Raw genomic sequence first — 144,179 nt, 5'->3', positions numbered from 1 at the left:
CACCGCCGCCGCTCGCTAATGGTGCCTGTCCCCTGCCGAGTTTGCTGGAAGCCAGTTTTCTCTTTATTTTCACGCCTCAGATTCAAGCTTTCAATACGTTTAGGCCTCGTCTCTACTCTGCATACTAACTGCTCCGTTTTTTCCAATTACGTATATGAATGTCTTCATTTGCATCTTGGAAAGTATGATGCAAAAGTAGTGTTGTTATTGTAATCGTTGTTAGTTGGCTGATGACTAAGTGTTTCATACGTGCTGCGTTTCTGTTAATCATAGTCTTCCTCGTGTTCTCAAATCCTAGCATTAGCACTATCTGAACGTTTCTGTTTAAGGAGAACAGCTTACACAAAATGGTTTATAAGATTAGGGCTTATGATTTAATAATGGGGAAGATTCTTAAAGCTAAACTGCTTGTCACGACAGCTCCCTGAATTTTGGCTGGATTCTCAGTAGTACTGTCTGTTGTTATAAAGAGCTACAACGTGATGTTCCACACATGAAATGTGACAGGCTGCCTGCTGGAAAGTAATGAGTTTTTTCATGGCCTGCTAGTTAGCGATGGATGGCATGTATGCCCCGGTACAAAATGAACTGCTTGTACTCTACGTGGTCTCAGAAAAGATGTCTTGAAGTTCTTTTTGTGAGTGGTATGTTAAGTCTTTCAAGATCTCACCTTGCATAGGTGGAAGTGTGGATTCAATGTATGCCACTCTTAATATTTCTTTTTTAAAATAAAGAAACAAACCATGTCCCTTGGTGGACCAGTAGTGGGTTTTGAACTAATTTTGAATTTCCTGAAGTACAGAAGTAATAGTAGGTGGTGTTAAAAAGAAAAGAGTTTTAAGGTAGTTATGTGCCATTCCCATGCATTTAGGGGACGCTTCTGAGCGTCAATACAATACGTCAATACAATACAATACAATCAAGTGTATCTCAGAAGTAATTAATAGTGAAACTTTCCCTTAAAATGAAAGCAGCATTATAGATGCACTAGAAGCAGTACTGGAAATGTTTCATAAACAAATAACATAACTCTATTTTTGCTGTGAAGAGGTAAAAAGAATATGATTTAGACTTTGTTATCCTGTGTTCATACTCAGGTTTTGGGTTAAGCTATTGATGGGTTTGCTAGGCAAGGTATTTATAGGAAGCTAATTGTAGCTATCATGCCACAATTGATGCTTGGTATGCCACAGAGCTACCTGGTAGCTTGTAGGTGTCAGAGGTGCAGCAGAAGTGTAGCACTGAGCAAACAATCAGTTAAAGTGCATCAAAATGGTCATGTGTAGCTGAATTCTCATATCCCATGTTTTAAGAGTAGGTCCAAGTAGATTGTTATGTGGTGATGCTTATGTTTGTTGTTTGGGTGTTTTTGTTCTTTAAATCTGTAGTGGAAAGCCTAAAATTACAAGCAAAAACTGGGTTGGAATACAGACTTGGGTCACAAATATTATAAAACACACTTTTAAATTGCTCCAAAATGCTGATAGGAAATGTCTGTAGATAGTGTGGCTCCAGAGCTTTTGGGTTTGACTGTCTGCAGAGGGGTGTGTTGAGGAGTGGAAGCAAGTGCTTGCAGTTCCTACTGAGCTTTTGTTTCTCCACCGTAACCAGGTTTGTGGTTGCTACCTGTGTCTTTTAACTGACTGCTCATTGTTTATCAAGTTGTTTGCTTTTTTGTTCTGAGCCTCCTTGGCCACATATACGTCTAACTGATGCTTATGTCAAATACAATGTCAATTGCTGTTGAATCTTACCGTGCATCATGTGCACTTGTGAAGTATTATCTTTATTATTTTTATTTCCTTACATCTTACTGTTCTAGAAAAAAAAAATGAAGTGAGTTCTTCCACTATCAAATTAAAAGATTAGTTTAAAAATAAGATGAAGAGAAACTAGGGTATCTGATTAAGCAGTGAAGTAACATGTTTGCAAAGCATCCTTTGTTGATTTTTTTTTTTTGGGGAGATAAAAGTCTTAATCTGATAAGGTTGCTTTGTTTCATGGCAACAGTTCAAAGTAATGCACCAAATTCCTTTTGTTCCAATAAAGTCAAAATTAAATAAATACTTTGCTCCTGGTCCAGCAAAGGAGTGACAATGATGAATTATATGAAGAGATCACTAGATATTGAGACAAGAGGCTCTCCATCCACAATAACTTAACTTAAAAAAGAAAGTATTGCATAGTGCTTTCTTCCAGTATGTTTGCAACAAAAAAAGGGTGGTGAGACTGCAACCTTCTGGAAACTTCACCTAGTGATGTTATTCTACTGTGAAGTAATTTTTTTATACCGAAATAGGTAAGCTTCTTTGGTGCTAGTAACAGAAGACTTGGACTAAAAGGGAGCAGTTTCTCCTCCCTACCCACTCCCCTCTCTCAATGCCAACTGGAGTGCACTGGAACCCCCTCTGATCTAGGGGGCTGCTGGGATGTGTTGCTGTAGTTGTGTTAGCATCAATCAAGTACTTAAGTTGTTTATGACCTGCATGTTGAAGTGAAGGTAGCTACTGATTCACAGAAGAAAGCATCTACTTAGAACATTGTGGAAAATGCAGGAAAAGTAGGGGTTTTTGCACACAGTTAATATAATTCATAACCTGTAGGTAGACTTGGTGGGGCAGTTAAAATTGGTTCCCATTGTTTGAAATACTGAAGTAAGTGCCCTCATACAGTAATTGTAAAGATACAAATTGATATCAAGTGAACTGTGCTGGAATTACTCTAATAATAAACCTACTGTCAAACTATTGGGCTTTTTAATTTGGTAAATCCTTTTTATAATTTAATTACTCAGGATAAATACAATTTCTGAATACGGCTCTCTTAAATGTGTGGAGGATTGCAGAATATCCAACCCAAGAGAGCTGCTGATTGCTTTGATGGACTTGGCATAACCTGGAAAAGCTGTCTTGGTTATCAGGATAGCTGGGGGGTGAGTGAAAGACAGTGTAAGGAAGTTCAGTGCTATGTGCAGTGTTTGTATGCCTGACCTGCTTCTGTTGAACATGAAGCACTCAAGGCCAGATGCCACACACCTGCTTTTTTTCAGTGACTTTTGGGAGACTCTCTTCCAGCTGTGTCTTCCTTGTGTTCTACACAAGCCCCTTTATCAGCTCCTGGCAGGGCCTGGTGGGCATACAAAACTGAGGTCATAGAAGAAAATTAAAAGAACGAAAATATTTCCTACAGCCACATCAAAAGATTGGAATTTTAGCTCTTATAATTGCATTATTCTTTTCTAAGCGCCTAAGTATTTTTCAAAGCAGTCATAAGACAGTAGAGTCAAAATATGAAAATTAGAAGCTTCGAAGAGTTGTTTGAAATTACTTATATTTAAGCATGTTCCTGTGAGTTTTTGAAAGTCCTAGCAAAAATGAACTGTCATAGTAATTAGAATAATATGGAGAATAGTGGAGAATAGCTACTGATTGTAAATTGAGTCACAACTCAGACTTGAGTACTTGTAGTACTCAATTCAGTAATTTTTTTGGAGATTAGAGAAATTGTTGAAGCTTTTTCTATGTGTAATTACCTAATGCCCTGTAGGTAGTCAAAGGCTTTGATTTTGAGACTTGACGAACTTTAAAATCTTGGCAACTGACTTTTTCTCTAAAGTATCTCAAAATAGAAGCTGAGACTCAGACTCTTGCTTATGTGTTGGGTTTTCCCAAATTTCTAGAAACTGCACAGTCCTGCTGTTCTCCTTGTTTGGTTTTTTTTTTTCCCCTCCCTCACTAACCTCAGAATGGCTTGGGAGGGGTATATGTGAGTTGAAAGGTTAAAAGGTATTAGTTGATTTGTCTTTGGTGTGTTTGCCACTGTGGATGTAAAAATGTTTTATTGATAGTAAATGCACCAAACTTACCCATACCTACTAATTCATGAGCAGAGCCTGCTAACTGTGTTCTTCAAGTATATGAACAAAATAAAGAAGAATGAAGAATTAAATCTGTAGTATAGTATTGATGGTTTCCTCCAGCATGTTCACAAAGCTTTCTGCTCATTACTAACTGTGACTGCTTCAAGTACCAAGTTCCAATCTTGTTATCAGAAAAACCTGCTTGTTATCAGGCTATCTGATAGAGGATACTGTCTCTCCTTTTTTGATTATGGGCCCAAGACTTTAGATAGACTAAAACTTAATCATTACAAATTCATCAAATTTTAATACAAGAGCAAGAGCAATATGATAGCCCGGTGCTAAATACCCTTGTCGCAGTCTCCTGTGGTTATGGATGTTTTTGCAATACAAAAAAGCATGCATGTAGGAGTATTTTAGTGCTGGGCTATATAAAAAATGAAAATCTATATCTGAGTGATAAAAGACAGTATTCTTAGCAAAAGCTGTAGTACCTGAAGGACAGGTTATACTGAAGCAAAACTTACCTATGTAGATAAACCTACTTTAGTTTTTGCTCTGTCAGATAGGAGATATACTTGTGCTATTAACTGGGTCGTTGTCTAAAGGTACAATGATATATCTTGATGGATATGGAGTTCTCTGTGTTTTTAAATATAAATCCCCTTTTGTGAAAGATTTCTCTGCTCAGAAATTGATTCTCAAACACTTGTGTGGAATTCACATCAACTAAGCGGGTTTGGATTGTTGGTGTTATGAAAAAAGCAAGCATTGCTCAGATGAGCTTTTCCTTTGAGATTTGCAGTAGAATATTGAGTACTATAGTACAGCAGATCAATAAAATATTGTCAGGTAAGCTTGATTCATTGTGCCTACAATAGCTTCTCTCCCTGTGGCCCAAGTGTTGGTGAATTAAAACTTCTGAAGTTGCCTCCAAGCTTCTGGCTTTTAAACTGTGGTGTAATACAATGAGGAAGACTAAATGAATACAAATGAGGAAGACTACTGATGAGTTAATCCTCAGGGACAGCTGTTTGAAAGCCATCAACTGCCTTCTCTAGAGTTTTTAATTAAAAAATGAAAAGTTTTCTGATGTTGAGGATTTGTTACTCTTCTGTTAAGCTGTTTGTTACAGGTTGCTTAGAGGGCCAAATCCATTTAATGTACTGTCTGGAAATTTTCCAGACTTTTGACATTACAGTAAGTCTCCTCACTGTAGCCTGAGAGGGTAGTGTAGTATTAATGCTTTAGTTATGTAGAACACAAGGATTGTAGTGATCAGTTCTTTGCTATCTGTTCTTGGAAAGTGTTTGTTTTTCTTCTGGTTTGTTCTCTTTCTCTTTGTTCTTTTTATCAGGCTTTGTGGAAAGGTTTGGGGGAAGGTACAACTTAAAAATGGAAAGGGTTTTTTTAATCGTCTCATCTTGGGTCATACAGATGCCAGGGAAGTAGCTGAAGAGCAGCACTCCAGAAAGACACTTTGACAGTAGTTTAGGCTGGTGTGCATTGAACTGCTGTGGTCTCCTGTGTGCTTTCTGGTTGCTTGTGTAGCAGGCTGGTTCAAACAGCTCATCTGGCCCATGACACTTTCCACACATGTGAGTCTTGATTCTGTGGCTGGTCAGTGCTTGTACAGAGAACTCCTCTTGTGCTGCTGCAATCCAGCCTAAAATAATCTGTGATGAATGTATCATAAAATACAACTGAGTACTTGTTCGAACCCAAATGCAAACTGAGGTAAAACTGAAATGAAAATTCACTATAATTTAAGGCAGAATAAAAAAGTTTGCCCTTGGTGACTGAATTGTTTGATATAGCATGCTACTGCTAGTCTTTAGAATGGGGAGAGCAGGTTCCTAATGCATCAATACCTTGAGACCCTGTTCTGGTCCATTAAACTTGTGTTAAATTATATTCCCTTTTTAGCCATCAAATTACAGATCTGGTAACAGAGGTGGTGTCTGAAAATGTGAATCATGCAAGTTTGGAGGAAACTAGACCTACTCAAGTTACTGAAATTAGATTAACCTTGCAATGTGCTCTGGTCCTGTAAAATATTTCCAGAAGTTAAAGTAGTAGAATTCTAAAGCAGCTTTTATACTAATTCTGAGGCTTCTCAGCTCAAACAAGCAAAAATACAGAACCAAAAAACAGATGAGGGTGAGTTGTAGGCTCACTTCAGCAAAAAAGGGAAAAGTTACAGACAAGCAAACTTGTGAAATACTCGTGTTCCAAGATATTTAGTGATAAAATAAAACAATTGTTTATGGTTCTAGTGTCTTAGTAATAGTGAACTACTTTGCCTAATTCCTACAGCTTAAAAATCCTGTTAGGCTTGTTCCTACCTGAACTTCATAGATTCTTGTGAAATGCTTTGAGTTCAGCTTAGACTTATCAGTGTTGTGAGTTCAGAGTCTTTCCACACAGCTCATCCTTCCCAAATCATTCAGAACAACTGCAAAAAGATGTAGTAAATGATTGGCTTAACTCAAATTTATTTAGAATAGACTGCTGGCAAACTACAGTGAAATTACTAACTGGCTTAATATTGACTTAGCCTTCTTGCTTACAGAGTCTTTTGATCTGGAAATTTGTCTTTTATGGATTCTGATGCTTTATTAATTATTTTCAAGTCAAATTATGTGTTTGGTGCGTAAAACTTAACTCTAATCTGTTTTGCTTTCCAGGCATCTTTTCTTACGAAGAAGCTAAATATTGGTGGAAAAAGAGTAAACCTTGCAATATGGGTATGTTTCTATTTTTTTTCTTCCTTCGCTAATTAGAATGTTTTTCTGGAAAAAAAAGTTACTTGCGCTTATTATATCACAAGTGTTAAGCACTTCTTAATGAAGTATTTGGAGTTCTTTGAAGTATTGTTTGCTTTGTCTTAAATGCTAACAAGTGTATTTTAAATGCAGGATACAGCTGGTCAAGAAAGATTTCATGCATTGGGGCCTATCTACTACAGGGACTCTAATGGCGCTATTCTAGTATATGATATAACAGATGAAGACTCTTTTCAAAAGGTACTGGGCAGCTTTTACATCTGAACTGTAAACTGCTTGAAAGATAATCTGTGATATGTGTAAACAGAAGTCTTCTGTTTTCAGCAATGTATAATATTTGGAAATGTAGATCATGTAATGGAAGTACACAGTTTATTAGTGTTCTTTTGAAGACTGCCTTCCCTGCTATCAGGTTATTCAAAGAACACCAAAGCATTACCTCAGTTTCTTTGAGCACAGTCCAAATAATGCCAAAGTTGTGGGTTTGATCCCTGTATGGGCCATTCATTCAACAATTGCACTTCATGATCCTTGTGGATCCCCTCCAGCTCAAAATAATCTGTGACGTAGCTGGGCAAGTTACCTGTGAAATAAACCTGGGCTGTAGCTGTGCAAGTTTGCAAGTTACCTGTAAACATAAACATGGACTGTTGTCATGGTATGTCATTCTGATCTTTACTGTATAAACCAAATTACTAAAAGATACTAAGTGATGTGACCTTTTATAGATCTGAGAACTTTGAAATTGCAATATGTGATAGTGGAGCCATTACCTCCTCTGTGATAAGTTATTTTTTGTCAAATCCTCATCAAAATGTGTCATTTGATGGCTAGTTGTTTTATGGCTCTATTAGTTGATCAGTTTGATCATGTGAGTTTTTTCCACCCTGTGTCACTCTGTGCTACCACTCTATAGGATTTTTCAGCTGAAAACTGGTGACACTCTTTTAAGCAAGTTTGTCTCTGACTTTCAGCAAAACCAGTCAGACTTCTGTGTAGAGAGAAGTGAAAAAGTGTGGTTGCATGGGCAAGGCTTGGGTTAGCAGTGATGGAAATAGTGTGAGGATACAGATCCACAACAGTTTATCTAATTTAAATAGTCTGGTGAAGAGCAAGTAAAGTGCTTGTGCTAGCAGTTAAACATTTGTGGCCACCTGCAGAATGATGATGACTTGTGGGTGCTACTTCAACTTGTGCCTCTTCGTGTGGAGTCCTACATAGTAAAACCCTGTGATACCAAAACATTTAAATGTGCAGAAAAAGAGGGAAAGCTGATTTGCAGAAGTTACTGCAGAAGTACTACTGGATCATGTAGCTTAACTTGCTTTTAGATTCTTGAAGTGATTGCCTCTCTTCACAATTATTCCCTTAAAATAGCAGTTCCTAAGTTAATGCAGTGATCATACAACTTTCAAACTTTTCATGACAACATACCTTACCATCAGCTGACTCAACGTGCTTGTCCCATTTGTTCTCTCATGAAGTAAACATCTGTTATAATCTAACCTGAAAAACTTAGTTTAGGTGCCTCTGCTCTAAAGTACTATTTGTGGTCTGTCAGTAAGTGCCCATTGATAAAAGATCTCATGTCTGACCTAAAGTGGCCCATGCAGTGAACTTGCTATATTGAGTGTGGTGAGTTATATTTTTGGAGTAATTGAACCATTTTATCTAAGTAATTTGCTCTTAATTTCACCTGTGAAATAAAACCTGCTGAACAAGGGCCATATGTAGCAATCTAAATAATATTTTCTCATCTGTGTTGCTCTAAACATTTTTGCTTTAAGTTTAAAGTAGACGGTTAATCAAGGAAATGGGATGGTTCCACACTGCCTAAGATAATAGTATGTCGAGTGAAAACAAACTCACCTCTGTTCTTTTTGCAGGTAAAAAACTGGGTTAAGGAATTAAGAAAAATGTTGGGAAATGAAATCTGTTTATGTATAGTAGGTAAGTCTTTTTCAACAGGACTGAATTGGAAACACCTCTTGATCAATAGCATCTTCCAAATGCTGCTTTGACAGCTTGTACATGTGAAGGGGTGAAGCTTATGTTAGATATTTAAAATTAAACTGGAGCTAGAAGTTTAAGCAGATCACATGGAGGAAAATAAGAGTTTGATTGAAAAAATAAGCTAATTCTACACTATTAGAAGTGCATGGTACAGACACCTGCAGACTGTAGTTTAACAAAAAAATGTACATTTTCCTTCTTTCAAGTACTCAAACTCATGGCTTTTCTCAGTGGCATAGACTAGGTGCTTGTCTGTTTTGATAATTAAGTGCTTGCAGGTTGGAGTGAGTCTTAAAGATTGGAAATTTTAATGCAATTGGAATGCAACAGAAGTGATGGGTTTAGATTTAAATCTGATCTAATTATTAAAACACTTCCATAAGGTTACATATGTGGACATTCTACAAAAATTACCTCTGCAGCACATGGAAGGCACTAATAAATCACAAAAAAGTGCAAAAGGCTGAATTGGGTGGGGGCATTTAGCTGTCCTGATCTCTCTACAGAACTAGCACCTTATAGCATGTAAATGCTTGGTGAAAGGAGATTCTCAAATCATAGTGTTCTTGAAAGTGAGAGCTGCTCTTTACTGGGACAGCTTGAGAAAATGAAGTACCATGATTACATGTTTGTTTTCTTTTTGGGTAATTTTAGAGTACAAAGACTTAAAAGATTAACTTGTTTCCAACAGGTAACAAAATAGACTTGGAAAAAGAGAGACATGTTTCAGTGCAAGAAGCAGAAATGTAAGTCACACCTATTACTAACAGAAACAGTCATTGCAGAATTATGCTGCAGTAATAAACTCGTGATGCTGTTAACATAGCAGCCAGCTAGGCACTGCTGGCTTATGCCTGCCAGTTGTTGAGTGTTCTGTTAGTGTCTGAGTCACAGGGTGTCCTGGCTGGCCAAAGTGTAGTTTGAGAGTTGTTTGTGATTAAAGTCAACATTTACAGTTTAAATCCCTTTCTAGACATGAAAATTTCTTAATTTCAGCCAGTGTGCTGCATCAGTTGTGGCAGTTTTAAACACATAACTCCTTTTTTTGTATACTCCTTTTTTGTGTAAATAAGCATGTGTAGATTAACTCTGAGGTCAGAATAAAACTTCTTGTGATCATCTTATTCCTTCATGTAAAATGGCTTAGAAAGATTGAGTCCTTTACTACAATGAGGCTCCATAACTTCATTTCTACAGGTATGCTGAATCTGTTGGAGCAAAACATTATCATACATCAGCTAAACAGAACAAAGGAATTGAAGAACTGTTTCTTGACCTTTGCAAAAGTAAGTATTATGTAGTTTATTGGTAAGGAGCTAATTCATAAATGCTTCAGGCTTCAGAAATGTTTTTCAGGCCATATAGAAAGTTTGAGTGTTAAGTGCTACTTACAACTGACTTCATTTCAGTCTACTCCAAACCACTTGTGTTCTGTAACAGCTCTGGAAGCTTCATGTATGGATGCTTTCAATGCTGCAAATTCACGCTCTACTCCAAAAATGTCTTGGTCTTTTGTTGGAGCACTGACCGCTGTTCTACTTACCGCGCATAAGTAGTAACCCAAATCAAACTTCATGTTCCTGGTCTCACCACTGCTTGCTTTAAATCCTCTGTTTCATACTCTTTCAAAAATTTTCTTAAATTATGTTGATTACAAATCATAAACTCAAAACTCTAGTGATGCAGATTTTACATAGAAATCTCGACAAATGGTAAAGATCATGGTATGTGGGATGAAAATCCAACATAAGCAAATCATCCTATTAGTTGTATTTATGAGATAAAAGAATTTAAGGAAGAGGTCTTGTGCGTTTCTGAAGAGGTAGTTGCTTGGGGTTTTTGGGGGGGTGGAGTTTCTTGTTTGTTTGGTTGGGTTTTTTTAACGGTGTTACTGATATGGGTGTGTAAATCTAGCTTTTCAAGTTGCTAACTCCAGGACACCTGAGGATCACTACGGTCTCCCTTAGTTACCAGGAGCTCGTGTATGTTGGGTGCTTTAGAAAAAAGATTTCATATGTTCTTGCTGTTATACCATGTGATACCTGAGTAGTTAGTTCTGCATAACAAATAGGAGAACCACTCTTGCTGAACTTTTCTCTCTGTGCATATAGTTCAGAGAGATTAAGATAGCAGAGTCTTAATGTAAAAGTAAAAAACAATGGAATGTATCTAATACACATCTTTCTTTACAGGAATGATAGAAACTGCTCAAGTGGATGAAAGAGCAAGAGGCAATGGCTCCAGTCAGTCAGGAATAGCAAGGCGAGGTGTACAGATCATTGATGATGAACCACAAGTACAGAGCAGCGGAGGATGCTGTTCTTCTGGATAATTATAAAACTGTGCATCACTGCCCTCTCAATATGAAGACTGCCATATTCCAAGTCACACATTCTTTACCAATGGAGTAATAGAATTAACAGTATTTAAAAATAATCACATGTAACACTGCAGAGACCTTAAGTGCTAAACTAGTGGCGTCTGTGACCAGAGAATTGGCGTTTTCTACAGTGGTTAACAAAGCAATTACCAATGGCCTTTTTACATATTTTTCTTTAATGAGGAATAATATGCATGTAGAAAAGACCTACTTAAAGGCTTCATTTATATTCTTTTAAATCAGATCATTATTTAATAACTTATATACATTGTTGTTGGAATGGTATACGTTTTTGCAGCTCTTTGTACTTTGTGGTAGATGGAATTGTATCACTTCTAAAATGCAAATTGATTTTTTTTTAAATTAGCAGATATCTGAATTAATATTTTTGCAGGGCCTCTACAAGCCTATAACTCAACTACTTTGATATATTCTGTTCATCTGTATGCCAAGCTGATAAAATACATTGTAAATTACATATTAAATATTTTATCTGCTTTTACAGTTGCAGGTGCAGAAATATGTACATCAGTCTTGTCTGTGATCGTGAAGTGAATAAGTCAGTGAAAGATGCAAGCTTTTCATGTGCACTGTTAAATTGCTCATTCTATTCCCCTACCTGAAAACAGCTTTTTTTGGGTACATCCATAGCTACAGCAATTCTTTAATCCATTTCTGGCAAGCAGCAGTATTTAGAGTATCCCCTTACTGGAAGAGAATGCTTCTGTAAACTGCTGTTTAACATTGAGGTGTTTGACTTGCAGCTAAAACAGTTGGTGCATGCACATACCTTGCCTCTGCAGTTACTTTGTTCTCTCAGAAGATCCCCAGAAAGTCAAAGCAACCTTAGCCCTCATCTATCTGGTAGCCAGTAAACCAGATGCATGGGAAACTCTTTAGCTGCTCTAATACATTTGTTTCCAAAGACAGCATTATAAACTATTCATGAGCATATTTTTCTTCCCTGTAGGGCTTGAGTGAACAATTAATTGACATTAACTAGAACTTCTAATTTGGAGTGATTAAATTGAAGATGTGAAACTTGCCAGATGTAGCTGTAACTAAGGGGATTCTAGGCAGAATTGAACTTATTCCTAACTTGCTCTTTCTCTTGTAAAGTGTTTTGAAAAAGCCCATTTAAGTTTCAGGAGGAGGGTTTTCAGAAAAAAAAATGTGTGAACTACTGTCACAAAAGAACACAAGTGGTGGTAGCTGAAATTTCAAAATGTTTTGTGCTCTGACTTTTTTTACTTAAGTTGTCATGCTTGGAAAAACAGTAAAGGTGATGTCTATGACAAAGTAGAATATCCTTGGCCTTCCTTTTTCTGAAAGGTAGATTTAGTATTGCATATGAATGCACTGAATGGTGTGGGTATGTTCTGATAGACAAAAAAGTAGTAGTAATGAAATAGTCTGTGTAAGAAGTGTGCTGTCTTCAATCTGATTTTTATTTTCTCTGAAATACTAGAGGGCTTTGATACAGACCAATCCTGGTGCATTTTCTCCTTTCCTGCCTTAACTGTAGTGTAGATACTTTTTCTTAGACCACCATTGCTGTGTTCTTCTGACGTGTTTGTGTGCATGATGGAGAAAGGTGGTCTGTTCGTGGTAGTGAAGATCAAGTTTCTTGGCTGTGCAGAGCTTTGGTGTGAACCTAAAATCTGTGATTATATGTGTCAACATGTAGCAACACTGTTACCTTTCACATATCTTACGACAGTGAGCTCTGACAAAGTTGAAAATCAGATCAGTTTGATCTAACACTGGTATCTGACAATCAGCCTTGTAAGTGATACAGTATATGAAGAGTGAAATTGTCAAGTCTTTACGTTCAAGAATGGAATTGCCTCAGAATAGGAGTTTCAGGTTTTTTGATTCAAATTTAGTTTTTTCCATCTCTGCAAATAAAACCCTGAACAGCCCAACTTCAACTAGACATAGTTGAAGCAGTGTGTAGAATGTATCTTTCTGCCTGCAGCTAAAGAGTTTTTTAGTGTATTGTGTGGTAGGGGCATCCCATGTGACTTCTGTCAATTACAAAACTAATGAAGGCATGTTGATACTAGCTCTTAAGTCTCTTATGGAATTAAAACTATTACTACTGAAAACTTAGGTGGGGATAAAGAAGTCTACAATTTTGTAATACTAAAAAGGTTCTGGTTGCTATTAGTGAAATATTTTTAAAATAAATTCTCAAGTTACTTTTCTTACTTAAGCTACAACATAAATATTCACTGGAAACCTTCCTGTCTAAGCTGTGGTTTGGTTGGACTTGATTTATGAGACTTAAAACCTGTGTTTGCAGGGTATCATTGTATAACTGGATGAAAGTATAGCTTTGTGAAGTCAGGGAAGCTGGTTGAAGATTAGACAGAAGTTGAAAACATGAATTGTTTAGACTAATTTACATAAGACTTCAACTATTCATTGTTAGCAGACAAAATACAACAGTTCCAGGAAAAAGCATCTTTGTCAAAGATACCAAGAACGTTCTTTGCACTTGATATACAGAAAAGCACAAATAGCTTGGTTTGCTATATTTGAGCAGGATCTTACTCAAGTAACCTGGTAACTAGTATGTGAGTTGTTTTTCAAGAGTCTTGAATCTTGCATTTGATCTGGATTGCCTGGTTTGTGCATCTAAAGGAGAACTGTTTTCTTGTTGCTGATTTCTGCGGCTGTAAACAAGTAAGCTATTTTTCATTCTTCTGAGAAGTGAAAGAGAAGAGGCTGCCTGTCTTTAGGAAGTACCTCTGTTGTGGGGCAGATAGCCAGACGCCCACTACAGCACTGTAAATCAACACTGAGCACACTTCCTCAGGGTGTATCTTGACAGAGATTACTCACATATATACTAAAATAAAATGTAACTTTGTACAATACCTTTCTAAAACAACTTTTAAGTGCTTGCTCACAGTCTTGATGCTGCTACTATGAATACATGAGCTGCCTATGAAACTTTATCACTTGCTGAAATAAAATCCAACAAGCCAAAGTCCAACAGCTTTAATGCAGCAGTATGTATCTCTGCTGAGTGTTATTTATGGGCACTGTATACTGCACTTAGACTTTACTTCAGAAGCTATAAAAGATGGGATAGACTGATTCAGACAAGGACACACAAATTCAGATGTATCATATTTGGACATGACTGTAACTAGCTGCAAAGACTGGGAGAGATGGCTTTATCTGGCTAGCAGTGATCTTGCACATGATTCCAAAATGGGGGTATCCAATGGCCAGATTAACTGTATGAGATGGTCTTTTGAAGCAGTCAAGTAATTGTGTTACCTTGATTATATTACATGCTTTCCTTCAGTGTTCACACATTTTGTGGACAGGTATTTTTGCATTCTACCACATAGAAAACTGCCTACAGTTCTTAAAGAACTTAGTGATTAAATTTCTACTTTGGTTTCCAAACAAGATGAAAAAGGCTTTGCAAAAAGGTATGAATTATGGAAAGTGGTTAGATCTCAAATGGAGTTCTCAAAAAAATGTTGGATGCTGTCAGAATGAAAAATGTAAAAATGCAGGTCAGGAATCTCCATAAGCTGAAAGCAGTTAAGTGATATGAATAGTAGAGTATGGGAATAAGAGTTGGAGCCAGCCACATCCCATTTTTCTGCTTTTAGTGGAATGAAAAGGAGAAGTAGGAAAAAAAAAGGAATGTTGGAAAAACTGAGGTTGGTGGTGGCAGGCTGCTGAGTAAGATGCCGAGTTAACCTTTTCTTTGAGTTGCTAGAGAGTCTCAGGAATGGCAATATCGTACTCAGGACTTCTGATAGCACTTCTTGGGTTGTTCCTGCTTCTGTGAAACACTGTTTTTCCTTCATTAAAGAGAATGCAACTAACTTTGAGCAGGCTTTCAGGCACAATACTAACCTGCTTAAAACTTTTTAAATTAGAATATGCTCATTTATTAACTATTTACATTTCACTGACTTTGTTAATCTTAGTCTGCATCATATCCTAGGAGTTTTTCTTGAGAAGTTGGGAAGTAAGTCATGCCATGAGGATAACTTTTACTGCAGTTGTGTCAAGGAGTTGCAGATGATGACCAAGGTCCTTTGCACTACTTGCTGTGCAAGCTCAACAAGGTCCCCAAACTAGCTCACTAGCTCTTAACAGTGCTGGGCACTTGCTTCTGCTATTCTTTGGAGGATTCTGCTCAACATCAGGTTTTTCCTTCCATACAGGCAGGCCTGTACATCTCAATGATGTAGCTGTCTAATAAATGTAGGCTTTTTCTATCAAATAACAATGTATACTCTCTGCTCCTACATTTTTTGGAGCTGTCGTTGGCCCCTGTATTGAGCAGAATTGAGATGGACATGATTTTGAGAGTTGTGGAGAATATGGAATGTTTCTTGTCTTGAGATGGCTTGAAAAGTCAGAGTCCATGAAAAATTCAACATTTTGACAAAGTATTATTCTGCCCAAGATAACAGAAAATAGTTTGGCTCAGATAAATTTTTGCTGTAATATGATCAAAATGATAAATTGCTCTACTTCTAAAGTGAAAACTTATTTCAAGCTGATCTCTCTAGTCTTAATTTTTTTTTAAGACTTAAGTTTACTTAACTTGGCCAAAGCCTTAAATTGAGTGCCATGTTATACAGCCGTAAACTAAACTTTGATTGTTGGGAGGAACAGCATACTTGTTCATATTCCACTGGGCAGTTTAGATCTAAGATTGTGTTTATTCAATACCAGGATGTTAAAAGATAGATTAAAACTATTTTTCAGTCTATTTCCACTGCTTTGTGCATTCAGGCAAGTAACATGGATGTGATGCAGCTGCAGGGTCACTGTGAAAAGAGGACTTCTCTTTCTTTTCCTGCTTCTTGGCTGCATTGATCTGTGTTGTTAAATTCCTCCTACAGGAAACAGTGCTGTGCAAGAAGGGAAGCGCACATTTGCTCCTTGCTTCTCTAGCTCCTGTAGACAGTGATAGGCACTACAGCAGTAATACCCAGTTCCTCTCAGTTTGATAACCCTTTTTTTCCCTAAGTGGAGCTTTTCTTACGTCTTGACAAATAATTCTTTTTGTGTATCTAGTCTCACCGATCCCTTCAAAGGATTTTAATACTTTATTGTAGGTTACCCAAAAGATGTTTAATTTGAAAACATGACAAGGAAGGATAATGAGTAGCAATTTTGCAGCAGTCTTCCCTAACAATTGGCCATATCCCATCTCTAAAACAATGAAGAGAGAATATTCAAAGTTTAATGGTGAGTCCTTGCTAGCTCTGTATCTGACTCCTGATTCTTGGATATTAGAAGTGACTTATAAGAAATCTCAGTTGAGAGGATTTGAGAGAGCAAAGACTACTTCCTCATCAGATGCAAATAGTTGATACCCTGTGACAGATCCAAACTCATGGTTTTTTTGAACTGTTGAAACTGTTAAATTGCAGGCCCTTCTTCAAGTTAACCATCACTCCATTCTGAAAAGTCAACAAATTTGGGACTTGCAGTGGAAGAGAACAAGTATTTTCTTTTTCAGAACAGGAAACTTTAAACTGACTAATCAGGCTTGTTTTAGTAAAAAGAGAAAAACCATTTTGATACCTAAATCTTTAAGTGCTGTCAGTGCTATTTGATCATACAGGCATTATAATCATTGTCTTACTAGATTTTTCTCATCAGATAAGCTCATTAAGCTTATCAGTCATACTCAAATAGAAAGAAAACATTAGCAGGGCAAATCCAATGCTGAAAAAGATGCAGCATTTTTAAAGTTGAGTAAGTTAACATTGTCAAATGTTATAAGAATAATCTATTTGGCATTTGTGGACAAAAGAAATTTTGTAAAAACATACTAAAAATATCTTGCAGAGGCTTTACGAATGTTAACTTTCCCAGTGCATTTCTGCAGCTGGAGTTCTTAAATACATCTTCATATATTTTATATACCAGTGCATTTACAGGAAGATAGTCCTGTGATAAATTAATGCCAAATGGTCAATTAACTATAAAAACAAGGATTCTTTTGTCATGACTGCTGCTTGATCAATCCTCATATTAAAAGTGAAAATGCATGGAAATGGATCAATAGGGGGAAAAAAGTGTACTGAAAATCAATGTGGAAAGAAAATATTGTCACTTCTTACATTTACAGAATGTTACAGAATTTGAAACTTGATGACAGTGTATAATAAAGTGGAACTGAAAGTTACTGAAACTGGGGGCAGTGACTGAGACCAGAGGATTTTTTTATGTTACATCTATAATATTTCTGAACTCACTTGACCATGATGTGTCAAAAGATGGCTTTAAGATGTCAAACCAGGCTCACTGAGGTTACTGTGAATTATCCTAGCATATACCCCAGAGACTGTAGTGTGAGCATATCCCAGTAAAATAAAGCTTTGACTCTCAACACTGGTCTTTGGCATCTCAGAACAGAGGAAGGAGCAGTTGCAGTTGAACCACATTTATGTTTAATAGTAGCCTCAGGGATGCTGCCTCTATGCAGCAAAACAAAGTCAAACATGGAATCAAGGCTAGGGTGGGGATTTTCCACCAGCTGTAACATGCTGCTGTCCTTTCTCCACCATGAGTGCTTGTTCATGCTTCCCTAGTGAAAGCTGCTGGCTGGCTGTTGCTGTGGAGTTGAACTGGGTGGACATTGTGAGTGAGAACAGCAAGCAACAGGAAAAGCACAGCAAGATGACAGCAAGTTGCATGCTTCTGCTTTAGCTGTTCTTAGCCCTTTCACTTGCAGTTCTAAGAAGTCAGCAACTCTATCCTACTATCTTGTTACAGAATCTCTGAATGGGTCAGGTTGGAAGGGACCACAGTGGGTCATCTGGTCCAGCCTCTCTGCTCAAGCAGGATCATCCTAGAGTACATTACATGGAATTGTCCAGGCAGCTCTTTAGTATCTCCAGTAAGGGAGTCTCCACAACCTCTCTCAACAAAGGTGTATTTTCTAGTAAGTGAGAGTTTTTTGTTGTTCAAGAAACTAAAATCCAGAGTTTTTTATAGTAAATGTAGTTCCTTCACAATTAGTTTTTCAAAATATGTCAGCATTTCTCTAAAGGGGCTATATTAAGTGGTGAAGAGCAAGTGTACTACTTGTAGTTACACCCTGCAATCAGAGTCCTAGGGTGAATACTTCAAATAGCAAGAGGCAGCACGGTATCTGATATACCTCTGAAGTCCATCTACTCTCCCACTGTTTTGTGACGTAGAGTAATTGCAAAACAGTCCTCAGCTGTAAGCTGTGTCCATCCTGAAGTTGGATTGAGGCTTAAAATGGCTCCAAACAATGGCCTGCAAGGAATCCTTTTCAGCATGTGAATACTGCAGTGTTTAGCACTATGTGCACCTTTTCTTTTTCAGAAACTTAGGGATTTCAGCCTGTAGGGGAAATGAAGTGATCTCTGAAGATGAGTTATGGTAGCAAATTAAGATCAAGCAGTAAACATTGACTGCCCTTATGCTAAAACAATTGTTCTCTTACTTCTCTGCTCTTTCCAGGAAATGTTGTTTGTTGCTATTATGATGTATATGTAGAAGTGATAGGGTTACAACAATTTGTCTCCCGTGCTGCATTCCTAGCTCTGGCAATACTGGTGTGCCAATGGCAAACAACAGATCAGTTTCTGTTTAGTCATCGCTGTCGGATAGCTTCCAGCTATCCTCTCTGGAGGCTGATGCAATCATGAATTTCTCCTTGCATGACAAATGCAGAGCATTCAAGTTAGTATCTGCTCTGCTTCTTTTGTATTTACAAGCCCCACAGTTTTATACCCCACTGAGAGAAAAAAGCTATTGTAAAATGATGGTCGGTTACACCAACCACAATGTTTTCTTATGTGACAACTTCTGTATGTTTTGGGTTGATTCATATTCTGGAATTGTATTGATACACAGATAAAAAATCAAGTTCACAAACGTGAACTCAGTGCTGTGCTTAAGAATATTCAAAATGTGATGCTGCAAATGCTTCAAGAAATCTCATCACCCAGCATACGTGCCTTCATGTCTTGTTACATCTCCATGCCTTCACACTGTAAATACAAATAAATGCCACTGGGGTATGGCATTTCCTTCCTTTTAATTTTGGTCTATGTATACTTAGTTTGTCTCCATTCTTGTCTAACCTTGTTGCAGAAGGTAGCTAAGCATGGAACAGTACTCTATCTGCATGCTCTACTTGTTCAGGTTAGTGGGTTTTTTATATTTTCTTTGAGGAACAGGTTAGAAAGGCTATCCTATCTTTATCTCTCAGTTTCTGCTTTGAGGTAGAAACAATTGGTAAGTAGAGAAGGTCCTAAGTGGTCCCAGAGGCTACATTTTCTGGCAAATAAATTAGGCCAGAGTCCATAAGGAGCTCTGGCCTTGAGAGCAGATGGCACAATGCAGCTTTAATCCAGGTGCTTTAGTCCTCTTCTGCCCTTTAAATCATATTTACATGCTGCCAGCTCGCAGTGGCTGTGCTGTCCCCAACCCTGTCTCTATGTATTAGCCTGAGAAACCGTAAGTGGTATGGTCCATAATTACATAAAAGAGCAAACTAAGAATAAAATACAAAGGCTGACTATACCCCAGGGGCTTTCTTGGTTGACCTGTATGGATGTGGGCAGGAACTGATCTCCCTCCTGCTCTCCTAATTGTGGAATAGAATGGGAGGAATTTTTAAAAATCTTTTCCTCTTGCATGGGGAAAATAAGAGCATTTCACAGCTAAATCCTTGGATATTTCATTTATTGTCTACAATACAACTAATGCTGAGGTAGGGTACCTCTTAAAATCTGAGGAACTTGAAAAGCCTAGTCTGCAGCTATCTCCTGGGTGACTTGCTGCATCCAGAGTCCAGGACAGCACCCCATTTACTATCTCATTGTGGTCTGTGATAAACTGGAATAGCCTAGAAAAATTGTGGGTTGCATCTGTCCATGCAAGGCTTGGAATACATCCATTTCCTATGAGGAGAAATAAAGATCAAAGGGAAAGTTATTTTTGGTACTGTATTTTTTCTTTGTTCCTCTGCTGTGGGGTTGTTTGTACAAATTAAGCCTGTGATGGAAGGACTTGACAGAACCCACACTTGTCTTATGTGGGCCAGGTTTTCATGTGGTTGAGCATGTGGGCAGCTGACACTTCTGAATACAGGAAAGTATCTTGGAACTCTGCTGAAATAGCTGTGTGAACAACAACAATAGCAGCTGCTGCAGCTTTTGGCACAGCAGTAATAGCTATGCTTGCAGCTGTGACAGCAATAGAAGCCACGGGAAAGCCTGGAACACTCTGGCTGCACACTCAGTGCTGGCTGCTGTGCTGTGACCACCTTTTATGTGACAGAAGTGTTAGAGCAGATGGTTAATTAAAATCCAACAAAGAGTGGGCCCCCAGGCTACAGATACCCTCCTCCTTAGATTCCCATCTGTGTAGTGTGTGAAAGGTTGGACTTCAGCATAGAGCTACAGACTGTCCCATTGTTTCCTTAAGGGGCTTATGGAGGAGGGAGAGGGACCTGCTAGCACCATGTCAGCCTATGGAACTTGCTGTTGTGTATCATTCAGGTTTGTAAAGTACAATAATGTAACACACCAATAATGTAGGCTGGGAAGCAGCCTTGCACAAAGGTATCTGAGTGTCAAAACCAGTGCACAACAAATCAATCTTGAGCCAGAAAATAAAGCCATCCTGGGCTCCATCAGGAAGAACACTGCCAGCAAGCTGAGGGGTGATGATACTTCCTCAGCCCTCATGAGAGAGTTCTGGAATGCTGGGTCTAGTGCTGGATTCCCTGGTAGAATGGAGACACTGACAGCCTGGAGTGAGACCTTCAAAGGGCAATCAAAGGCAATTAGGAGACTGGACCATCTGTCATACAAAGAGACGCTGACAGATGTGAGACTGTTGTCTCTAGAAGGCTCAGAGGATCTTTTCAATGTCTAAAAATAGATTATGAGAGGAAGTAAAGAAGGCACTGGTCTCTTTAGTGGTATTCAATGACAAAATGGACCCAAACCGAAGTACAAGAAATTCCATTTAAGTGTAAGAAAAACCTTTGGCAACCAAAGGCAAAAGCAACCAAACACTGATGAAAGAGCTGGACTGAGGAGGTTGTGGTATGTATATTCTTGAAGATTCTCAAACCTCAAACTTTATAAAGCTCTGAGCGATCATTTGTGATTTGCTCTGGGCAGAAGGGTTGGATTAGATGATCTCTAAAGATTCCTGCCAACTTCAACCTTTCAGCAGTCCTTTGATAGAGCAGCCTCATAACAAAGAGTAATTTTGCTCCTCGAATAACAATATACACATTGTTATACAATGAAAATTTGCTAAAGAACAAGGGAGAAGGCCCAAGATGGATGTCTAGAAGATTGGGTAAGTAGCTAGAAGATGGTCATATATATCTCATGGACTAGATTGGTCTGTGGGACTGAGTTCTCTGAAACATACCGGCCCTCTTGACACTGAGGTAAGTGGTGACTGGCACACTGAGAGCAGCACAGATGGGATTTATCTTTTCATTTTTTACTTAGTTGATAGCTCCATGAATGTCAGCTTGAGGAAAAAGCCTTTCACACAACTTGTGTGCAAATTTTACAAATAATAGGCAAAGTCTAGCACTGAGCTGACTTGACAGAAGCAGGACCTTTGGCAGTGAATGAGAGTGGGTGGTAATTGCCCTCAAAATGAATAATGGCATTTTATCTTGTAGAAGGGTGGGAGTGGGTAGATGAACAGGAGGAATTAAGATGAGAGGGTTAAAATAATATGGGCTGGATGAATGACTAAAACATTCTGCAGAAGTCTGGATGTATCAAAATGGTGTGGGTCACTGTCAGCAAACAGAATGTTACAAGAGAAAATATTTAGCTGTGTGGATAGATGGGGAAAGCTGTGATTTAGTGCTGTTGTACTAGAAAATGCCAGCAAGGGAGTTATGTAAAGCATGTAAAGATGGAGTCCATAGAGTTCTCTAAGACTAAGGCATCAACCAAGCTGTGGGCCCTGCAGACATATGGTTATTGATATTGAAGAGATAGAGATGAGTGCCAAGAGAATCTGGAGGAAAATAAAACAAATTTGTCTGTTTTGTCTGCAATGATAAAAAGAGATTTTAATTTGGATCAGAATTAATGGCTATGGTAGAAATATGGCAATGAGTCATGAGATAAATATGTATTTATTGACACAATTTCCTACAAAGAAACAGAGGCTTTGATTCAATATGCTAATGATCAAGTTCAAGAGACAGGAGACTAGAAACTGGCAATCATGCTAGTAAAGAGAGCAGACCTCAAGGAGTCATTGTAGATTGTGGCTTGACTAACAGAGTTGAAATCTGAATCTCAATTTTGAGCTTCTCTTAGGAAAGAAACCTTGACAAAGCAGTTTCATTGAAGAGCCAGAACGAGGGGATGCAAAGGAACCAATCAAAGGAAGTCCTCAGTGTTCATTGCAAATTTCAGGGAGGTTAGAAATGAAAAGGAAGTGCAGAGGGAACAGGATTACAGATGGGTGTGAAAGTAATGTATGGTTATATTGCAAGGAGTAAGAAATAAAGGAAAAGGGTAGGAAAAGGAAAGGATGAAAAGGAACACACGGGATACCAAGTGAGATTAAACCAATGTGGAAGATAGCTAAAACATTGCACCCCTCAAAGCAATTAATATATGGTGGTGCGTGATGCATTTTTAGTGTGTAGCCTTCTCCCTTGTATTCATCGTGACACTAAGTTGTGTTCTTAAATTTGAACAAAAGGACCACCAAAGTTAAGGTGTCCGTTTTTGCTACACTTTCCAGACCTAGAGATTATTACAAGAACTTGTGATCTGTGTTTTTGTTTTTATTTAATTTTCTCATCTTTATGCATGTTTATATACAGAGAGTCACAACAGGCTTTTCCAACTTTGAAGCAGATCAGTATTTGTCTTGAAATTTGGAAATCTGGTTTTCCAAGTATGGTAATTATCTAAGTATGGTAAGTATGGTAAATATGGTATTGGTATTAATCTAACTAAATGGGGTTTAAATTCAAAAAGTCAGAAGGGAATTATAATGCCACTTTACGACAGAAATAAAACCCCCCAACCAACCCACTCCAAAACTCAAATTACTTTTGCTCCTTCAGAGAAGCAAATCACTTCCCTGCACGCATCTCATTTGTCTGCTTCAAATAAACAGTATTTGGGGATATACTGTTTGCTCAAAATATATTATGATATTGTTGAAATATAACCAATGTCTTAAAAACCATCTTTATTATGTTTCAGATATTACGTGAAAGCCAATTTTTTAAAAGTAATACCACACATAATATACTTTTCCAGATAAAGAAGACCAATCAAAATCCATTGACTTTTGCAGAATTCTTTCAGGCTTTATAAATCTGTACACGTATGAAAGCTGAATATTTGCTAAGATGGATGAGATTGTAATTAAGATCTACTTTTGTCCCTTGATGTGTTGAATGCATTATGTGTTAAAAACTACCATATTGAAAGCAGTGTATTTTTCACTGACATTAAAGATCTGGTATATGAATATTGGGGCAGCTTAGTAGTGCCTGTGGGTGCTGTGACATTGAGATCTTATAGCACCTTCCAGTACCTAAAGGGGGTCTGCAAGATAGCTGGAGAGAGACTATTTGCAAGGGGATGTAACAGTAAGACAAGGGGGAACGGCTTCAAGCAGGCAGAGGGTGGGTTTAGAACAGATATTAGAGAGAAATTCTTCGCTGCGTGGGTGGTGAGGCACAGGGACGAGTTGTAAAGACGAGTTCTGGATGTCCATCCCTGGCAGTGCTCAAGGCCAGGTTGGATGGTGCTTTGAGCAACCTGGTCCAGTGGAAGGTGTCCCTGGCCATGGCAGGGTGGTTGGAACTAGATGATCTTTAAGGTCCCTTCCAACCCAAACTATTCTATGATTCTGTGACTGGAGCGTAAAGAGAAAGAAAATAGTTTGACGGAGTATGTGTGCTTTATATCAACTATATAACATCGCTCAAATTACAATTGCAATCTCAGGGAGCTCTGAAAAAGGGTGAGAGGAGGATGAGAGGGGAAAAAAGAAAAAAAAATAAATAAAAAGAACAACAATCCCCTTTCTTCCTGGCCGCGCTGTGGAGCGGTCACTGCTGCCCCGGCCGCCGCGGGGCCCGCGGCTGGACACTCGGCAGCCTCCCGGAGGGCTGCGGGCGTGCCAGGGATTGAACAGGAGCGACGGGACCGCGGCCACCGTCGGGAACAGCACAGCGCAGCCAGCCCTCGCTCCCTGTCCCGGGCTGCAACCTGTGGCACAGCACAGCGCAGCCCCAGCCCTCGATCCCTGCTCCGGCCGCAGCCTGTGTCACAGCACAGCGCAGCCAGCGCTCGATCCCTGCCCCGGCCGCAGCCTTTGGCACAGCGCAGCCTTCGATCCCTGCCCCGGCCGCAGCCTTTGGCACAGCGCAGCCAACCCTCCCTCCCTGTCCCGGCCGCAGCCTTTGGCACAGCACAGCGCAGCCCCAGCCCTCGCTCCCTGTCCCGGCCGCAGCCTTTGGCACAGCACAGCGCAGCCCCAGCCCTCGCTCCCTATCCCGGCCGCAGCCTGTGGCATAGCGCAGCCCCAGCTCTCCCTCCCCGTCCGGGCCGCAGCCTTTCCCGGGCCTGGGCCCCGCGCAGTGCGCATGCGCGGCTCGCAGCAGTGACGCTCTTGTTGTGGCGCGGCGGGGAAGCACGTGAGGAGTGCGACGTCACCATAAACACTCGTGGGCAACATGGCGGCGCCGCCGAGCGGCAAGGTAACGGGGGCGGGCGGCGGCGGCGGCGGCGGCGGGGCCGGTCTCTCCCGCCTGTCCCCCCGCGGGATGCGCCGTGTCCGGCGCTGGGTCGCCCCAGCTGGCGGGAGTTGCGGGGAGGGGGGGTTGGACCGCTGAATGGCCGGGCGGGCGCCTTTTCCCCTGCCTGCGGGTGTCGCCTCCCGGGGCCGCGTCTCCGGGTGCCGTCCTGGCCTCGGGCGGGCCGCGCCGGGCGCTGGCAGCGGCCGCGGGCTCTCTGCGCCGGAGGGGGTCGCGGCTTCGGGCGGGACTCGGGCCCTTCCCGCACCTGCCGGCCGGGCAGCGCTCCGCGCCTCCGCGGCAGCTCGGCCCCGGCCCCGGCCCCGGCCCCGGCCCCGGGGTGGCTGGAGGCCGCTCTCCGCAGCGGGCGGCCGCGCTGGCTCCCCGCCTGAGGCTGAGGAACGCGGCTTGTCCCGTCTACGTGTCCGAGTGTCCCGGAGGAGCTCATGGACGGTAGCGGCCTTTCCCCCGGCCTGCGCGCTGGTAGTGTGTGGGAACCTGTCCCCGGCGTGCCTACAAAGCCTTGTCAGTCCCATAGTTTAGTAGTTTAAAAATTTTTGTACGCCGCGGATTCTTGCCGAACGTTCCGGAGCGAAACATTATTGCTTGACAGAGACTGAGCTCGCAGGAGGGGGAGGTACAAGCAACACCCACTGTTTCCCTCCGCCCCCGCCAAGACATACAAATTGTGTCCGTATTATTTTTTTGTAAAAATAGTTTTATTTCATTACTCTTTCTTATGAAAGCGTTGCTTTGCAGTGCAGTGTTCTCGAGCACGTGGATCCTTTATTTAGTATTTAAAATCTCGGTGTGGTGTCCGATTGTATGTAGTAGCCATAGTGAGCGTGTGATAGTCTGCGGTTTCACTTTTCCAGCCCAGGACAGACGATGATAGTTTCAGTTCCCGCTGATCTCGGCGCAAGAGAACGCACGTAATTAGCCACGTCTGCGCTTCTCCGAGGGGGCTGAGGAGTGCCCTTAGCTATAGCACGAAAATTCCGTCGAGGTGTTGAAAGCAGATCCGTTTCAACCAGAATTGTTGGAGCAAGCAATTTATGCAGCTCGAGTTTTTGCAATTTTATTTTTATGTTCTTTACTGCTGTTAGGTGTGTAAATATAAAGATAGCCATAGTGCTCTCCCAGCTGTTTCTAGCTATGCACATCCAGTTTTTATGTATACAGAGAAGTTCCTTTTTTAGTTTTACCCATTTTAATATCAATACGGAAGTTTATTGGATGAAGGGAAATATTTTAATTTTTAGGGAAATATTTTAATTTTTCAGATTGTTTTTGTTTTTCCACATAGGTTTTTATCAGGATCTTCTTCAGGATGTCTCTTGTGAAAGCAATGTATTATGATGGATTATATGAGATGCGAGAATGATTGTGGATTAGTTGTTTGTAAATTTGCTCTGTATTCGTTGTTCCTTTCCAAGAGCCATGTTTGCCTGAGATTAAATCTCTAAGATGTTGCAAAACTGTTTTAGTTATGCCACGTCCACAGTACTAATGCAACTTGTTAATGCAACTTCTAATTCAGTTGCATTCTTTGCCGTGTCTCTTTTAACACAGAGGAAAAATGACAGTTGTGTTTTCTCAAATTTCATGAAGTGGCTGGACTGGTTTGACATTTCACTGCTCTCAGGAGCAGTTCCATCCTTCTCTGTATTTCCCCACCTGTGTGTTGCACTATTGCTTTCTTGGATACTGTACTCATTTGATCTGTCAGTAATTAGATCTAGCAAGCTGAAATAACACATACAACTGTGCTTTCTTTTGTCTGGGTTAGTTTTCTGTTGGGAGCACATTGGACCACAAATTGTTCCTTTAAGTGCCAGCAGGATTTTGGGAGGGCTTACAAACTAATGAAATTTCACTCCAGGTAGAATAAATGCAGTGTAGGTTGGTACAGACCCAGTATTCTCACTTCAGGCCTTTTGCACTTCAGTGTCTTTACAAGCTGTGGATGTCATAAGGTAACTGCAGTGTTCCTTCTGGCTGTGCAATTTGTTGTGATGGGGTGTTTCAGGTGGTAGCTTTCTGAAGGATCAGTAGGCATTAGTTTGTGGAGTGCTTTATTCTCATGTGGCAGATCTTATCACGTGAAAGTAATGTATTTTAATGTATGTGCTCTTTTCTGCAAAGTATTACACAAAGTGGTTCCCATAGAAAGCACTGGCAGTGTATTAAGCAGCTTTTGTTTGTTTTTTGTTTTGTTTGTTTTTATTTTTATTTCCCAGACCTTATTAATATCAGTAGATTCAGAATCCTGCTATTTCATGTAGTCTCTGGTTTCTGCTCCATACAATAATGGGATATGAATTATAAATGTGGTTATTTCATGTACTACTTTACTTGGACTTTTGTCCTGTGATTTTTTTTTTTTCTTGCTGGAACCTCTCATGAGGTTCTTATCAATGTTTTTCTCTATATGGATAGTTAACTCTGTTCAGGAAAAGTTACTGCTATTGAATTCTGGAGTCATGACTCATTCTTTATAAATGACTGTCTGCCCTAGAACAGTGTGAGCTTCAGTTTTTTGCCCTTTCTTAGAGTTGCCAGTTTTTTTTCTGGAAGTAACTTGGTAATAAGGTCATTTGTTTTCAGAGCTTTTGACTTTATGCAAACAGGTATATTTATATATTATACTTTTTGAAAACTGGTACATTTTTTCTCTTTTTGTTGCTTAGCAAATGGCAGTTTGTTTATTGTATTCAGAGAACCTACTCTGGATTCACCCTTATAACAGAAAAAACCATGTTAGAAAATGAGCTAAAAAGTTGTGTATGGGGAAAAGTACAAGCTTCAATTTCAGTCTGTCAGTATACAGGTGACTATTGCAGCTGATCTAAAGACAGTAATGATACTTTTTTAATGTTCTTGGAGTTCAGAGTATCTTCAGCACATGGGCTATTAAATCTTTCTCAAGTTACCAATTGACACATAGGCTGTCAGATAAGTTATTTTTCACTCGCTTGTGCTCTTGCTCTTGGAGTTAAAGTTTCAGAGTGTTAACTGGCCAAACATCTGAGCTTTATCTCTAAGCTCAGATGTCTGGCCAGTTCAGCTACTAGAAGTGTCCAAGGAGCACTGCAGCTATTACTAAATAGTGGTGTTAGTGTTGTATGTTTGGGGAGGGGATTTGTGTTTGCAGTGGAAGTTTTTTTTTTTTTTTTTTTAATTTGGTATGTTAAGATTAACTTTGCATCCTTCAGGTATTTTGTTGGCATAGATACAGTGAATTATTTTAGGTATATATCTGTTCTGTGGGATAGGCAGTGTCTTGCTCCACCTTCTACTAGTTAAATGTGAGTGCACAAAACTCCTGTACTGTGCATTGTTGTGCCACTTTATTAAGCATTTGATTTAAAACATTTGTTATATCTTTTTCAGCCTTTATAATTTACTATGAATACAATCATAATTCTTTTTTATTATTCTGTACTTTGTGGGTTTTCTTTGTGAACAGAAGACTATCTCTGTTGAATTTATTTAAGGCTTCATTATGCTTGAATGTATAGCAGTTCAGTGATATTTCTGAAATGTCTGTATTTTCTTTCTTTTTTCTATTCATTAAGGATTTCTCTTTGCAGAAGTGCTTACAATAGGACCAGTGGGTTACTACCTGAAGCTCTTGCTCTCAGTACCCTGAACAGACTTATATTTTCACTGATACCCTGCTATTGTTGCAGGAGAAGCAGAAATACCTTGTGGTTCAAGAAATCTTCAGAGCATGAGGCAGAGCTTGAAATATGTACTGTGGTCAAGTAGGAAACTTTTCTTATGTAGTTCCTGGTGTTGAGAGCTTTCTCATATTTGTCACAACATGAGCAACATTTGTGGGATTCTGTCCCTCTCCACCCCTTCCCTACTTAGAAATTGGGCGTCTTTAAGACTAGCAGGCGTGAAATTTTACTTTCTTGGAAAAAAAGTTGAGCCACAGGCTCAGCAAACAAAGGCATACAAGATTCAACAAGGCCAAATGTGGGGCAGTCCCAAGCACAAGTACAGTCTGGGTGGAGAATGGATTGAGATGAGCTCAGGGAAGAAAAACGTGAGGGTGTTTGTGGGTGAAGAGCTCAATATCACTCAAATGTCCACCTGCAGCTCAGCCAACTGTGTTTTGGGCTATATCAAAGGCAGTGTGGTCAGCAGATCATGGGAGATGATTTTCCCCCTCTCCTGTGCCCTCATAGGACACCACGTGGACACTGTGTCCATCTCTGGAGTCCCCACCATAGGCATAGATCCAATGTAATAAAGAGGGCTATGAAGATGGTCAGAGAGCTGGAGCACCTCTCCTGTGAAGGAAGGCTGAGAGAGTTGGGGGTTTTTCAGTCTGGAGAAGAGAAGGCTCCAGGGACATCCTGGAGCAACCTCCAGTACATAAAGGGGGCTTACAAGAGAGCTGGAGAGGAATTTTTTCCAGAGGAATGTAGTGATAGGATGAGGGGTCATAGCCTTCAGCTGAAGGGGGAGCATAGGTTTAGATTGGGTATCAGGAAGAAGTTCTTTGCTAAGACTGTGGTGAGACACTGAAACAGATTGCCCAGAGAGGTTGCCTGCTCCCTATCTCTGGAGGTGTTCAAGACCAGGCTGGATAGGGCTGTGAGTAACCTGGTCTGGTGGAGTGTTGCCTGCCCATTGCGGGGGGCTTGCAGCTAGGTGATCTTTAAGGTCCCTTCCAACCCAAACCATTCTGTGATTTGCATTTTATTACAAGCTGAATGCCAGATATTGTAGCAAATATCTTCTGTGGAGCAGAAGAGTATGTTGATCAAGTTAATGTTGGCTTGATGCTTTGTGGAACACTCTAATGGCACCTAGTCCTTGGAAACAGACTCTAGATGAAGTAGGTACATCACTGTGGCCAGTGACACTTTAGCAGTGGATATGTGAGTAAGCTTTGGGCAAACATCAGCTATTCCAAAGAGGAAGATGGAAATTCAAGCAGTATAATACAGACTTTTATATTGAATTATATTTCTTTTTACTTAATGCATAGTTCTAAACTAAGATGCTTTCTTTTGTGGGTGTGAGGTCACTTAGGCCAACCATTCTCTGAATTGAATTAATTTTATTGGCCTGTAATTGTTTCCTTACAGTGTAACATTTTTTTGTTCTGTTTCCTTTCCATCAGAATCTGAAAATAAGGTGCTGCACAGCTGCTATATCTGTGGTTGACGTTTGTGGACAGAGCCATTTTTCCTTAATTTGAAGTTTGCAGAACATTCAGACTTTTCTACTCAGTCACTTTCTATGAGCATTCCCACTTGCTGTTTCAGCTGTTGAACCCTTGGTGAGGTCCTCTGCCTGATTCCCTAACATGAGGCAAAAAATGAAGTAACTGCTATTGAAAAATTGTTTATACCAGTATTTACCCAGTGCCATAATTAGTTACTTACTCCAGAGCAGTGGCTCATTGACTATGTAAGAGCTTCAAACTGTGTCTGTTATGAGATGCTGGATGGCATTTTGGCAGAGCAGTGCTGGCCTTGAGCTGTACTCGGTGGCAGTAAAGGGGAGTGAGTGGAACACACTCTCCAAGAGCACAGGGTGAGAATATGAAGTGTCTGAAACATGGGACAAACTAGCTGGGAGAGTTGCACTGCTTCTCCTTTCTGTCAACTATTCTGTGTTTGACAGGTTGTTGGTATGTTACAGACCTAGGAACAGGAGATACAACAATCAGTACACATGGTGACAGCTAATACTTAGGTGCTCAGCACAGGCAGGGTGGAAAATACATGGGTGAGGATGGCAGGACCATCCTGTTCTGTGGTAGCCCCAGATCTTAGCTCTCCTTTTATTTGTTGTCTATACTTCATTGTCTTAGGGTGCAATGTTGTCATCTTTCACTAGCGGGTAGCACAGGGCTGTAAATTGCTATCAAATGGCAAACATTAAATCACAAGACTTTGCTTGTATTCTCTCATATATTGTTGTTGGTGCTGTAGCATCCCAAAGGCCTTCTGCTCATACATGTCTTTAGCAATAAAAATGCTACAGACATTGCCTGTTTGCTGCTCAGTGTAAGCAGAACAATAGAAATATGGAGATATGCATTGTCCATGCTGTGTCCTTATGTTATTAAGAATGATACAATTTATTTCTCAGAAAATGTTACTGGGGCAATGGTGGGACTTCAGAAACCTATTTTTTGCTGGACACAGACTATAAATACTTGAAGAGTTTTCCAGAACCTTAACTAGCATATGCCATGACATGTAAACTGAGCCTCATCCTGCTGCTTCCATCTGTTTTTTTTTTTAATAGTGGGTGGGTAGGCAGCTATTGCTTTGTGCAGCTTTCCTGAATTTTCTGCTGTGGTTCCCTGTTTCTGTAGACCCTCACTTAGGATACGAGTTGGAATAGCTGTTGTCTCTGTGTGGTACAGTGCTTTCAATGACTGATCAGATGAATTGTGAATTTGCCTTTAACCCCTGTAGCACCCATGGAAAAAAAGAAAACAGGTCAAAGTGGCTCACTAGCATTTGGAAACTTGCATCAACTTTCAGCTTTTGGTGGGATTCTGAAACAGAACGGCAATGGGTCTAGTTTTCATTCAGTAGAACTGGACAAATAAATATGCTGTGAATTGTGCTTGTATGCTGCCAGCACAGACTACTTGATAAACAGGAAAGACTTATGCTCATAAGCTTCTTGGGTACATCTTATTTCAAACTTGAAACTTTAGGATTATTAAAAAGTGATACTTAAATCCTACTAACTTTTTTCCTACTGTCTCCATGATTTTCTTAGAGAAAAAAGTTGCCAGCTGAATGCTTTTGCAGTCTTAAGTTGCCTTAAGTGATGCTTATGATTTGAAGTATTCTAGGAACTTAAGGATACCAAGGATGGATAGATCTGGTCTGCACAGAACTAGCTTTAAGCTAGTAAAATGTCTGAAAATCTTTCAGTAATTCCAATGTACAGCCACAAGATATAATTAAAATGTGTTTGAAATCAAGTTATTTTCAAAGTTGTTCAGCTCCTGTCACATTACATCTTCATTTGCTTTGGTTGTGTTGGTGTGTGCTTTTGATAAATGCTCTTCTTTTTTTTTTATTTGTGTTTTTGTTGTGGAACCAACATGGCTTTCATGTAGGTAATAACATCTAAACCTGTGACATATGCTTCTCTGTGGGCAGTTCAGTAGATGTTTGCAAACAGGTACAGAAGAAAACAGAACAATCACTGTTTAAATCTGTAGTGTGGTCTGTCATTGCTGGACAGCTGTTTTGGCCTCGATCGTCTGAGCAACACAAATGGCTTTTCTTCCCTGAGGTTCTGTTTCAGGGACCAGTGGATAGACTGCAGAGCACAGAATTCTTATTAGCTGGATGGGTGGAAGGGCTGTAATACTGGGGTGGGGGATACTTTTGGGATTTTATTAAAATCCTTGGGACACATCAACTTATCTAGTGACCTGTGGTATGCACTTATTAACATCAACTTATCCTTTTTTTTATGATGGGCTTAGTGATTTTGTGTAGATTTAGGGGAAGAGTGATGGCTCTAATCATATGAAAACACAGCAAAAGATTGAGCTTGTCTCCACCTTCTTCTTACCTTTGTAAAGGAACCCATGTGAAATATGGAGGAGCCCATATGTAAAATAATGACTAGTGCAAAACCAAGGTGAGCCAGCAGTGTGTTTTCCTGTCTTGTAATACAAAAAGCATAATGGACTAACTGAGCAGATAATATTCTTTAAAACTTGAATTCTTTCACACAGTGGGTAATGAGGCCTTCCTAGTTCACTAAAGGCTAAAGATTATCAAAATTTCAAGGAGCTTAAGTTGCTTTCCTGTGCCAAGGGGGTTGACAGGTAATACAGAAGCAGATTTGGGTTGGTTTTGGAGGGGTTATAGTTATTTCAACAGCTAATGAGGGGCATCGGTCTCGTTATCTTGCCCTGCCTGTATATAGTTCCTTCTGCTCTCTCCATATGTAGCAGGATCTCACTATGTAGTTGTTGCATGCAGACCTTACACAAGTCCTTGGTATTTTACTGATGCTTCAGGTAATCCTCTAACATCTGCTGCCTTTTTGCATGTTCTGCAGTAACCTACTGCTTAGGCAAGAGTCAGTGTGTGAAGCCATTATTTAGTTTTGAAATCTGTTTTCTTGAATGCTTAAGAGGTCCAAGTGTGCTGACTCACCAGGTGTTTCCCTGAGTGTTGGGCTGCAGAGGCCCTGAACAAAAACATTTGTAGGCCACATGGTGTGTGAGATTGAGCTACTAAGTGTAGTAGTGGTTGTCTACTACTACAACCAGAACTGGTGGTTGTAGTGATGGATGGGGTTTTATTCAAATCTAACTATTGGTATACTGTCTTTCAGTTTGATACTTTCCTTAGTACTAATTACTTGTACATGTAATTTAACATTACTTTTCTTCTTTAAATTGATTTTGAATAGCTTGTCAGTGTTGCAGTACCAGAAGACAAAAATCTGTAACAAACTATGTTTTACTGTAAAGTACTGTAAGAATACCTAATAGCATTTTTGAATTTTCAGCTTGCTAAGAGCACTGTGTGAAATATAGCCACTCAATGTAGCTAATTTTCAGGTGCTACCACTATAGAATTACATTCCCAAACTCAGTTTGTTCAAATGCATTTATGGAGTTACCTTACAAAGTACTGCTGAATAGAGTGGCTCAGTATTTTGAAGAATTCAATATGGTAACTCCCAAAATGTTTTGCAGAGGGGTTAACTGTGAAAAAACATCTAGATACTCTTTTGTACAATAATGCTATCTCTTTCTTCAAATTAGTTACAGTTCTAGTTAACAGTTGGAAAAAGTAAATAAGTAGATCATGCTTGCGATTGGAAAAGAAGAATCTCAGCAGCTTGGCCTTCTGGCCTTTCAAACTTGTAGAAGATTTTCTCTTAAATAACAGTATGAGGGGAATAAGGTGCTTTGTGTCCAGTCCTCTGTTTTACAGACACCCTCTGAAGTTCTGAGCGTGTGCTTTGGGTTTTTTGGTGGAGAATGGCACAGGGAGCTGAAGCTGTTACAAAGAGCAGTGTAAGATTTTTCAGTTGCATGACAACTGTGGCATTAGAAACACATTTTCTTTTTCCATGAAAGGAAGTGTTTGTCCTTCTGAGAGATTAATGGACAGAAGAATAATAAAACCAGTTATTAGATGGCGTACCTTCTAGACTGAGAAGGTATACTTTCTGATACATTTTTTGCAGAAGTACACTTCTACCAGTATAACTCTGATACAAATAGATTTTTTTTTTCCTGGAGCAGCTGTCCAAGGGGTTGATGACTGATTCATATTTCTGACTAGTTTTCATGATAGATCAGGTCCAAATAGCTAGAAGGTAAAATTTAAATAAACATCAAGGTTGCCTTGTTTGAACGGAACTGAATTTGAAAACAGATAATTGCACCAGTGATGATCTGCATTTTGTTTTATTCTTTGCAGAATTCTGGTTATTTCTTTTGTATCATGTTGGACAGTAATTAGGGTGGGTTTTTTTGATAGAAAAGAGAAAAAACTGTAATAGAGAACAGGAAAGAAGACTTCCAATATTTGAAAGGCAATGATGTTAATAGTCCTTCAAGCAGGAGTGTGCTAAGTGACCTTTAGAGATTTCTTCCAAGTGATATTTCAGCTTAACTAGAGCACTTCTGAAATTTCTTGCTTGTGTTAAAGGTAGAGAAATTGCAGCAAAACTAAAACAGAAAGGATGAATTAAGTAAATTTTATGGCTCTTTTTCAGCCATGTTTTCTCATCTGGCTAGTTAAGCTTACACACCTAACCTTTTGAAACGGACAGGCAAAACTAACCTTTTAGTTTACTGGCCTGACTACAAGTGTAATGATTTTAGAAAGCGGATAAATGAGAAAAATAGCTCCTGATATTTTAGAACCAAAGAAATGCATTATCTGTCTCTGATAGTTAAAAATTTCTAAGCTTTGCCTTTAAAAATAGGTTTCTTAAGGCAGTGTTTGCAGCTTGGTGTGAAAATGAAAATGGTTCTCAAACAATTACTGTTACTGTTTGATTTATTTCACTTTCACAAAATTGAAGGGACTCTTCACTCTTAGACTTGTGTAAAATAGGACCCATTTACAGTCATTATAGAGCTTTTAAGAGTATGTGTATGTAGCTTTCAAAAGCCTGCTAAATTTTGACAGCCAAGGGTTCTTTGATTTTCTTTTAATTTTTTTTTTTTTTTTTGAGAGCATGATCAGAGTACTGTGAAGGGTTTTGCAAATGCTTGAATGCAAAAGTTATGTGGGCTGTGTGCACTCCTACAAGCCCTTCTTATCCAGCTGTTACATATTCTGCCTTTCAGATGGAATCTTTGCCACTGGCCCTGCATTTAATTTCAGGGTATAGTTTTTTATTTCTCTGGAGTTCATCTTTTTACAGTATTTTGGTCCATTTTAAATTTAAATTAGTTTTATAATTTCAACATGCTTAATGGTAGGTGGCAGAAAGGCAGGCTATTTAAGAAAGCCTTTTAATGTTTTAAAAGCTGTATAGGACTTTCACTGAACCTGTACCTGCTGATTTAAAAATAATTTTCTTGTGGTGTTTTAACAAAGTAGTACTAGTCAGTATGTTGCTTAGAGAGTAAGTTTGATCAGTTCCATTTCCTATTGTTTCTTGATTTAGGTAAGTGAAAGACTGGGATCTTGGACTCTTTGTAACAAAATCCCTAACAAGATATAAGTGTTTATTTCGACTTCTCTCAGCAAATCAAAATGATAATGAGTACCATAGGGGGATAAACAATTTTAAGGATTTAAAAACATTGTTTTTTAAAGTTTATTACTCATTTTTTATAGGTTGTATATGAGCAAGAAGGAGTTTTCATTCACTCCTCCTGTGGAAAAAATGATGACCAGGACAACTTAATAGCAGGAATACTGCGTGTCATAGAAAAGGTATGTACATAATACACTTACTGAACTTTTGTATTTGTTGGCAAAACACATAACAAGTTTGGCAAATCTTAAATGCCTTTTTAAAGTCTAGGATTTTGTACACGAACAAACATCACATTGTGTTTGACAATGTCATCATCTATATGTATATGTAAGTTTTAACGTAGTCACACGGGGACTATATATGGCAATAAATACATTGCTGTGTAGTGTTGAATTTTTTGTGATTTGTATTGTAGGAAAATGAAGTGGTAGTAGACTGGAGACCACTGGATGAGACTTTGGATACTTCTAATATCCTCTGTGCTGGAAAGGTTGGTTTGTTAGTTATCAGTGTTCATTATGTTTCTCTAGAGATTTTATTTTGTGTTAACTAATGCGTAGGTGATTTCATAACTGGAAGCAAAGCTTATTTATTATTGGTAGTAATAGCTATATGTAGGAATCTTATTTGCAGACTGCAGGCCAGTTCAGGTTATTAGAATACATGTGTAGGTTGACTGTATTTAGTTTTTACTTGGTTCACAAATAAAATAGTAGAGGACTAACTATGAATAGTAAAGACCAAATGAGTGTAAATATATCACAGTCACCAGTCCCTCTGCATCTACTGTGTTGTAGTTTGGTGATTCACTCTTCATAGTTAGACACAAAAGTGAGAGGTGCTGTTCTAATGCAAAATAAAAATAGAAGTCTGTGGGGGTTCCAAGATGCAGTGATATGTGGTATTTAATCAGTATTAAGAGGATGTGACTAAAAAAGATTCAAGTTTTACACTTAAATGAATAATTTGTTATGCTTATAAAGTCTGCAAGAGAGGCAAAGATATTTTAGGATGTTGGAATTTACTAAGTAAAACCACATAGTCTTAGTCATAAGTCCAAATTTCCTGTGTTGAACTGTATTATGTTTCTGAGGATTTCAATACATTTTCTTTTAATCTACAAAATAAAGATGCTGATTCTTCAGGTTGAATCTGAGAAACCAGGTCAATGTTCATGTCTTGTGTTTTTTGATAGTTGCTTTTGTTGTTTTATCTCAGGATTCCAGTTCTGTTGTGGAGTGGACTCAAACTCCGAAAGAAAAATGTTCCCGAGGAGCAGATCGTCCAAGTAGTTATGAAGCAGAGTGGGACATGGTCACCACAGTCTCTTTTAAGAAGAAACCTCATTCAAATGGAGGTACTTAAAAAAAAATGTGGAGGGTTTTTTTTGTGTGTATAGTGTTTTGGTTTTCTTCCATGATGGTAACTTGTAACTAAAGAATTGCCTTTAAGAATAGCCTTTTTGAAAGGCTGGGATTCATTTGTGGTAAGAGATGAATCTCTGGGTGTGGAAAAAAATTCACAAGTGGAATAGCTGTCATCTGCCTATGTTTTTTTCCTTAATTTGCTAGAGAATTGTATTTAAAAAGAACATTAAATCTAACTTCTTGCTTCATCATTAGATGTAGTAGCAATTTTATCCTCACTGGGCTTGCATTCTTTAAAACAAGTGGAATTCAAACTAGGTGTCATGATAGAAATGAAAATGAAAAAATAAGTGGTTTTCTACTCAAATGCCTTTCCATACTGCAGCAGCAGGGGGAGATGGAATGTACAGTTATGACATACATGGGTCTTTAATATGGTCTTTTTTACATGGTCAAAATAATTCTATAGCTACAACATTTTTCTTATAGTGTCTCAGTAGAGATGTTGAAAAACAAGTTGTGATGAAAGAACAGTGATTCTCGAGTAATCTTTTTTTCTCTGATTCTCACATAGTGTTTTTTCTTTAATAATACTTGTTTTCCATGTAGTATTTCACATCCTGTAACTGGGGATTATTGTGCTTGTTTTACCATCTTTATAATGGTTTTAAATGTCATGTCTGTCATCTACAGGGTTTGGATGTCAGATTATGAATGTTTTTGAGTAAAACGCAGTCCTTGGCTTTTATAGATATACACACACATACACACACACACAGCATCTCTGTTGGTTAAATATGGTTTACCACATCACTAGTTTGTATTGAATTTTCATCTCCAGTTCAGCAGGGCATTCCTTCATCCATAGTGACTGTCACTGAGGACTACTTTGATTATGCTCTTTGCCACTTCTTGCTTATTTCCAATTGCTGTAATTTGATGGGAGCAGGCCAGGGGGTGTCCCAAATTCCTTCTGGACATGCTGGCAATTTTGTGTCCTCTGGTAAAGTACACTTTAATCCCTTCTCCTTGAATATATGGAGTTTTGCACAGCATGTATGCAAGCTTTCACACTACCAGAGGAAAGGGTGAGGGGGAGATTTCCAAATCCTTTGCCCTTACTTCGGCAGCAGCCTTACACAACATGTGGCTAGTAACTGTGGGTAATATATAGGTTACAAGATTGTAGCACATATGATGTTTAGTTTGAGGAAGTAGCACTACCTGGTGGAAGTGCAGGTTGGATTTAGCTTGCTGCTGGAATTTGATACAGCAGATGTACATTTAACTGCTTGATCACTTCTGTTGTAGGATCACAGAGTATCTTGAGTTGCAGGTAACCCACAGGGATCATTAAAGTCCAGCTCTTGGCCCTGCACAGGCCAACCCCAAGAATCACACCATGTACCTGAGAGTGTTGTCCAAAATGCCTCTTGAACTCTTGTTAAGTTTAATGCTTAAACTTCCCTGGGAGTCTGTTCCAGTGCCCAACCATCCTCTGGGTGAAAAACCTTTTTCTATAAACTGTAGGTACAGTTTTAGGGGAGTAGCCTGATGGACTTGTTGATTGTTTTACAAGTCCATAGAAGACAAGGAGGCTCAAAGGAAAATGCAGAAATAGTAGTTACAGTGCGTATTTTATTATTAGACACCAATACTGGTGTTTATATTTTGAGTTTGTTTTTTAGGAACAGTGACAGATATGATGTATTTATAATTGCTAACACTGAAAGTCAAACTGAAATCATGTGCTGATTTTGTTTTTAAGATGCTACAACTCATGCAAACAGAGAAAGCAAGTGGTCGTTCCTGTTCAGTTTGACAGATCTGAAATCAATCAAACAAAACAAAGAAGGCATGGGATGGTCTTATTTGGTGTTCTGTCTGAAGGATGATGTGAAACTTCCAGCTCTTCACTTTCATCATGGAGATAGCAAATCATTGATTAAATGTCTTGAAAAGCACGTTGCACTGAATGAGTAAGTATCAGACAACTCTTAGTTCTGTAAAATACAGATTATTGGTTTACTTAAATCATGTAATGAATTTCAGAGTAATACTTCCTGATTGTTATTCCATTCCTTTTTTTATTAGTAGAAATAGTTTTCAAGGTGACTGAAACTATGGTTTCACATATGCATTTGGAATGTAAGCTGAAGTTTAAAAATTATTGGATTGATTTATGAAGTATTTTAGAATCTGAAGTGTTACTAGCTCCAAATGCCTCAGTTGCTCCCTCTAGTGGGTGCAGAAGCTTGTTATGAACATGCAGTGTAAAATCCTTCATGAGCTACTCCTATAAAATGGGATAATTTGTGTTACAATTTGAGATGCTCTCCTTTGTGCAAAATATGCATGAATATTTATGTGAGTGTGCAAGGTAACTTACAGTACTGTCAGCTAAATCAATTAGTATATAAATGTTTTCCCCCACAGTTCTGTTCCCTTGTAATTTCTCGCCTGGTCAGTGTTTCACTTTTCACTCTTGATCTTTACCACACAAATCCACTATCTGAGTGTAAATATAGTTAAGACCCTATCATTCTGTTAAATAATTTGGTGTTGTTTTGTAGTTATATTGTGCTACCTCCAAGTTTTTTACTAGGATAGCCTTTTTGATCAGCATGCATAAGTGTAGAATAAAATAAAATTTTCTGCACTCACCATGTCAGCATAAATATAATTGAAGAAGCCAACAGGTAAATAAGGCTAGATAGAATATGAAGAAATAAATGTGATATAACATGTATACCTTTAATAGCTGTAATGTTAGTGTAGCATGTAATCTGTTTTCAAAAGTGTTTTGCTGTTGTCACTTGCAGCATAATAGTGTGATGACAGATTTGAAGGTGGATAGTGAAAGGGCTGTAGGAATTCTTACAGAGGGCTCTTCTTACATTAGTAGCATCACTGGGGCCAGAGATGCCTTCAACAACTAGAGCAAGCGGATGCTGAGTAATGCTAAGGAAAATTTTGCTGGAGAGCAAGTCAGTAGGACGTGAGTGGTTGTATATTTATGGAATTGATTTGTGAAAGGCTTTGACAGTTTCAAGGCATGGTGTTGGGGTTTGTGATAATCAGAAGTTTTCAGCTGCTTGGAGAAGGTAGCATGGTTGGTGTGTCCAGTTGGTGGAATGCCACTGGCTGTAGCATTTTAAGTGAGCTTTGTAAGGGGAAAAGTCAGGAAGAGCAAAGGAGGGGCTAGTAGGGGGACAGGTTGAACTTGTAAATATGAATATTCTCTGTACAACTGTAGATTAGAAAATCCTGAATCACAACTTCATCTTAAATCCTGAGGGTTTTTTTTCTCTAGGTTCCCTTCCTTAAACATCCTCATTTAGTTTCATAATTTCCCAGCCTCTGCAGGCATAGGGAAACATTGTTGTCCTGCCATCCCCCTCTCTTCCTTTTTCCCCAAGGAAGCTGTTCCTTTTTGAGCATACTGTGTTTAGTTATTTGTGGATGCCTTTTGACTAGCTGCTGGTAAACTGGGGCAGGTTTTAGGAGCAACTGATGTAGCAAACTCTGGAAAAAGACTGTGTTATATGGTGAGTTACAGAAAGCTTTATATCAGATCTGTGTAAGCTGTTACTTGTGGACTGCAGCAACATATTTGAAATTTTCTAACTGATTTCTAGGATAAAACAGCAAAACTTCAGGTGATGTTCAAGCTTGGAGGACATGCTGTACTGCTGTATTGTATTGCCATCTTGAACAGTTGTAAGCATTAATAAATGCAAGAGCAGATATTTCAGGAACTTTAAAGTAAAAAGCAACGATAGCTACAGAAATTCAGTTTGGATGGTCTTAAGCTTTGACCTGAGCAGGAATTTCAAGTTTTAGTTTTCTTACTCAGTTAAGGTGTCTTCTGTCACCAAATTCTGTTCTGTTGCTCAGTCATGAATTATGACCATTATTTTTTTCTAAGGAAAGAGAAAAGAACAAATAGGCCATTCAAGTTATGGAAATGACAGAGTCAATCTGTATGTTTCTGTTGTTTCCTAATGGTTATTCATTCTTTAGTACATAATGTATCTCAGCTCACAACCTCATTTAGTAAAAGATGTTTATTCAGCTGTCTGGATGCCACAAGCAAATATTTGTCAGTGTAATTACTTGTTATCACAACTTGTGTTTTATAAACATGGGATCTTGATATTAAGGCAGACATTTTAGCTTATGTATATATTATCTTTATGTTATTGGCATTTTTTTATGTTCCTATTACCTCAAAAGATTTTGTTCTTCTCTAACACCATTCTTTATAAATACCACGTCATTGCTGAAATCAGCATGAAGCAGCTAAAGTTATACAAAATAGTTGTAATTTGTTGTCCTTAGGATTAGGTGCCTTCTAGTTTAATTGCACTAGTCTAATATTGAGAAAATATCATGTGCACAGATGACACTTTCTAAGTCACAGGACTATGAGGAAGTTTCAGAAAATGTATAGCTCACAAATTTTTGAGCATTACCTAATGTGTTGATACCCCCCTGACTGCCCAGAAAGTGTGTTTAATTAAAAGGGAGGTGTGGTACAAAGTTTTAATTCTTTTAGTTAAGAGAAACATAATACATGACTCAGCCTTTGCCCCTGTGCTGCTCTTTAGAAAAAGCCAATTGAGCTTCATTAACTGTTGGTGCCTCAGAACTATGACTGTGATGTCTGGCTGTCTGAAAAGAAGATCTCTTGTTGCATTTCATATCCGTCAGTGTTTACAGTGTCCTGTCCTGTTGGAATGGGAAAGAGATAAGCCTTATTAAAGTTCTTATCTTTGACTTTAATAACATGGTAGATGATGCAGGTGCTAATAAAAAGAAAAGTAATTTTTCTTTCAAAAACTAGAAATAGTGGATTTAAACTTTGTAAGAGAGCAATAGAGAGGTATTTTATAAATGTAAGTCTGTGCAATGGATTAGGGTCAGATGGCAAAGTGCTTGGCTTTCTCCTGCCTGGATACAAACTCTGAGGCTTGAATGTCAGCCTGCTTTCTGAGCTGTTCTCTCTTCTGTCACCTACTGAGCAGTAAATTGGTGATTCAGCAGCTGCTTAAGGAAGTAATGGGGTGCCTGTGCTGAAGAAGGGGGCAAAATGGGATGTTGCAGGGGGAGTAGGTGTTAGAGCAAAAGAACAGATTCATTACTGGGAACAGCATGGTTTCAATGCCTTTGTTGTCACTATTTTCATCTGCCTGTGGAACCCTGTTGAGTAGCAAATGTGTTGAGCAGGAGTGTACAAATACAGTGAGTTAGACCAAGTCAGGTTTGTATTCATTAAGCTTCTGGAGTCTACACAGGAATATGTTTGCAGGGATGTACTGGGATGGTTCTGTTTTGCAGTACAATGGCTCTGGTGTCTTTTAAACTCCTGTGATAAAGGAGATTATTCTGAATAATTCCAAGATTCATACTGATAGGAGCTTGTTGTAGTACTATAGAAATTTGTTGATGTGCTTTCATACATTGAAAAGCAGTTTGTATTCCTTAATGTAATGTTTTACAGGGTGCCATAATGTAAGATTTACTAACTGGTAGAAAGAATTCCTTAACTGTATGGGTGACATAGGCTCTTTTCACTTCCTCTATTATGTTAAGGGCGTTTGAGCATATATTGTATTGAGGCTGACTGTGTCTCACTACATTTCCTGTGTCACATTTTTTTGTCCATTGTCAAAACTAGAAAAATGTACTGAAGAAAATTTTGTCACCTACATACATGTAAATGGAGTTATCTTCCAGAGTAATTTCTCAAAAAATTTTCTAAAGCTTCGTTTTTCAGGGAATGAAATAGTACAATTCAGAATTAATATGATAATAACACAATCTTTTGAAACGTGAAGGTTCTGTTTTATGAAGTGTTAATGTCTACCTTGTGCCAAGGACTGATCTTGCATCATATGAATGATCTTGCATCAAATCTTTTATTTTTTGCACAAAGCCTGAAATGTGACTTCATAAAACCAGTAAATGTTCTGAGAACTTAACAGAAAAAACATTTGCGCCCAGACACCTTTTTTTAATTTTATTGCAGATCTCCACATGATGAGCGGGTTCTTCTTGTGAAGACTCAGAAGTCACTGTCTCAGTCTTTTGAAAATCTCTTTGATGAACCATCATATGGCTTATTACAAGTATGTATTATCTTCAGATTTTTTATTCTGAAGACATGTTTTGAAAAAATGCACCCTTCCATGTCACAGGAACATTTGCTGAGTAATTATTTAATACCATTGTAGAAGCATTAGCTATATCCTAAACCAAATGCTTACTATAGAAAGTACACTTAATTGTATGTTGTTTTCTATGATGTAATAACTTCTTAACTTTCCTGTGGTATTATTTCAAACCTATTCAAGTTCATGTTCTCTGTGATTCATACATTTGCCTTAGTATTAGTGGGGAAGTACTTTAGAAGTTATCACAACATATTAATGATAATTTTCTAAGTTTTCCTTGACTAAGTATTCTTTTCATTGATATTTTCTGAGGCTTTTGGAGGGATATTGGAAATACAGCAGCAAAGAGGACAGTGTTGGCTAAAAATATAGGGTTTTTTAATACTACAATGGCTTATCATTTGGTGGAGCTTATGGACTTGTGAAAGTCAGGAGCAAAACTTGGGTGACTAAAATGAGGCCAGAGGGCTGATCCACTGATGTGTTGAATTAAAGAAATTCTTCATTAATTAATTGCATTAGTTTCTGGATTTAATTGTCAAATAAAAATTTGTGTGAAATTCCTAGCAGAGTACATGATTGTTCAGACTGTTTTTTCTGTGAGGGTAGGGAAACTGGGTGTGAGGTTTCTGTTTTGTGCCATGAATCACTGACAGCAAACAGTGGATCTGATCCACTTCTATGTGTAGGTCAGGCTTACTGAGAGCACTGCTATCCAATCTTACAAATCAATTAGCAGTATTATCTTCATACTTAAGATGTGCTTTTTAATCATGTGATGACTGTTCTGTATTACTACCAATACATGAAACTTAAATAATTTTGAGATCTACAGTACCTTTCCTGATGTTTTCCTTTGAGTATAAGAATTACAAGTATATGTATATATATAAAACAAATATATTATAAACACAGATATTTGTGTTTTTCTTGTTTTCCATGTTCTAACAGAAATGGAAGAAAGATCCATACATAGTAACAATGGGAAAATTTTCCAAAGTCACAAACTATATTGTTGGTACTTTACGTTCAAGCGATCAATCAAATCAGAGGCGACCACCATCAGAAATGGCAGACTTTTTCAATGATACCATTCCAGGGCTGAAGATAAATCAGCAGGAAGAGCCAGGATTTGAAGTCATTACACGAGTGAGTCTATAAATTAATGATATGGATGCGCTGATTGTTTTCATGCACTCCTTTAAAAGAATGGTAGGACTTAAAGCATGATGAGTTATACTGTTTATGCAATTGTGGCATATTACCATTTATTCTCAGGAGTTAAGATCATCATCAGTTACTTTTGAATATTTCATTTTTATGCATGCAAATGCGAGTTTTCTTTGAAGGGAAGTTTGTAATTAATGAAATGGTGACTATATTTATGTTAGAGGCACTACCTGAAAAGGTGACCGATTTTATGTTCAGTGTTTCCTTTGAGTTCAATTAGAGCTCCGTTAAGTAAAATTGGAGCATGCAGGCTAATAACGAACTTTCTTGGCTAATCGCTCCTAACATCTCCATTTCTTTTGAGATTTAAAAAAATATTTAATTGGATGATGAATGTCTAGGGTGTATAAATTACAGATATATGCATGATTTGAACGAAAGCTAGAATGAACTTATAATTGGATCGTGAATCACTGTGGGCACCTGTCGGAGTCTTTTACAGATATGTGGAAAAGGTTTATTTTTAAATGCTTGTGATTATTATTTGAGCAGCTTACATATTTTTAAAACATTAAACTGTTTTATATGGAGGATTTTTTGAGTTCAAGCTAGTGTTAATATCTCAGCAGTAGATATGCTGCATGAACAATATAATTCTAAGAAGTTGCTGCCTAGCACTTAATTAATTTGTCAATGAGAAAAAGTGTAGCAAATGCTATATATGGAAATTAACATTGACCTATATGTCTTAATCTGAAAAATGCCTTGGACTTATAAAGAGTTGAAATACAAATTGATTTGGGGGTTGCTATCATAAAAATGTTTTTAGAAAGTAACAATTTACTTTCTGCTGAGTTCTCCTGTACATGGAATTTCGGAACTGAGAGACTAAGCACAAACTGAAACTTTTCATGGGTGTTATAAATTCTGAAAATTCATACATCCTTGGTTTTTTTAAGAGGCTGTGTACCAAAACTGATCTTTCCAGTCACATTGTGCAGTCTATGTAAGGATAGCATCTCTAAACCCAAGCTGGTTGTCAGTTCTCTTGTAAGATGCACTCATGTGTATCAGGAATGTGTTTTCAAAGTGAAGCTCCCAATTGTCCTTGTTTACTGTGTTGCATTAGTTCATGGAATGCTAGCTCAGAGGTGTTTGTGGAATTAGAAGGTTGTTTAAAACACACGTACATCCTCCAAAATCTGAAATATTAACATGTATAGTCAGGTCCTCAGCACCGAGTGTCTTACTCTAAAGATCTGCTTGTGTTGGCCCACTCTACTTGCTCACGTGGGAGCAACCTTAGATCCTTAGAGTTGCTGAGGTATGTGCATGTGGAAATGTAATTGCACTGACTATTAGAAACTGGCAGGCTTAGTACCATTTGTGCAGTTGTTTGCAACTACTGAAGCACTTCATTGGGATTCATATAAGGCCTTTGTGTGTGTTTCAGATCGACCTAGGGAAACAGCCTGAAGTTAGTAGAAGAGAGCCTGTGTCAGCTGAAGAATGGGCTAAGAATATGGACTCTGAAGGAAGAATTTTAGATGTTGACTACATAAAACGATTGATATTCAAAGGGGTAACTATTTTATCTAAATTCAGCAAGATCTATGGCTTGATTCTGGCTTTTACTTTCCTTCCTAAACTATGGATATGCTGTTTTCATTAACTTGTAATGTTTCATGCGGAACTTTGAGCATGACCCAGACTGTCATTAGTGGGAGACTTCATAAAGCATGGTTTGATGCCAGTCAAATACCTCAGCAGTCTTGCAGCTATATGAAGTGCTCTGCAAGGAGAGAGATCTTCTTGTGGCTGACTGAGGGAAATGAGTTGGAAATACAGAAGCTTAAGTGATTAAACAAATGAAAGTTACTTTCAGGAAAAAGTATTTCAATTTTAGGATATTTGGTTTATTCTTTTCTCTTACAATGTTTTTTCCTATCCTTCTCTAGCTGAAGCTTCTGGTTTTGCCCAGCTGTTTGCTGGGATTTGACCCTGTTTAGCAGAGCAGTGCTAAACACTTTTGTTGGTATTTTTAACTGAGGGGTTTTGTAATATGAATGTGAATTTAGTCTCAGTGATGGAAATTTTAAAAACTAATTGTGTCCTGTTGCTTTTCTACCTAATGTTACTTCAGTATTTCTATATTTTGCTAGGAATGCAGCTGCCTTAATGCATTCATTTTGTGCCTGCTGATGTATGTTTCTTGATGCAAGCAGAAGTAGAGAATGATAGCACTGTCCTGTTTTTGTGCCTGATGTGCTCAATTAAGGACCCTTCCACAAGCATGAAAATTACTACAAACCTTTTCTTCTGTAGCCCACTTTCCTGTCAATCTCTCCCCATTACCAGGGGACTGAGTGCTCTATTTTATTTATGACTCAAGATCCCCAAAGTGGGGACTCTCATAGCAAAAGTTCCTTATTCTTTTGACTGTACTACAGGAGTTACAAGAAACTCTTGATGAGAGCAGGATATGATTCAGCTCCATATATTTTTGTCATCTAAAAATGTTGAGAATTACTTGGGAAGATTTCTGACAAGCAGGCTTCTTGAATGGATACTAGTATTTTTGACTGAAAGATTCATTGAAGGTTGGCTATGTCTTGTGAGATAAAAATATTTGTTTAAAAAAAGAAATAAATGGAAGACTAGTCCTCAAAGTCACTTTATGGCAAGACCAGAAATTTGGCAACTGTAACCAGAACCAGCATTATATTTTTATACACTTTTAAAGGTACTTTTTTTACTTCTTAAAGTTTGTGATGCCTTGTAAGTTCTTTATTTTTAGCAGTGAAGTAAAAATATAGGAAGAAAATGATTTTCTAAAGTTTCTTTTCTTATCTAAGTGTGGATCCAGTGCTTCCACAGTATTCTGTTTAGTCATTCTCTTTTCCTCCTGTTTCCTCCCAGTGTGAGACCTAGTTAGCACATGAGATTTGGCTACAATGTAAAAAGAAACCAACTTGAAGTTGCTACTTTGGGAAGTGTTGTATCAATCTAGGAGTGTTTCCTCACAGTGTGGTAATAGTTTTGTTGATACATCAGGCCCATTTTTCCCCAGGGTCTCTGCCATACTTTAAGAAAAGAGGCATGGAAATTTCTTTTGGGATATTTTCCTTGGAACAGCACTAAAGAAGAGAGAGCAAATCTGCAAAAAAGGAAAACGTGAGTACAGTGACTTTTTTCTTACAAAAAAAATTTTAAAGGTGCATCTTTTTTAAGACAAAGTGATGTAGAAAGCTGTTTGAAAGACAGCTGCTAGAACTGTTGAATGCAAGAACTTGTGACATTTTCCTAAAAATTGTTTTACTAAAAACATTACATAAACAGGGTGTTGTTATTCCATTTATCTCAAAGAATACATGGAATGAATGAATGCTTGAAGTAAAAAAAAGGAAATGTGGATTTTTGGTTTCAAAATTGTCGTTCTTCTTCAGGGATGAATATTTCAGGATGAAACTGCAGTGGAAATCTGTCAGTGAGGAACAGGAAAAGCGAAACTCAAGATTAAGAGATTACCGGAGTCTTATAGGTAAATTCATGTTTAGACACATACCTAAATGCACACACACTTTTAAAAGCTTATTGAAGAAGTGAAATTGAAGAGCTTGCATGAAGAGGCACTAAAAATGAAATGTTACTCTTTTCAGAGGTGTCTAAACTTGGTTATATACTTAATATTAAAACTTTCTCAAGTAGAGTGACTCAGAGCTTTACGTATTAGTGTTACAAACTGATTTTTGGCTGGATTTTTAAACTTCCTTTATTCAACAACAAAAGTCTCTTCATTTGTGTGATGTTATAATGTGTTTCTGCTGGAAATGTTGTTAAAATAATGATGTACAATAAGAATGTGAAAATGTGTCTGTTCATATTTTATAATTTCTTATCAGGATTTGTGTATGTGCATCTGACTTCTGAGGTTTTACACCTACTTCTAAAAATTTCATAAAATTATGCTGAGTATTAGCAGTTTGTACTCTCATTTCTCTTTGGTAGTGAGATTTGGGCACCAGTGTTGTGGATTACTAAATATTTTTTCAGGAGTCAGGCCAAGATTTCTTTGTTATTCTGAGAGAAAGGCTAAAGTTATTTCAGGCAGTTATTCAACAGGCAAGCTGAAAGGGTCAAAGTAGTCTTTTTCTTGGTAGACTAATAAACTGTATTTTTAGAGAATGATAACAGAAAACAATATATTCTGAGTTTAAAAAAGGCCAGGTGCTTGTTCTGTTGAGACAATTATTTTAATTTTTAAGCACTTGAAATGTATGTGGCAGTATTAGAGTTATGTAGTAAAAGAGATTCAAATCTACAAAATACTCCTTTTATCAAATTGCATTCAAAAATTTTGCAAAATTTTGAAATATATTGGTCTTGAATTTCACCTTATTAAGGAGTATGCTGTGTGCTTGGTGTGTTTCAGACATCAGAACTACCTGATGAAAGAGGCAGTTTCATCTGCTCTGAGTTACAAGAGCTTGTTCCACAGTATTTATAAAATGCTGTTATGAACTGTCACAGTGTCTTTGAGATAATCATGTGGGAACTTTCCAGCTATGGATTATGCTGTGTCGCATCAGTATTCATAAATGGCATTGTAGAGTTAGCTCACATAAAATTGTTTTTAATCCTCTTAAATGTAAAAGATTTTTGCTGAATTATAATCAGGATTTTTCCATAAAATGTATTATCAAAGAAGAGGCAGAAAGCTTTAAAATTTGTTTGTAAGCAAATACTTTCATTGGAGATAGGAAGGATTTTATTTATTTTAAAACATTCTTTATTTTGAAATGACATTCAGTTATGCAGTTGTCTGAAACACTTCAAAGCTTTGTGACAGTGTTTGAGGAAGAAATCATCAGCTTAGATATTCTGAATTAATTTCATACTGGCTTTTCACAACTGGTTTTGAAAGTGTTTTTAAATCTGCACTGTTTTCTTAGAAAAAGATGTTAACAGGACAGATCGAACAAATAAGTTCTATGAAGGCGAAGATAATCCAGGACTGATTTTACTTCATGATATTTTGATGACCTATTGCATGTATGACTTTGACTTAGGTAAGTTGTGTCCCTCTGAATGTAAGAGCCTTCCTGGCTTCTGATATGCAGCTTTGCTTATGTGAAGTCCTCTTAAGAGAATTGAATTCGTATTGATTGCAGTGCTTTTTGTAAGTGTTTTAAAAAAGATTTAATAGTTTGTAGTGTTCAATAATGTAGATAACTTTGTTCAGTTTTTCATTCTCTTTTTAATTTGGTGTCTGTCTTAGGCATCTGAACTCATCAATTGGGGTGGGATTGGAAATTAAGTGGTAGTTTGTATTCACCACAGACCTACTATTGTGGGGCTCTTTTGTTGTTTTTGGGGTTTTTGTGTGGTTTTTGTGGTTTAGGTTTTTTTTGACTTAACTTTTTAAAAAGAATTGAAGCAGTCTTGCTTTTCAGAGTTTTAAATGGGTTTGGGTCTTCGGAGCTTGAGTGTTATATATGTTTTTAAGACTGATAATATCAATAAAAATGATAAGCCAGCTGCCACTGCTGTAATTAAAGCTCAGCATGCTGAACCAGCTGTTTGTAAACATGGTGTTCTTGTGAATATTTTAAAAGCTGGTTCTTGAGAAGTGCACTTAGCAGTCTGTCAAAAATTACATTTTAGTGCATGCATCTGCTGCAGAGAGAAGAGCATATAACATCTTTCTTTAATTGCACTGTTAATGTGATGGCTATGTCTTGGTTTCTTGTTAATTGTCTTGGGAGGGAGGGAAAAGATACTTGCAGTTGGTTCCCCCTTCACCCCTAGCATGACATTGGGCTGTTGTATACTTTGGAGTTTTTTTGCGTATTCTGTATCAGAAAAGTTTTGGGATTCTAAAAGCCCACTTTGTGCCAGATTTTGAAAACAAAAAGTAAGATTAAATCTTTAACCTGTAGTAAACATGCTGCAGGGCTGTAGTTCTTGTTGGTTTTCATTCTCTCTGAAAGAGAGTCTTGATCTTTGGCTTGAAAAAAGAGAAAACTGAAATTAATGGTTTAAACATGTAGCTCTGTTTCATCTCTTTCCACATTTCGACAGCCATTAATGCACAGTGACATTATAGGTGAAAGTAAACCAGATTCATCACCCACTCTGTTAAAAACATGGTTGAGATGGCTTAAATGTGCACACTGCATAAGTCTTTTGTTTTATAAACAAGCAGGAATAATGGAAATACAGTAAATTGACATAGCAACTGTCCAAGGCTTCAACACATTGGTGCAGTGCTGCTCTTAATCTTTTGACAGCAGCTTTAGAGGGGTCTGAATATTGCCACAAGCTGCCATAAAGGGGAGGGGACAGAACAGCTGTTAATAGAATATTTTTCTGAATTAATTCCTTAAGTCTGCATTAATGAAATTTGCTTTATTATTAAATGGACTTTTAAACTGTCTTAGACAGAATTTTCTCAGCATTTATTTTTAGTTAGCTGTAGTATTTAATATGTGGGGAACAAAACTTTTTTCTTTTGACCTTTTAATTATTTACCTGTTTGCTATTATTCTATTTTATTTCTCACAGCTGCTCCATATTTTCAGTTACTGACTCTAATCCTCTTTTCAGTTACAGAGTTACAATTACATCATTAAGAAATAAAGTCAGCCAACTGAGAAATGTTATGTTGAACCAATCATTGATGATAGATACACACATTAATTGTGTTCTCTTATTGAGGGAGGTCAGCAACAATTGGGCAATAGATAAGCTGACACTAGCATCAGTGGTAATTGGAAGAGTTGGGAAGAAGGGGAAAAAATTTCCTGTAGAAATCATTATGCTCTACTTAAATGGACTGTCAATTACAAACAAGAAAGCTGGAAGAACCATTTAAAAACTAAAAATTTGAAAAACTTTTTTATACAGCTAAAATTGTATAGCTGTTTGTAAAAATGATATGCTTTAGTGGGCATTTCATTCTCCAGTTAAATGAAAGCTTTTCTTGAAATTGTGTGAGTACTTTTTTAGGTGGTATGAACTTTATTCACCAGTTCTAGGTGCAAAACATAAAAGCACGTCCTTGAATCAGATCTAGAGACGTGTTGCTTTTGTGCTTCTTGCAAGCAATACTTTACCAATTAATTACTATTAATTCTCACTTTGATAGGTTAAATTCTTCGTTGTTGTCTGCTTGGTTACACAGATAGTCTTAGGCTTGGGTGTATTTAAAGTACTGTCCAAGCAGAACAGTCCCAACTTCCTTAAATAAAGGAATCTTTAAAGAATATTCAGTGACAGAAAAAAAAGAAGTGTAAAATGCAAATTGTATCATAAGGACTGTTGCACTATGTTTTTCTAGAATTACAACTCAATATCTCTTTAAATGAATTTGAGTAGAAAATCTTCATTAAGGGTGTGGGTGGGGGAGTGCAAAGATACTCAAAATTTTTAAATGTGTAGAAGAAAGTAATCAAGTAGAAATAGAAAGGAAATTATATACAAGTTTGTATTTGTGATGGTGCAAGGTAGAGACTTAAAAATATCAATATATGCTTCTGAATTCTAAATAGGAACATTTTTACTAAAACTATGTTGTGTACAAACTCAGTTTGTACATCTTTTAACAGCTATTGGAACAATGTGTTTGCTTTATGTTCTCTTTAGATTGGCAGAAATGGCTTGTAAATCTTATCAGATCTACAGGATGTTGGTGCCTATTAATACAAATTTGTCTTTACTGGTAGTTGAATTGGAGAATTATAGTATCTACATGTGCTAATATTTGTTTCACTCAGTCATTCATCACACTTGAAAAATTACTGTTTAACTGCTGAGTTGAAATTTCTTTTTGCTTTTTCCCCCCTCTGCTTTTTCTCCATCAAGGTTATGTGCAGGGGATGAGCGACTTGCTGTCACCTGTCTTGTATGTTATGGAGAATGAAGTAGATGCCTTTTGGTGCTTTGTATCATACATGGATCAAATGGTAAAATAAGGCTTTTTTAGCTCACATAAACAGATAAGCTACAGATAGTATTTGGGGTTAATTTTACTTTATAAAGTTCACTGTATTTTTTGAATTCTTTTAAAGCAGTCATTTTATGTTTGGAGTCAATATGCTTTTGTTGATTGAGGTTGTGGTGGGTTTGCAGTAGTATTGTTGTACAGTACAGGCATATTTGGCTCCTTAAGAATTCCAGAGTAACCATCACAGACAAATTTGTATTTATCAGGAGTCCTCAAGCACGATTTTGTTCACAATAATGGTTTCATTATATACCTGCCTTTTGGGTTTTGTTAAATGCAGTTCAGACTTCCCACAAACTGAAGCTTTTATGAGTTGTGCATGTGGCAAAAGACTGTGTGACTGATAGGAAAGTAAAAGAGAATTTTTTTTGTTTGAGTGCAGTCATGCTGCTGGGAAGTACAGAGCTTAATCAGATTTAAACTATCATTTACTACATACAAAAATGTTAGCAAAGAAATACAGTTCAGTGCTTTAGTTAAACTTCTCAGTAAAAGGCAGACATTTCATTAGATAGAAGTACAGTTAAATATCTATATATTAAGTACCTAAAGGGGGAGAACCACTGTTGCAATAACAAAACTTCTTTTAAAATAGCTGCAAATCTCAAAATTGAGTTAATAAAAGTGACAGTGCTAATGTTTTATTCCATACAGCATCAGAATTTTGAAGAACAGATGCAGGGTATGAAGACACAACTTATTCAGCTGAGTCATTTGCTTCGTTTACTAGACAGTGGATTTTGCAGTTATTTAGGTAGGTGTATTATTTTTGCACAGTAACTGAAACAGCTTCCTGCATTCTGTTCCTCACAAGTGTAAATATAATTCCAATACTATATGAGTATAGGACTTGTAACTTTATAATGCCTAAAATGTTTAAATAATTGCTCCATGCTTATGGAAAATACAAGGTCATCCTGTTACCAATTTTAAAAATATGCTGTACTCTTGCAAATATCTTGATTCTAAAAAGGTCCCACCATCTTAAAAATTAGTAGTGTGAGCATGTGCCTGTGAAGTGTAGGGTTTTTTTTTTCACCTGTTGTCTGAACCAAATTTGATGCTTCTGAAATGTCACACTCTTATTCCTAGAATCTCAAGACTCAGGCTACCTTTATTTTTGCTTCCGGTGGCTTCTTATCAGATTTAAAAGGGAATTTAGTTTTCAAGATATTCTTCGACTCTGGGAGGTAAGGAAATATTTCATCATACAAACTCCGGCAGTTTTTGGACTTTAGAACAAAAAGCATGGATCATTTTGAAAAATGTTTAATACTCTGATAAATTAAAAAAAAAAAAAAAGGATTTAGTACAATGACCTGAGGACATGTTTGTCCCAGTACTACCTCAGCAGCCATGAATATTTGTAACCAACGTATGTAAAGTAATTTATTACCAACTCATTCTGGCTTTATGTTACCGACTGATACTAGAATAACACTGAAGCTAGATATGAATTAGTTGTAATTTGTTACAAAATCTTTCTTCTGAGTTTCTTCTAAACCACCCACTGCGCAAACAAAAGATTAAGAACTGGCTGGAATTACCAGGTGATGTTGCCTGTCTCTCCAGTGTCAAGGAGGGACTGAACTACTTTCAATTTTGGGGCAGCTAGGAAGTGGCTCAGTAGGCTATCTGGGCTGTGTTTGAGAGGCTCTACTAAAGTGTGCCTTTTTATTTTAAATTATTTATAAATTAACCCATAGCAGTTTAACCCATACACAAAAGACATTGCATGTAACATAGGAAATAACTGCACTCACATAACATGTCTCAGCTTATCCACACATGGTGGAATGTCTCCTCTCTATCACGTGCAACTCTGTCACACAGCAATGAAACAATCACTTAACGTTTTCTACCACAATGGTTATGGCTCTAGCTCAGGAAGTGCAAAGGTTGGGAGTTAGCCTCTACTCCAAATTATAAGAAACCAATATCTCTCATTTTCCAATGTGAATGGAGATGGGAGAAACCAGACAAGTGAAGAATCTTTTGATTCCTTTTTTTTGTGATAAAACACTACAAGTCATGAAGCCAGTGGGAACAGGGAAAAAGTGTCTGATGCTTACTAAGTGGTTCATACGAGTCAGAGGACAGAAACAGAGATTCAGAAGAATCCTGAAATTAGCAGATTAGACAGAAAAAGCCCCAGAAGTCCTGGAACCTTGGACTGGAATCTCAGATGGTACCTCTCCTTCATCCCATCCTATGCTCTGCAAGAGTATGTCATAGGGTAATAATGCCTTCAGATGGAGTCCCTCAATTCATGTGCTATTACAAAACTGGACATGAGGTTTGCTCAGCCAAATACCCGAAAAAGTAGTTAATTTCTCTGTAAAGGGAAAAGGCCTCCTGTGCCTATAGCTTGCCTTTGTAAATCCCACATACTTCACTGATACCAGTGGAGCTGGATGGCTATGCACTGGAGAGAAAACAACACACTGTAAGATGGACTGATCAAAGGTGACTCTAGCCTTCACATAAAAATATTAACATAATGCCTTAATTACTTTGTTTTAAAAAGAAAAACAAGATATTCCCTTTCCCATTCCATATCTCCTAGCAAGAAAATTGAATACATGTAGTAAACGTACATTATGATGTGCTATAAGAAACCTACAAGACTTATCATATATCAAAAGGTTTCCATCGTCTTCCTAAGAGAAGAAAAAAGATACTTGAGAGAGAAATATAGTGTGTTTCTTTCCTGTATGTACACATATATACGCCTTAAAGCAGAGGTGATAAAAACATGCTAGCCTGGGACTATAAACTATAAATAAAAATACTGTTGTCATCTACTTAAAAAGAAAAATTAGTCTTTAAAAAATACTGAGAAAACAACATAATACTGGGGGGAAGAGATGAGTGCATCTCCCCTCCCAAATCATTATCATTTATACCTTTGAAGAAGAGAATTCTTCTAGTTTTTTACATATTGGTTTCCTTATTTATGAATGTTATCCATAAACTTTTTTGTCCTCTGGTTGAAATACCACCTCAATACTCTATGCTAGTAAATTCCACCAACTGATGATAAAAAAGCTAAAAAGATTTACTTTAGACAGCTTAAATACTGGTCCTCCTCTTTATGTGACTCCTTTTTCATTAGTGGAAAAAGTGAATAAAAGTATCAACATTATTTTTCATCACACCAGAAACAACATTATTTTTCATTATAGTACAAACTTTATGCATCTCAGCCCTGTTCTTTTCATTACCCCTCTGTTCCTCAGTACATATGCTGTTATATCCTATAAAATACTCCCTCCATTCATCTGAACATTTATTCTGTTCTTCTGAGTTCTCAGTGAATATTGTGCCCACATTTTCAACAATAAACCTGAACTGTTGACACACTTCTCAATTTTCCCAGAACGAAAAATTAAAGACAAAATATTGGTTAATCTTAATTATTTCATCTGATCCCAAGATCACCTAAATCAAAAAAAGATCTCATTAACCCAGAATGATCAGAACTTCAACATTTTGATGTTTTACATAATGTTATGTGGCATCACAAGGCCTTATCATCAAGATTAACAATCTTCTGGCATCATCCTCTTCATGGCTTTGGCTAACACAAACTACGCTGACAGTGCTTCATTCAACCTAATCTATAAAGAATCACCAATACCACAAATTAATCAAACAAATGCTTTCTTTTATCATGAGTTGTTTTCCATTAACAGTTAACTGCTACTCTCCACTTAGTACTTTCACTTAAGAGTATCAGTTGAAGGCTCCTGTCCTAATAATTTTGGACAGCCAATTTATCCAAACCAGCTCTAATAAGTATTTTTTCATGAATTTCGCAAGTTGTTCTTTAGGCTAAAAACATAAGAAATTTACTTAAGAGTAAATTAGATAAGTAACTAAGTCTTTACTTGTGTAGCTGTATCAGAAAGAAAAAGGAAAAAAAGTTACTCCTTCTTATTTTTATATTTTTAGTTTCATACTTATAGTTTAAATGCCGCTTTTTCTTCCATCCTTCCAGCATGTTGTGATGCTGCTGTTACGCATTTACATACATAACCTCAAGTGCGTGCTCTGCTCCAGACTTCGAAAGGTTTATCAGAAATGGTAGCAAACTGTATGGATTTTTTTTGGCAGCAACTTGATGTTAAAACAAATCAATGCACAACTGTGTAGGCAGACTGTGTTTGGTAGATTACAGGCATTTTCATTCAACTGTTATTTTTTATCAGCTTACTTGCATTCCAGTCTTTCTACTGGAGTGAGAGAATGCTTTAACAGAATATTGGTTGTCTGATAAAGAGGCGAAATTTAATTTCTGAACTGGATCTTAGTTTAAAGATTCAAGTTTAATTGCATTCTATTTTGGGTGAACTTTCTTTGGATATCTTTGGGATTTATGCAACTCTGTTTACAGGTTACATGTACTAGTAATGAAAGTTCAAGTATAAGCTCTTGCTCAGCTATAAGGCTTTATTAGATCAATAATGCTGAAAAAAATTTTTTGCTAATGAAGTAAAAAATATTCAGCAGTCTGATTTCTTATCTGCCTTTTTGAGAGTAAATCCATTGTTTTAAATCCATTTATCTGTCAGGGCATTTGTGCAAGCAGACTTTTGCTTCTTTCTGGTTTTGTTGGCAAAATTGTCCTCCAGCTTTCTGCCCACCATACATGTTCTTTTCAAATGCATTTTTTAAAGGTTTTTGTGAATGTACTAAAATACGGTATTAGCACTGAGGTTACACATTTCAGTCCCAGTGAACTCAAGAATGATTGTGTCCTTCCATGGGACCAAAAACTTCAGTTGGAAGGGAATGCCCCCCCCCCCCCCCCCGTACCCGTATGTACATGTCTTCAGAATTGGGAACAACTTTAGCACCTTATTTATAAACACTAGAGCCTTTTTAGCTGTTGCTAAAAAGCAACAGCTGCCAATTCACACTTAATGCAGATACTCTAAACCAATAATTTAATTTAGAGTATCTGCATTACTCTAATGCAGATACTCTGCATTAAAAAACCAAATTATTGCAGATACTTTGTTAGCAAATAATTTGTTAGCTTCACTTACTTCTGTTTCACATGAGTGGAGGCAGAGCCCACATTCACAAGACCACAAGCTCAAGCAGTTTAGTAGGATATAGTGGACAATGGCTTAAGAAGCAGATAAGCATTTGGTGACTCAGACTTGCAATTATCTCTAAAGGGCTAAAAGTAAAATTCCAAATAATTTTACAAATACTTAGTTGCTTTCAAAAACAGCTTATTGTTAGTTAAATGATTTGGCTGGAGGACTTCTATTCTAAGAACTACTTTTCTTTTCAGCAGAAAAGTATGAACATTTCAAATGTGGGGTTTTTATATTTTAACAGGTCATGTGGACGGAATTGCCTTGTCAGAATTTTCATCTTCTCCTTTGTTGTGCTATCCTAGAATCTGAAAAACAGCAAATAATGGACAAGCACTATGGCTTTAATGAAATATTAAAGGTACCAGATTCTTATGCATTAATGTGCTGGTTTTGGCTGCAGTAGAATTGTCTTCCCAGTGGCTAGTATGGGGCTGTCTTTTGGGTACTAAGTTAAAATATTAGTTAACTTTTTAGTTAACTGTGCAGTATGGTTGTGGTTTGTATTGGGGGAGGGAAAGGTGCATACCATTTTCTGAAGGGTTAGGTGTCTATCCTGCGGGCTTTCAAAATGGTTTATTGGATGTCTGTGTTTAGTGATAAGATCATCAATAGATCAAAAATGGTTCTCTCCTCAGATGAGTTATTATATTTAATACTAACCTTTGCTTTATCTTCTATGATCTACTTTATCATCTCTGAAAATGTGAGCTGCAGGGGGAAGTATGTAGGAGGGCCAGATAGTTTGTCACATTTAGAGGCACTATGGATTCCTCTTGCAGACCTTGGATGCTGGTGAAAAGCAGCCGTCCCATACTGTATCTTTGAGTAGCCATTTCTCAAAGCTTATAGACTATGTCTAGCATTTCATAACTTAAGAGGCAGGTTAATAAGGTGATACTAGCAGTGCAGTGCAGTATTAATGTATTTTGGGTGAAACAAAGTTATAATTTATCTCACTATAACTTGTGATTCTATTTTTAGCATATCAATGAACTGTCTATGAAAATCGATGTGGAATATATACTCTGCAAAGCAGAAGCAATTTCTATGCAGATGATGAATTGCAAGGTAAAGATATGTATCTACTGTGAATGTTTATAGACAGGGAAAGTATTTAGTTAGCTGTAAGTGTTCATGTATGACCTGTGAAAGAACTGAATGTCTGGGTACAGTAAAGCATGTTGTCTAGCTTTGCAGTACCTATGTTTGAGAAGTCTGTAAGCAAGAGTAATAGATTTTATAGAGTAATACTGTTCACTGCAGGAAAGTTGAATTGTGCTTTTTGGTTGTGATTTCTCAACTCTCACTAGGTAACCTCACTCCAAGAAATTTGATATTTGGTGTGCTTGAGAAAAACTAGTTGAAAGGTGCATTGCATTGAAAGCATGCCAGACTTATTAGGCAAAAACTAGTGGATCATTCAATAAAACTAATTTCAATAACATGAAGTGTAATTGTAATAGTTGATTAGACTTTAACTTTTGTAATGAAGATTATATTAATCAGGATTAATCAGGAATCAATTCCTGAGTGTGTTCCCTTTGCTGTCTTCTTGAAAAGCAGCTACAGAAAATGTTAACTCTAATGGAAGTATTTCTGAGAGAGATGCTTTCAGTGCAGCTAAATTCAGATGAATGTTTTCTCACATGAATGAGTCCTGGGAATGCAGGATGGACAGAGGGGACTTTGTTAACTTTTTGCATTTAATTACAGTGATTTTTAATATTTCCCCTGCCGCCTCCTTTCTAGGAATTGCCTCAAACAATCAGTGAGATCCTGGGGATAGAGAACAGTTCGGTAACACCAGATTCAGATACTGGAGAGGATGAAAGTGGAGCTGAGTTGGGTTGCCCAACATCACTCTATCAGAGTATCTCAACCCCTGTGATTGCTGCCAACGGGACGAGGGACGGCGCTCAACAGGCGGCTGAGACCCAGAGCCTGACACCTGCCTAATTACCCTTGGTTCCCTTGGAGAAAGACTTTGACTGAGCACATTTTGTTCAAGCACTTGAGAGATGGATATTTAAATTTGGTGTTGATTAAGCTTTAAGGTTGTAAAGAAAATCTGTACTGTAATGCTTTTGCATTAAAGCTTTACAACATGACTCAACTTAACTATTTTTGTAGTTTCTTCTACCAAAATAGCCTTTTGTTTTCAATAACATTCCTTAATATTTTTGTAGCCAAGTGCATTTTCTTTTTGCTGGTAAACTGGAAATGGATGGTGATTAAGAATGAAAGAAATTTCTGCATTTACTGAGCTTTCACACATTGTTTTAAGACAGTGTGAGCTCTTTGATTTAAGCAGATTCACAAAATGCCAGCTGAAGCTGCTGTACAAAATTTTCAAGCTGAAGTGATGCTGATGTGCTAAAGGGAGGATTCTTTTGTAAATGGATTTTCCCTATCTCAAATGTTTACAAAATACTTCTAAGTATTTGTTGCTGGTTGAATGTAGATTTGAAATGGACATTCATACTTGCACAGTTTAATGTCCAAATACAGAATTTTGTGTAATTGGGAGTGGATGAACAGTATATTTTTACATTAACATATCTTCACTTTATATATACATATATATATTTACACACATACACACACTATATACACAATTGTTTGTGAATACTAAAAAGGATAGTTGTATTTTCAATATCTAAATAAACTTGACTGTTCATTCATATGAATCAGTTTGACCAAATTAATGCACAGCTCCAACCTGGGCTCTTTTTCAAAACTTTTCTAACTGAAGCTAACTTTCATGTGAATACATTCTGTCCTACACTTGATGTAATTTTGCAGTTGATACCTTGCAAACTTTACTAATGTTCATACTTGTTAATATATTAACTGATCAATTAACCACTTACACTGTTTTTATCGCAACATTATTTGGAGAATTGATAAGCAGGTTATAAAAAAGCCAACCAACAAACCGCACACCAAAATAGTAATCACAATTAACATTAATGCATTTTTTTGTATCTGCAAAAGGCAGTGAGTTTATTCCATCCCATGCTGATGTCCTTTGACGTTATGTGAAATTTAACATAACTGATTAAGTGTATTCATTATTTGGTAACTATTGTACATATATAAAATAAAAGTCAAAGCTGATTTAGTGTTTTTAATTAAATCATATTTAGAGAAAAAATCTAGTTGTCTGGTTGTTAATGTAAGAACGTGAGACAGAGGGGAGAGCCAGTGGTTAGTCCATGGATATGACATATTTTGTTGGTAATGGAGGGCTGTGGGGGTTTCTGCTTGTTAGTGCAGAGCGGAACACGTCTTTCCTCTCTAGGTAGTTGAAGTATAGCAAGGCTTTCTTTTCTTGTGGAGCAGTTTACTTTTACAAATGTTATTTGTGCCATCTTAAGCAAATACAAGTAATACAATAGGCTTTCATAGATAAATCAAGTTGTTAAAATAATTTGGAAGTTGATTCAACTTCTCTCACCAGTTGTCAGCAAACACTGGACAGCTGAATCAGTTCAGATTTTGGTTTTAATATTGTCAATGTGCTATCTCTCATCAGTTAATAAGAACTTGAGTCCTATGCCGTGAAAGTCAAGGATTCACAGCTCAGTGTTATCTGTAGCCTTTCATTTCCTGCCCAGGAAATTACTGTGAAGCATCATGCCTTTGTTCCTTGGTGAGCATTGTACTTCTTGGCAGTTAATTTAATGTGACATAGAATACAGAAGGGCATTAGAACTTAGATATTCAACACTTTGGTTCAAAGATATTAAGCAAGTTAGTTTCAGTATTTTTTGGAGCACCTAGTTCACTTTGAAGTATACTTGCAAAATGTTTTCCATCAAAAATTATGTTCAATGCAGCTACAGTAGGAGGAGAGAAATGTCTAAGACAGGAATGCAGCAGGCAAGCTGTCAGTTAACTGTGCGTGGTTATTAGTTATTTAGGATGTGCAGCCACAAAAAAACTCTCTTCAAGATACTAAGATCTTGAAGAATGCCATAACTGTCTGAACACAAATATTCAAATGTTTGGGAAAGACATATTTAAGTGGAATTTTGTAATTTCTTAGAATTACAGCTATGGCTGCTAAGAAAATCTACCAGCCCATAAAGTAAAGTTTGCCTTTCCTTTTTGGGTATAATTGTTCATCTTTTCCCTTTGTATTCAGCACTTGGATGTCAAAGATGAGAAGGTTGCTCGTGAGCTAACAGTGAGCAGCTGCTGTGGAGGGCTCAGGGTAGGTAGGCTTGCTCAGCTTCCCAGCACTAAGATAAAAGGCCCCTTACAGCATTCATTATCTATAGTTTCCTTCCTGCTGACAGGCAGCCTTGCAAAGAGTTGCAGGAGGAACCTCATCCTCCACCAAGCTATTCCTGATTGTTTTAGTCTCAGTGGAGACTTCAAAAACACTGTGAGAAACTTTAATCAGGATCATGATGGCTAAAATGCTTTGGGTTGACAGTTCAGGATGTTTAAATTTATTTTGTATTTGAATAACTTAGATTGCTTAGAATTAATAAATGTGAACTAAACCAGAACACAGTTTGGTCACAGTTGTCAGACCATAAAAGAGGCAATACTGGTTTAATTCTTGCAAACCTGTTTTGTTTTTTAATGCTTGACACTTGAAGATAATTATCTTCAGTGGATGAGGTTTAAAACTTCAAATTTTTCAGTCACAGCAGTTCTCCAGTGGTATCTGTTCCAAGGTAAAATTATATTGAAGAAGTTCTTTAAATACATTTTTTTCTCATTTTACCTTTTTGGGAAATTTTATTCATTTTGAAATTACATTCTTGAAGTTATTTTCTACTATTTGTGGGAAAGATGGTAGCTTATAAAACAGAGAAATGGAAATAGCTTACAAAATGGAGGTGGAAATTTCTTGGAAATTTGGACTAATGTGAATGTTTATGAAATGGTTTTGATACTGGGAAGTTAAAAACTATAAAAAGATGATCCTAAGTTACCCACAGTTATCACTTAAAGCTTCAGTTACATTGAATAGTGCCTGTCCTGTTCAGCTAGTAACTGTGTTGGCACCCAGGGAATGTTGTAACCAGTGGCCTTCAATCCTGTGTTGGGTTTGGAGGTTTTGTTTTGGTTGTTGCAGGTAATCTTCATAAGGAATTCAAGGCTATAAATATGTTACAACAGGTCCTGATTGCTTTGAGAATCAGATGTAGAAACACTGTGATAATTTAGCTACAGATCAAAACAAAACCATTGCTAATACATTGTATTAGCAATGGTTTTGTTTTGATCTGTAGTTTAATTCAAATTAAGGTGTTAGTGTTCAACAGAGCCTAGTTTTGTTGCTAACAAGATTTTTCTTAAAACCTTTAATTTTTTCTAGTGGATAGTTTTAAAATGCTTATGGTGCCTCATTAATTATTCTCTTTAGTTCTTCCTTACACATTACTTGACAAAATTCCTTGGCCCCAGTCAGCCAAACAGTGAGGAACTGGTTTCCTCATTACTTTCAAATACATTCTTGAACGCCAAATTAAAGCTCCACTGTTGAAACTTTTCGGAAACCTGTAAGTGTTCTTCAACTTGTTGAGATAATATTTTTGTTCAAAATATGTGAGGCACTTGTTCCTCACTTGTCTAAATCATTTTTTATTACAAGAAAGTTGCCTAACTTGAAAAAAGGATTTTATTTTAAATAATTTAGCATTGAGAATTTGGATTATGAACTAGTTTTGGTATCACTAGCATGATTTATGCATACTACTGTGATGCTAATGAAGCCATACCAAGTATGGAGGTGAATTTCTGTAGGTGGAAGCTATGTTTTCCTCAAAACATTCCCTGTTGGACAGCAGAGATGACAATGCTGAAGAGGTTAGCAATGTTTTAAAAGTGCATCTGTGAATTGATTCATGTTACAAATATAACTGGGAAAAAGCAATTAAGTTGAGTAAGGATTAATAATTTGCTTATGTGTTAAATGTTCCTCTGACTCAATTTTAGTAATTGCACTGATGCAACTTAAAACTGAAGTTTGGGCTGCAGAAGAGTGACTGATAAAAGTTTTACCTGTGGCTGGCTAAATATCTTAAAATATATTTTTCAAATTTTTTTTTTTTTCTGAGTATTTGTTCAGTGACCGGTGCCATCTCTGTGTGAAAGAAGCATGGTGACAGAAGTCAGTGCTTGTTTTACAAGAAAAATTCCATGAGCTGCTCTATGGTGTCTGAGATTAAAGCTGGAAATCCTAACCCTTGGTTCTATCTAGCTTGGTAGTTGGCGTGACCATGAGCTTTGTATGTGAGCACTGATAAGTGATGAGACACAGATACATGACTGAGCACTTAACAGACAGATTTCATATATGTGTGATACTATATTTCATTTAAAGAAGCTTTCAAATGGTTTTGGGGTTTTTTTATGGTGTTAAAAGATAAGTTGTGCTTCATGTTTAGTGGGACTTCAAAATGTGCTATTCAATTAAGTGATATTATTGCAATGCAGGCCTTGTATAAACTAAGCGTGAATTTAAATTTTCATTCAACTGAGGATTTTATTCTTAAACATTTTTAGAGAATGTGCTATTTTTTCATGTTAAATCACAATATCTTTGGCCCAAATTGAATTTTTCTGATGAATTGAAAACAAAAGATATATTGTAGGATGTCAATTTTTACCTCATCCAAAATCAATTTCACAGTTGAATCAAATATATATTTCAAACTTTCTGTGTAATTCAAATAGATGAATTCTATTCATTCCATTCTTCCATTATTCTAGATGGGGTTCTTTTTTGAAAGAATTCAATTATAGTATATATTTTGATTATACATGCTCATGCCTCATACCCTACCTTAACATTAGCTCTTAGACTGTTTCTGCAGGTGTTTCTTGTTATTAACCAACCCCTGCAGGGCCCAGTGTGCAGGGCTGAAACTGCTGCCCAGGCTAGAGCAGTTCAGCAGAAGGTGGTCACTTGTGTCCTCTCAGAGTGTTGCAGCTGACCCTGGCCAGCAGCCATGCACTCACCCAGCCCCTTGCCTTGTCCCCTCTTCCATGGGATGGGGAGAAGAGAAAAGGAAGGCAGGAAGGCTCATGGACTGAGGCAATGAGAGTGTAACAGGAAAAGCAAATGCTTCTCCCACAAGGAAAGCACAAAGAGGATTTCATGCACTACTGGCCATCAGCAGGCAGGTGTTGGTGCACCTCCTGGAGAGCAAGATCTCACCACAGGTTCCTTGGAAAGATAAAGGCCATGCTCATCAATGAAATTGCCATGACCTGCTTCCTCCTGCTTTCCCTGAGCTTTTATTACAGAGCACAATGGCATGTGGTATGGAATGTGCCTTTGGGTCAGCTGTCCTGGCTGTGACTACTCTGGGGTTCGTGCCCACCCCTGGGAAGCAGCCAGAGAACCTCAGCACTGTGCTGTGTTACCAACACTGACCCAGGCACAAACCAAACACATCGCCATACAGGCTGCCATGAGGAGAGTGAACTCCATCCCGGCCTGACCCCTTTGGTGTGATGATTCTTGATGATGAGTGAGATCATGTTAGGAAAAATTCCTTGCTATATTGAAGAGGACACTTTTTAAGCACCCATCCAGATCTGGTGCAAAAAATAGTCGTGTTACATACAACTGGTGTGGAGATGTTCTGTTTTGCTTGCCAAAACTCAGTGAGATGCAACACTAGATTTTTTCCAAAGCACTCTCGGTGTGTGAATTGGTCCAGATGACCTTTAGGTTCCAACAGTACATGCTACCTTTTGGGCATTGGTCTTGGAGAACTTCTACACACTCCTCTGGTTTTACTGCTCCAGTAAGTGATGCAGGAGACCAAGAAAGTCTTTAAAGTTCAAAATATTGGGTTCAGAGACATAATAATTCCTCAAGCAACAAACAGTACTACTATTGTGACCAAAACTTGCAATCCCAGCTCTTAGTGCTCTGCCCTGGGCTGCTGCACCTTTCATGCCATTGTGATTAACTTGTGCAGCATATGGTGAACAACATAAAGGAGCTGATAAATTTCAGGTCGAAATTATCTTAGCCAGATCAATCATACCATGTTTTTTCATCATGTGGTGAATGCCTGCATATATGCATACAACAAGTTTATTAAAATTCCAGATTTGTCATATTGGAAGGCATTTTTTAAAACTTGTCAATAATTGACTAGCTACAGTATCTCCTGTTGGAAGGTATCTCTTGTGCTAGATGCCTGTCTAATCCATTTGCAGGATACCTTTGGAGATTCTGCACTCTATCATGCAAACAAGTTTCAGGTGTTTGTGGATTTCCAGTGCAGATAGAGTGATTGCATGCAGCTGGAGCCTTTCTGTAACTTCTGACTTCCCTCACATGAGGTCAGCCTTCCCTGGTGATTGTGCAGCTGCTTATCTGCAAGCAGCCCTCTGCCCCAGCATCAGTTTAAATTTTGTAACCATTACAGCATTTCTGAGGTAGGTACAGTCTGGGAATTTACAGCTGGGCTCTAAGTGCTCATGTAAATCTTCTACTAAATAGTTTAGGTGTGAAGGTAGATACTTGAGGCTCTCTCTCTGTTCTCTGCACCCTTCCATTTAACTGAACCCACCCCTTTGTATGATTTGTTACTTTCATCTGCACCTGTTTTCCTTATCTCTCCTGTGAGAATGTTATGAGAAATTATTTCAAATGCTGTACTACCATCAAGATGAATGATGTGCATTGTTTTGCCTTGGTCTACAGGACTGTCATAAGAGGAAATGAAATTTACTTGACTCAATTTGTTCTCAGCAAATCTGTCCTGACTGTTTAATCATCTGTTATCTCCTGGATCGTTACAAATAATTTTGGTACTTCTGTTTTCTCAAACAAATGAAATTAGACTGGTCTGTAATTCTTCAGCCCTTCTTCCTCCCCATTATCTTCTTGGAGATTGACATAATTTTGGCCTTTTCCCAGTCTTTTGTCACTTGTTCTTCGCCATAGTTCTTAAAACAGTTATTGATGGCAGAGGTTTAATGAGTCTCCTCTGTAAGTGGTTTCTGTGCTCTCAGTTGCTATGATCAGACTCATCATGAGTATTCTTCAACATTGTTTCATGTTGTTAAAAGCAAAGAGCTTATCTCTCTGCCCTTGCTATTAGTTATGATAGACATCTGGTCACAGTTGATTCTTTAACAAAGACTGATGTAAAAAAAGTACCTTGAATACCTAATACCTAGCTAATTTTAAGGGCTTTCTTTGTTTTGTCCTTTCCTTGTGTTCACTAGTCTGATAGTTCACTTATAGCTGTTGCTGCAGTAATTTTTTTTTTAAAGTTGCTTTTGATGTCCTATATTAATGACTTGGAAATTTGTACCACAGCTTTCATCTATGTGCTATTCTACCTGTATTTGGTGGCTTGGTCCTTGTTTGCATCTCCTATAAGCTCCTCTTCTGAATTGAAGCTAATGATGAACTAAGGACTTATGCTACTACTAGTAAAAGTGTAGTAGAAGACAGCACTTCCTCTGTAATGAAATAGTTTCCTGATTAAACTATGTTTTCACTGGAACAGGGAAAGAACTGTCCTTCTGCTCTAGGTTCCCTCTTCTGCTCTAGGTTCCCTCTTCTTTGCTCTTGTAATAACTGAATTTATTGAAATCCTTTTTCTTTTTTCTCCTGAAATAGTTTCTGCCTTTTTCTTAGAACCTTTCTTTTGCTGAAAATTGTGAATTTGCTTCATGTTCATTATATCATCTGTGTTCCCAGGTCTTCCTAGCCAGTTTATCTTTTAGTAGATATCCTTGCCCAATGGTTGTTAGTTGGTTAAAATCCCCTCAGCGTTAAAAGAGGATGGTTTTGATGGTTGCTTGAAAATCCATATCTTCGTGACTTAAAAATTAAGTGTACATTGTCATCATAGATTTTTCAGCTAGATTGCTCAGAGAATTGGACTTAGGAGAGTGTGTGTGTGTATCTCTATAAACAGAAAGAGATTGAACATCTTTCTTTGTTGAAAAAGCTCCTTTGGTTAGTCCACTTGTCAGTTGTTTCATAAAGTCCTTGTTTTACCAACAAAATTGTGATTTGAAAAGGTATTGGGACTTCTATTTTCTGCTTGTGTCAACATCTCTTACATTAATAATTAGCACATCTGTTCTCTGCCCTGCCTTTTTGACCTGACAGTGAATAATGGTGGTTACATTTTAGATCCTTGTGGAGGCCATCTTTCTCTATGCTTTTTTGATACCTTTCATAACTTTGTTTCTTTCTCTGTCCTGCCCCATGATGACTTGAGAGTTCTTTTTCCTGCTGTAGTGTGCCTTGAGACAAAGACTTGGTGATCTGGGAGAGCCAGGGCTAAATTTGAATAGTTTTTTGGCCAATACTAGCTGCTCTGCCCTGTTAATTTCACCCTCCAGTTAAATCAAGCTATGGTAAATGTTACAGATATTTTTAAGGAAAATATGCTGAAATATGGCAGTTGATATCCCCCTGAACTGGGGATAAAATGACTCAAACATTGAAAACATCTCACAGATTTTCTTTAGATTTCAATTTTCACTTGAGAATTCTGCAAATTTTTAAGCTTAAAAAGTGCATAGCTGAGGACTTCAGGCAACAGTGACTCTGCTATCTCATGAGAGGAAAAAAAAAGTGTGTGTAAAGTCAAGAGGACCTTGCAGTTTCTGAATTCTGATTATAGGTGATGAGGTACCTTTCAGTAACAAGAGTAAGCTTATCCATTTCTTACTGTCAACATTAACTCTGTTTCCCAAGATGAAATAGCATTGCTGAGTGACACTCTGACATGCTCTAGATCAGGTACTTTTGAAGAGTTGCTTTGATGAACTTCTAATTTTTTGGTCAGTAATTTTAAGAATTTACTTAGTCTAAATATACAGCACTGTAAACTGTAGAAAAGTAAGTTGAGCTCTCAACAAGATTTGTAGTTTAGCAACATTCCCAGAGCCATATACCAGTTCTGTACAGCAGCTAGAACAAAGAAGAAATAAACCTTTCCAGTCCATAAATGTCTTTTGATCTGGTTCTGATATGGCAAAGTCCACCTACAAAATACAAATTGCCAAAGGAGAACTCCGTTCTAGGGAGAAGAATCTCCCTGTGGAACACATGGGCAGACAGCATAGGTGAAACAGCTGAAGTACTGGAGTCCTCCTACCTGTTATTAACACCGGCTGATAGAATGCACAATTGTTTGTTTTGCATTCAGGAGTCTTGCTGAAGAGGTTATGAGGGACAAAACCTTTGCTGTGCTCTGGTTACTGCATGGAGGGGCAACAATAACAAGGCTCCAGAGCAGTAGGGTCATTAATTCGTATGATGTCCCAGCTGCAGAGCCAGGATCTAACACCAGATAAAATCATGCTCTGTCCTGCCTGTAGGTGGAAAGGCAGCCCAGTCATGTTTGGTTTTGTCACTGGAGCATTCAGAAAGTGCTAAGCAACCTCCCTCATAAATTGTTCAACTGCAGGAACCGTGTCTGTGTATCTCATGCAGAGCAGATAGGAATATCAAAGTCCAAAGACACCAGCTTGCTTTCCTATAATCAAAAGTAATGAGAAAACAGGACAAGGAACATCTCTTGATAACTTAGGATATGAGACTGAGCTAATAATACGTGTGGCCATGTGCAGCCAGCTGTTGCACTCAGCTAGTTTGCCTCTCTTTTGGGAGGCTCAGGGCGAGTCACCGATGGTGCTTTTCAAGGGGAAGTGGTTAGTTTCTCCTGCCTGGCATGTTGGAACGGAGAAAACTGAGTAGGTATTTGAGGGAAACTGACATAGCGCTCCCAATTCAGATGTGCTGTCAGGTAACCTATGTATTCTAAGGATGTTGTGGAGAGGTTTTGGAAGATGAAAGAAATGAGGAGGAGCTGGGATGGCAGGTGACGGTGGCACGTCACAAAATGAATGTTACAACGAAAGAGAACTTAGAAATCCTAAATTTCGCAGGTAAATTTGGGAGATGGTGTTCCTTTAACCCTGCAGTCAAGTTATAGTTTCAGCAGTTGCCTTCTGCTCACTTAAAGGGAGAGAGATGGATTTCTACATCAGAGCATTTCTGGCTATCTCTGCACAACTCCCCTGTGCTGAAGCTCAGCTCCTGCAGTTCTCTGCCGTGCTGTCCCCACGCTCTCGAGCCTGTTGCTCCCGGGGCCCTGAGCCCTGCCGTGCCGTGCCTTGGTGCCGCGGCGGAGGCACAGGCCGGCCCGGACGTGCCCGGCTCGGCCCGCGGTAGGCGCAGGTGTGAGGGGAGGGCGAAGGAGCCGCCAGGAGCAGCCCCAGGCTGGGTGGGGACAGCCGCTCCCAGCGGGACCTGCCCGGGGCTGCTGCCGGCGTGAGGCGGCGGGGTCGCTCCCCGCGCTGCGCTGTCCCGTCCCGCCCCGGCTGCTGAGGTGAGCGGGGACCGTGGGCGTCCGCCTGCCGGCGGCTCTCGTCACCCGGAGACGGGTGTCCCCATATCGTGCTTCCATCAGCCCGGCGGGGGCGTATAAAGGCAGCGGGCGCGGCGAGGCGGGCAGAGCGCGGCGCTGCCCCCGCCGCCGCCGGCCCCATGCAGCCCGCCATGATGATGTTCTCCAGCAAGTACTGGGCGCGCCGGGGCTTCTCCCTGGACTCGGCCCTGCCGGAGGAGCGGCCCGCCGCCGGCAGCCTCACCGTAAGTGCCGGGACGGGCAGGGCGGGCCGCCGCGGGGCCGGGTTCCGCCGCGGGGTCGCGTTCCGCCGGGGCCGCTGCTGGGCAGCCGTGCGTGCCCCTCGCTTCACGGACAGGTCAGCGGTCTCTCGGCAGCTGCAGGGGCCCGTGAAACTAACTTTGCTGTCGAATCGGGCCCCGTTCAAAACGTTGCCTTAAAAGTGTCATAAGTAACAGAAAAAGTTTTATAAGCAATAGAAACCTTACTGCAGAAATGTATTTTATTGCTGTAGTGGAATAATAGAAAAAAGCATCGGGTCCAGCTCAGATGGTTTTAAATGCTTGGATTTTTGAAAGCCCTTGGTTAGTCCAGCGGGCTGTACACATCAGCAGGGACTGCCTTTTCAGGGCGCTCGTAAGGCGCTCAGCACGATCTGTAAAGCATTTTTGGCAAGACGCAAATGCCGTGCACCCACGCTGCGTTGGTGCCGGTGGATTTGCTGCTGTGTTCCGGCTTCTGCCGACGGGCAGGGGTGCAAGGACACGTGGGGACGCCGTGCCAGGGCACTGTGTGAGATGGAACCACCGTGTCAGGAGATGGAAAGGGTTCTCTGCAAGGTGATGACATGGGTGCAGCAGGTGCTTGGGTGGTTTCAAGCATGGGACAAACTTCTGTATGCTAACAGGTAAACGTATGTGTGATTAAATAAAGCAACCTGCTCTGAATACATGAAATATTTAGGATTATAAAGACTGAGACTCCAATAAAATTTTGCAACAGATGAAGATTTTTATCACTTGGGTAAAACCAGCAGAATACAGGGGTTTGTACCAGTTTAAAATTGGCCTACGCTCCATAGTAAAATGTGAAATATCCCTATTTCTACATGTTCAGCTTCTATTAAAATCATTGAATTAAAAGGAATAAATCTGTTTTGCTATATTTATGTTTGAGTTACTTTCTTCACTGAGTTGTACTGTAAATGACTTCTTTTCCTGAGGACTTCCACTTGCTCCGGATAATTAATTTTCATTAGGAAAGTTGGTCTGCTAGGCATTGTTTAATTGTGAAGTGTACTAAAAGTGTACTAATGAACATGGCTAATAAAATTCAAGTTCATCCTCTTCTACTGGGCTCATAACAAATAGGTGTTCATTTTAGTTTTCAAATTCTTGAGAGGGTCTTGCAGTCATCACTTTGGGTAATGCTCTCTTGAGAGTATTAGGGAACCTGTGACGGGCTTGGAAAGTGCTGAGTGCCTTTGTTTTCCAGAGGAACTGACAGTATTGGGGTTCTGGAAAAACCACAGATGCTGTAAAAGCAGCACCTCTGCCACTTCATCTGGAGGTTGTGTGCTTGATATATGTGAAAAGAATTTATCCAAATCCTAGATATTACTGAAGTTAAAACAAAAATGATCTTCCCCATAAAGTATCCCTGGGCAACCTTCCTATTATATCAGGTAGGAGTAGACTCATATAAGTTCAATTGCCAAAAAATAAACATGTGTGAAACCATTCATATATCATTCTGCAGACAAATTGGCTTTCCAGATTGTTTCCTTGTGCTCTATTAAATGGTGAGAAAAGACCACAGGGACTTAGCATGTCCTGTGGCTGACTTAATGTGCCATTAAATGTGGCTGATTTCACCTGTGCCATGTAAAGAGTGTTAAAGATCTGTTTAAAAAGCTGAATTTTCTGGTTATTTTCTGTAAGCTGCTTTAGAATTTACCAAAATAGAGTTTAATCCATTTGAAACATTGAAATAGTACATGTTTTTAATGTATATCTGCACATTTTTTATGGATTATAACAAAGCAGTTAGCATCTCACTGGAGACTTAATTTCTTCAGGAGTAACAGCCTAAGTATTGGAAAATGCAGGGTGCTTTTTGAAAATCATGGTCAATGTTATAAAAATTGTCTATAAAGTCTGTACTGTTGGAATTTCAACAAGATTTAAGCTGATAAAATAACATTTTTGGGAAAATGATGACTGAAATTTTGCTTAAAACAGTCTTGGACTCACAAATTCTAAGAATGTAAGAGTGGCCAAGGATGTTGCAATTTTCTGTATTTTTTGAGTTCCTCAGCTAACTCATCCTCTGTGGGGTGTGAAGTTTTTCACAATGAGAACAATCAGCCATTGGAATAATCTCTTGAGAGAAGCAATGGATTCCCCAGCACTGGACAGTTATAAGATGTGGTGTGGCAAGGGTCATCTTGACTAGACCATGCTTTTGCCAAGAAAAATTGGACCAGATAATCCTTGAGGTCCCTTCCAACCTGGTAGTCTGTGTTGCAGTCTAAGCATTTCTGTTATCGTTTGTATAATCAGCAGAGGTTTTCTTTTCTCGGGTTGAATTGCATTACATGATAACATTAATTGTACTATGACAGAGAACGTAAAATTTTGGCTTTAAATGTAACAATGGTCAATACAAAAATACAGACCAGTGCACATCTTCATAAATTGACTGGTACATGTTAGGATAGCATCCCTGTAATTTTGCAGCAATGTTCAGGTTTCAATAACTGATCTGCAGGCTTTGCCAGTAATTCAGACTGTCCCCATTTGCTTCACATTTACTTCTAATGATAGCACTGTCCAAATAATGCCATCATATATGCATCCCATTTATGCTTTTTCTTAGGCTTTTTAAAAATTTTTTGTGTGGCCTCTTATACAATCTTCTCTAGCAGCTGCCTTTAACCTGTGATTCTGATTTCAAGTAAACACACAACCTTTTCTTTCAAATGAAGCCGGGATGAGTTCTGTTCGGCTATTTTCAAACAAAAATTTCTCTTGTGGGAAATTTCTCTTGCCTATTTTCATCTGAGATGACCGTGTTTTTTATCTGTTTGTAGCTAAACAGATCGAGTTCCGGGAAAAATGAGGAGAAGAAAGGGAATAAGGGAAATGGGAAAGGTGAATCTGCATCTGAAGGTGGAAAGACAGCTGTGGTGTTTTCCTTGAAAAATGAAGTTGGTGGATTGGTGAAAGCTCTCAGACTCTTCCAGGTAACGCTCACAAATCATTTATGCTGGCTAGACTGAGGACAGCTACTGAGGTCAGGCTCTTTGTTGATATCAATCTAATGGACCGTGGCAGGAGGAATAGAGTGCAGATACACTCGCTCTGCAGAACTGAATAAAAGTAACTTAAAATTTTATGGATCATTGAACAAAGCATTTTGGGCTTGTGAAGGATTTTCTGAAATAAAATTTGACAGTGATGCTGATTTTCACGTGGTTCACTTTAGGTTTCTGACGTGATTCTCAGCACTGTAAATTAGATTTGAAATTGTCTGTGCAGGCCACAATGAAAGGAGACACTTTCAGAGAGCAGTTTGGAATCTAATACAATCAGGTGATGCTGGTGGCAGCCTTGCTTGGTCTTGAAATTAGAGAGACCTTTAAGTGTTTGCAGGGTCAGGGTTTTATGTGTCTAACTGGGATGCAAATTGTGGGGTATTGGTTCCCACATACATCTCCATGCAATCAGTGCTTGTCAGTCAGGCTCCTGGTCAGAAAGCTTGGAGGTGTGTCTGAGCATGATAAAAGTCTTAAGTTGTTCAGTCTGTGCAGTGGAGAGAAAGTTAGGAGGTGGCTTGGAGCCTGCCTCTCAGACCAAACCATCAGAGGCATGTAAGTGTGGGACCACTGGGTGCTACCAGCCCTCACTCACAGAGGCTGGCTCTGGGGACAGATTCCCAAGGCTGGTGTAGGCTAGACACGTAGATTCTCCAGCCAAGAAAAAGAGGTGAGTCTGACCCACAGGAGGGAGCCTGCCAGGAAGCAGGGTGTTTGACAAAAAGAGGGGAAACCTAAGTGAGTGAACAGAAGTTGCAGTAGGAGTTGTGTTTTCAATGCAGCTGTTCTCTAAGGGTCAAGTGTCCGGTGCAGCTCTGGCTAAAATGCTGGTATGGGTTCATAGCTGAAATTCTGGATTTAAGCATCTGCTTAAACCCCTTCCTGGGAATAAGCATAGAATGTACTCTGGAAGATGTGGCAGGGATCTCCACCCCCATCCATGTAGTCACTTAACGATTTCAGTATTGCAGGAGGGAGTGCAGGGTTTTGTTCTCAACTTAACTTAGGGAAAACAAAATTGGATTTGTTATGTGATTGGATTGCTCCACTGCATACACATTTATGGAACATGCTAGTGAAAGAACTATGTCTGTATATCCAGAAGTGTAAAAACAGACACTGCTGGTTAGCTCTGCCAGAGGACACCTCCACCTGCAATGGACATTTATGTAAAATACAGCAGGCATTTGGAAATACAGACATGAATTTCTTCCAATTTGGATAGTCAACAAATGTTTTATTGGCTTCACTGAGTAAATGCAAGAATAGTTGTGGAAAGTAACGCATAGTTTCTGTCTAGCAAGGAAAAGGAAAAATCAGAGTCTGTAGGAGGTCAGTCACGTTAAGAACAGCCATCTAATCCAACCTCCTGTTTTGAAGCAAGGCTGTCACTCTAGATCAGGTCAGCCATGGCACATTATGGTTATCTGTCTCTGCATGATACCCTTGGCAGACCAGTAGTTGTGGTGGGAGAGAGATCCCATAGGAAAATTTTCATGCTAGAAGCATTTACTCTGTGATGTTTGTTGCATGATTTGTGTTTGATGGGGACATTGAAATTGAGTTAATTTTAATTATATTGCTATTAACACTTCCTGTTATTGATAATTGCATAGTAGATAGGTGAGGATTGATATGTGTCTATTCTCATAAAAATATTTTCTTCCTCATGGAGTAAGGTACATCAAGTAGTATGTTTAATAACATCTTTTTAAAGAAGCACACTCAATTGTATTTAAATTAACATTATTATGATGCAAATTTCCAATTAAAATTGCATTAGAATTTAATATTTATAGCAAAGATAAATAAAAATTTGCATTAAATTTAAAAAAGTGTTATACTGTCCTCTGTAAGAGATTGTTTTTGTGGACAAAATGAAGTTGTTACTTTGTTTTCTTCATTAAAAATAATAATTTTATTTTTACTTTCCAAGTAAGTTTTTTTTTTGTCATTGATATTTATTATGTGTCACTAACTAATCCTGTAAATAGAAAAAGGGAGTACTTTCAATAAAAAGGCCTTTTAATAACTGGAAAAACTTTCCTGAGGAATGTGCCACCAGTATTGCTCTTTGTATATCTGTAGTTCATCTGCTGTTTCATCTTTCCACAGGAAAAACACGTGAGTATGGTTCATATTGAATCACGAAAATCAAAGAGAAGGAATTCAGAGGTGGAAATTTTTGTGGACTGTGACTGCAGTAAGAAAGAATTTAATGAACTGATCCAGTTGCTCAAGTTTCAAACTAATATCGTATCTCTCAATCCACCGGAAAACATCTGGACTGATGAAGAAGGCAAGGCTGTTTGTGTATCACTTGGTTTAGACACTGACAGATGTTTTGCACAGGTATCTCCATGATCTTACTCTCCAGTGCATTCAATGTGCATTCTGTCTCCTACAGATCTCGATTGTGTCCCTTGGTTCCCCAGGAAGATCTCTGAGTTAGACAAATGCTCTCAGAGAGTTTTGATGTATGGATCTGAGCTGGATGCTGATCACCCCGTAAGTGTAACACAAAATTGCCTGTAGATGATTTGTCGGGTTATTTGCCAGTCCAGTAAAAAGCCTATTGACTGCTGATTGTTTTCAGAAGATGAGGACTGGTTTCTCTTTGGTAGTTTCAGTGAATTCATTTTCCTTTTCTGTAGAAAGATACACAAAATTCAGGTGCTCCACTAAACTTATTCGTTGTTTAGCAAATATGTCTCCTTTTGTACTGCTTGCATTAAAAAAAAAAAAAAAAAAGATGTAATTTGTTGATAGAAAGATTTCAAACTTTAGAATTTAGATCAATATGAACTTCAGTTCTGCCAGAGGTAGTTCTTGGGTAAGAATTGCTATTGTCAATAGAGAAGAAAGAATTATGAAGGAATTATTTGACACTCAGGCAGTAATTACAAGATAAACCAGAGAAACATGTTCCTGTTTTTGGTGAATGCAGCAAAAGGGAAGGTGTCTCTCATTGTTTCTCAAAATCTCCTGACTTTGGTGGCAGGAGACAAGCCTGCATGCACAAATGGTATCTGTAGTAGTGTCAAATGCTCAATGAAAAAGACAGAAGAAAGGGGTTTGTTATTGTTTTATTTCTTTTTGCTAATAGCTATAAATGTTTAACCTCTGAGTCTTTAGATGGCAGATGATTGCAAGCATTTGTGTTAAAATACTTTCCCCTTCTAAAAATCCAAGTTTCTACCTCTGAATGACGTGACTGAAAGATACTGGTGATAGATAGTTATATTAATTCCTAAAATAGGCTGGATTAAACTGGTACTGTCAGAAATTTCCAGCTAAAAGGAAGTAGGCAGTGAAATAAGATATCTGACCATAAGACTGTCTTGTAATAGAATCAGATTAAACCCTAGCTGTAGATGTTAGTTTCCTTAGTTTTTTGTTGCACACATTTTGTGCTGTGGTGGGAGCTCAGGCACAGATCCTCACCCCTGTGCACACAAGCCAAATGGAAACCATCACAAGATCCATGGCAGCCCCACTGCCATGGTGTCACCTGTCCACATACCAGCCACAATCATCATCATCATCATCATCATCATCACCTTGCTGGTTCTCAGCCTCCTCTATCATGTGGTAGCCCTTCCCATACTGAGGGCCCATAGTCAGGGAGCACATTCCTGAATCCTGGTTTATGCCATGTACTTTTTGATGACAAACTAGGATTTAATTCACATTTTCTCCAAAAGGAAAAGACTGTTGATTATCTTCAACCATTTACCATAATTTGGTTCAAACAGAGGTTGTAGAGACAGCTCATTCCAGCTTTGAGTTTATGGCTCTGACAGGCCATTAGGTGCTGTTTTATGTTCTGAGCTGGTACCTTTATTAAATACTTGAGCGCTCTGCTGAAAATTTGCCTTCAGTTTTACAGAAAACAAAAAAAGACATTTGCATTATATGAATATATATTTTACACTTGGGAGGACTCTTACAAACACAATTTACACACCATTTGTTAGCCTATGCAGCATGCAAGATGTTAGAAATGGGGTAAGACCCTTAAATCTGTGACTGGCCTTTGAAAGGCTGCTCCAGTTTCCTGCCCTGTTCCTTAGCAGCGGCATGTATGTGCCAGGGGACCAAAGAGAATTATCCCATTGCAGAACCTGTAAGGATAGCACCACTTCAACAGCTTAGCCTTAACCCACTCCATAATGGTTAATGATTTCAGTCTCAGTTTCATTACACTTGACAGGTTTTTAAGTCCCCAGTGCTGTCTTCCATCACTTTCCAGATCTCTTGAATGGTCTTCAGCTGAGTAACTCAACATTTGCCTCAATAGGTATTAAGGAGACAAGGAGGCTCCCCCAGATTACAGCAACTTTTTGCAAGTCAAAGAAGTTTTCTGTGCAGGAGTGGAGGTTTGAAGGCTTTCTGTAGTCCTGTGAAATCCTCCCATACTCTGTCCCAGCAGCACAGCTTTGGTTATGGGACAGTAAAATGTCTCCTGAGTTTTATGGAAGCTCATACAAGTATTTCAAATCAAGCAATGTTATCTTTTAATTTGTTTCGGTGTTTTGCATGTCTATGTAAGCACTAAAGAAGAAAGACATTTTAATTTTCAGCATTTTAATTTTCAGGGGGAATCTTAAATGCACTTTCTGGGCTACTAACTGGGTAACATAGATAACTCTAATCCTTTTTTATCTTCAAGGGGTTGGCAGTTCTACTTTGAAAATAGTTTACTCTTCTTGTAGTCCAAACCTGAAGTATCTTTATATTTTATAGATAGAGCTGTAACTGGTCAGCATGTATGTGTTATACAGCTCTTTTTGCTCTTAATGTGGAAAAGGTGTGAACCTACTGCAGTCCATGAGGTAGAGACCTCCCTTTGTAACTCAAACTGGTGCTGGGGGCTGATGGTTCAGTTCCCAGTGTGTTGGTTAAGATGGCAACTGCTGAAAAAAGAATCTTCAAAATGAGTTGCATATGATCTTTAGATGCTTGATTCTAGTGAAGAAAGATTATAAAGAGCATGTGTGTTGTTATTGTGCTATGCACCTGTGCATAAATCTCTGTTCAGATCATAGAAAGCATGAGTGAGATAAAATGACAGGAAAAAAGTTTTGCTTTTCAACATCTTGAATGAATGACTGTACTTATGCACAAAGCTCTCTTGAAAGAACTCTTGCGGAATTCTGGTGAAGAAAGAAAAAAAAAAGAAAAAAATCCTTATTTTCTCTTGCAGTCCAGTAGACAGTGCAAATCAAAATACAATGCAATTAAGTACTAAAGAAACATTTCAATGATTTATTTTATAATTCTTACAGCTAATTTTATGTTCTTTTTGTAAATTACTCTCTTCTTCCTTGCTTAAGGGATTTAAAGACAATGTCTATCGACAGAGAAGAAAGTACTTTGTGGATGTTGCCATGAGCTATAAATAGTAAGTACTGGCATAATTCTTCCCTGTGCTGCTGACTAGTTAGAATTCATGCTCTACTTAATTCTGTAGGATGAAGTTTAACAGTAGACAAAGTCATCCTTTAAACTTTGACTAGTTTAGTGTAGGCTATAAATTACGAACCTGATACTTGGAATCCCCTTACATTTTTGATACAGCTACAGGCAAGTGAAGCATTTGAAAAGCAAGCACTCTCTCTTGTAGCATTTTATTCACAGCTGCTTAAACTTTGGAAAATATTTTACAGATATTTGCATGCCTTACTGACAAGCTGATGCACTGCTAAATCACACATATCTAGCATCCCTACATAGTTGGAAGAGCTCACTAAACCCAAAAATTATTATTTTCTTTTGATGCAAGTACTATACTGGGCTGAGGCCAATTGCATGAGGTTCAACAAACCAGGTGCCAGGTCCTGCCACTTTCAACAACCTGCAGTGCTGCAGGCTGGAAGAAAATTGGCTGAAAGCTGCTCAGTGGAAAAGGATCTGGAGGTGCTGGTCAGCAGCATCTGACCATGAGCCAGCAGTGTACCCAGGGGGCCAAGAAGGCCAGTGGCATCTTGGCCTTTATCAGAAATGGTGTGTTCAGCAGGACCAGGGCAGTGATTCTCCCCGTGTACTCAGCACTGGTGCAGCCACACCTTGAGTCCTGTGTCCAGTTTTGGGCCCCTCACTGTAAAAAGGACATTGAGGTGCTGGAGTGTGTCCAGAGAATGGCAATAGAGATGGTGAAGGGGCAGGAACTCAGGTCTGATGAGGAGTGGTTGAGGGAGCTGTGGTTGTTTAGCCTGGAGAAAAGGAGGTTCAAGGAAGACCTTATTACTCTCTACAACTGCCTGTAAGAAGGTTGTGTGAGGTGGGGGTTGGCCTCTTCTCTCAGATAACAAGTGACAGGATGAGAGGAAATGGCATCAAGCTGTACAGGGGTTTAGACTGGTTATTAGGAAACTTTTTTATTGAAGGGGTGGTTGGGCATTGGAGTAGGCTGCCCAGGGAAGTGGTGGGATTACCACCGCTGGAAGTGTTCAAAACGTGTTTGGATGTGGCATTTTGGGACAAGGTTTAGTGGTGAACATAGTAGTATTGGGTTAACAGTTGGACTTGGCAATCTTAGAGGTCTTTTCCAACCTTAGAATTTTGTCATTCTATGATTCTACTGGATGCTGCAAAATGCCATTCATCGGTTTTGCCAATATAGCTCTAAATTTCTTTGAATTTAGTCAGTACATTTCTGTGTAGTTAGAGAAGCTGGTGGCTTGTCTGCACAAGTACACTGCAAGTGTTTTCTCATTCTGTTTTTTTTCCCCCATTTCAAGTCAGTATTTCCAATTTGCTACAGTCTCTGGAAGTTAGGAAACTTGCTGTTCTACCTACAAACACCTACTGTGTTGCAATTTTCTTGTCACAGGAGCACTCAACTAGTTCTAATCCTACTTTAGGTTTTATTTGCAACAGGTTTAAACCCTCATTCTCAAGGGAAAGAACATATTAATTTCATGCTCTTTTCCATTTTCTTTTCTACACTTCTTTAGGTTTTTCATTTTTTCTCCTTTGAGATTTCTACCTACGTGGTTTAAGAATATGAAACGTGCAATTTTTTTCCCCACTTATAGGAGGCACATCCTGTCAGGAATCAAGTCAAACTGAATTTCTGAAGGTTTTTCAGTGTAAGGCTATTATACAGCCTGCAGGAGGCTGGGGGGACAGAAGGATTAAGTCTGTTTTTGACCATATAATTCTGATTTTATTTTTTCTCTACTGTTGTCCCAAGGCAGTCATTAAGCTATTACCAGTCTTACACACGTGTAGGTGCTAGTGTTCTTTCCCCTTTCTTTCTGCCCACAGTGGTATTTGTTTAGCTGGGTGCTCACGACATCCATCCAGCACACTGAGCTGCTGCCTGCTGGGGCAGGTGTTTATTAGTAGAGAAGCTCTCTAGGCTGCCCAGGTAAGCCCTGAGTCTAGCCAGCTTTCAAATGTAAATTGAGATAGCTTTTTTGTTAGAATGTTTGTTTAAAGCTGATTGATTTATTATCTTTCTTTTAGTCTAATGCTTGCAGTGAAGTCAGTGCTTCTTGTCATTTACTGCAGTGTGAAATGTCAAGTGGATACCTGTGGATGAGGGCAGGTTGTGTGTGCTCTTAGGCTCTTTCAGTAAGTGGGATAGCTCTCCATTTATCCATGATGGTGGTAGTACTGCTGTGCATTTCACAGCTGCTAACTTGCTGGTAAGATCTTCCTTCCTTCTCCCTCTCAGCTGCCTAAGTGCTGGAAAGGAGATGCAGCTGGTTTACTAAGCAGTAATTGGTCTTTTGCTCCAAAGTGTGGCCTTTTTTTCCACCCTGAAACCAGAAGAGAAACACCTTTTTGCAAAATAACAGAAAGTAATCCTGCATATTTCCAGAAAATAAAACAAATCAAGGAAAGGAAAACATTTTCCTTCTTTAGATTTTGAAGGCTTAAGAAAATTTTTGCAGGCACATTACAAAAATGACACAATCCAAACCAGAGGTTATTTGAGGACCAGATCTTGTACTTCAGCAAAACTTGTCAAATATACTCCTTCATTCCACTCATCTTTTCAAAACTTTAAAAGATTGCAAACTTGTCCTATTATTATAAGAACAAAGAAAAGAAGAGGCTTCCAATACTCTTAGACAGGTGCCAGAAGAACTGGGAGACCAGTGCTTAGGGCACTTATCTAACATGTGTCAAAATCTCATTCATACTTGAGGTCTCCTGTGCTGGTTATCCTTACCCCTAGGGATGTGCTGTGTCTGCTGGTCTGTACAGTCAGCCTGTCTCTGGGTATCCATGGAGAGACAACCCAGGGACACAACCTCAGTATCCTGTTGCAGCACCGCCCAAACCATGCTGAGGAAAGGCAAATCAGCTCAGGGAAAGCTGTGCTGCTACAGCTGGGCTGTTTCTGCTACCCACACTGGGGAGCTGAGAGTTACTATAGGTGTCTTGACACTACATCGAAGTCTTGTGACACTCTCTTCTGGTGTCTAATGACTATTTACTTATTTCCACAAAAAGAACAGCTCTTTTACAAGGGCTGCCCTCCTTGGGGATAAACATCTCTCAGTGTCTTCCAGGAAAGTGACTTTCCTAATCACTTACTGAGGCTTGATGTGTTTCTGCTTCTCATTTTGCATTGTAAAGAAATCAACAACCCACTGTTGTTTCCTTAAAAAAGCCCAGAGATCTGGCTGCAAGGAATTAGCTCCATAAAAAGTTGAGTTGAAAATCCCAGATCAGCATTTCTTTTATGAATTGCTACTGTCCTATAGCAGTAGGTACTTTGCTTTGCTTGAACATAAAGGGGTGTCTGTAACGAAGAGAGAGAGAGAAAAGCATTACCAAGTGAACTTGAAGGAGCAGGTGTTTGCTGGAGCTGGCTGTTAAGGGAAAAGACATGTTAATAGATAACAGCAGTGAAGATCAGCTGTGTGAAACAAATGGACCAAAAAAGCCATAAAAAAACATATTCCTCCCTCCTTCACTTAGCTTCTATCCTAAAGAGAGTGAAAATGCATTAATCTTGCTAATTAGTCCTTTGAGACTGATTAGGGTTTGAAAAAGTGTTGTGAAAATTAAATCTGTAGGAAACATACGATACTTAAGAGGGAATTAATAATATGAGTTGATAGCTCATGACCGTTGCAAAATGGAAAGACCCTATTTTAATAAGGAGAAATAAAAATTCAGATTAGGTTAGTTTGTAGAGTCATCTTAACCACAAGGAAACTGGCTATACAGATTGGCCATTTCCATGATTTATTGAAATGTTTGAGTGCGAGGTGGGTCTTGCATGTTGAAATAAGAAGGTAAGAAACATCAAGTTTGCAGAGTGAGGGAAAAATGCATAGATCCTCCCACAAGCCTGGCTGCCTTGATTCTCTCTATAAAGAAAGCAGTATCATGACCAGCTGGAAATAAGATCAGCTCTCCTAGGCATGAAACCTATTAAGGAATTAATGTTCAGTGAACCTTACTTCAGTACTAATGAATTAATTGGAACAATAACTAAGTTATAAACCTTTTAGTGAGCAGTGAGTAAGCTTCAGATCCTTGATTGTGTTTATGCCTTTCTAGTGACGGGCTAGATAGAAACATGAGTTTTTCCCCTGGTAAAACATATCTTCCTGCTTGATGTGCCAGTGCTGACCCATACGGTAGTAACCATAGTAGAGGTCAGGCCTAAGGAGAAGGGATGAGGCTGGGTATTCTGGCAGAAGCAAATGCATGGAATAGCAGCCTGCTTGTATCTGTCATGTACAGTACAATTCAGAATAGCTATGCTATGTTTGCCATGAGCCGGCAGGCGGCTTAAGGCTGATTAACTGTTAAGGGGGAAGACAGACACCAGACCTGAAGGACTCTCTCCCACTGCAGGATGGGCACAGACCCAGTGCAGCTCCTGTGGATGAGAAATACTTCACTAAACCTGTTGCAATTCTTGTCATGTCTGCAAAAGTGGCTGACAGGGAACTAGTGCATGTATTGGATATTCAGCAGTCTCTACCAAGTACGAGCACCTCATACAAAGTTGCCTTTGACTGACAGATAACTGCCAGGGATCAAAATCCTTTGATATCATGAAAGGCAAGGGGATTAAATGGTAAGTTTTCAATAAAGATGAGGGGACAACCACAATGAATGTAGGGCAGATGATCCTCTCTTGTGCATGTAGGGACTGCATAGCAGCAATCAAATGTGACATGAGGGCTTATTCCTTGTTACCTCATACAGTGGAGACAGGATTATGAATTGCGCAGCAGCTGCCAACAAGAGGCCAGCACTGCGGTTCTCCTGCTGCAATGGAGCTGCCCGTGCCTGATGTGCCTGTTCAGCTGCTGTCTCTGGTGCTGGGGAAGCTGTCTGTGGTGCTGGGGAAGCTGCAGCACTGGGCTGGGAGTGCCCACGTTGCCAGCCCTGTGGCAGGAGAGTGAAAGATAAGGACTGATGGAGCGGAGCTGGATGCTGTGAATCCCTCTGCCAATCTGTATGTTACAGTGCCAGAGAAGATGCCTGAGGAGAAGGCAGATTGCAGAGATTACACATTCTAGATTGTGAATGTTAATTCCAGAGGAACACCAAAGCATTTCAAGGGGCAATTAATGACATGAGGTGATGGCCCATGGCCATGTAATGGGAAATTCCTTACAGCTAAATACAAGGCAGTGCAAGTTGGAAGGATCTCTTAGCAATGTTCACACTGTCAGTCAGTTTTGAATTAACTGTAGCTACTCAAGGCAAATATTGGATGTCAGATTTGCAGGTATCCTGGAAGGCTCCTGCTTTCCAATGTCTGTAATCTGTGCAAGCAAGAGGGGGCAGAAGAACAAGGCAGAATCAAAACAAAAGGAGAGATGTATTTAAGAGTTTCCCCTAGGCTGGGCTGCTGGCTCTGAGATGAGCTTCCTCCTAACATAGTCCTGCACGATTTCAGGGTTCCAAACATATCTGCATATGTAAGCAACTGTCTAAGCAATAAATACACATTTTTAAAATTGGATCTGTACATTTCTAAGTATCTATGTAATTGCCTAATCTTGACCTAGCATTTGATGCTGTGTGAATATTATGTATTTTAAAGAATGCATAGAGAATGCAGTCTGTTGAAGGTCTTACTCACTCAACATGTTAGACTGAATCAGGATCTACAGCCATCCACTTGCAAAGGTACCAGTGGCAGTAAGTGCAGAAATATTAGTCTGGTATAGGAGCATGGTATATAAGAAATTCATCTTTCTGCTAGGATACGTACAAAGATTAAGAAGCAATAAGATTGCTGAGAGAGAAACAATTCTTAAGGAAATGATAGAATACGTACATCGTAACATCAAGAAATAATTCCAAGGAAGAAGCACCAAGATGTCAATTAAGAATAGTTCAAATAGTTTTAATAGTGTCATTTGCCTTTATTTAAATAATACTTTTTGTGGAAATATTGCTATTTACAATCTGCCTACAGTCTGCTTGTATTTGGATGTATTTTGTATTTTTTTTTCCAATAGTGGTCAACCCATTCCAAGAGTGGAGTACACAGCTGAAGAAGTTAAAACTTGGGGGGTGGTATTTAGGGAACTCAGTAAACTCTATCCCACCCATGCTTGTCGTGAATATTTAAAAAACTTTCCTCTGCTGAGCAAGTACTGTGGATACAGAGAAGATAATGTGCCTCAGTTGGAAGATGTTTCTATTTTTCTTAAAGGTAAGATTCATATTTGGTTTATCAATAGATATTGTTTCATGAAAACACTTTTTTTGTTAGTATGGAGTACAAAGCACATTGAGTGAAAAGACACAGAGCACTGTCAGTGGCCTTCAGTTTAGCCTGAAGTATCATTCTGGTTTTGGTGCTCTCTGTGGCAGAGTTTTTGGAGTCAAGACAATTTTTGTAGATATTTGCAAGTATGAAATGGGGAGAAATTAATCAGCTGCACATGTAAAAGCGTGATGTTATCTTGTACAGGGCAAAACCCCTTCAGTTTGGTGGAAAGGAAAACCTGAGTTAGTGACAGATGGGGGCTTCTGATAACTGCACTGGGCATCCCCCAAATATCCAGGCAGAAAAAAGGGGGAGTCAAATGCCAAGATAACTGAATTTAAAGAGGAGGGCAGGTTTGGCACACTGTTGTGTAGCCTGATGAATATGAAGCTTTCCTGACCACTCGAGACCTCCTGAAGCTAATCCTTTTATTTGTGTGTTGAAAAAGATGTGTTGGGCACAGTAGGTGATGTGGTGCTTCTCTTTCATTTTTTAAGGACCAGTGTATTATATATTTAAGTTCAAAAATAAATTCTTATTTTTAATTTGTAAATTGGAATGTAAATGTAAATGTAAATTTGTAATGGAAATGCATCCCATATAGACAATGTGGTAGACATGGGGATGTTTTTAGCTCTGGAGGAAAAGCCACCAAAGAGTTAATTTAAGAGTTTAATTTCTCCTCAAAGGTCCCTTCAGCTACACATATTTGTTTCTTAAACATTTTACTCAGGAACTAAAATATTATAAAGGCAGGTGTTTGAAAAAAAAAATAAACCAACTTATGTGCTGGTAAAAGAATAATTAGCAAAGCATTTTATCCAAATATATATACATGGACAAGCTAAAGGAAATAAAGAATTTATAACGACAAACTTGCTTTCCTCAGCCTGCACTTCATCCATAATTCTTGTCTGTGAAAACCTACATTTGCTAATACCTGACTCATCATTCTTTGAATTTGATTGTGTCCTTCTGGATCTCTCATATATTGTGTTACAGTCGCTAAGGAATGATACCAAATTGTACAGATTTTTTCTCCCTAGCTAGAAATTCAAAATCTCACACTTGTTTCAGAAATATGTTTTCAGACTACATAGAGCAGGTTGTAGTACCTGTTGCAGAAAAATTTGAAACATTGTCCTGTAAAAACTTTTAAAGAATAAAGAATTAATTTTTGAGAGAAACATACTTTTTGAAGTCACTGAATCTGAAACTGTTTCACTCTGGGACTAATCTGAAAAAAGAACACTGTTAAATATTTCAATGAGGATCTTAACTATAAAAATCAGTATTTTATTGACACAAACAATATTTTATGTGTAAAAAATAAGGACAGATTTGTTTTAATCCTATTCTGTTCTGTTAGATTTTAAACATATTTTGCATATTTTCCAATATGCAAACTTCTCTCCCATTTGGTACCAGACAATAATTTTTTGTTCTTAAAATTTTAAGGACATCACTTATGCTATCTTAGCATTTTTTTCTAGACAAAGCTATTCACACCAGCTTTGAAATACCTCAAGCTGTTTTCATTATACAAATGCTAGCAATGCAAAATACTTCTTGCATGAAATAATTGAAAATTATGTGTGGTGATCATCAAGATTCTTTGTTTCATGCTTCTGGTAGAATAATTAACAACAGATCTGTCACCAGAAAGTGATACAGAGATCTATGTAATGTGGCCTTTTATTCTCTCTCTCCCTTCAGAGAGGTCTGGCTTCACAGTGAGACCGGTTGCTGGATACCTGTCTCCCCGTGACTTTTTAGCTGGCTTAGCCTACCGAGTGTTTCACTGCACGCAGTACATCCGGCACGGCTCAGATCCCCTCTACACACCCGAACCGTAAGTGCTGCCTTTGCTCTAGCACTGACAAAATACACTCACCGGCTTCTTAAAGGAACCAGCTGAATCTGGCAAGATTGAAAAGAGGTACCTTTCTACAAAATGTGAAATTCTTCTTACACTGTTGATGACAAAATCCTTCACACTGGCGAGCCAGAATTTAATTCAAAGACTTTTTTGTTGACTTTTTACAAGCGTCTTAAATAACTGGGTTATTTATATAATGGGTCAGAGATACTATTGAAATTAAATTTCAGTGGAAAATTGAATTTTCACCTAAAAATTTTTAAAAAGTGTCTACAATTTTATTTTCTGCTGGACAGCTAGAAAGAAGTAGTGAAAAAAAAACCCAAACCCTGAATATTTTGAAAAAAACCCTGCTTTCAGAATTTTAATTTGATCTTCTGTGTTCCCATTTTTATTTCTTTGGAGGAGGTTGCACAGCTGAACTTCATTTCTCTCCCATAACACAACACAAGCAAGACATGGAGCACTATTCTCTTATCAAGAGAGAATATTAGATACGTTACAGGGAAATTATGACAGAAATAAGAAACACTTTAATTATGACTTTTATGGGACAGCATTGCAGCTTTTCCAAAACAGAACATTGCAAGTTAGTATGAAATATTTTGGTATATGGTCTTTTGATTAAAAGTGGGGAAAAAGAAGATCAAAGAGATTGTGGTTTTTGTCTTGTGTTATATATGTTGTATTCTGTGCAGTACTAGCAGAACAGTACCTGTCATTTAGATAATATGGAGGTAGTTTTACCAAAGGTATCTTCTGATCCTGTAACCACAGGAGTGACATTTTTTGCAGTGAATCAGTCATCAGGCAGTTAGCATGAGATTGTAGCTGTGATTTAATCTGCTTGGACCACTTGTTTGATTTTTTCCAAATTTACACAAAGGATTAATACATATATATTCAGCTCCAGTCCTGTAAACATTTGGACTCATGCCTAAGTTTGATTTCATGAATTGACTGCCAAAACATGGAGTAATATTTTGGAATATAAAAGGTTTAATGGCACTGCATACTAAGCTGTATCTAAAAATGTGGTAGCTTTATTCTGGCAGGAGTCACCAGATGGTGCTGTTAGACACTTCTCTATCTTTCTCCTCAGCATCTGAACGCAGCGAAGTACTTGCCTTGCTGAAATGCTCTGAGGCTAGCTTTGTGTGCGTGTTTCTTTTGGAAAGGAGCTGGTGATCCCTGAAGGAATTCAGTCACCTCTATAACCTCTGTAATTAGAACTTAAATCTCTTAAATTTGTAGGAAAATTGATAGAATGGAAAATTTTGAAAGGAGGGCTTGGATGGAAGGAAGGGCTGAACTTCTTCAGGTCTATTAAAAAATATCTGTAGATATTTAAAAAAAAAATGATGCAAGGGAAGTACCAGGCTTTGCATCACTGATTTCCTCTCCTGTGGGAAGCCAGTGTTTCAGGCTGCAGCATGTACCAGTGTTCAGCAAAAGAATGATGACATTTATTAACTTAGTACAAACTAGAAGAACATTTTCATCTACTGATAAGAGATTTAGGTACATAACTCCAACAGGATAAAGGGAATAACATCTTCCAGGAAGCAATTACATGTGTCTGTCCTTTTCCTGATGTTCTCTGGTTCATTGATTTGTGTATTTGAGAGCCCTGCAATTTTCAGGATGCTGCTTACACTCAGAATTATGCAGGGGGTCATAGCTGATCCTTAGTAGCAATGGCAGCTGCTTCTTGAGTAGCCTTTCTGGTCATACTGTCTGGAAAGCTGCTGAGTAATAATAACAGTTGAATTAGAATGAAGATTTTTATTCCTTATTTGGGCTGAACTTAAAAATACAGGTTATAGTCTTAACCTACTGGTTCACATTAGTTGAGTAATGTGTACTGACTACCAGGAACTCCATCAGAAAATTTTGACAATCCTTTTTAAAATGTGTTTACATTTCTTTACATAACATAGAACACACAGTGTTACCAGAAGTGTAGAGTGAAAGCCTAGTGCTTTTTTAAGTCAATGGCAAAACTAAATTGACTTGAGTGGGGACAGCTCTTCATCTTCTGCAGTAGCTGCAATTCCCTGAGATCTCCTGGTTGATATATGGGGCCATAATGAGGTTTGCTGCAGGTCCTGGCTGGTGAATGTTGCATTTCAATGATATAAACCAGGTAAAAAGGCTCCCTTTGACTTCAGTGGGCTTTCTGTCAGATTTAACACCCGGGCTACAGAGCTAGATATAAATTAGAGAGTTCATTTGGTTTGATCTGTATCACTACCATATGCATTTTAAAGCATATTTCTTCCTGATTTTAATTATGTTTCTACTACATTCACAGAGCTATGTAGATTTCTTCTGCTTTACTAACTAATTTACTTCAAGAAAAATCTTTTGCTGTGAAAAGTGCATTACAAAAATCTTATTTTCTCTGAGCAATGTGTGTGAATAAATTAAAGGAACTTAATTATTTTCAGAATAAGACAAAATAAAAGAATCAGCCTTGGTAGTTAAGCAAAGAATTATATTGTTTAGACTATCTATAAAGGGCCAGACTGGCAGGGAAGTCTAAAAGACTCCAATGACAGTCCCAAATACTGGTTCATGTTTCTGCCTGAGAGATTTTGTGGTTTTGGGTTTTTTTTGTTCATATTCTTTTTGCTTTAAGCTCCCCTCTTTGTAACTACACATTCAAAATACTACTTTGCATAGCTTTAATGGAAGAATCTACAAACTAAAGGCATGAGAGAAATATCTTCTGCCTCCTCATTCTTTTCCCCTTGCCAAGAGAGACAAGTTAATGGGATTAGGCTTTGTCTGTTCTCATTTTGTCTGCAAGAGTGGACATAACAAAGGTCATGTGTCCCAGTGCAGAACTGGGAATAAGTCATCTTTGCTTATTTCTTTCTGGGGCTTGTGGCTTCAGCACAGGAAAATAGAGAGGTAGGCACTAGCTCAGGTGTCATTAGTAGTGGTGTTGCTGTAGAAACCTGCCTGCAGATGAGTGTGCTTACCTGGAGCCAGGAACTTGGAGCCAGCTTCATTGTTTGCTTCTGCTTGAACTACTGATACAAAGCTAAATATAGCTGAACTGGTGGAGTGTAGCACAGATGCTCAGCAATTAGTGTCAGCCTGCTTGGTGGAAGTAAGAACTGGTGTGTTGGGCTTCCACAGAATGGGCTTTGTGACCCATTTTTATGTTGGAAGTTGATGGTTGGAGAAATCAGGTTCCTCGGTGAATTGCTTGGTGCTGGGAAGTGGTGTGTCTGTCAGACTGCAGACTACATTTCCCAGCTGTCCTTTGCATTGTTAGTGGGCTAAATCTTGTAGGAGAAAAAAAAATTGTTGTGATTGGAATGGAATTAATTAAAGAATTAATTAATTAGCTCTGATGGTTATCCAGTCAAGTGATGCAAACTACCAACTTCTATTTTCTACTATCCACCTACACATTATCGGTTCAGACTTCTTGGTGACAATACTGAGTAAGAAGACTTTAAATTATATAGAGGGTTGTTTTTCTGTTCATGATTTATCTGAAATGTCATATTCTGTGACTTTTCAAACAAAAATAGTTTATAAAAGACAAATTGGATGATTTTGGGTAGAAGGCAGAAAACTTGATGTTTTCTCCCTGCCTTTAAAGCATTTGTTTACAGCTTAGGATAAAAAAAAAAAAGAAAAAAAGAGGTATGTCTTGAAAGAGACAAAAGCAAAGGAAATGTCAGATTGGATTTTTAAAGTGAACTTTACTACCAAGTCCATTATTTCCTGTGAACAAATGCAGCAAAACTTTCAAAATTGTTTGAAAGCTTTTGTAGATGATGCATGTGCACTTCCGTTAGCAGTTTTTTGTACACTTATGTCTGCACTTTGTCATGACTAACAATGCACTTACAGATGTGAACAGCTGTTCTTTTTGAAATGACTTGGATTCTCTGCTTTTTCTGAAATCTGCTTGCTGAAGAGTAGACTGCATAACAAAAGTACCCAGTAATTGCAGTAGGATTTCATGATTAAATGAGAAATTAGGCACACAGAAACCTTTGTAAATACTCCCCCATATTTCTGGGGGCAAGTGGCAAAATGTTTGATGTGGAGTGCTACCCAATTGGAGAAAGAAGAATGGACAAAAGGAAGAGGGAATGTGTTGGATTTTGATTTATGTGGACAGAAAAGCTGAAAACTGTACTAGTGGGACAGCTGGCTTTCCTGTGCGTGCTTCAGTCTTCATGTCACCCAGTCTGAAAGATTGTAGTGATCAGGCTCTTCCACTCAATCTGGAAATGATGAGGAAATCATGGAACATCTGGGGTTAAATGATGTATAATCTAGTAACAGAAGCAAATGTGTATGTTTCTACCTACACATAGAAACTGCATACACAGGGAAGAACTACACTGTAGAAACCATGTTTCATTGTAAGGTAGGAGTCAGACCCCTGTAAAATGCCTTATGTTAAATTAATTATGGAATTATTATGGTATTAATTTCTGTAATGACTCTCTTTTCATTTCCATTCCCTTAGGGATACATGCCATGAACTCTTGGGACATGTGCCTCTACTTGCTGATCCCAAATTTGCACAGTTTTCACAAGAGATAGGACTTGCTTCACTGGGAGCATCTGATGAAGATGTTCAGAAATTAGCCACTGTGAGTCAAAATCTTTTTGTGCCATGCTCTCTCATCTCTCCTCCTTTTTAGCTGATGAACTGATTTGCATTGTCATATTAGAGCTGACTACATTTTCAGGTTCCAGATGACTGTGGTTTGACAATCACAGATCTTTAGGTGTTTTTCCACTGTTTTTAAGAAGACCAAAGCTGATCACACTAAGTAATCTGTTTCAATAGTTTTTTTCTGCTTTAAGGTGCTGGAAATGAGTAAGAAAGATAAACTTGGAAAAAAACCAAAATGTAAAACATTTTGATGTGTGCTCTGATCTCTAGACTGTTAGCTCCTCCACAGGTGGCCACTTTGGCTCTTGGCACTGATATTTCTTTACTCACTGTTCAGTTTTGCAGCTCTTAATTGTATTCCAGTGTGTGATGGATTTTAAGATGACATTGCATCCTTGCCTGCTGCTCCCCTTGGAGAATATGTAGTTACTGAGCCAAGGTTGTGCAGCAGTAGATCTAGATCAAGACCAAGTGCCTCAGCCAGGAGCTGGGAGATGGATTCTCTTTTGCATCAAATGAGCCACAAGCCAGCAGACAGTGTGAGCTGTCTGTGTGTTAAAGCTGTTAGGTGCTGCTGAGACTGGTGCCTTCATGACCTTTGTGAGAGGAACCCTGTCAAGCTGTCATGACTCTCTGCCCCTGAGCACCTGTCAGCCCTGCTCTATTGCCATATTCCAGTAACTGGGATGCAACTCTTTGCATTGTGACATGGATTAGTGACCACTGGTCTTTACCACTTGCTTTGTTCAGTTGTTTTGACTTACTGTATATTTCCTTTGGTGGTTCCTGTTAAAATGAATGTGGCAAGTAATTTAAAGAATGACATTGGATTAAAACCTCCATATTTATAATGCCCCACATTTCAACATTTTATCTTCTGAAAAATTCTGTGAGATCGAGCAAGGGAATTGGTTACTTTAAAATCTTGCAGCATACTGCTGCTCTTCTACACAAGTACAGTGGGGATTTAAAGGCTTGGAAAGAATTGTTGGAAATGGAGTCAAATTAGGTCCAATTAAACTGCAGAAGTTTTGGTGTGCAGTCTTAGCAGTGGCTTGCAGTCCTATCTGCTAAAAAAGGTGTTTGTACCCCTTAGTTTGATTTGAATCCTGTTTGATTTGAATCTTCTCGGTCCTTCCAGAAGAAGCCACTAAATATAATCAAACTGTGTTCAGTCCTTAGTTAGACAGGCTCTGTGTCTTGATCGTGGCCAACTCCTCTCATATGATTCTGTGTGTGTTCCTTGTTTTTCTAATGGATGTCTGTGGAGAAGACTCTGTTGTTTGTATGGAGGAATCATGGAAGCTGAGTGCATATTTCCACATGTACTTGGGTGGGACTTAGTAGGAAACTGACCCACCTTGCCATAACATGCAGTCTCAGGAGAAGCTACCTAACTGGCTGTCCCTGTAAGTATTTTGAGGAAAGTGGTATGCCCAAATATTTCAGCCCAAAATAACCTCCGATGACATGGGCCCGTTGCAGTGGAAAATGTTGGTACTGGCCTGTTTGGGTAGAGATATTAATATAAAGTGGCCTCTGAATATTATATAAATGCTTGTACTCCTCCCCCTCACAGAAGTTCCCAGTTATGACTGACTGTGTCATCTGAACAATGAGCTGCTCCTGAATCATAAAGCAAAAAATAAAAGAAGACAGCTGAATCACTTTCCCTTATCACACTGAGAATCTGATATCTGAGTCAAAGCTGATTTCTCCCCCCATGCTGGAAATAGCTCTTTCAGGTGGAAGAAACATTTAGAATGAGTTTGGCAGTGTTTTTTTTTGTAGGAGCACAATGTGCTCCCCTGGGGCAGATGCTTGACAAATATGGAGATGTTACTTGCCCTAAAATGTGCGATGTAAACAGCCAACTTGAGAGCTGGTAGAAAGAATACCTCTCAGTGGTGAGGGTGAGGAGGCCAAGAAATTCATTCAGCTGGGCACCAAATGTCACCTGAGGTGCCATTGACTAACTTTTGCAGCATTCAGTCGCATTTCCATCCTAGGTCAAAACCAGACACAGCAAGCTGAGAAATGCCAGCCAAGAGTCTTAACACAGAAAAGCATTGCAGGTTCCAGAGAGGCAACTTCAAAGTAAATAGAGAAACGAATGGAGAGAGAGTATGCATATTAATGAGCTTGAATCAATATGCCCAAAGCAAGCTTGCCATTAGCCTGACCTGTTTCAAAAGATAGTGACATTAAGTGCTCAGCCATTACAGGGAGAACAATTGCATTAGGAAGAGAGGAAAACACCTCTTAGGAATTCAGACCAGAAAGAGAAGAATTATTACAGGTGATTTCATAATCTTTTGCTCCATTCTGCTCTCAAAAAGACACTGTGTATCAGCTTTGATAGATCTGCTCTTTGTGCCCTGCCATGAGCTGCAAAGGAAATGTCTGATGTTTTTGTCCCTGCAGGGCTGACACACTGGATGTAGAGCAAGCTGGAGCCTGGTGCCTGGGCAGACTAAAAGTGTTTTGTAAATTACAATTAGTCATGTCTGTGCAGCCCCATCGAGGGTAGGAATTAAATGGGAGAGCATTGCAGGGGCCCTGGTGCTGGCCAGCTGGAGGGAGAAGAGTGGCTGCAGGGGAAGAGAGCTAAAAAGGCAGTATGCAAGTCCCCTTCATCCTCTTGGGGTCTTGTAGTCAGATGTGGGAAAGAATAAAGGAATTGTTTCTGCTTTGTCATGAGAGTGGAATACTGAAAGAGCTGAAAGACTGTCTTTGTAGCGGTTTGTTGAGAGATTCCATTTTCATTTACAATCCTTTAGGAGAGTAAGAAAGAGGAAAGACACAGGCAAAAAAAGGCGATGGAGATTATGTTACTGAAACAAAGCAAAATATTTACACCAGCCACTTCTTTTCATGGGGTGTGGTATGATGCAGTTCCTGGTTGAGGAAATACAATATTGGCCATACATGTCTTGGTTCTAATTATTATCATCATTGTTATTCATATCTTGTCCTGTTCTGATTGATTTTCTAAAACTACTTTTGAGCTGATTTTTCAGCATGTCTGGTCTTTCTATTTTCACATAGTACAGAAATAAAAAAGGCTGTCTTTTCTGCTTACCTATCAAACCATAAACTGTAGAAAGGACTTGACATGAGGTGTTTCAACTAATTTATATAGTATATCATTTACAACATTTAACAGCACATAACATAAGATTTTTTTCAGGAAAATTATACCAAAAAAATGCATCTAGATTTACATTTCAGTGTTAACTTGTAATTTGTGGACTTGGGAGGTGTCTTTGTAAAGCTGCAAGTTGCTAAGCAGGAGCCTGCCTATCTTGCTGATGGCAGAAATCACTCCTGACTCCTGCTAATTTGTTTCAACACAGCTCAGGTTGCCCCTTCAAGATGCAGTATGTATAGGATGTCCTTGTGCAGGTGAAATTCCGTGGGTGGCAGTTCAGAAAAGGGGTTAGCAGAGTGTCTTTTTCATGTGGTTCATCACCAAATCTTTCCGCCTAAGAATTTGGTCATTAGGGCCTAATTAGGTGCACTAAGTTTTTTCCCAGTCATTTCTCACTGGAAGTTACATTTAAACATTCAGTTCTTTAGAACTGTAAAACTTCCACCTTTTCATCTTTCTTGATAATATTTGATCTTGTATTTTAACAGCATGGGACAGTAGAAATCAAGACATTTCTTTAGTTCTGCCTGTCCTTTACATGGAGAACCACAAAAATTGCTTTTAAATTTGAAGGAATTTTATGTGATGAGATCTTGTAAATGTATTTCAGGCTTGTTATGAATCTAAAAATTTTACCTTGCATGGATGGTGACTGAGGACAACAGTTCATTTTTAAAGCTAAATTTAATTTATCAGTGTATGTATCACAAAAAAAATTGTTTTAAAATTATATACTGGCTTAAAAACAGCATACAGAACCACCTCTCTGGGTTGTGGTAATTCTTGTGACTTTACCTGCCTGTCTTCCCTCAGAATTTTCTGATCTTGTTGACATCATTCAAGTCCTTTTCCCACACTGAAGATCTGACACATAATTCAGAACAATTCTCCATTATGTTTGCTGAGGAGATAACCAGAATGGAAGAAATGGGAGCATTTCAGATAAAGGCTGAATAGCATTTGGTAACTTAGGGAAGACTCAGCATTTGTGGTCTCACTAGATAGAATAGCCTCTTGTCTTCACAAATAAGAGATTAGATTTCCCATAGGGGCTATTTAGTACTGCTAGGCTGAAAGTACATTTTGTGAACTGGCTTGCTGTCTTCCACCATGGATGAACAAATGGAGCTGAGAGGAAAATTTGAGATTTCGAACATTTCCACTGTACATCTAAAAAATCAAGACCACCTGTGTGTTTCTCATTTGTAGTTGTGAAATGATTCATAGGGAACTAACCTTCATTGTAATTCTGTGACCAGTTCCCCTATTCTGACATATAAAAATAGTTATGTATTGGCCAACTGAAACCTGGTATAGTAACTCAGAAGCTATGGCAGTCACTGAGCATATTGAAATTTAACATTCAAATCTTTGCTTAATCTTTTTTCTGTATCCCAGTTTGTATCTGTCTCTGTCACACATGCCCTGTATGTATATCTGTATGTGTGACAGATGCCAAGAGTGGGCACAGTGAGTACCTTAAATCCAGTGATGGCACAATGGAGTTTCTTGCAAAAGTGTTACTTCCAGCCATACCTGTACTTAGTGAATAAAGGAGCAGAAGAGTGGCTGGGATTGAATACAACTTAAAACTGCTTGAGTAAATTTTGATGTGCTTACAGGAGACATATAAAGTTACTCTGATTTGGGCTGCATGTCACTTAAGGGAGATGAATCAATTCCCAGGGTAAAAGCTAGGACAATAAAGCTGAAGTCATGTATGATAGATTACATGTAGACAGACATTGTCCTATTATGCTATGATCTGTACTGTTCATCAGTAGGTGGCCTGGACAATGTTTCTGTTCCTGACTTCAACCAGGCAAAACCACCTGTATGAAGATGCATTTGGAAATCACCCAAGTGTGAAACCTGAAACTTTAACAAGGAGCAGAAGCAGATGAAATTTTGTGGCTTTCTTGACCATTATAAAGTCACACAGGTGTGTTTGAATCAGGAGTAAAGGATAACTTATTAATGAATTACTTTGTTTGGTGAGGTGCTGCTGGTCTCACTGACTGCTGCTCTAAAACCGTCCCATAATTTGTGGGCTCGCTCTGAAAAATGTTCTAAAGGGATTAATACAAAGTAATGGTCTCCACTTTTAAGGGTTTGTTTCAGCAATGCTTTTCAATAAAGTAGCTGAAGCACTGAATTGAAGTCCTTCCTACATTATGCATAATCAAAAAGGTGAGCAGAGAAGATAGTACATATGTCACAAAAGAGGACTAAGAGAAAAAAAACAAAACAACTGTAGATCCCAGGGATCAATATTTAATATTTTAGAGTACTGCAATGGTCTCCTGGAGTGCATTTTTACAGTCACTCTGTCAGACATTTGTGGCCCAAGAAGAAAAATATCAGCAGAGATACTTAACTAGCTTTAAACTAGTACTCCAGATTGAAGACTTCCATTACTGGAATGGAACTTACTTATTGAGCTAATGCTCAATATTTTCTTCAGGATCTGTGGCAGTCTGCTAAGGCCTTTTTTCTGGGTATGGAGAGTCTGTTTCCAGGTTTGTGTCCGTAGGAATTGCTGTGCTGGTAAGGGCCATGGCTGGTGACTTGTGCCCATCATAAATAGCTGCTTAGGGGAGATAAAAGAACAGGATGAGCACATCTGATTATTTTCCTATGTTTTCCAAGATTCTCACCAATCAGGAACTTGAAGAGCTCTTGTTCTCACAAATGTGGCTTCTATGTATCTAATTATCTTCAAAGGATTTCTGTCCAGAGACAGCTGTTTATGTTTGAGGACACACACATTTTCAGTACCATTTGCAGTAACTTTGTCAATGAGCTCTATGGCTCTACTGGTGAACTGTCTGGTGAGCTGTCTCATTTTGTTGCTTTTAACCTGATTCCTACTAGGTTTTTTGTATATGAAGAGAGAATGATCAAATCATCCCTGGAGCTTTTCTGTATGCCATCATGACTACAGAACACATTTTCTTGCTTAGCTCTCTCTTTTCCTGGGTAAGAAATCAACTGTTTGTTTAGTCACTCCTCATGCTATCGAGGATGTTATTCCTCCCCTGAATCCTTTCCAGCTGGAACTGGAAAAGGGAAAGGATACATCAGTCACTAGAGTTTTTTTTTGATTAGGAGTAGCACTGTGGAGTCAAGTCACTTTTGGATGTGCTTGCTGTAGAAGTGGGGACCTTTTGTATGATAGGAAGGCTGGACCTGGTGTTGCAGAGCTGACACAAGTTGTTGCTTAGGGATGAAAGAAATAGGCTGGATGCAGAAGGAAAGTAGGATTCAGTGGATCCATCTTGCATCACTGTACAAGGATATGAGTCCCTCCAGTATGTGATCAGAAAGGGGTAGGTCAACATAGGATGTGTTACTCTTGGAAAGAAACATCTCGTGCTTTATACTGAGTCCCTCAAAGCTGAGAAGATGAAAGAGGGCTCACTTGTTGTTACAAGGATGCTCAGTTCGTCAAGTCAGGAACCTTTTTCTTGAAAGGATCTCATGTTGCACTGAAAGACAAAGTTTTGTGCTCACAAATAACTAGAAACAGTGTTGTTCTGTAAAGTACTAATAAATATGTATCCTTGGGCCCAGCCCTGTAATGAGGAAGCTAGATGCAAGAGAGAGCTAATTTACTTAATTGGGAGCAGGGAAGAAATTAGAAACTTTACTGTAGAAATAATATAGTTCATTTTAGACAGGATGTGATTTATGAAGATCAAGCCCTAAGCAGTTAGAAACGCTAAAGATAAAGGCTCTATTAAAATAACAAATTGCAGCCAGAGACTGGGTTTGCTTTTATTTCTTGTAGCATTTTGTTTCCAAAAGTGGTTTGATCATAATCTGTGAGGTTACTGATCTGCAAATGCAAATTTTCATGCACACAAGTAATACATTTTGACATAGAGGTTAACAAGAGAATGGTGCAAATTTCACACAGTACTGGCTTGCTAATTACATTTGTTTATTTTCAGAAGCAACTTCATTTTCATTAAGAAATTGCAGATTCTGCAATAGTAATCTTTGCCAGTAGTTCAATAGCTCACACTCTGAACATTTGCTCTGCTACAGTAGTAATGAAAGTGAGCCTGAAAAATAGCTTAGAAAAAATGCTGGAATTTAGGAGTGCATGCATGTGGCAAGCATCTTCCAATTCAGTGTTGGATCCAGTTGAGAAAGGCTGAGGAATGGTTGAAAGGAGTCTATGAATTTTGATAAGATTTTTTGCATATTTGTTTTCTCTTTTGACCTAGAGTTGATAATGTATTAGCAAAAAGATATAAAGTGTCTTTTATAGAACATATGTAACCAGGAAAAAAGGAAGTATCCAGCATAAGCTTCCAGTGAGCAACAATAAGACAAACATTTTGGGTAACAACTACTAACAAATCAATCTTAAGTTACAGGAATAAAGGTTTAAATATCAGGGGGGAAAGGAGCAATAAAGGAAATGTTTGGAATATATTGCTGCTGCTGTTCCTGACTGTCCCTGTGCTTTCACCATTATGCAGAAGGAAAGCGAGAATTCTGGGCTCTGTGTAGGCATTGTTCACACTGTAACACATTATTTCAGTCATTTGTACAAGACATGGACATCCTCTAGCAGCAGCACACAGGTATATGGGGAAGTAAAGGAGCTCAGCGTGTGGCAGCTCCTTTCAGCCATGTCTAGGTCATGCTTAGGACTGAGGGAATGTCTGTGCTGTGGGTGCAGCATTGGCATGTGGCTTTACCCATGCTTTCCATTGAGCCAGAGCTGCTGAGGAGTGCTGGGCAAAAATAGCTTTGGTGATTGCAGGGAGGGTTCTCTTGGGAGCAGCTCCCTGAATGCAGCTGTCTGGTTACCTGGCTGGGACCCACAGTGGTGTTGGGATGGGCCAGCTCCAGGTTCCCTTAGCTCAGGGATCTGTGCATCCCGTGCATTGTGCTGTGCAACCATGGCTGCTGCCCTGCATACCCAACCCTCATTTCAAGGGTCAGTGGCCCCATCAGGAGAAGGAAGCCAAGAGATTCTGCACTCAGGTAGAAACCAAAACAGTTATGTGTAATCATAGAGCAAAAGTATCACAGAATGTGTTGGGTTGGGAGGGACCACAATGGATCGTCTGGTCCAACCTCCCTGCTCAAGAGGGGTCATCCTGGATCACATTTCACAAAGTTGTGTTCCAGATGGTTTTTGAATGTGTCCCATGGAGGGAGACTCCATGACCTCTCTAGGCCATGTGGTTCTGTGCACGGTTACTCACACAGTAAAGTTCTTCCTCATATTCAGGTGGAAATTCCTGTGCATCAGTTTCTGCCCATTGCCTCTTCTCCTATTGCTGGGCACCACTGAGAAGAGCCTGGAAACCTCCTCTTGACACCCTGCCTTCAGATACTGACAGACATTGATGAGGTCCCATCTCAGCCATTTCCTTTCAAGGCTGAACAGGCCCAGCTCCCTCAGTCTCTCCTCATAACAGAGATGCTCTTGAGCCCCTGAGTTATCTTCATAGCCTTTGCTGAACTTGCTCCAGGAACTCCATCTCTCTTATGCTGGGAACCCAAAACTGGACCCAGCACTCCAGATGCTGCCTCACTGATGTCCTCAAACAATTTTTTTTTATTTTCTGGGATATTTCAGTAAGTAATTTTGCTTCCAAAAGGACATTCATACATGTAGCTATTATGCATAACCCAAATAGTACCATATGGAAGGAGTCTTAAACTACATACCTGTACAGAGCTGAACAGATGCCAACTTAATGTTCACAACCACCGGACTGGACATACCTCATGTGTTCAGTCTAATTATATCACCCAGCATGTTTGAGTGCTTTCTTTGTATGCACAGATTAAAGTATGGAAGTAAGACAAAATACTTCTGGCATCCGTAACTATGCCAAGGGCTTTATTCCTTAATGCTGCAACTTCCGAAGCGGCTCTTATGCCTGTCGTCACCTTTCTATCAAATGGCATCAAAGTGCTGGATGGAATATGGTCCCATAAATTTTTAATTGAGATACTTTTGGGTGATCTACCAAAATAATTTTGCAAGTATAGCTTAATTTTATATTTATAAGTCCAATGTTGCTGCTACAGAGGGCCAGGGGGCAAGTTTGCCATTGCTTTCAATAAGCTAGGTCTGTGAGCTAAATGCTAACCTCATTTCCACATGCACTGTCTCTTAGAAGATGTAGAGTTGTACACATGCAAATGAAAGTAGAATTTGCTGCTGTAAAATTAATTTTTATCATTTACTTTCCTAAACATCTTATTTAGAAATCAGGGTTTCTGTGAGGATTGAATCGATTCTGCGGGACACATGATTTTGCAGTTGTGTCTCTTCCTTTGTCCAAACTTGTGTGGTACAGCATGCAACAAATTCTGTTAGCTATTTTTTAGAGCTGGCAGGCCTTCTGAGCTTATTGCATAAAGGTTTTTGCTTTATTTGTGGATGATTTTTGAAAGTTAAAGCAAGTACTCTAAACCTGAATGCATTGTTGAAGCCAAAGACAAGGTTCCAGAGAAGGGCCTCGTGACTGTCAATTTTGGTTGTTTTGGTTTGATTCCAGCTGTGGCTGAAATTGTTGCAGTGAAAGGTCAACAGAATTTCAACATGGTGGTGCCCTTTCAGGCACCTTTCAACAACCCCTGCACCGTCTTATTCTCTTAATTTGCTTTTGCATCAGACATAGCATTAGTTTAGACTGAAGAACCTTGTTGTCAGCTGTAAGTTTTATATATTTTTTACCTTACAGACATTCACAAAGATGGCATCTACTAATAGGACTAGATAAAGCAGTTTGAGCTCAGTGCTTTTTGAAGACATGCTCAAAAGAGTAGGTACTCACAGATTATGATTTTTTTCCCTGTTAAGTGTACTACTCTTCTTTTTTCCCTAGAGATTTTTGTTCCCTACCTTGAATCAGTGGGCTGTAATTGTAATAATTATATAGTTTGACTACATAAAAGTAGCTAAAATTACCGTTTAACAAGACATTTTACATCTCTCAAATGTAAACACCTTTATAGGATTAATTTTTCATCTTTGAATAAGCGTATTAGCTTATATACAGATATATACTATATATCTACAATTAATTTAGGACCAATAAAAGCACAGAATTTTTGCATATCCATGGGAATCTGATCACTAGTGACAATTTTGTAGTGATCTTCACATTTGGTAAGTCACTTCCAGACCAAAAATTACTGTAAATTACTTTGACTTTGGTACAGTGAATAGCCACAACCTCTCTGCTCACAGATATTTGCTCAGTATATTTTTTCCAACTTGCTGAATATATGTTCATGTGATTTGCTTTGTTTTTACACACTGATGGCAAGTAAGTCAGTGGTGACTCAGTTGACTACTCTGTGGTTATGATAGATTCATTTTATATGCCCTCACTGCTGAAAATCAGAGTTCTGCAAGAAAGTGCTCAACTATATTTGAAAAAGATTTTGTTTGGGGCTGTGAAAAACATCTTCAATTTGGATATATTTTTAGTAGCAAAATTAATAGATATTTAAAATTTCCTGAGCTACTTTTCTTCTTTGATCTGTCTGTCAGCTTGACATGAATAGAACTTACACTTTTGTGCTTATGCCTACTATCTTTTTTGCTTCTTTTTTGCAAAGCAGGTTGAGTTAATGCATTAAGAATCACAAAAGCTTTTGGGAGTCCCTTGGCATTTATGTGATTAAAAGAACATTGAGTTTAAATGCAGTGTTGCTGTTAGAAACTGTGATGTTTGAAAACAAGTCAGCTATTAAATCACTTTTCAGTAAATAGATACAATAACTTAATTTTCTTTTTAAAATGTTTAGAAAATTAATGTGGCTGGTGGTAATTTTGGAATGAAATCCTACCTCTTTTTTGCTCTTCAGAAATAAATTTGAAATTAATGATTGTGAAGAAATAGTGCATTTTCCCCTTGAAATTAGAATTTTAAAACTTCACTGGCCAGTTGTCCCTGTCTCTTCTCTCAATACATTTTTGCCCCCTCAGTTACAGAACTTGAAAAAGGTCTGACATCCTTGCAACCCCAGGAGGCTGCTCCCCTTTCTGAAGATATAGCCTCCCCTCATTAGTAGGTACATCAGGAGTTTTGCAGCTGATCCTGTACACAAGAAGCTCATACCCCTCCTTGGCTAAAATGACATGGGAGTCTCAGTGGCTCTCCTGCATCACTCCCTGCAGTACAGCTGTCACAGGCAGTAATTGGCCTGGCAATTAGCGAGGACACAGCCTGCTTCAGGGAATGGCATCAGGAGAAGCACCACAGGAGCCTGGTGCCCTCCTCAGGGGAACACCTGTTAGGGAGGATGCCGGGGGTCTGTCTCTGGGCTGGCCCAGGGTGGTTTCTAAAGAGGCCTCACAGCTCAGAGTAATGAATTCTGACAGTGGACTGGCACAGGGCAGTGGTTCAGTAAACTCTCTGCTGATAAAAAAAGTGAGGGTAGCCTGTGTTGTGATTAGTTGCTTCACCTTTGTGACTTGATAATCTCTGGATTTACTTTGCCAGTCTGTCTAAAGCTTCTCCCAGGATAAGCACAAGGGAATCCTCTGCCAGTTTTCCCCTTTTGCGGTTTCCTTGGAGCATTGCAGCATTTTCAAAAGGATGAACTCTCCCTCCCCATCCTGAAGAGTATTTCATGGAGTGCTGCAAGTTTATGCTTTCTCTTCTGAGTCACCTGCTTAGCATGCTTGCTGTGGAGTGGAAAATGGCCTTTTTAGAGAAGGACAAAAAATGTTGGACTGGGGCTGAGGTCTACAAGTAACTGTGGTAAATATGTCCTGAGAACTGAGCTAGGCTTCTGTAGAGATTCGGGCTCTGGATGCCGGTTTTTTGGTATTCTCTGGATATTCTTCTAAGCAAGGCAGTTCACAATTTGGGGCAACAGTCCTAGGGTCATTGACCCATAAAATGAGTATGCTGTCAGGCAAAGGACAGACAAATGATCTCTTTGTATGTTTATTTGTTTCAAATTTTCTCTCACTTTTGTGATGCCTCCTGTCATTGTTCAAGTCCCTGGCTCTTTGCTGGAGGAATCATACTCTCCAAGCTGTAGCATAAACCACAAGGCTGAAGAGAACACTGTGGAGTGCTAGCCCTGGCCCCTGCATCCTAACAAATCAGGACCATTCTTGCTTTGTTTGTGTTAGTGCCAAGTCCTCATCTGTAAGAGTAGCAGGAAAAAGAGGGGTAAAATAGGAATGGAAAAGCGGTAAAGACAGTCCCTTCTTGCAGCCTGTGAATTTTGAAGGATCTCAATGAACCAATGTGTCATATGAGGCAGCACAGCACACAGAAGAGTGTGAACAGCTGTGATATGCTCAGCTTTTTATTTTTTATTTTTTAAATTCACTTTCAGAGGACCCCATCTCATGTAGTCCCAGCTAACATGTCAAAAACCCTCACTGTCCCTGTTATGTTACCTGTGTGAAATCTCTGGATGACTGAAATTTGAACCAACAGCTTGAAAAAGAAATGAGCAAATACTCTCTTCAGCTAAAATAGGGAGCACTGAATGTGAATTCATGTTATATGTTGTAAAATAAAGTGGAAAGGAAATGGCTCATTATTGCACATCATTTTTTCTTAATAACTCCACATGAAATTAATAAACCTTAAACCCCCATGTTTTAGAAGTTATTCTAGATAAGAGTCAAATGACAGGGAAGGAGAAATAGGAAGGGCAAAGCATTAGGGCTTCAATGACTTATGTTTAACAATTATCTAAGCAGCAGTTTCTAGTTTCAGTGATCTCATCTTCTTAGCTGCATATTAAGCTTCAGCACTGTTAGTTAATTATGTTGAAAAAACTAGGAGTTCTTTTTCTGGCAGTGTTGAGCAAGTGTGCTTTTTGTGGCATTGATTTTTTGCACCATCTCTGTGACCACTAGCTTTGGTGGAAGGGAATTGCTGCCTTGCCAGGAAACACCAGATTTCTGCATAAGTTCCTGATTCTTCACCCTCAAAGAACTCCAGGGTTTTTGACTGAGTTAAAATGAGTGGGCTGGACAGACATCATCTTTGCACAGAGCAAACCTAAGTTCAGGTTATTCTGAAGTAATTCAAACATGGAGTGGGATATTATGTGACTTCAGCTATGTGGGAAGTAACTTTTGCAACAGCAGAAAAATCCCAGAAGTGCTTCATCCTCCTCTCTCTCTCTGCTTGCTCTTTAGAGCAGCAAGAGGGCCTCCTTCATGTGAGAATGAACAACAGAAATATTCTCTCAAGAGACACAAAATTGTTTGTAGGAATGTTCTCCAGGTCTTATTCTGGAAGTCATATTGCACCTGCAAGGTTGACAGCTGCCATACACATTGTCTTGTCTTGGCTGGGCTCCCCAGTGCTGGAGGTAAAGTGTTACCTCTTTACTTGTGCTGCTTGAGGTCGGTACATTTTCTGCTCCTTAAACAATGCATGATGGTAATTTTATTTTGCTTACCATTACGAGTTTTTCTGCAGAAACTCCTGAAAAAACAAGTATAATTTCAAAATATTCACGAGGGGTTAAGCCTCCCAGAGCTAACTCTAGGCCATGCTTTGTCTGAGTATGTCAAGCCTTGCATTAGAGGAATTTGCACATAGTGGTACTGTGTGCTGTGACTGTCAGAAATGCGAAGGCTGGTGTGTGTCTGTCCCAGAGTGCTCTAATGAGCAGCACCACATCTACTCAAACTATTGTTTAGAAAGAGATTGTTCCAAGCATTCACCTTCAGTGAAAGGTCTGAATGTGAAGAAGCGAGATGAGGGGGAAAAGGAGGCTATTGTTAAATATATTCACTTTGCAATCCCTGAAGGAAACCTCATTTCACTGAGCCTAAATGCTTTTCAAAGTGGCAGACTAAAAAAAAATTCTTCAAGAAGGTAAATCTGAAGAATTAAACTTTGTTTTTTTTATTTAGAAATGCTGTTGGTTGTGAATAGGGTTACTGCCTTTGTTGGAGGTAAGTGAATCACCTATAATGAGACTTGGCTATCGAATTTTACTCCTCTGCTTTTGATCTATTCACAAGCTCATCATGAGATTTATTTGTTGTTCAAAAATCTCCCTGCATTTCTGCTCAATAATGTTCCCGCATGAATAGCTGTCAAATAGCTGCTATTGCTTGAGGTCTGGGCTCCAACACTGGGCTGTATTGGCTAGTTGCCTGGGTTACCTTTGTTACATCTATCTGTTTCTTGTAGTAGAGCATTCCTGATACTAGTCAACACACTGAATTTTGAATAATTCAGTCAAATGTGAAATGTCAGCTGTGTTTTGGTTTTTTTTTTGGTGACTATTGATATTTTTGAGATTGAAAAATAAACAACTATTCAAAAATTTATTTGCACCAGCTCTGAATGAAGAAAGAAAGCACAAATGAGAGTCACATATATTTCTGAGTTGAGAGTTGCTTGCAATTTGAACACCTTTCACAGGGGGAATGAAAACATTTTTATTTCATTAATTCTTAGGATTAATTTCTAACAATGGGAAAAAAATTTTTAAAAGTCTTTCAGTGGTATATAATTATTTATTTATGAGATAATTACAACTATATGAGAGATTTAATCTCTAGGTGAATATTTTTAGAGCAAAAATACCAAAGGACTCCTAAAGAAAAAGGAATTAATCTCTGCATATTGTGAACATATCACATGCATTTGAATTGAGTGATACAGTCAAATATCCTTTGAAATCTGAAATCCTGTAGAAACAAGGTAAATATATTTTCTTAAGGGTATTTATTTGGCGCTGGTCTTTCAAGTACTTACATATATTAATAGTTGTATTGTCTTCAGGGCAACTAATTTTATGTACATATAAAGTGATTATTTGTGCTATTACGCATCAGTTTGGAGCTGTAGGTCCATGACATTGGCAGTTCATGTAGTGGTGAGTCTTCTGCCCATGTATCAGGATTGCAGTCGTGCAATTACACGAATCTGTCATTCTTCCCCACTTGTGGCACAAGGGAGCACAAGTGAATTAGCTCTTGACATGATTGGTGTTCTCAGGACTCATCCTGACAACATTTTCATAAGGTACTTTCAGAAAACAGATAAAATCTCATGCTATACTTTGTGCTGAAAATTGCCAAGTGACTTAAGTATCAGTCTCTAGCTATACCATAAGAAAATGAAGCAAAGTGCAATGGCTTGAAAGGCCTTTTTATGAAAAAGTCAGATTTTCTACTGACTCTGTGACACTAGGACTCAACACTATGCACAAGTTTTTTGCACAGATCCCAGGAAGGAGATTCTCAAATGCAAAATGATGTGGTGTGAGAAGGGATTTTCAAAGGCTTAGAAACCAGACAGGTGAGGAGAATTGAGCCTATCAGACCTTTTTTCCTGCCTTTGAAAATATCTAAGCACCCTCGAATAACGATTTTTTCTGTTAGCTGTCATAGCTGTCACTGATTTTTTCTTTTTCTTATGGTAGTCCAGTTTATAATGCAGGGCAGTATCTGAATACAAAGAAGAGACACTATGTTTACCCTGAAGACCAGGTTTGGAGTTTGCCAGGGCTTGATGTTCTCTATATCTTTCCTATCAATAGCAGGACAACTGATCTGACTCCTTAAATCATATATACACTTGGCCAGATGAGCTACCCCAGTATCTTGTCTGTGACCCAGGCAATTGCAGATGTCTGCAGGACAGCATATGTCGAAAGCCATAAGGTGGTATTTTCCTGATGTACTGCTTTACTTGCCAATGACTTTTGATTCAAGGGCTCTGAAAGAAGAAATCTGCTATATTAGTATTTTATAGCCCTTAATTGGGTTTTCTTCCATGCATCTGTTGAATAATTTTGAACCCATTAGATAATGTTTCATGAGCATGACTGTAAAGTATCTTTCATATATTTTTGAATAAATAAGAGAAATAGAATTAAATGATACTGAAGACAGTCTTGTGCTCCTGGCACTGTCTTGATTGATGTCACTTGGCATAAAAATTATTTCTAATCCCTCATTTGGCATTTTGATTCTTCATCTCATTTTGCTGATTTGACTAACAGAGCAGCGTTTTACTATAAGGCTCTTCGAGAACTTTAGAATTTATACAACATGGAAAGCCACCTTTCCTACTTCAAGAGCCTATCTATAATTGTAGCAAACTCACACTTCACCCCAAGGGTGAGGTGGACCTGAAAGTAAAGTTCAGATATGCTATGGTTTGTAGAGGAACCAAATATCTGGGGCCACAGTCTAGGGAGTATGCCAGAGAGAAGTCCAAGATTTCAAATCAGACCAGGAGAGCCTGGATCACCCTGTTTGTGCCTGCACCAGCCTACATGTAACAGCAGTGTAATAATCAAATTTGTCTTCAGGTGAGGCTTCAAAAGATGTATTCATCTCAACAGCCACTGCTTTGTTCAGTCATTCCCACTCCAGTGGGCTTATCCTGTGTGTAATATGGAATATGACAACTGTAGTTTGCCATACAAAGGACACATTTACTGGGGTATCTATGTGTCTGGTCAATAAAAAGTGTCGCTTTACAGTTAATATTTAAACTCCTTATCAGTTTGCCTCGATGTTTGTAGGCTTGAGGACACAACTTACCAAAGCCTGCAAACTCTAGTGCACTGAGCCACCTTTGCAGATGTGAGTAGACCTGTGGGGGGAATTGTGTATTGCTGAGTACCGATCTGAAGATGGCAGCATTGGGTGAGCTTTGCACTTTCTTGGCTAAGCAGGGCACTCTTAAATACAAAATTGTAGTTGTTGCATGTGGCAAATTTATAAATCAGCTTTTAATTTGAAAGGCTTTTCTTAATGCTGCAGTTTGATATCACAAGTTTGTAGTAGGCAGACACATTGCCATTTATGTGTTTTATTTTAGTTAGTTACACTGCGAGTACAAGTCTTATAAATAGTAAAGATTGGCTCTCACCAGCAAGCCCTAGCTCATAAATATGACTCCCTTTTATTACAGTAACAATTATAATATTTTTTGAACCAGTGCAAAAGAAGCTCCCTCTTTAAGTACTGTCTATCCATCAAGGAGGAAGTGGAACCACGTCCTACCTATCTCATGGATACTGCTCACCCTGGGCAGCAGGGATTGCTCTCTCCAGTGCCTGTGTTGACTCCTCTGCCTTCTGTGCTTTCCAGCCCCCAGAGTGCACATCCTCAGAGGAGTGGAGAACATTTCTCCTCCTTCCCTCTGCTGGCCCTATAGATTGCTAAATGGGCATTTGACTTTCTCCTGGGAGCAGCATGACATTTTTTTGGTCTTCTTCAGCCTAAGAAAGGTCAACAGTAGAGGTGCCTCACATGTGGGGACTAAGTGCAGCTCTTACAGATCTAAAACATATAAACACCAGACTCCTTTTTAGCTGCTGTTGGTTTTAAAAATGAAAATGAGCATGATCACTGTGTTTTATCAGGAGTCTAATCCTGCTGTATGTCTGTCAGGATGTTAATGTTAGCAGCATAAGAACTACTACCTGATAGATTCCTTTATGGAACCCTGAGGAAGAAGGGGACAAATTCAAAGATGTTAGTAGGATTTAAGTGTAAAGCTGAGTAGTTAGTTTCTAGCTGTATGTTAGTTTCAGCATGTATACAAGCAGGACTGTGGCCTACTGATAGCTGTTCTGGCAAAATATATAGGCAAGGAAACGAAATTTGTACTCTTTGTGATAGGTCTCTCAGCTTCACTCACTACTTCTGTAATGCCTTTGTCATTTTGTGTTATTGGCTGTTTGTGCCTGAGACAATATTTTTGTAAACCAGTTGTCTTGCCTACCTCCTAAGTGGTGATATCAGCTGATGTACTGAAAAATTTTATGCCAGCTTGATTTACCTGAGTCAATACCAAAGCCAGAGGTGGAACTTTGATTTTTTTGGGTTTGTTTCTTTGTTTTGTTTTATTTGATGATGTTGTGCTTTCACCTTCCTTTATGGATATCTCTGCATTTGACTACTGTGATGGAATCAGACTTGAGATGTTTGAAGTCTCTGCCACTGGTTCCTTCTTCTCAGCTGACTGAGCAGGTTTGGATCAGACATGGGGCTCATCAGTTTTTATTCTTTTTTTTATTATACCCTTCCTCATAGTACTATGCTGTATGAATCACTAGCTGTACAGAAACTTTTATGAGGACAAGAAATTAATGTTTTTTGAATTTCTAAAGATTGGATGAACTTAAAAGAGCTGTTAATTTGGGGTCTTCTATATTTAACATGAAACCCAGTTTGGATTAAGGAGGAAGTGAATGGAAAAAAACCAACATTGTATTAGGATGTATTCTGAAGTTACTTAAAAAAATTAAAATTTAGTACAAAATATTGGGTAATTTCTTATCCTAAATTTATATCTCCTGCAAAGACATATAAATCTTCTAGGTTCAGTGGAGTTATGCCTCTTTGTGCAAAACCTGAAATTGTCAGATTATGTAATAAACACAAACATATATAGGGATATGTGTACATATATGTGCAATATTTTTGTATAACTTAGATCTCAACTTCCTAAAACCTTCATGTGTTTACAATATGAAATAGTTACCATCTTAATCTCAAATGTTTGATCTAATATCAAAAAGTATGTGATGTGTTGTAAAAAACAAAGTAAAATCCAGTACCATAAGAGCAGAAGTGACTGTGATCTTTAGCATTTAGTGGACAGTAGGCTGCCAGTACTTCTTATGGTCTTCCTTATGGTTAGGTGGGTACAGCAAAATTAGATACAACACTGTAATGTTGATTTAACAGATCTCTTTTTGCAGTTTGTCATCAGTTTTACAGGTCAGATACATTACCAGATGGAATGTAGACCTAAAAAACAATTCCTATAGTTCAAGTGAATTCATTGATCAAGTGAATTCATTTGACTGAATATAATTTTCTTTCTGGAATTTAAGAAGCCAAATGCCATATTTATTCTTTATTTATGACAGAATAAAATCTAGTGAAGACTAAGGCCTCAACTCAGGAAGGCTCTTAAGCACATACATATAAGCAAATTAATTTTAACTCAAGACAACTCAAGTATGTTTCAGACTTTAAAGTGATATCAGCTTGAGCTTAAAACTTAGTGCTCTGAACTACATCTTAGAGATCTTCAGATGCTCCTAGACAGTCAGACCAACTGCCTTGCAGGATTCTGTTTTGAGGCATCTCATTTATTTCTGAAGGTTTCAAAAACCTCTGTAGGTTACTATCAGCACCTTTGATGACTAAAAATGATCTTGCTTGTCTGTTCCTAACTGGCCATTCCTGTGAACTGCTTGTGTACCCAGACAAAGAACAAAATCCCAAATTTTTGTGCAAAGCTTCCTTACTGCTGAACATGACATTTAAATTACTTAGCAGCAACAATACACGTTATCTGAGATTATATTCAAAGTAAGTGATTCTAAAGAAGTGGGATGGGCAAGTGAATATGATATGATTGTTATTGCTGAAGTGCCTGTTTGCAACTATACTATTTGTACTGAATATCTGTATATTTTACAGTGCTATTTCTTTACGATTGAATTTGGCCTTTGCAAGCAAGAAGGACAACTGCGTGCTTATGGGGCAGGACTTCTGTCTTCTATTGGAGAGTTAAAGGTATGTACCCTTAAAGCATAGTAAAATTTTTATCTTAACAAAAAAAATAGGTGGATATTAATAATATTGACTTTCAAATAACAGTTAAAATTCTCAAGATAAAAAGCTTGTATTTAAAATACAGTATTGACCTAAAAGCTTTGTTTGAAATATCAGCTGGCACTTGAAGCATGAAATGGACTTGTAAGGCCCAAAGTACCAAAGCAACTATAAACTAAAAAAGTGATTTCTGTTTGAATTTTCATTTCTTGTCAAAGGGGGCTCAAGGGTTCTAGCAAGTAAGAGTGCCTTGGGCTCTAAAAGCTTTGTTTGGATGAGGAGCACGTATTTTTAATACTCTCAAAAAAGTGCTAGAAATCAGACATGATTCTGTTCTAAGTAATCCAGTGTACCTGAGTGGATTCATTATTGATATGAAAAGAACAGCATTCATTAAAGTCCTGATATGATTAATCATATTTAAAGTCAAGGAATGCATATGAACTCACATTGAACTTGCCTCTGTCACAATACATAGAGCCCTATTCTTTTAAGGATGAAAGTGTTTAACCTTACATGGTGTGAGTAGTTGAAGTGGATAATTTATTGCCTCTTTTAATGCCTAGAAAACATGGAGAATGGGCAAAAGGTATTTTGTCACAGTTGTAGTATTTTGGGACATAATACATCTCTCAGCAAGGGGGAAGGGAAGGGTAAAGAGAGGGGGGAGTACCACCTTCAGAGACCCAGATGAACTCTTGGTGGATTTGCAGGTAAACATTTGGACTTAGAAAGCACATATGGAAGAGTATTGAAAACTATTTTGCAGCATTGTTTATTTGAGTTTCCACATCTTCTCGCCCTCCAGGGCTGGCTTTCAGTGAGCTACTTGGTAGTTTAATAGAAGTATCTCAGTCTCTTTCTGCTATTTGTTTTACCTGTAACTGTGAATATTTGGGGTGAAGCTCATTAGTAAAACTGCTGTACTTCCAGTAGTAAAAACTGTTGAAGAAATTTACCTTCTCTAGTGCTTTTTCTTTGATTGCATTAGAGTTGCTCTCAGTTCTGTGCATACTCCAGCCACAGAAACATTCCGTATCTGCCTGGCAATATTTTATACTCACAGTGCAAAGTTGTTTGAATGAAAAGAGATGAAGATGCCCCACTTGTTTTCCTTTGGCTCAGCAACATTCAGTGCTAAGCCCCAAACTCTGCAGGATTCTCTAAAGAATCAGACCTTTTATTTAAACTAACAGTTAAAGTTGCAAGGTGATGACCCTGAAAATACCTACCATATCATTTACAAAATCTAAGGGCATAAAAAAGAAGAAATGAATAGTCAAGAACATAATAAATCTTCTACCATCAATGTCATAAACAAATGCATTATTCTTGTGAAGTGTGCATATTTGGTACCACACATTTGTGACCCCAAATCTGGGTTCTTTGCTCAGCAGTAAACTCAGAGTATAAACACAAAAAATAATCATTTTGAAAAGCAATGTTAAAAGCTAAATAATCTGCACATTAATGGACTATATTGATCTGCTGCAGTGTTATGGCCAGATATATATCATAATAATTTTGCTCTAAGTCAATAATATTATATACTTCTCTGTTACACTACATATATATTTTGTAGATACGATGCCAGAAGGGACTACTAGATCATCTGATTTGACCTCTTGTGTATCATAAGATACTAAATTTCACCAGATCTTGCATATACTGCTCTTAAGTTTAAAATTTCAGTTATTGATAAACTAAGCACTTTTGTGCTGTGGGAACAGAACAGCACCATACCAAAAGTAGACATATGCTCCATGAAGGGACTGATAAGGTGAAAAATATTCAAAAGTCTGTGGAAGTATGGTCCAGGGTAGAAAAGAAGGTAAAAGTTAAGGAAAAAATGTAAAAAACGACTAAGTTTTCTGATAAAATGACCATGGGAGAAGCCATTTCTGAACCACAATCTTGGCATGAATGTGCTTCTTGTCAGCAAAATATTATTGGGGAGGTGCTTTGGAAAGAGAATGTCTGGGCACACATGACTTTGGTGCACAGCCTTGCATCAAGCCATTGTCACTTTCTCCTGTTTTTTGAGAAAACAATCTCCCTCCTAGCTTCTACTAGGAGGGCAATTTTCTTCCTTGACCTGAAGGAAGGTCATGCAAATAGACTGTTGTTGAGATCCTGATTGTAACTGAAATCCTTATTGATGGCAGCAATTTCTCTGAAAATGATGAGAACAATGCTGTTTATTTCAGCGTTGGTGAGTGGGGATGAATAGGAGACTCAGTTTGCATGGCCATGACATGTCCCTGTCATGTGTGCAGCACTCGTACTTCTCACAGGTGTCAGAGTGAAGACATCCTTTCAGAAATAACTTCTGCCACACTTCAGATGGGAATGGCTGTGGCCCATAGAAGCTCAAATACTTATGTATCCCTGCCACTAGGAAGGCAGATCTTGAAATGTTGAGTTTTGCTAACTTGAATTTAGAGCCATAGACTACTTTAGGTTGGAAAAGTTCTCTAAGATGATCAAGTCCAATTGTTAACCCAGCACTGCCAAATATGCCACTAGGTTATGCCCTCAAGTGCCATATCCACACATCATTTAAATACTTCCAGGGATGGTAACTGAACCACTTTCCTGGGCAGCCTACTCCAATGTTTGGCAACCATTTTGGTGAAGAAATGTTTCTTAATGTCCCATCTAAACCTCCCCTGGCACAACTTGAAGACATTTCCACTTCTCCTGTCACTTTTCACTCGGGACAAGAGACCAACCCCCACCTGGCTACAATCTCCTTGTAGGTAACTATAGAAAGTGAAAAGGTCTCCCCTGAGATCCCTTTTCTCTAGGATAAACAAACCCAGTTCTCTCAGCTGCTCCTCATCATTGTGCTCCAGACCCTTCCCTAGCTCCACTACCCTTCTCTGGACACCCTCCAGAGCCTCAATGTCTTTCTTTGAGTGAGAGGCCCAAAACTGGACAAGGACTTGAGGCATGGCCTCACCAGTGCTGAGGGTCACTGCCCTGGTCCTGCTGGCCACACCATTGCAGATACAGACCGGGATGCCATTGGCCTTCTTGGCCACTTGGGCACACTGCTGGTGCATGTTCAGCTGTTGACTAGCACCTTCGTGTCCTTTTCTGATGTGCCACTTTCCAGCCACTCCTTGCTGCTTGGGCTTGACGGCACCCAAGTGCAGAACCTGGCACTTGGGCTTGTTGAACCTCAACCACTGGCCTCAGTCCATTGATCCATCCTGTCCAGATCCTCTGCAGAGCCTTCCTGCTCCCCATCAGAACAATGCTCCTGCCCAAATTGGTGTTCTCAGCAAATTTACTGAGGGTGCCCTTGAGACTGCACAGGCATTTTTTATTAATGTGCTTTGTGAGCAAGAAGAAAAGCCTTTCTCCAACTTCTGTCCCTATCAGCTCTCTTTTCAATGCAGCAGCATGCACAGGAAATAAAATGGTGGTCAATTTTATGTATAATTTGTATAAATTTCTAGAAGTACATGAGTCTATTTGCAGGGCAGAAATGGCAAGCAATATTTGGGCTGTTTAGAGGACTGAATGGCTTGTTCAGTCATCCCTGTTTCTGTATTACACTGCTCCACTTCACAAATCTGGTCAACAGTTCTAGTAACAAATAACTGTAAAAGCTAGAGAAATGTGTGCACCAGCCTATCACTATAGGATTCCCTTGAAATCTTTTTCCCCACTCAGTATTTAGACCTAAAATTTCAGATAATGAAAAATGCATCTCCTTATGTCCATGCTATGAAAGCATCAAGTAGAAAAAAAATTAAAAGCAACAAAATAACGAGAAAGAGAAGATTAAAAATGAAGCCTGGGGGGAATAGAATAATACAGTAAGTAGTTATAAAGTGTTCTGCCTAATATAGTCAGGTTAACTCTAGCTAACACTATTACACAGTATGTATTTGGGGCTTGGAGATAAGGCGGAAATAATGTACATTTCAATTATTAAAACTGTTTCTAAAAAGCAGTTCAAATGTCTTTGGAAACTTTAATCCATTTAATTTGTGTGATGCTCTCTTGAACTCTTTCATTAAAGGAGTCTCCTATCAACTTCAGTTGGCTGTAGATCAAGTCATACATCCCTCTTGTATGCTTCTCTACTGAACAGAGAGGTAGACTTAAAATCTCTCTATAAATATTTAAAGTCAAGTACAGTATCCAATTGTATTTTTTAATGATAATGTAAGAAGTGCCAGCATTAGACTTTATAAAAAAAATATTAAAATGCAAATTTTGGCTCTGTTTACTGAAGAGGATGAAGAAAACAACTCCTGGATCCCAGGTGTTAATTTTAAGAATCTTTAAATAGAGAGATTTTCCATATTTTTCTAGAATTTCTATAAAATTACACAATTGAACAAAATTTTCTGGTAATACAGGACACTGTCAGATTCACAACACATTTTGTAGATAAGCAGGAAAACATTTAAGAGCAGGTTTTTCAAGACTCTATGTACTCCCCCTGGGAAAACAAGGTGATAAAATCAGCACTGGCACTCACACAGCTTCTCACCTGTGTTCCTATTCTGCCCTCCTGTACTTTTCAGACAGTGCAGTATTTATAACTCATCTCAAGTTTTCCCCTTGCTAGCTGAAGATTTTACTTTTTTGGGTTTTGTTTCATTTATTTTCTTTCTCAAACCTGAAAAGCTCTGAGTTGTATTATTGCAATCCATTTTTATACTCAAAGGAGGAATTACAAGACCGAACTCTTTTTTCATGTGTCAGTGATAGTGGTCACTTAGGAAATGATTCACAGTTGTGCAGTGTAAATGCCTGGTGCCATCTGACATGCCCTAGTATTTCTGACCAGCCGCCACCGCAGAAATGTGTAAAAGGCTTCTTTAGATCCTGTGCTCTATCTTCCATTCTCTGTACAATACATCAGACAGCCTAGGCCTTAGACACCTATTGTTAGGCACCTCAATCACGCTTTGAACCTTTCATCTGGCAGGAAGTGGAAGCATTTCTTTATTGTTATGCTTATTTTCAGTACACATGATTGTCTACTTCTTAAGCTGTCTGATACTGCTGCTTTTCCTGAGAATCAGTGATTCATGTCAAAGTTTCGCTCCAAATTTTTATTTCTTGAACTGAAGAAGACTCACCAATAGTATTACTAGCATTACCAGTACAGTCTGTATGAATGGGCTGTTAGAGACAGTTATCACAGATCCATAAGATGGTGAGATGCCCTATTTTACCAAAAGCTATTTTCCATGAGTGCTAGCCCTAACATCTCATTGGAGGTGGATAACACAGAGGTTTCTCATGGAGAAATACATATTGGGTACTTACTCATTTGAGTTCACTAAAGAACTGAATGTCCAACCAAACCATAAGTGAATAACATGTATTTAAAAAACACAGGCTGGAAGCTGAAAGCTTTTGGACTCACCAGACAATTTTTTTTTTTTTGTTGTTAAGAATATGTACTTCAAAATGTTGAGATTGCCAACGTCCAGCATTTTACAGCACTGTAAAGTTTCTGATAAATGCTCTGGTCAGCTTTGAGTCGGTGTCTTGACCATTCTATTCACATGAGATAATGGTGTCTCTGAAGGTTTGTCTGTAGGCTCATTTCAATTGCTGATCTCTGGTGTTGCTGGTGTCAGCATATCACCTCAATAGCAGATGTTACAGATGCCAGGCTGTGCAGTTTGAAAACACCATCTAGACTTGCAAAGATGGAAACATTGCTTTGGTAGCCATGACAATTCCTACTTGATCTAAGAGCCAAAAGAATTTGGAGGGGAGACAGGGATCTCAGGTGGGGGTAAATTCACCAGAATTTACACCTTTTATTTCCAAACTGCAATCCTAAGAATAATTGATCTGTTGTCACCTAATTTTGAAGGCATGATATATTTTACTCTTGGTTTCCAGGGTGCACATGTGCTGCTGTCCTCATGTTCCACTCTCTGAAGAGTTGCTTTGTGAAACAGCAGCTCTGTTAATGTATAACTAAACTGGGATCCAGAAAGAATCAGTCATTTCATATGGATAATCTGAGGAGAATAACTAGAAAGGCTTGCTAAGGGGATATCTCCTGTGCTAGCATCAGCCTTTCCTTCTCTTTAAAGTTTCTCCTTTTATAAAATTAGGGTTCAGTGAACTAGAAGAGTTGTTCACAATGTTGGAGCCACAGGCTGGATCCCTTCTCGATGCTGATAACTTCAGTCCCAAGGACTAGGCCTGGCCCATCAGAGGCCATTAGTAAGTAGAGAAGTTAACAGCATCCCCCTTTCTGTTGACCCTTTCACAGTACAGGAAAGAATCCATGAGCCAGAAGTAGTCAGTTCCTATGGAATCATGGCCTGTATCATCATCTTCATTCTCTGCAAGGAATCAACCTCACTCAGTCCAGTCAGAGTTTTGAAACTTTGTGCTTTAGACATTTGAGCCACCAAGTCTCACCTGGAAGCACAAAGCACCTTAAGAGGAGATTTTTATCTATAGATACCCTCCCAGGGAATCTATTATAATTCCAAGTGAGAAAAGGCAAATTCATTTTGAGAGAAGGAGGTAAATGCCTTAATTTATAAGCATTCAACCATGCCATGGTTCTGCAAAGAAAAAGTGACAACAGGGATATAGACAGGGGCCTAATAAGGTGAGCTTGTTCTTGCAGCCCTTATAGAAGAGGATGATGGTTGAGAGACCATTGTTTATATTTGTTTCAAACCTGTTTAACTGATGGCTGGCTAGAAACAGCAAACCTTGTGAGAAGGAAAATATACATGTACTAAAGAAAGTTAATTCCCTGACATTTTAAGATTCCATGCATTAATTTTTCATGTATTTATTTTTGGAGAGAGAGGAGGTGGGAGGAAGAGGCTCTTGTTCCAGTTTTCTGTCCTGCTATTTGGAGACTTCAGGTTGAGAGTTAGTGTGATATTTTCAGAGCCTTTCACAGGGATTTAGGAATGAGTATAAGCAAGAGCAAGGATAAAAGTTGTGAATACCTTAAGGTTAATACTTTACTTCACTATAAAGAATGTCCAAGCAGATGGAAAGTCAAGAAATCGGAGGCACCTTTGGACCTCAGGGATCTGCTTCCTCCCTGTCATTTCTTTATGCTTTTCATTCATATTTTCACTCCATATAGGTATCAGGGGACTAAAGAAGGTTGAAAGGTGACCTAAATATGTTCTGCTTTCTTACCTTATACTTCTGTAACAGAGGACTGAGAATGAAAATATGTGTGCTCTAGAAGATAAGATAGATGCAAAAGCCAACCCAAGTATTCAAGTTGAAAGGGGAGTGAGAAAACATTTTCCTGGAAAATGTCTCAGTACCTGATTTTCAGTTCTGAACCTCTCTTTTCTAGTGACTTGTGAAAGTCATATAAAGAGAAAGGCTGATCAGAAATCTCTGCTCTGCGTAGCATTTGCCTTATCTGCCCAATGTCTCTTGTACTTATCTATATCTGTTTAGTTATTTTTTCTTTGCAGTACTATGTGAAGCATTATTGCTCAGGTTGTGTGGCAGAAGAGTAATGCATTTCATTGTCTTGCAATACATTGCCATTATTGAATGGGTTTTCAGATATGTAGTTTCACTTTTGCTGTCAGGAAAATACTATATGGTTTTAACTTGAAAATGTAAAGTACAGATTACATAAATGGTTTAGTCTGACCCAATTTACCCACCAAGATGAAGATGAATTCTGCTAGTTAAATGAGATTTTGGGGACAATACATGTTTGTAATTGTATAGATAATTTTTCAAGAATGGTTATTTGATGATTTTTCTTTTTCCATCTGAACATTTACATCTGTATATGTTCATGGCAGTTGCATTTCTAACACCCTCTTTATTATTTTATTATTAAGGTGAAAAACCATCTCCCATAGTAGGAGCCTGTTAAATAACAAATTCTGTTGACTGTTCAAACAGAAAAACCACTATATGTAAAACAAGATGAGCTACCAATTAGTGGGAAACATACAGGACAGCAATATAAAAGCTGTATATATGAGCAGCTGATATAGATACACAGCATAATCAAAATCCAGTTTAACAGATCCTGTGGTGTATTTTGCAGCATGCTCTCTCTGACAAGGCCAATGTGAAAACATTCGATCCAAAGACAACCTGTTTGCAAGAATGCCTTATCACTACTTTCCAGGAAGTTTACTTTGTTTCAGAGAGTTTTGAAGAGGCCAAAGAAAAGATGAGGTAAATTATTTTCCCTGACTCAAAAATCTAATTTTCTCTTCTTTAGTGGCTGGGAAAAAAAAAAGGAAGTTAATTTTCTTTTTTTCCTTTCAGGGACTTCGCCAAATCAATCAATCGTCCCTTCTCTGTGTATTTCAATCCATACACGCAAAGCATTGAGATTCTGAAGGATACCAGGAGTATAGAAAATGTTGTCCAGGACCTCCGCAGTGATCTAAACACTGTATGTGATGCTTTAAGCAAAATGAACAGATATTTAGGGATTTGATATGTTTGGCACTGTGATTTGCTGTCAGTTGCTCTTTCTGTAGCCAATTACATGAGATGGCTAATTTATCAGAGCCATCAGTTTTCCCTTTACAGCTTGGCCTGTGGCTTGCATTATTGTGTAGCTCTGTCTAACTGTAATGTGCAGACAAACCAAGGCAATGCTAATTTGTAAATGAAACATGGAATGTGGCAGAATGTAATCATCAATTCTTCAGCACAATGTCATGTACAAGTATACCATTAAAAAACTTTCCTGGCAACAGTTTGGTTTCCATAAAATGATTCACTTCAATGTTTAAGAAATGGTGTTGCTGATTTCATTAGGCCTGACTTTATTTCTTCATTATCCCTTCCATAAGAATCCAGAAAAAGAATTGTTTGCCACATTTTAATTTTCTTTGTAAGAAAACAGTATTTCTTTCTCTAACGGTAAAGACACTCTTTTGTCCATATATCTGTTACAGAACTTAGTGTCTCTCGTGACAGAACAATACAATTTATGTACCAGTAGCTATCAGAGATCAGGAAGGTTATGTATTGGTACTAAGTGGTCTGTGAAGATTATACATAATGAGAACCCACAAGTGACAAATGTTCAATGTGACTGAGCAATTGCAACACACTAAAAAAAGAAACCTCTGACAGTTCATGTAGAAAGGTAGTTGTAGTTCACATGTGTTACCTGTGACAGTCCTGAGAGTGCTTCCTCTGAGGTTGCTATCTGGAAATAAGAGATTAAGCACTTGTTTTAATGTCACTGTTACATGTGAATCCAAAGTCCTTCTACATCCTTGTATGTCTTCTGCATTCCCTTGTGTCTTGACCTTAACTCCTCTTGTGTTTCAGGCATAGTTTGCCTTTCCTCATTATTCTACACTCAACCTTGATTTGGCCATGCTTGACTGGGTCTACACTGTGCCAGTATCAGAACATATAAAAGGGTGAATAAGGAAGTTGTTACTTAATTATGGCTGAGATGATTTTCAGTTACTAGAGTATTTGTGGAGTGATTAAATCATAGGAACACCCAAGCTGCCTTGCTTGTATCAGATGGATGCAGGTAATGCCTGACTTAATAAACTCTAAGCTGGCAAGCTCTGACAGAAGTACAAGCTCTGTCTGGGGAGCACAGTGCAGAAATATTTGAGCTGGCTCTTATCTGGAAGTAATAATTATGCATGTCTTTCCTTTATCTGGGTTATTCTATTCTCCTATTAGCCAAGATAATGGAGAGTTGACTATATTGTGTGGACCCTTCTTAATGGAAACCACATGGCTTATGCAGATCATGTCAATAAGGGTGAAAGTGTCACAGCTTGTCTACATATATGGAAAATAGGTAACTATTGAAGCTGCTCTCCCAGCTGAAAGAGTCGTGCAGAGACTCTTAAATATTGCTAGCAATTTCAGCATTAAAAAGGCACCACTTGATAGTACCAGCATATCCTTAAATAAGAGGCAAGCTATAAGGATAATTTTCACAGGGATGTCTGCCACCTCCTCAAAGATAACTGTGAGATAACAGAAAAGGCTTTTTTCTGTGGATGGTCCCTGCTGCATTCTAATGCTGCTGTTAATAGGGTGTGGAAAAATCTACTTTTAGATTCAACTGTGACTGCCATTGGTACAAACAAAGAGCTGTTGAGTTATCCCATGGGGATCAGGATGCTTGAGGAGTTTTTAACCTCCCAACATTAGTGCTGACTCTTAGCTAGCCCTTAACACAGAGGAATTGCTGGCAACCTTAGCAGGAAACTTTCTCCCTCTTTCTTTCCATGGAATCAGATGAACCCCTTGTAGCCCTTTCTGGAGAAAATGGACTGTACTGAGATTTGCTTTAACCAGTCTGAAAAAATCATTGTGCAAGAAATAGTAACTTTTACTTAGTTCAAGAACTGGCAAGGTATTGTTGCTTGGTTAAGTAAAATAAAGCCACAATAAGCAACAAAGATTCAAAGCTTGCAAAGTTACCAAGGCTTTCCCTTGAATCAGAATGATGCAGGAAAACTTTAAATACTTATAATATCTGGATTTATATTTAACTTTTCTGAATAGCTTAAAATAAGAATTCCATAGCAGTAAAACAATAGAAGCATATCTTTGTTTTGTTTTGTGCTGTTAGCAAGTAAATCTCATTATGGATTAGGGAGAAACCCTTGAAATCCAATAGTCATTCTAGTACTAATGATGGCAAGGAAACTGTCTACAGTGAAGATATAATGTCAATGACACAGAACATTGTCAAAGGATAATGGGCTCCCACTGCTAGATATATGCTTAATCCAATGATTTTATTTCTATTATACAACATGATTAAAAATAAATTAACTATAATGGGCTAAGGAATAATAGTGATTTAGAGAGACAATCACTCATTGTTCTTACACAGCAAAGCTGCCATCTTACAGGCTGCAGAGCAAACTGGCTTTGGGCTTCAGCCAGTCAGGAGCCAGGACTGGGAAGGAATGCTTTAAAAAGTGCACTGTTGCACTTTTATGAATCACATAGTTTCAGCTTAGCTGAAATTCTTCTGTGTGGTTTTTATTAGCAAATTAAGATCAGCCATGCAGCAATCTCCTTGGATGACAAGCTCATTTAGGCATAATGAGGGAATTATTGACAGTTATCAAATTACACTAACATTTTATTTGGAATAGGCCATATTTATATATGGTACTTGTTTAGCTTTAGTGAGCTGGACTCTGGAAATTGGACTTCTGGCTTAGTCTCATTTATTTCCTGTGTAATTCTGAACTGATGCTTTATGGGTCTGAGATATATGAACTTGCTTTGCCTGCACAGAGTAAATGGGCCCAAGCTTAATGAATGTAAACCGTTGCAGTGTTTACTACCATGCAAAGCCTAAAATGAAAAACAACACTCTGAGACATGACAGCAAATACAAATACCAAGTTTCATTTGCAAACCAAGACATGGTTCATGCGTTTCATTTAATTTGCTCAGTAAAGGGGGTGGAATGCGGAAGGTGTTAACATAAAATATTGCGTTTTCCCTCTCCACTCTTCAAGACCTGTTGGGAATCCTGTTTTAAGTTTGGCCCTAAAATGCACTTTCGTGAAATAAAGTGTCTTTTCCTTTCCTCTTGTTAGGATATCCTAATGTGATAGAAAAAATTCCAGAAATTTATTGCACTGTAGTAAGTATTTAGTGATATGCTGTAATGGATTACAGAAAAAAGTTTCACGTCTTTGAAAGGACAGCCTGGCTCAGAGAGCTAAAGATGCTGAAGGCTTTCACCTACAGGCTGCTGGTACAAATCCAGTCCAGTCAGCAGTTACTGAAAGCTATCACCAGCCAGCAGCAGCTTGGCTTCTGTGTGATCAACTGGGAGGCTGTGATTGCATAGTTTGGAGTAGAGGAGACTGAGGGGAGATGCAATAACCTTTTTCAAACACATAGAAATAGCTGCGAAATGGAAGGGACAAGCTGTTCTCCAGCTTCAAGAACAAATGGACTTAAATTGCAGGAAAGGAGCATTCAGTTATATAACAGTGAAATGTGGGGGACATTGCCTGGGGAGGCTGCAGAGCCTCCATAATTTTTCAAGAGAGCAGTTTAGGCTGCTGTCTCTCAGGAGAGAGACTGGCACAGTCAGTCCCATCTTGAGACCAGAGGAGAGGCCATAAAATATCTTGACGTCCTAGCCTGGAAAAGGCTTCAGACAGCTCAGAAGAGCAGTAATGGCCAACAGCCACCACTGTGGAGTCTTTATATGTCAACCACACTTTTGCCTCTGCCTTCAGTCTTTGACCAACCCTAAAGAGCGGCTCTTCATCTTTCTGTCTTTCCTTAGGGAATGAATAGGATCCATGGTCTGAGTGTAGCCCTACATATGATGACTGTGGTGCTCTATTTCAAGTTCATCAGCCATTTGGAAGAGCTCTGTGTGTGACTCACCTGCTAGTTACAGCTGCCAGAGACAGAAGACCAAGAGTGAGCAACCAACATTTGTAGTTTTTACAAACAAGGTTTAACGCTGCTCAACTTCATAAGCAAAATAGAATATTGTATTTCATTCTGTCTGTGCCTGAATTTGTCAGGAACACTGTCTTCCCTTGAACACTCTAGAGAACTTGGAGCTCTTCCGGGCTGCTGAACTTGAGTGCTCCAGCCAGACATCAGCCTTGTGTCTTGGTGGAAGCTGGGCACAGAGCAGGCTGCTCTCCCTAAGTACCCTGATTTCCAAGGAAAAGAAAACCACTGCTCTAGTCCAGAAGGGAACTTTGGTCTAGGCCCCTGCTGTAGTTTCCCAGGGAACTTGGGGCCTGCACCTGCTGTCCAGCCTAGTATCTCATTAAGAGCTAGGTAAGGATCAGTGCAGTGCTCTTCTACTTAGGAAATGAGCTTTCTCAACCTGGAAACTTTTCTTCTTGTTTTATCAAAACAGTCTATGTCTTTTTAGAATTATGACAGCTTCCCTTGTATCTCAGTAGGACCCATGATCATGTTTCCAGATCATTTGTGAAGGGAGTAATTCTGCAATATTTATATAATGGCTATGCTCTGTGGTATCAGTCACTCCAGCTCTGGAGATGTTTCATGAACAAATTCTTCCCCTCTCGGTGAAGAGTTGGACAACAATGACAGATTCCTCTTGTGGGCTTCAAAGTGTGTTTGAGACAGGATTCTAAGAGAAAAGTCTTGGTTATACTAGAAATTATTAGCTATTAAAAATATACATCTCAGGAAATAAGTTACTAGAAATGAGTACCTCCAGTTGTCATACCAAAGGCTGTAGAGATATTCATGGCATTCTTATTGGTAATTTCCCGTAATTTAAATGATCTTGAAGGCTAAACAATGAAATCCTCAATTGAAATGCTCTATGAAACCTCTGTTGATATATTTTGTATGTGGTTCTCTAGAAAAGGTAAGTAGACAAAAAAAAATCAGAATTTAGTAATATCTATTCAAAACAACTATATTTAGTTTAAAAAGACCCTCCAACACCTTAGAGTAAGAATTCATATTTCCTTGCCAACTGCTGAGATGTTAAGGTAAGAGTGAAAATAAGTGCTGGCATCTACTTGGAATTTGGGCCAGATGGGACTATTCAGGTGGAATAAGTGTGAAATGGGTTATACAGTCCCATATTTTGAGATGCAAGTGGGTGATGGATATTCTGGTGGTCATTTTTTTAATGTAGTCAGAAATCTCAAATATCCAGAAAAAATAATGGAGAAGAAGCTGCCATTGCCACACTCCATCTTTGGAGGTAAAGAGTTGAGTTTGTGAAGCAGCAGGAGGTAGATTTCAGTCCATGTTAAACTGGCACACGACCTGAAACACAACCCAAATACGCCTACATCACTGGCTCTGTGTGAGCTCCTGTGTGAATACAATCCTGATAACAGAGCAGCAATAAAGCACTCTAGAGCCAAACAGCCCTGTTTTCCCACAGAAGAAAATGTGGGTGATTTGAGACCAGCATGACACAAATAAAATCACTTTTATTTCTTATAAAACCTTTTAAAATATGGTACTATTTTATTTTTGATAAGAATTATAAAGAGATATGTTAATTATGAAATGGTTGATGCTCTTTTCTGCCTTGAACTTTTCTAGCTGTCACCAAAATCCCTACCCAGTCTTGCTACTTTACATGAAAGTAGAGTAATGCTGAAGATGTGATGCTGCATTTCCCAGGGCTTTACAATTGATGGCTACGCCTAGTGCTACCCTCCCTCAGCACCCTCCTCGCAGTGAATTGCAAACCTCAGAGATGTGAATAAGGTCAGTTAATGGAAATGAGTTTAAGGTTATACACACAGTGGATTTGCCACTCCAGCAGAATTTCTCAGGAGGATCTATTTGGTTGAGTTCCCTTTTAATGATTACACCTCTAGATCACTTGAAGGTGGAGTTTTGAAAAAGCAAGCACCTCTCATCAGATAGGAACCAAAATCTCAACTGCTGCAAAGCCAGCACATGTTCCAAGAGATGTTTTAGTGCCAGCATCAGTCAGTTCAATTGGAGTTAGCTCAAAATAGATTTTTTAGTTGCTGAACTGAAAAGCTACCTTTTACCTGCAGGTCTCAATCCAGCCACTGTTTTCTGAGACAGACCCATGTCTGCTGGAACAGGAGCTGTTAGAGCTGTAAGTCAAACATGCAAAGCCTATTCCTTACTTAATTTGCAGACATTTAAAAAAAGAAAATGTTGTCTCCAGAATAAAAATGCAGTGCACAGAAGGTGAAGAGGCAACATGGTCTGCTGTTTTATGAGATGTCATTCACTGCTCCTTCCCAATGCTGGTCATCACAGTTCATGCACCCAAGGGAAGACTTGGCCTGAGCTAATTGACAGGGGCAGGAATTACGAAGCTGTCTTAATCCCAGAGAAGAGTTCCTGTTCTGAGCTGCTCCTGAGGCCTCAGAAGGCCACTGCTTGTCTTCTGTGACTTGTTTGTGCAGAGTAACTCCTCAGGCTTTGTCTGTGGGTGTCTCTGTAGTGGGATCACTTAACACATACTGTCATATCCACAGGGAAGGTAGTAGAGAGAGGTTGGGAAGTTCCAAGAATTTTATTCCATAGCTCTTCTTTTCAAATAATCTCATACCTGGCTGATGCTTTTTAAAAAAACAAGCAAAATAGAGGCCCACCAGCACCATCCATCTGTGCCTCCTTCCCACTGTGGTCCTTGGGCAGGTGTTCTGAAGGGCATCGTTCTTGACTGTCCCTTCTCTTCTCTGAGGCCAGTAGTGGATCTGAAGGGCTGTGTGAGCTGTCCCTGCTGTGCTCACCCAGGGTGTTTCCCTGGTGGGACATTGCTGTGCAGAGGTGGGCGGCCTCATGCAGCTCCATGGGGGCGTTACAGTGAGCACAGCGTGGAAGTGCACAGCTCTGAGGTGGTAAACCCACCCTCACTGCTGGAGTGAAGTTTCCAGGGTACTCAGGGTGTTCAGTAGGGCCAATACAATCTCCCTTGCCCCATTTCAAAGGCAGAATTGCTTTAAATAAGCAGTTGCTTAGGAAGCCTAACACTTGGGACTGTTAAAAAAAAGCCAGTGGTGCCCTCAGACTTAGAAGGAAAGGGCATGGGCAACTGTGTGGTACCTATATGCAAGTATTGATTTTCTCATCACAATGTCATCACAAAATCTGGCATACAGATGATGTGGGGTTCATGTGGATTCAGTTTTGTTACCATCTCTCAAAAAGCTCAAGAGAAACAAAGGGCGGTCTGTTTGCAACTGGACAGGCATAGGGACCTCTATTTAATTCTCTGTTTTCTTGCCATTACCTTATTTCCAGTGGGGAGGAAGAGCACTGTACTCATAAATGCTATGTAAAAGCTGGAGCATTTTCACTGAGTGATAGCTTGGTCTGTCAAAGTTAGGAATGAAAACATGGTTAGAGGCAGCAAATTAAACCTCAAATATAATGCCTCTGATTTGCAGAAGGAAAAGGGGAAGTGCTAAGTGAATATAGGAAATTGCAGCATTATGCGTTGTGAGAGCAATTCTTTCCATCCTTGTAGCTAATGGACTGAACAGAAAGTGAACAATTTATTTCATACAATGATTCACCAACACTTTGACAGGGTTTCCAATTCTGAGCTCAGTTTCATGTTCAGCTCCCTGTTTACTAGTGAAATAGTACAATTATCTGTCTACCTCTTACACTTTGTAAGCAGGCAAGGCTGCAGGATCTGAAAAGAATAAAAATAACTGTATAAATCCTGAATGTTTAAGGCTGGAGGGAAGGGAAATGAAGCAAGTGTTATCTTTCCTGCAGTCTATTGGAACATTCCTCTAAAAATAAAGTTAAATTCCCAGGGAAAATAGGTCCAAAAGAAAAATGCCAATGGAACTTGGTTTTCAATTTCTATTTAATGTTTCCCCCATCTAGGTTTGTGAAAGGAAATCACAAAATATTTCTCGTTTGAGTCCACTTGTCAAATTGTCGATAGTAAAGTAGCCAGAACTGTTACAGCTGAATTGGTCACATAAAACTCTGGTGAAAAAGGGATGCTTCTCCCAGAGGCATTTAGTAAATGTGCTAAGCTGCTTTACAAGACAGGATGACATTTTTCTGCCTTTAACCCCAGTTTTATTGAGCATAGAAATCACTTGGACTATGAGGAGTTTCAGTTTTTAATCTCGAAATGTTTGTGAGCCAGCCCTGACTGCACACCTCTTGCTCATGGGATCAATGTGTTTGAATGGAGCAGCCTCCCAGAAGAGCATAATTAGTTACTTGTTAAGTTTGATTATTTATGATCTGTCAGTGTTTATCAAGGCTATTTGGAAGGATATTCTGGACAAATATATTTTCAAAGTCCCAAAGTACGAATTCAGTAGAGCTTTTAAAATCCAGTAAGTGAAAAGGGGTTGGTGAAAAAAGATAATGGCCATAAAAATGAGTCTAAAAGCTATTAATAAGGATTACAAGATGAAAATTTGAGGATTTAGGAGTCTTATTTCAAATTGCATAGGTAAAATAGAAAAAAATTAGACGTTAGTAGCAGCAATTACCTGTTGTAGTCCCTTTGGCCAGATGGTGACGAGTCTGTCACTTCATGGAAGAACCTGAGTCTGTGGCTTTTGCTTAGCATAAAATATGAGTAGAAAGTTGATGCTAAAAATGCTGTTAGTCTGACTTAACTGAGAGCCACTTAAATTGATGGCAGCAGCAGCAGTTAACATGGGGCCTGAAGTCTGGGATCTGGCTGAGGATGTAGGGTGGGTAGCAGTGGGCAGCTGCCTTTGTTGGGAATGGCATCTCCACCAGTGCTTTCAGAGCCCCTAAAGTGCAGGAATTTCATACTGCTGTTTTGCACAGTGTTCCTGGAGACTCAGGAGGGAACTTTGTATAACAGGGAGAAAATATCTGTTTTTTGGGTATAACAGAAAAGGGACAGACAGTCCTGCATGGCTTTGGTAGGGGAGAGAAATTTAAGATTATCAATAGCAGAGGAGTTCCCTAATCCTAGCCTATTAAGGAAAAGAAAATCCTCATTTAAAAAATCCTTATAAATCGTTAAAAATTCCTTGCAAGTCCTAAGCTGTGAGTACCAGTGTCTATGCACAAGAGGAGTGAGTATCCTCAGTTCCAGGGCTCCCTCAATGACACTGGAAGAGGGGAGAGAGGTGTTGGGTTAAATGTCTGCTGAGTCTCTGTATGAGTTTTCTGCTGCTCTTTCTGGAAGCACTGCTCTGGGTCTGGGTTTGATGGGCAAGCCAGCAGTGCTGGCTTAATGGGTGAGATTTGCACTGCACAATTAATCTGCTCCCTGTAAAAGAGAGAAATGCAGCACTCTTCTTGAATTACAGGATTGAATATGGGGGCAACAGGAACAAATTTAAATTAGGTGTTTACTACAGGGTGAAAAGAAACATAACCTGTGAGTGCTTTTCTCTGTAAAGTTGGTCCTGGGTACAGCTCCTGCAAACGTAACATTAGTTTGTCCCTCCATTCAGCTGGTTGGCTCTCACTCTGTATCTTTCTGACTTTATCAAGTTCCAGGCTAAGCTTGGCAGTTGTCTGAATTTAAGTGAAATCAGCCATTTGGTTAGCTCTGAAATAAATCACATATACGGAGGAGCAGGAGAAATCTGCCCAAAGAAATCTGTGGTAGTCCTTGGCAGTAACTCTTTGAGGCTAGAAGCATATATTATGGTGACTCTGAAGCTGTCTGGGCAGAATTTGCACAAAACCATTGCTGTGACTTAGGAGCTACAGCAGATTTCTCTGGATTCCCTTGAATCCCTTGAGTGTCGGCTTTCCTCTGGGCATTTCTGGCTTTCTAAAGGCCAGAAATCACAAACTGGGGAAAAAATGTTTCCCCTCTCTTGGTAAGCAACTGGTGCAAACAGAAAACTTCCCTTTTCAGCATCAGCAAGTTCAAGAGACTGACTGCTCCACTTCCCTGGCACTCTCACCTCAGAAGCTGGTGTAGACAGCACTTGTTTCCTGTGATTCCCTCTAGCAACCTTATTTTCAGTTGCCTGGAGCATGGTGCAAGGTGACTTGTGTTTCCTTTTCAAAAGATGGCTTCATTTTGGTACTGCAGAAAGGGCTTTTCTTTCTCACAGATTTGTGAAAATGTTGTTTGGTGAGATACCAATACATCTACTTTCACACATTTACCAAAGTGCTCCATTCTTGGACATTTCACAGTTCTGGGACATGTAAAATCCTCAACAAAAACTAATCTATTTTGGTCTTTTTAGAAGATTACAGCAAACAAACAAGCTGATATTTTGCTGATCTCTTTTCCTTCAGTGTTTAAATTGCCATTTGCCCTAATTAATATTGTGTGTGGTTCCTTAGCTAGGTAATATATTTTTTCAGTGTGTGTATGTATGTACATGTAAAATAAAAAGAGGCCAGGTTATTTTCTGAGTAGATTTTTCCATGTTCTCCTATGTCTCAATTGCTGCGCAGGGTTCTAAGAAGATGCACGCGTGGTTCTCATGCAGAAAACAGAGCAAACATAATGTAACTAACACATATTGACTACCAGATGCCTCAAAGTGTTCAGGACTTGTAGTAAAATACAGTTTTCTTTGGTCTGTCTCCACTCTGCCTTCTGATGCTTTTCCCTTTGATGCCCTGTGACCTCACTGCAAATGCGATGCCTTCTGCTCAGTGCTCCTGGACAGATGGACGGTGGTGCCAACAAGGAATCTCAAGAGCCAGCCCACTAGACTGTGCTTGTCATTCCTCAGAAGGATGGTAACTGATCAGCTAAAGCTAATGGTTTCTGACAAGTAGTTAACTAGACTTAAAGAAATACTGTCTCTGTGAAACCAGAGTCTTCAGACAGATATTTAAAACTGCACTTCTCTGTCAGATGCAAGTGTTGGTAACCATTCTTTGCCAGCTGATCATGTCATAATTACAATTACTGTCCTAGCCCAGAGAAAAGGCTCAGCTCATTGGTCCAAGTATTGATTAACTGGTGCAGTCAAGATTACTTTACTTCACAGAGGAGCAATAACCATTAATAGTGTTACAATTACAGCCTGGAAAGTATGGTGATGAGAGGCTAGATTGGAACTTCAATAGATAAGGAGAGAGGCATTGTTTATATAATCCTGAGGATCTTAGAGCTCTATGTTAAAGGAGGTAATTAACCTGAGGGAACCACTGATGACAGGGAGTGGCTCATGTCCTTGGGTTGTGTCCAGGGAGCTCTCCCCGTGGAAATCCTCAGAGGAAAATATTTAGCTGATTGGACAGGGCTGATGCGTGTGTGAAGGTGTAAGGAGGCTGTATTTTGTTATTGTGAAACCATCAAATACAACCATAACTGCACAAAGGGTGGGTGGCCTTTTAATTCCTGCTCCCTGTCTGGTCTGCTTGGGCAGGAGAGGCTACAGCTCAAGGTGGTACCAGGACATCTCTCTTCTTTCTTCCTTCTCAGGTGGATGTGGGAAAACTTAAATTTATTTGAAACAAAATTTTGTGTGGAGCAATAAAATTTTGCAGAAGCAAACAGCAAGTTAGAGCTCATAAAGTTTATAGGGCTGATGCTAGTTTATTCCTAAGAGTTCACTGCAGCTTTGAGTTGGGAGTCTAACAGCCCCTTCAGCTTAGCAAGGAAATCCTGTGAAAATTCTCCCACTGTGGAAAAAGTTCAGAAGAATTTTCTTAGTGCTTTGTGTGTTAAAGCCCAAAGTCCAAAGGCCAGGTCACTTTGTCCTGCCCTGAGATAGTTCAAATCTCTTGGATTAGCAGATCTTCCAGAAAGCCAGAGATGGAACCTCATTCTCCTGAAGTTCTGGAGGCAGTGAAGCAGGATATACAGCAAGGATATGGCTTTATTGACAAAAAAATTATTATCTGAAATCAGTAAGTTCATATATCCTCAATCTGTTTGACCCCATTATTTAGACTTCAGCTAATTTCAAAAGTCTGTTCCAAAGCCAGTCTGTTCCAAAACACAGTTTTTGGAACAAGCCAGTCCCTCTGCTGTTCATGGATCACATGGCAGGAATGTGACTGCTCCCACTGAATAGCAACTGCCTGTGGGCAGTGTGTGTGTGTGCTTATATTCCCTCCTACAGCCCACACTTCCACAGAGGGCCATACTGGTTTATGTAAATTCATGCTAATCTCAATCTCTCTACATGTGGGCATATTTCACCCATCTGATAAGGATCAAGGGACACACCCCTTGCTATATACGTTATATTCAAACAACCTGGGGTTAATTTGATGCCAGGAGAACAGCTTTTAATTCCCCTTCTCAGGGTATTAAACTACCAACATTAACTTTCTGTGCTCAGCTCTTGGGGTCTGCAAGGAAATGGTGTGAGCAAATTTGATAGCAGGTATATTGGCATGTGAATGTAAATGAGGTAGAGAGCTGTAGGCAAAATGAATATCAGGCTAAGATGTGTGGTGATTTACAAAGGAAAAAATTGAACCAAATTAAGCTCAAGCTAATTTTTTTCTTCTAATTGTGTTGATAGTTTGAGTGTTTGGTCTATGTCTGTATGTGGGCAGATTGTTTGAAAATAGTAGAGGATGAGTTCTTTTGTTAATGAAAATGTGGAGGCCTCTTGTGTCCCACTCTTAAATGTAAAATCTTTGCCTGTGCAAGTCTTACCATTGATTAGATTTATTTCTCTCAATGCTCTCTTTTTCCTTCCTTACCAATGCTCCCTCAAATTCTGCAAAAAGATTTAGGCCTTCAGTTTCACCAATTTGGGTGCCTAATCCAGTGGTGTTCTTTTTATTTACAGACTAGGTGTTGACTAGAGAAATGTAGATAAACAATAATCTGCCCAACACACAGATACTGTTTGCATGCCTCCTCTTTACTGCTGCTGCTCTTTAGAACTTCACTACAAAAGCTTTGTTAGATTTTATGAGGTATTTGTAAAAGTCAAGAGATTCCAGAGAATTTTACCTTTCTATTCAAGCTAAGGTAAAATATATCAAAGCTTGCAGCCCTTTTCAGCAAAATCATTGCAAGCAGGTCCTGCCCTTTCTTAAATTGGTATGGTGACAGCTTGAGCTCATCCTCTGAGTGCCACTGTGACAGTCTGATAACCTGGGGAGAGCAGTGTCTTACAGATAGGCAGATCCCAAGCCATTTTAGTAATTATAGGTGAAAACTAATAGCTTGCCAGTGCAGATTCTTGAGTGCCCAAGGCGTGTGCTTACAGTAGGAGCCTTCCCAGCACAACTGCTGTGTTCAATGCTTCTGCAGCAGCTTTTCCAGGGGGCCCCTGGAGAGAGCATCTTGTAAATAGAATAATCAGGAGATAATAATTGTAATGGACAGTAGTTTTGCAAGCTCCTGACCAGCTGGAGTAGAAAGACCCCATGCTAGCTAATACAGTTACATGATTGTCAGGTGCTAGCTGAGCAGCTAACCAGGCCTTTCAGTTGCAAACCAAAGTAATGTTCCTGCTACTCAAAGACTGTGTATCATGTTTCTTGATTGCTTCTACCAATAAATTTTCATCTTCCATCAGCCTAATCTTACCTGGTCATTGCTTTTATGAGGCAGTGAAGTTCCAATCTCATTATGGAACAGGGAAACACATACTTAATATCGACAGCATTGACATCAGGCTGTCAATTTTCTGTTCATGTAGGAGTTAAAGTGGCAGCCCATTGGTAGGAGAACAGCTGTTTCTTCAACAGGACTTTTCCTGAACTTAGTCATCAATGTCAAAACAGAGGATGCAAAAGTGTAGTTTAAGTGAAGTGTAGACACCTAAGTCAAAAAGCATGGAAAATGCCACCTCCTTTCAGATTTACACACTGAAGGTGTTTGAATTCCCTCAGGGTCCTAAGGCTTGACTCTGGCGTTTTCCAATGCCTGAATCTCTGGAAAAACCCAGAAGTCTCATTATTAGGACTAGGAAATTGCTTAGGTTCAAATGGGGTTTCCAGTCAGGCTTCTCCCTTAGCAAGTCTCCTGAAAGTCATGAATGACTTGATTGGAACAGGAGTACAAATTTCACAAAATTAGGAATGTGTTCCTTTTTAAAACTCAGGTGGGGAAAAATCTCCCTCCTCCTCCAAATACAGTAGCAGTCTGGAAGAAGAATTGACCAAAGGCATAAGAGGTTTTCTGCCTAAAAGGAGGAGAACCCAGCTCTGCGTATCTGAGATCCCAGCCACCAATCTCTGCCCTGAACTTGGGCTCTGTGGATTAAGAACTGGAGGGAGCAAGATGAATTCTGATGTAAGGACAGAGTTACTTGAGTTTTGCTTCTGCTTGACCTTAACTATCACTGTTTAGAGTGAATATTCCACCCAGAAGTACAGTGGGAATTTGAATTAGCATGGACATTATCTTTCCTTGATTAAAAAAATTAAAAATTTCTGGATGTTCTAACTGCAATGTGTCCATCAGCCATTTGACAAGTTAACAAGGCTGACATGACTGCATCAGAGCACCAAACCTAAGTTTCTGTTAAAACAAGTGAATTTCTAACCATTTTGTTTGCCAAGATAATCTTCCCATACTGTAACATAATGTTGTCTGAGTCTGCAGACAGCCTCATCAGAAAAGGGTGAATCTTTCCAGACCATTCATCTCAGTGGAGTATCAGCCTCTCACTCAACTGGTTTCACTCAGTATCAGTGCCACTTGTATTGCTGGGTGTTTTATCTGGAGGTTTAGAGGGGCATGCAGGGTGGGAAAAAAGAGCAATGCCATGGAAAGGAAGACCATCCATGCAGCCATCCTCTGCATGTGGTTGATGGATTAAGCCCTTCTGGTGACAGCAGAACAAATGGGGGCTGGAGCTCTGACCAGCTCATCCATCACAACCTCCCCTCAGAGCAGTCCCTCCACATATTCCACTGCTGTTAAAGGTAGAAATCTTTCCCCAGCACCAGCTGAGATCACCCTTCCTGCAATCTGGGCTGGTTGTCTCTTGCCCTTCTGCCTTGTCCCACTCTTTCTGCTGCTGTAATTTGAGCCATCATAGAAACTGGCATCAGTGAGTATTGTGAATACCCTGAGTGCTGTTAACCAGAAATGTTGGTAGACACCCCAGCAGCTCCCTGGAGACTCAAGTCTTCTGTCTTCCCTGTATCCAAAGAGCAGTCTGCATTTGCCCATGTCTCCATTGCAGTGACTCCTTTCCTGCCCAGGTTATTCTACAGAAAACCTCCCCTTCCCCACTCTCCTCTGAGTTTTCCCTCACCTTTTTCCTGAGGGTTTTCAATACACGGCAGTCAGACAGTCTTCTCTATGTCACTTGAATGGGACCTTTTGCTTTTAGTTTCCACTTTTTTCTAAGCTGTTCACTTGGTCTATATCCAGAATTATGAAAGTGGCTACACTAATCTAGTCGCTTCTCTAATGCTTCAGGTGGTGAATATTGTAACTTTGTGTGCTCCAGCTTTGGTACTTTGTTCTGGATGCATGACAGAGAAAAATTCAAGGCTATGCTGCAAACTGTTTGTCTTCTTTTAAGGCTAACAACCAAACCCCATGATTTTTTCCTCCTCTCCCTCTGTGCTATAGCTTTTTCACACCTCTCCACGGAAGAACTCCTTCAGAAGCACTAAAAGGAGTTCCTACTTCTTTGGATAAGAGGTTGTTAAAAAGGCACAAGACTGTGAGGGGGAGATGGGGCTATGGAGTTGAGCAAGGCTGAGTCAAGGCAGAGGAAGAGCCAGCATCAGCTGAAGTCAAGGAGAGGTAAGGGCCTGGAGGAATAGGGAAGGGAGGGCTGTTGGAGCCTGTCCTTCATTGATCCAATAAATAACCCACATGGCAATAACAATAAATAATTTTATAAGGAGTTAGATAAGCTTTTAAGGGGAAAAATGGTAGGGGGTGTAACTGCAAATTGAGGAGGAAAGCAGCTGAGATGGGTTTCCCTGTTGCCGTCTGTCCTCTATTTGGCAGCAGCTCATTTGTGAAAAAAGCAGTGAAGAGTAGTTTATGATGCTAAGACATTTCAGTGACTTACACTCAGTGAAAATCCTTGATGTTTCTCCTTTAGCTAAGTTTTTCTGCTCAGTGCTAAAAGAATTTCCCTGTCTTAAATCCTATTTTGTTAAATCTGGCAATCAGTAAAATCACAAGTTCCTTAAGAAAATCCTCTAGGCTTGTAAGGGGACGTGCTCATTACCCTTGTAATTAGCAGGAAGACTTCATCTTGACAGGGTACTCAGTCCCCTCTAGTTACCTTCCTCACAGCTCCTTAATCCCTAGGTGCCATTCAGATTGTAATTGCCACTATTAATATGTGTTGTAGGAAACTCTGATTATATTTCACTGCGAAATGCTGAAAGAGCTGGGCATAAATATTTCCATAAACCTCTGTTTCTCCCACCCCCCAGACTCCACTTCTGCAGTACAGGTAACCCCTTAAAATGCAGTTTGGGTTTTGCTTTTGGTGGCACTGATCCTTATGTGAAGGAAAGGTTACCTTGGGAACAAGTTTACATGATAGGCTTATGGACCTACTCTCTTATTTCCCCTTTATTTTATGATGGAAATGTAAGATGTTGTGAATGGTTCATCATAACATATGCCAGCAGAAGCATGCCAAAAATAGCAATCTGAAGCAGCACACGGTATGTAACGCTTGCATACTTCTCCGAGAGTTAGGGAGATCATTGGAACAGCACATGTCAGATGCTATTACTGTCATATTGCCGGGGCCATCTGTTAGAGGCCAAGATCAAGACCTGCTGCTTCCCTGGGAACAGCAGCTCCACAAAGGACTGTGGCAAATTAAACTAAATTTGCTCAGGCCCAGGGAGTTCATCTAAGGGATTTTCTTGTTTTGTTTTGAGATTTCATCAGGGATAAACCCAACAGTATATTTTGGATATTAATCCAGGGGAACTCTGAGGAAAGGCTTTTAAATTCTTTTCTGTTTGTTCGCTATGGGGTTTTTTGAGGGGCTAAATTGCAGGTCCAAGATGAGGACCAAATTGTCAGGACAGGATGTCCACATTTGCACTCACAGCTGTGCTTCTTGGGAAAACATGTTCATAAGTAAAATTCATACAAATGTGCACATGAAATTCTTTGCAGCTACTGAAAAATAATTTGACAGCAACCTGGAGTTGAATACGACAACTGATCTTTGCAGTTGACTACACAGACACAAATTTTTAAAGCAAAGAAAAGACTGTTGAAATTCCATATGGAATTTGGATGCCAGTTCCTCCCAGTGACCTTCAAAATCTCAGCTAGGATACCTGTAAATGTATTTGTTAGAAGTAAGATGAAATTCTATGCAATTTGGATCCACCAGGAATTTAGCGACTGGAAGCAGTAGGCTGGATTTCACACATACACTTTATAGCTACTCACACATACATATATCTATTCATATACATATAGATAGATGTTTTCTATTAGCATAATGTATTAGCATAATCACACAGTTTTAGTTCTGCTGCATTCATAGAAATTTATGTAATGGGAATATGTTTTACTGACGTGTTTCATAACAGTTCTAAACAATGTCCTTGCTGACACCAGAACACAATACAATTAAATGTATTGATGTGGAAGATTGGAAGTCTCTGTAATGAAGACAGACATGGTTCAAATGCCATGAAGTGAGAGCAGTTTGCAAATGTAGGAAAATGCCATCATAGATCTGGAATATTGTTGTGGAGCTTTTGTTTTTATGCATGTTGGTGAAAGACTTGGACCCAGCTCCTACCCATTCTGTGCTTTCCACTTAGTAGAGGAACTTGCACCACAAAAATCCTCCAATCTTTGCTTTAACTCTGCTACAGAAAGAGGTTCTGTTTTGAAATCTCAGGCTGTGCTACAGCAAAAGAATTCTTTTCCTACGGACTCAGGATAGTCACAGCGAGTGCCTCATTCTCCTCCTGGAGGAGCCCAGCACAACAGGGTGCAATATCAAGAGACCTTTCCAGAGTGGAGGAGGCTACAATCTGGTACTAAAATAAGGAGAGTGCACTGGGGACTCTGCAGGGCAGGAGGGAGATGCACAGGGAAGAGAGTGGACTTCTGGGGATTCCTGGCTGGCAGCACCTTGTCATTCTGCTTGTTGGCTATTTCTGTGTTTTACCCAATGACTGTTTCATGTAAAATGCGTGGATGATCCTTGGAGTTGGAGTAGGATCCAAGTCTCCTTTTCCAGGACAGCATTCTCACTGGCAGGATAGAGATCTGAAGTTTATTAACTACACCTTCAGGACCTTTTGCTTGTGGAGGTCAGACTCTGGAGAGAGGACAATAACTTTATGCTCACAGCAATTTTATAATCTACTGCTGTTCCATCCTCCGGAAACTGGCGTCAGAAAGATGCTGCTGCAGCTTTTCCCAGCGAGGAGTAATGATCCCAAATGCAGCACCCTCTGTACACATATCACTGTCTGGGGATGCTAGCATTGCAAACTGGTTATGCACTTCTAAAGTACCTAACAACCTTCTAGTTATTTCCTTTGCAGGAGAAATTCCCCAAGTAGGTCTCTGTCAGTCCTCCCGACCATTTCTACTCGTTGCATTGTTCAATCAGAAGTGTTAAAAATGTATTTTTGGAAGCTTTGTTTGATTGAAATTCATCGTGTCCAAATTAATTTGGATGAGTTGGAAAGCTATTTACTCCTTGGAGGAGGGAAGCAGGGGGGAACTGAAAGATGGCATGGCAGTTTTGGAGCCAGGTAAAAGGTGTGTTTGCAAACTACAGGTACTGTAGAGATATTTGTGACCCCTGAGAAGTTCTAACCTAAAAGAGAAGCTTCCATAATATGAAATAACCTCCCCTTCCCTCCCTCTCTGAGTTTAATCTGAGTATTATTTGGGGTAGAAGCAAATTTCTGATTTTGAAACTTGTGCCAAATGACAAGCTCCCAGGACAGGGCATTTCAGCTCACTGAGACTGATGTTCTTGTCACTTTTACTGCCACCTCCAGCACAAATGGGCAGCAATGCCAATTTCCCTCTGCAGCTGCTGGCATCTGCCTCCAAAAGGGACTCTGGGGGAATCCACCAGCAGACTGACTCCAGCTGAGGGACCACACAGCTTCCAGTATCTCCATTCTGGGGCAGGTGTGCCAGTAGTCAGGATGACTGATCTCTGAGGACTGTCTTGGATTAAGCAATAGCTTGAAATATGTGTCTGGCACATTTTGGGCTGCAGAGGGTGGTATTTTTGGACCAATATGTGTTTCAACAACGTGTTCAAACAATTCTGAAGATTTCCCACAATCTAAGTGCTCATGTTACCTCCTTGCTGGCCCTTTGGATTATTCTCCAATTTAATTTAATATCTTGCCTGTATGTGACCAGAAAATGGTCACATACAGGCAAGATATTAAATTAAATTGGAGAATACTCCAAAGGGAGAGCTTTGGGAGAACTCCAAAAACCTTCCAAGAATGGTTCCTCTTTTAAATTCAAGGAAAAAGAACAGTCAATTCGTAAATGATTTGACCAGTACTGAGGCAATTTCTTTATATTTCATAGTAAGTGGTAATAGGAACTTTCATAAAGCAAACCCTTAACCATCCCAGACTGTGCTTTCCTGTGAATGAATTCCATCACAAAAACTGCCTGCATGTGGACTGCAGGAGCTCAAACACAGGATGTGTTAACACAAAGGCCATGTCCAATCTCAGTCACAACACACAGAGAGGGTATTGCAAATCCCACTGCCAGACAAACTGGTTTGTTCAGTCCCAGCAGAGAAAGAGGCAGCTCCACTATAGGGGCTATCTAATTAAGTCTAATTTTTCAGGAAAAGATGTAAAAATATTTTCCTTCATGAGCCTGAGCTTGAGCTGTGTATCTCCAGTGACACAGTATGTTCATTCTGCTTGGCTTTTTTGTAGTGCTTCATGATGTGACAGGTTTCAAGTATTTAATGATTGTAAGATTAAAATGCACAGTGTAAAGGTGGCAGAAGTATAATGTGTTTGTTTGCTGCTTTCTTGCTTGATTTTCCTTAGGTTAGAAGAGGCCAGAAGAATTCAGATGAATCAGAGCTAAAATGTGTTTTTTCAATATTGAGGAAATAGAGACTTGTTTACCCTTGGAATATTCTTTAATGAAGGCAACCCTTGGAGTAATAGTATATATGGGGGAGGCTGAGGCTGGAGCTATTTTTCCTAAGGGAATCGTGAATTAATGTGTGTTCCTCTCTTTTCCTCTAATTTCTCTCTGCTGGTAGGAAAAATTATATCTATAATGTAGCTTCAGTCCATGTCATTTAATATCCTAGACTGTTTCCCCCTTGGGATGTAGGGGAAGTGGGAAGAAGAAGTATATTTAGAAAAGGAGATGGTTTGTCAAGATTTTAAGAGCATTTTGGTCAAAACAAGACCCCTAAAATGCACTGGATTCAATAGAGATTATTTTAAAAATGTTTTCTAGCAATTCTGTGCTGCTCTTGCCATGCCCTACAGTTTCTGGATTCAGGGATGGAAAAATTAAAGTTTGCCTTACCAAGCCATGGTCCTGTGAGAAATGAAGAGTGCCAAATAGCCTGTTCCTGCTGCTGGCTGTCAGTGAGACCTCAGGGAGAGAGCAAAAGAAACTGGGCAAATCCTAGAGAGCTTGCCAGCTCTGGTGGCCCAGCTCCTGGGGCTCAGCCTCTCTGGTGGGGAGCCCCTCTCCTCCCTGGGGAGCTGATCTGGGGGCACATGTTGGCCTTTTGTGTCCTCTGTCACTCACCAACCCCTCTTTCCTCTGCCCACTCTGTGGAACTCCTCTACCCAAGAGCTCCTTGTGCCTTTGGAAATGAGCTGCTGTGCTTCCCCCTGGAAGGGGAGCCACATGGAGAGAAGGCATGTTTTAAGCCCCTTTTTGGGCCTGAATCTTACCTGGTTTATTTCAGAAGAGGTTGTTGCCTTCCACTGTGCCAAATGCCTGCTCCTAGAAAGCACCCTGTCACAAAGCCATTCAACACACTCTCACAGTACTTGGGGGAAGCCATTTATTCATTTTATCTGCTTTTTCCCCTGGGAAAGTAGTCCAAACACCTGAAGTGTCATTAGGAAAAGCAAGAGGAATACTGACAGTTCTTGTTTTGCAAATTGTCAAATGAATCTATTTCCCACCGTTGCTAGTAATGTCTTTCATTATGGCTTTAATGAAATTGCATTGACATATTTATGGTCTAATAAAAGAAAAAAAGATACCCTGTAAAAGAAGTTTTCAGAAGCTGAAATGTTTTAATAATGGTTTCATAAATTATTTTGATTTTTTTTTAGTCATAAACTTTGGCAAAATGAGTGTCCTATTATTCAAAACTGCTAATGAAATGGTCTCTGGACTGTGCCATTTAAATCCTGTAAGATGTATTTTCTCCTGCCTCTCCTTTAAATTCAACGCCCTTCATTTTTAACATCAATGGGAAGCTGGCTACAATGTATTGTATCTTCTTCCCACACAGACCATTTATCCACTATTATATTTTCCTACTCTCTTATCACTAGGAAAACAGCCCTTTGACATACCATTTTATGATTTATACTTTTAAAAACCCACATGATCCAGTCTTATTATGTCCTCAGTTGCTGGATAGCTTGAGTTAAAGTAGGGACTTAAGCATCTGTTTTGAAATTGTTTAGGGATTAGCCAGAAAATTTTGTAATGATTCTGATGAGCATCTGTCAGTTTTTTTGTGGGGCAGTGGTGAGAGCTTCCAGATTGTCATGTCTGGTGGGTCTAGATCTGGACTCTTCTTAAACCTAGGATCCAATCTGTTAATTGTACTCATTTTCATGAATGCAGTTCTGGTTTCAGTGATAGATGTGTATAATTTTTTCAGTATTTTTTTCTTCTGTAAACTCATAAAATGAGTCTGACTGAGAGCTTTGTGTGTTCACTTCACTAATATGAATCAGCCAATTGCTGTATCCAGCTCAATTAACATCTGAATTGGCTTTTATAAAAAAAGGCTATTGGTTCTATCCCAGAGGTTAGAGCAGACTAAGAAAATAAAGGTCATGTTATATTTTGAATTCAGGATGTACAGATGTTATAAAAAGATAAAATCTGAAATCCAGAAGGAAAAGGAAAACTTATCTGCAGCTATGCTATGTATATGTAAATGGTAACAGATGATTTACTGGTAGTATCTTTTTTTCTTTTTCTTTTAACAATGAAATGCCATAAAAATAGGCAAAAGAAAAAAATCTAAAATGGACCAATGAATAACAATACACACTCAATCTCTCTTAAATATGCAACTGGGGGAATATATGCCAGTTTCTTAGGATATGACTAGTAAATATGTAGAGACTTAGTGGCAAATCTGCCTTCTTGGAACAATAGTTCCTATATCACAGATGAAAATAAGAATATATGCATCAAAAATAAAGAAGAGAAACAATACATATACCCCTGAGACCTCTGTATAATTCAAATTAGTTGTCTGCAAGAGAGTTAGAAAATACTTCATACATTCAGGGAATACAGCTTTCCATCAGAGAAATAAAATAGATATATCTAGGATGTATCAGCATTGGTCTCATATTTCCTTTCTCTGGGGTTTACTCTGATGTCATTTCAGAGTAGCCATGCTGTTCTCCTTGAAACTCACCATTGTTAGCTCAGATGCAGGGACAAGGAACATTTCAGAGTCAGAGCTCTTGGCACAATTTTTGCTCATGTTGTATTTTTGTCCTGTTTCACATTTTCAGTCTCCTCCTCTGCCTGCTGTGTTTTCTGGCTGAGCAGCTGCAGAGTTCACCGTGTTTGAGACATGACAAGTGCTAAGCTAATCTATAATTCCATCCTCCATGAGGTGGTGGTGCGGGGACACGGTGACACAGAGCACAAGGAGTTTGGCCCATTTCTTCAACAAAGATGTGTGTCATAGTTGTCAAAGTTTTTTGAAGGGGTTGTTGTTTTAAACTGTTTGTGGCTCTTACAAGTGTATCAGTTTATCTGCCTGTTCAGGTGCACTTGTTCTGCCTGTTGTCTACCTGCCTATTTGTGACCAGCAAAGCTCAGGAGTGTGGCTGCAATGGCTTAGGTACTTACCTAAGTGACATGCTTAGATTTGGACAAGTTGTCATACTGAAATCTACCCATTCCCTGTTTCTTGATTATACTCACAATAAGCACAGCACGTGAGTGAGTGCAGTCTCCAGGCATCTGGGTGGGCTGTTCTGTTCAGTCTCACAAAAGGCCACGCTAACTGAGATGCAGTAAATGAGTTCCCTAAAGTCACATGTGGTATTTCAGCAGGCACAGGAGCTGCAGTGAATTTCTTTGGTAGATCTTTAGATATATGTCTGTGATTGCCAGCAACCAACAAGAAGAAAATATGAGGGTACTTGTGGTTTAACATGTGTGTGTTTGAACACTAGTTTACAGCATGATTATACAATGCATTTATGGAAACCATTAATGAGTTTCCAAGAATCATAATAATATAAGAGAATATAGATATATAAGAATATATCTAAATATAGATTTACAGTCCTGTGTCCTGTCTTTTGTGCCTTAAAAGCAGGTGAAGCAATTCTGTAGCAAACGTGTAGGACTTGGCTTCCATGTGATATTGCATCTGAGTCTCAAATAGAGATCTGCATGATGTTAAAGCAACACCCTTACAAACTCACAGAGAAATAAGTTTTGAATTGTGATATTTGCTTAGCCCTCAATTACAGGTTGAGGTGCTGAATTTCCCTGGTCTTTATTTTATAAAATGTCTTCAATTTCTTGTTACACGGAAATACCTGGAACATAAACCAAATCACAAATACAATTTAGCAGCATGCATTAGAAGCCCATACAAACTAGGTAGGTCAGTTGGTACCTCTAGAAGGCCTGGAGTTGATTTGTTTGTCAGAATAGTAGTAATGTTCTTAGAGGTGTTCTAAGCGTGATTTTAAATGAGACATTCATAAACTAACAAACTTTATAATTTATATGCACAAAAATGTACTGCCTATGAAGTGTATTTCTTACTAATTTGCAGAGGCTGACCTATGTCTTCGGGAAACACAAGGGTTTGAACTTAGCTGTTTGCTAAAATTTTAGTGCAAAATTTAGAACTGACCTATTCTAATGTCCACTAAATTCTATACTGCTTATTATTTTGTCTAAATAATTACTGACCTGATAGTACTCCTGGTCCATTTTAATGGTGAGGTAAATGTGCCTCAAGCTGTATCAAAAGACAGTATACTTTTCATTTAATGTGAAACTTCAATAGTAGCCCTCCCTGGGTTTTTACAGGATTGATCATTATGTTGGAGAAAAAAAGAGTATCTTTTTCTTGCATGCTATCTAGCTTTAAAGGATAATAACACACAGTAAAAAGATTTTTTTCTTGCACAGAAGTAAGTAGCAACCATTTGATGAATCATTGCTGCAAGTGTAGCAATTAAATTTCACTCCTCAGGCAGTTTGTTTTGAATAAAAATATTGCAGAGTTCCATACCAGTGTTTCTTATATAGCTTTGGCTTTTGTAGGGAATACTGGAGAGTTGGAAATGTAGGTCTGTTTGTTCTCCAGATTTGTAAAAGAGGAATTGTACTGTGAGGCAGTTTGGAAAAGAAGGGTGTCTGTGCAAGGAAGCCAAATTTGAATCCATGCTTGACTCTATAAACGTCACCTTTATTTTTCATTATCCACCACAGAAAGTGAAGTGTTTTGTTAAATCATTGGTCTCGGTCTTACTATTGCCATTCAGGGTCTGCAGCCATGGCATTGCATCTGTCTGTGAAACTGAATTCAAAACACCCTCACTCTGGCTCAGAAAGCAAAGGAAAGGCTTGGGTCAAGTGATGACAAG

At 38.9% G+C, this 144,179-nt stretch overlaps 3 protein-coding genes across 6 annotated transcripts in view; all 3 read left to right on the top strand.

Annotated features, from left to right (window-relative positions):
- The window catches only part of RAB21 (RAB21, member RAS oncogene family), a 12,830-nt gene extending 493 nt beyond the window's left edge, over positions 1–12,337 (top strand). The window contains exons 2-7 of the mRNA XM_071423420.1: positions 6,547–6,606; positions 6,778–6,885; positions 8,532–8,595; positions 9,350–9,404; positions 9,856–9,944; positions 10,851–12,337. Of these exons, the coding sequence (XP_071279521.1) occupies positions 6,547–6,606; positions 6,778–6,885; positions 8,532–8,595; positions 9,350–9,404; positions 9,856–9,944; positions 10,851–10,990 (516 nt within the window). The 3' untranslated portion in view covers positions 10,991–12,337. The remainder of the gene's footprint in view (positions 1–6,546; positions 6,607–6,777; positions 6,886–8,531; positions 8,596–9,349; positions 9,405–9,855; positions 9,945–10,850) is intronic.
- Positions 12,338–24,680: 12,343 nt separating this feature from the next.
- Positions 24,681–60,516, top strand: TBC1D15 (TBC1 domain family member 15). 4 transcript variants are annotated; one of them, XM_071423415.1, is made up of 17 exons: positions 24,681–24,791; positions 35,648–35,746; positions 35,986–36,060; positions 36,789–36,927; positions 38,706–38,916; positions 42,969–43,068; positions 44,065–44,262; positions 45,737–45,865; positions 47,354–47,457; positions 47,730–47,824; positions 49,236–49,352; positions 52,147–52,247; positions 52,943–53,042; positions 53,381–53,478; positions 57,641–57,757; positions 58,381–58,467; positions 59,149–60,516. In XM_071423415.1, exons 1-17 carry the CDS (start codon positions 24,768–24,770, stop codon positions 59,353–59,355), a joined length of 2,001 nt encoding a protein of 666 aa, XP_071279516.1. In that variant the 5' UTR covers positions 24,681–24,767; the 3' UTR covers positions 59,356–60,516. The 4 variants fall into 4 exon arrangements, with proteins under 4 accessions (XP_071279516.1, XP_071279517.1, XP_071279518.1 ...); XM_071423418.1 differs by lacking the exon at positions 24,681–24,791 and adding an exon at positions 25,499–25,517; XM_071423416.1 differs by lacking the exon at positions 45,737–45,865.
- Positions 60,517–69,649: 9,133 nt separating this feature from the next.
- Positions 69,650–120,065, top strand: TPH2 (tryptophan hydroxylase 2). Its single transcript, XM_071423414.1, has 11 exons — positions 69,650–70,006; positions 72,853–73,005; positions 75,193–75,376; positions 75,485–75,585; positions 78,414–78,481; positions 84,531–84,727; positions 86,501–86,636; positions 91,165–91,291; positions 110,904–110,999; positions 119,083–119,216; positions 119,310–120,065. Exons 1-11 carry the CDS (start codon positions 69,902–69,904, stop codon positions 119,482–119,484), a joined length of 1,476 nt encoding a protein of 491 aa, XP_071279515.1. The 5' UTR covers positions 69,650–69,901; the 3' UTR covers positions 119,485–120,065.
- The last annotated feature ends 24,114 nt before the right edge of the window (positions 120,066–144,179 follow it).

Source organism: Agelaius tricolor, unplaced genomic scaffold (assembly GCF_023055355.1).
Source record: "Agelaius tricolor isolate 1412-34295 unplaced genomic scaffold, bAgeTri1.0.p SCAF_3, whole genome shotgun sequence".
In the NCBI taxonomy this organism is placed as follows: Eukaryota; Metazoa; Chordata; class Aves; order Passeriformes; family Icteridae; genus Agelaius; species Agelaius tricolor.
Note: the sequence above shows the minus strand (reverse complement) of the source record. Positions and strands in the feature narration are given on the sequence as shown.

Coding starts and splice junctions, on each gene's coding strand:
- TPH2 (XM_071423414.1), top strand. CDS start 69,902: ATGCAGCCCGCCATGATGATGTTCTCCAGCAAGTACTGGGCGCGCCGG. Junction 70,007..72,852: donor CCGCCGCCGGCAGCCTCACC/GTAAGTGCCGGG, acceptor ATCTGTTTGTAG/CTAAACAGATCGAGTTCCGG. Junction 111,000..119,082: donor CTTCTATTGGAGAGTTAAAG/GTATGTACCCTT, acceptor TGTATTTTGCAG/CATGCTCTCTCTGACAAGGC.
- TBC1D15 (XM_071423415.1), top strand. CDS start 24,768: ATGGCGGCGCCGCCGAGCGGCAAG. Junction 45,866..47,353: donor AACGATTGATATTCAAAGGG/GTAACTATTTTA, acceptor ATTTTTCCCCAG/GGTCTCTGCCATACTTTAAG. Junction 53,043..53,380: donor TGGATTTTGCAGTTATTTAG/GTAGGTGTATTA, acceptor TCTTATTCCTAG/AATCTCAAGACTCAGGCTAC.